Source organism: Erinaceus europaeus, chromosome 19 (genome assembly GCF_950295315.1).
Source record: "Erinaceus europaeus chromosome 19, mEriEur2.1, whole genome shotgun sequence".
Taxonomy (NCBI): domain Eukaryota; kingdom Metazoa; phylum Chordata; class Mammalia; order Eulipotyphla; family Erinaceidae; genus Erinaceus; species Erinaceus europaeus.
The window spans coordinates 23,396,644-23,540,822 of record NC_080180.1 but is presented as its reverse complement, the minus strand read 5'-3'; the positions used below and the strand labels follow the sequence as shown (position 1 = coordinate 23,540,822).

Sequence of the window (144,179 nt, the reverse complement as noted above, 5' to 3'; positions counted from 1 at the left end):
AACTCAAGGGCTGGGTGTTGTAATAGACTCCTTCCATCCCCGCCCAACACTGAGCACAGCAGGCTTGGCCAACATTTGTTGAACTGAATAGACTCTGTCCTCCCCTCCAGCCTTCTCCCTTTCTCTTCCTCCAAACTCTCTTTAGTCCCTCAGCCTTCTTTTCTCCTACTTTTCTCCCCAGACCTCAGGTTTAGAAAACCTAGGTTTAAAAAACATTGGCTTTTGAAATACTGAGCTGGCTACAGGCTTACTGGAGAGATTAGAAAGGAGATGAGGCTGGATGCAAGCCAGTCAGAGAGGACTGTTGCCATAGAGGAGAGATTAAGAGATGGGCCCAAGGAGTCACTGATAAGGATGGAGAGAAGTGGATAAACCCAAGGAAGAGTCAGAAGGTAAAAAGGTGATTTGTTCTGATGAGCCTTATAATTTTATTTATTTATTTTTATTTATTTTTTTTTTATTTTTTTTTTTTAATTTTTTTATTTAAGAAAGGATTATAGAGAAAGGTTATAGATCTGGCTGGGCTAGTGGCTCTTTCTGTGGACTAGGAGCCTTATAATTTTAAAAACATTGAAACATCTATATCCTTCAAGGTCTGTCACATCCTACAACAGTCCACACCATCTTTTGGGCAGAGATTTCTGTTCTCAGTGTAAGTGATGAAGCCAAGGCTGGGAGAAGAGGAGTCCATTGCCCAAATTTACAACTCTGGCCAAGACAGGCTTGGGACTCAAATTCAGATTCTTGGAGCTCTCTGTCCTGGGCATTCTCCCTTGAGCTGGTGTTGGAGGGCCAGGTGTTAAACAGAGGAGCCCTGACACTGCTACCTGCCTGAGGCTATTTACACAGTTCCATTGATTTGTTGTAACCTGTAATTATTTTTGCTGAATTTTTTTTCGTGCTCCATTTGCCTTTTACTCCCCAGCAGACAAGCTATTGGAGAGAGCAGCTTGGAGGATAAGTGGGAACAAGAGAACCTGTCTCTGGTGCTGGGATGAAAGAGCAGAGCATTCCACAGGTCAGCTTTATGACTTGCACTTCCTTCCCACCTCCTTTTGGGGCCCCTTCCTTGGATTTCTATCTCCCACAAATGGGTGCTTGAGCAAGATTTAGTCACTCATAGATCTGTTTCTGGCCAAAAACTTGCCCAAAAGAGTAGAGCCTCCCCCAGAGAATCTGATGGGCCCTTCTGGATGGTTTTAATGCTCTTGACATACCAGACATGGCTCTCAAACCAACTTTTGGTATTGGGGGGGGGAGGAAAGAATACTGTGAGGATGGATTCTTTTTTTTTAATATTTATTTATTTATTCCCTTTTATTGCCCTTGTTGTTTTATTGTTGTAGTTATTATTGATGTCACTGTTGTTGGATAGGACAGAGAGAAATGGAGAGAGGAGGAGAAGACAGAGAGAAGGAGATAAAGGAGAGACACCTGCAGACCTACTTCACCTCCCTGCAGGAGGGGAGCCGGGGGCTCGAACCTGGATCCTTACGCCAGTCCTTGCGCTTTTGTGCCACCTGCGCTTAACACGCTGCGCTACCGCCCGACTCCCGAGGATGAATTCTTAATGTCTTCATTCACTTGATGCTGAGATCCTGCCCCTCCTCCCCCTCAGGTGGCCCAGGTGGCCAGTGCTGATACAGACTGGAAAGGCTCTGTCCACTATTAGAACCTGATTGGTCCCTTTGAGAAGGTGAAGGTTGCTCACAGTCTCTCCATAACAAGTTGGCCAAAGTGGTATCCATGAGGTGTGTGGATAGGTCTCCCCAAGTCATGAAACCTCTCCTTTCTTCACTCTCCTCACTGCTCCCAGAATATACTCCACTTTTGAGTTCTAAGCCAAACAGCAGCCTTCCTCCCCTCCATGTGAGGGTCAATGTTTTCTCAGCAAAGGCTTTAGGGAAGTGATGGGCTTTATTCTTTGAAATTAGAGGAAACACAAGCAGTTTACTTCCCTTGGGGCTTTGTACTCAGAGCTCCAAGCTGGGGTGACCCTCTGGGGTGAAGCTGGATATAGTTGTCATTCTTCTGTGACATGCCTCCAGGCAGCAAAAGAGACACAGAGGGTGCTTTATTTCTAAGTTTAATTATCGTATCACATCATCATTTACCAGTACCATTCAGGATCCTCACTGTTATTACTGCCAGGCAGCTATTACTAACCTCATTTTACATGTAAAGAGGCTTGGAGATAACTATGTACAATAGTTTTTCAAATCAAATCAATCTATTGTAGAAATGTTGATTTATAAGACTTCACTACCCCAGAAATACCACTTCCCATTGGAGAGATATCGTCTTAAAACCTCAAAAGCTGCCCAAGAACATAAAACTATTAAGTAATAGGGTAGGGATTGAAACATGGACTTGACCAATGGCTGTTGTGTGAAGTTCTGTTCTTTCCATCCACTGAAGGAATTTATATTATCAAAACCTTGGAAACAAAAAGAGAAGTGGGCAAGTACCCTGTTGTAGGGAGCTATTTTCTGGAAGTAGCTTCCAGAATCACTTCAATTTATATCAGATAAAAAATAAGAGCTAAGAAACACAAGCAAATGCTGATTTCTAGTTAATGATTTGATGCTGAGCTTAAGTGCACTGATATCTGCAATTCACACTGATGTGTCAACAATGTTAACTCTGGACAAAGCAGATATAGCAACATGAGAATTATAGAATCTGTGTGTTGGGCATTCACTCTGCAAATATTTTTTTTCTTACCAGAATATGACTCAGTTCTGGCTTATGGTGGTGCTGGGGATCAAGCCTGGGACCTTGGAGCCGCAGGCATGAAAGTCTTTTTTAAAATTTTTTTTTTATTTATAAAAAGGAAACATTGACTAAACCATAGCATAAGAGGGGTACATCTTCACATAATTCCCACCACCAGAATTCTGTATCCCACCCCCTCCCCTGATAGTTTTCCTATTCTTTAACCCTCTGGGAGTATGGACCCAAGGTCATTGTGGGATGCAGAAGGTGGAAGGCTTCTGTAATTGCTTCCCCATTAAACATGGGTATTGACAGGTCAATCCATACTCCCAGCCCATCTCTCTATTTCCCTAGTAGGGAAGGGCTCTAGGGAAGCAGAGCTCCAGGTGGGATTGTCTGTCCAGGGAAGTCTGGTCAGCATCCTGCTAGCATCAGGAACCTGGTGGTTGAAAAGAGAGATAACATACAAAGCCAAACAAATTGCTAACCAGTCATGTACCTAAAAGCTGGAATAGTGCAAATGAAGAGTTGGGGAGGTCTCTGTTTTGTAGACAGCTAGTAGGCCTGTTTTAGTTATATTCCAAAGGGCCTGTGGCTATACTAGTAGGTTGTTTGTTTTTTCGTTTGTTTTGCCTGAGCCTGAAATCTGATATGCCGATGGATCTGAGTTATTTTCTGGGAAGATGATGTCATGGCTGGAAAAAGGACCAGAAAGCTGGATCAGGGAAGAGAGTAGCTGGAAAATATGGGAAAGGTGTATAAATATTGTTGATTGTAAACCCCATCGATCTGATGTGATCTCAGGCCCATATTCAGTTTAGAAGCCCATGTGACCTCTGTATCCCTCTAGATCTTAGCTCACATTCTGTGCTCATGAGTAGGAACATTCCAAGCTATCCCACTGTCAGGACTCATCTTTCTCAGATGTTCCATCCCTTTGGAGGATGGAACTTTCTCTACCATTGTTGATCCAAGTTGAGGGCAAAGTCCTATGGGGGCCCACAAAGGGGTCTATTGCATTGTTCCTGATAGAAATGACCAGTAACAATGGAGAGAGGGATTTATTCAAGGTTTAGGCTCAAGGCATGAAAATCTTTTTGCGTAACCACTGTGCTACCTCTCCATCACTACACCATGCAATTCTTTACACTTCTGGATGCTAGAGTTTTTCATAGCTACAATGTAGACTGCCATTTCTTGTTGTACATCACTATGTTTCAAAGAGAGCCTACTCAGTCCTACAGGAAGTGTCCAAGACTAGATGCTTGAGAATTCAGCTTAAGGAAGAGGTAGATAGTTTCTGCTTTGTGGAAAATTAGGATACTTGGGAGAAAGTAGGACAGAATCATAAAATCAACAATCGTAAAGACAGAGGACTCTTTATTTTCTGCCTTAGTGGACAGGAAGCAGAGTTTCACGTTGTTTATTGCCCCAAAGTCTCTTCCATGTGAGTTTGCTGCGTAGGAAGGCATTCCAATTCAAGTTGGGATGGGGAGCAGGAAAAGTAACATAGAAGCAGCTGGGGGGCTACAGAGGATGCCACAATGGAAAGTCACCTGAAGATCTCTGGAGATATTAAGGAGCAGAGATGGTTTCTTTTGGTGGCAGGCAAATCTTGGTAAGAATCAAGCCAGCCCAATTCAGTCCTTTTCAATCAACTTGAGCAAGTCATTGTTGTCTGCAAAGTATAGCTTCCTCTTCCATCAAGGTCTCTAAATTACTGCCTGCAAGTTAGATTCTTCTTCCAGCTTTTTCTAATTTGGCTTTGAGTTTACAAATGGTTTTTGTATTTAATAGGCTGGAAAAATCAGAAGAATGGCATTTTGTAACAATTGAAAATTGTATGTATTTCACATTTCATAGTGAATGTTCATAGTCAAGTTCATTAGAACATAACCACTCTTGGTTTTTAAATGCATCATCTATAACCTCTTACTGTAGAATCAGATAGTTACTAGTGAGACCAAGTAATTTACAAAGCCCAAAATGTTTCCTCTCTAGCCCTCTGCAGAAAAAGGTCACTGACCCAATGTGAAATGGTCCCTCTGGTAACTTCACTGCTCCATCAGCCTCACTTCACAGAATTGGTGTGAGAATCACTATGAGATTTGGCCTGAGGAAAAGGTAAACTATGTGGCTGTGTACTACATACTGCGTATTTCTTCTTAGCTATTTTCAGCGCTGTCACAAATGGAATCTGGAGTTTAGCTGTGGTGGGGTATTTACACCTTGGCAATTGGCAAGCCTTACAAAGTAGGTAATTTCCTCACCTCAACACTGGCTGTGACATATTTACTTTTGAGATCAGGGCTCCCAGTCACAGGAGACTCAGAAGGAAGAGAGTGGATGAGTGGAAATGGAGGCAAGAACATTAAACATCAAAGAATTTGGGAAGATAAACTAGTTTATGGCCACACGTTTTTTTTTCTTGTCCCAAGAAACTTTTTGAATCAGAAAGGGAGTCTATGAGGACTAAGGCTCTGGCCCTTTTCCTGGGAACCCTGGGGCCTCAGTGCCTGTAGTCACACACATTCTCTGGTCACACTGCTGATTGGTGAGATCATCAAGTAACTGGTTGCATCAACATAAGGATAAAAGGTGCAGAAAGGTGACTTGTCTGGAGTCAACCAGAGCTTCAAAACCAGGTCTAGAGTCTGGACTTCTCCCATACTCCTCTTTGCAAGATATTTTATGACAATTGCTGTCTTAGTGAGTACGACTGGTGGGCCTACACTGGCTGCTGTCTTCCCATCAGTTAGCACCCCTTTCCCTCCTCTCTGTCACAGGCATCAGGAGGATTTGCCAATCAGCAACATCTGGTCACCCACAACCTCAGCTTGGCTCTCCCTCTGCCCACTTTTTTCCTGCCAGCCCTTCACTTCCTTCTCTAGCTTGTGTTTCCCTCCCATCACAAGCTCATTAAGAACACAGGGACATGAAGAATTTGGCACAGGAGAGTGGGTAATGATGGCTTTGGGAAGCTGCTAGTGGCTGTCTTATCTAACAAACTGGCAAAGGGCATCTATAGTCTCTGGTGAAAGGGGGACTTGTGCCTAACTCTTTGTATCCCCCTCCAGAGAAAACTGAAAGCACATGAAAGAATGTTAGATTCTAGATCTTGTGAGGCTGTAGACTCTTAGAAAGTCATGTTTGGAAGGAAGCCAACACATTTATTTTACAGGTGGAAAAACTGAAGCCAGAAAGTGGAACTGGTGAGAGCAAGTTACATTGCCAGTAAGTGATGGTATTAGATTCTAAAGCTGGCATCTGAAGTGTATTCTTTCAAAAAAAAAAAAGTTAGAACCTTGACTCTAGACACAATTTGAAATTCACACAATCCCCTATGGCCACACCACCTTGAACATGCCTAATCTCATCTGAAATTCACAGAATCATTGTTTGTTAAATAAAGGGACTTATTATGCAGCTCTATGAAATGGGTTCGGTAAGCTCAGCTCCAGCTATCAATAATTTGGTTTTTGATTTTAGATTGAGACTGAGGCAGAAAGAAAAATGTTAGTTTCATTATACTTAATTATTTGTTTTTACTGGAGCACTACTCAGCTCTGGCTTGTTGTGCTACTGGGGACTGAACTTGGGACCTTACAGTCTGAAGCATGAAAGTCTTTTGTATATGCTGTTGCTCTAGCCCCATTATATTTCTTCAGTAAAAATTTATTGTTTCAGCAGCTAGGGAGGTGGCTCAGCAGTTAACACAGGACTTGTGTGCTTAAGGTTTAGATTTGACCTCTGGCATCTTCTTCTTCTTCTAGCGTTTGCCCTTCTTCCGTAGCCAGTCAACAGCGTCAGGTTGAAAGCTGTCAGGAGCTGCTTGTTGCTGGCTTTGAAAGTGACTGGGATCCATGTGGATTCAGTCGGCTAGGAAGGATCGTCAGTTTCCCCAATGAATGGGTACTCACGGGATGCACCACGAGAAGGTCGATCCAATGCATCTTACACGCTAGCTCAGTGCTACAGCCACTCCCTCGTTCTCAATAAATGGTATATTTATATTTATTGATCTATTTACATGAGAGAAAGAAAAAGAGCAAGAACCACAGCATCACATGCAATGCCAGCGATCAAACTCGGAACCTCATAATTTTAGGTTCAATGCACTAGCCACTGCACTACTTCCCAGGCTCCAAATAAAATATGTTTTAAAAATTAGTTTTCAATCATGTTATGTGCATTATCAACAAAGCAAAAACAGAAGGACAAATACCAAATAATCTCAATTATAAATGGAAATTGAAAAATAAGGACAGAGGGGAATCACAAAGAAAACTTGGACTAAGTGTGATATAGTCCACAAAAGCTAAGGACTCTGGGAAAGGACAGGGAGGGAGAGAGTAGAGGGAACATGGAGATCCTGTTGCATGATGACAGGGAGATGAGAAATTGTACTCACGTATCAACAATCACACACTCCCTCCCTCAATAAGACTGAAAAAAATATGGGAGTCGGGCTGTAGTGCAGCAGGTTAAGCGCACATGGTGTGAAACTCGAGGAGCAGCGTAAGGATCCTGGTTCAAGCCCCTGGATCCCCACTGCAGGGGGGTCACTTCACAAGCAGGCAGTGAAGCAGGTCTGCAAGTGTCTTTCTCTCCCCCTCTCTGTATTCCCCTCCTTTCTCCATTTCTCTCTGTCCTATCTGGCAACAACAAAAATAATAATAACAACAATGACAAAAACAACAAAAGGCAACAAAAAAGGAAAAATAAATAAATAAAATTAAAATATTTAAAAACTGAAAAAATATATAGATAAAAATTAGTTATCAGAGGGAGGATAAGAACACAGAATTACTAATAACAAATAAAAAAATGGCTTGAGAAAAAATTAAGAAAAAAACATATAGTTCAAGTGTATTCTAGATTGTATTACTATTACAATGCATAAACAAAGGCTAATGAAAACTATAACTCAGACTCTCACTCTGGATTCTCCCAGCTGCTATCTCATTCATTCAGGCCTCATTCATTCTAGTACAGGAAAGGACTATAACATCCCAGTTCCTCAGAATGTTCAGGAGTCAGGAAAGATGGGAAGAAGAAGCTATCTGCTGACTCATCCTCTGGCTCTGCAGAGCTCTGGTGTTGGGTGTGTATGTGGAGGGGGTGTGTCTTTCTTTTCTTTCTTTTTTTGAGGGGGTTATCTTTTCTCTTTGATAACCCTCCTGGAGTTGGTATGCACCTGTTCTAACCTCAGCCTCAAAGAGGCTCATTTCCACAGGACAACTGCTTCTAGACTGCTGCTCCTGTCTCTGAGCCAGGCAGACTCTGGCATTCAACCTGGCGGGAGCTAGAGTGCACAGAACTAGACAGGACAGGTGCTGCATGTCAATGATGGGAGGGAGGCAGAGACCTGTCCCTGCTTGGCTGGTTCAAATGCACACTGCCCAGTGTGGGGGAAAGACAGTGGGGCCATGGAACTGTCCACCCATGGGGTGTGGAGTGGCCAGAGCCATCCAGGAGCTCTTGAGCCTGGTGGAAACGGAAACAGCACATATATTTATGTGTATGCAACTGTATTTGTGGCATGGGTGTTTGAGTGTGTGCTGCGTGCTGTAAGAATGGTGGGTGGGTGTGAATGTGTGTGTGAGCTGTATACATCCAAGATGTAAATAGATGGCAAAGAGGCTGATGCCGGGAGCCACAGGCAAAAACTTTGTAGATGGCTGCTTTCAGCTGAACCTGGGTGTTTTTGTATATGTGTGGCTGGCAGATATGCTTGGTTGTTGTTCGGTGTGTCTAAAAACAGGCTGACAGAATAGCTCACTGGGATGGTGTAGTACACTGCCATGTGTGACCCAGGTTTGAGCCTAGCCTGTACCACTTTGAAGGAAGCTTCAGGGCTGTGATGTCCCCCACCCTATGCCTCTATACTTCTCTGCTTTCTCCATCTCTGTCTAAACATAAATAAATCAATACTAAAACATGTGTGAGTGCAAATTGTATGTGTTTGTACATGAAAGTCTATATGTGGGTGTTTGGTATGTGATGTGTGTGCTGTGTAAATCCATGTGTGCTTCTGACCAAGGCTAGAGACAAGAAGATGTAAGTGTAGGACAGAAGCCAGAGAAGTGGCACAGTGGCTAGAAAATTGGAATCTCAAGCATGAGGTCCTGAGTTTGATCCCTGGCATTGCATGTGCCAAAGTGATATTCTCACTCTCTCTACAATAAATAAATAAATAAATAAATAAATCTTGTTTTATATAGTGTGGGACAATGCCATGAGATACCCATTTCCCTGAAGGCCCAAGATTCTCTCCCACTTTCTGTTACATTTATTCAACCTGAGTGAAATTCTCAAGATCTAGGGCAGGGTTGGGGAACCTCATTTGGCCTGGCCTTGACAAGGCAACTGCAGATGGAGCTCAAAATTCAGTACATCTAGAATCTTTTTTCATAGAAATATTAAGTGCTAATTTTAAGTTGCTAATTTTGTATGGTCCACAAATGGTGTCACAAATATCCAAATGAACCTAGGAAGAAAAAAAAAAGGTTCCCACCCCTAGAGGGTAGTCTAATAAGGTTTTGACACCCCCCCCCCATGCTGTAACCACTCATTGTTCAAATGAAGCCAACAAGAGATATGTTTCTGCTGGGCTCCACCATCATGAGGGGCTTAGACCCAAAGGCTTGCAATCCCAGACTCCTCTGCCCTCCATGAGCTGGGCTTGAGACAGAAATACACATCTGTTGTTTTCTCCGTGCTGGCTTCACGGGCGGGACACATCCCTCATAGAGGGTGTGTCTGCAAAGCATTCACTCAAACACCCAGGCTTCCCACCCAGTGGGACTGGATGGGAAACCCAGATAATTTCCTCACTACCTTGTCATCTCCTGGAAGCTACTTACTCTAACAGGGCCCCTCCGCTCGGAAGGCTGACATTCCTTCTTTGCTCATTTCCCTCTGCTTTTGTCTAATGAGGTACAGGAGGCTGCTGGAGCTGACAATAGAATTACCTGGGACACTAGATGCTGTCAGTCTCCATTAGGAGCCCAAGGAGAGAATAGTCACAGCACCAGGACACTTTGGTGCTGTTATTGCAACAGGACTCACTGTGAGAGCAAACAAAACAACTTTCCCCTAGACACTCATCCACTCACCTGGGTCAATGAGTCAACCTGGCTTCCAGCCCAGGCTGCAGTACCACCTTCCCCTGCAAGGGAGCCCAAACCTGGGAGAGACAGGCTCCCTGAGGTAAGGGGTTAGGGGGAGGGGTTCTTCAAATGTCAGCTAGGCTCCTCTGCCCTAGTTGTCTGCCCAAGGTTGGCTCATCCACACCTCCCTCCTTAAATGATTTTGGAAAGTCTAACACCTTTCTAGGACTTTCTGGGTAACTTATTTCTTGACCACCCTGTTTTTGAGTTGCTAGGGAGTCATGTCCCTAATTTCCTTTGCCCTTATGTTCTTTTCCAAGTCACACCATTTCAACCCATTGTGAAACCTGATCTTTTTCCTCAGTGGACTTAAGAAGCCCATGGAAAGGTTAGCTGACAATTGGACAAACATGAAAAGAAAAAGAAGAATCAGTCTATGCAGCACTTTATGCAAAATCAATTCAAAGCGAATTAAAATGGATCATTTTACATGTGAATCATATGCAAAACATAAACCTGTAAGATTGCTAGAAGAAAGCATGAGAAAGCATCTTTGTGACCTTGGTTAAATAGGAGTTTTTAGATGTAATAACAAAAGCATGATTCATAGAAATAAATAAATAAATTAGCTGTTATCACAACAACAACAAAAACCCCTTGTGTTCTGCAAATGATGCTATTAATAGAACAGAAATACAGGCCACAGTGAGAAACTATTTGCAGTCACATTTTTGACAAAGGACTTGTGTTCATAACATACAAAGAAACTTCAGCAATAAGAAAGCAAGCACACATGAAAAGATAAAAGAACAAATGACTAGAACAGACACTTCTCTTAAGGAGACATAATGGAAAGACATCCAACACAGTTTCTGAGAACACACACAGACTTAGGGACCAGAAAGGTGACCTAGCACATGTAAGGCATGCCTTGTGTGAAGCCCTAAGTTAGATCCCCAGCACCAGAACCACTCACCACAGAACAATAAGGAAATAAATAATGACAGATATTATAAACATCTGAGCTGGGGAGACAGCATGATGGTTTTGCAAATGTCTGAGACTCTGAGGTCCCAGATTCAATCCTCAGCACTACCATAAGCCAGAGCTGAACAGTACTCTGGTCTTTCTCTTTGTGTCTTCTCCCTACTATCTATCTACCTATCTATCTATCTATCTATCTATCTATCTATCTACCTATCTCTTTCTCATTAAAATAAAATATTTTTTACAAAACATTATAGATGTCAGAGCAAAGCTTTAGTCTCTCAGCACACACTAATAGTCTTTAGATAAATGTTAAACTAAAATTAAAGAGAAAACTACAAACCTGAAAGAATGACTGAAAAAAAAAAATCTGGCAATACCATGTGCTGGAGAGGTCATAGGGCAGTAGGAACACTCATTCACAGCTGCTGGAAATGAAAATGGCACAACCACTTAGGAAAACAGCTCAACCAGTTCAATCCCCTGCACCACCATAAGCCAAAGTTGAGCAGTGCTCTGGTAATGGAAGAGAGAGAGAAAGAAAGAAAAAAAGAAAGAGAGAGGGAGGGAGGAAGAGAAAATAGCTCAACTACTAAAGAAGTTGTCAGGGATATGGCACAAAAAATAGAGTGACTCTGGCTCTCTCTCTCTCTCTTTCCTTCTCTTTCTCATTAATAAATAAATGATTAAATGATAAATCTTTTAAAAAGAAGACAGCTCAACAACTTTAAATTCAACTAAACTTACACGTACCATGTGATCCTACAATCTCTCACTTTTACTTTTAAGAGAAATTGAAACTCATTTTCACACAAAAACCATTATATGAATGTTTATAGTACGTTTTTTAGAAGTCATCAAAAACTAAAATGATGCAAACATGAGTTACAGTGCAGTTCAAAGCTTCTGAAGCACAGTATGCATGGAATCAGGTGCTTTCATCAGAAATGCACGTAAACAGGCCAACATATCAATCAGTTGAGGGAAATGCAGTAACCAGAGATTCCCAGGAACCTAAATCCGTGGAGACTCTGTAAGTGAAATACTAGTGAGCAACAAAGAGACAAGCTGATTGACATAGAATGTAGATGAATCTGAACTACGTTTTGCTACCTGAAGGAAGTTGCATCTAAAAGGCTACCTACCCATTGCATGATTCCATTTACAAGGCATTTACATGAGAAAGGTAGGAGTACAAGACATATAAGTCATTGCCAGAGTGGGAAGAGGGACAGATGATAAAGAAGCAAGACAAATGACACTTTGGGGTGGAATTGTTCTAGGTCACATCTGTGGTGGTGGACATGCAACTCTGCATTTACCAAGACCTACTGCCCTCTGTACCACAATAACTGAATTCCACTATGTGCTAATTTTAAAAAAAAGAAGAAGAAAAGGATGCTAGGAGAACCCAAAAATGTAATACAAGCTAAGTAACAAATTGTTTTGCATATGAATCATATACTCACATCAAAGGAATGGGAAAGAAAAGAAATAGCCTTTTGAGTTCAATAAATATGGAAAAGAATTTTGACCAGATTCTGTAAGAATAAAGACAGAAAGCTACACACACTTCTTGTCCTCAGTAAATTCACTTCTCACCAACGGTGCATGTTAGCAATTCCAAAACTACTTCATACTAGGGTTTGAACAGACAACTAAACAAAGTCAGTTCTCATTATTCACTGTAGTTAAGGCCTATAGATCACTTTCAATCCTGAACTAGCAAATACTGAAGCATTGTTCCTAGGGGACATAAAGGATTATATTCCTGAAAGCCTCTGGTCACTGCATTTCCCTCAACTAATACACTGGCCTGTTAACGTGTATTTCCGTGCATACTGTGCTTCAGAAGCATTGAACTTGAGGTCAACGGCACTATGTAACTCATGTTTGCAGTGAGTGTGTCTGACTCATAACTCTCCTGTGAAACTCTTCACAGCCTTCTTGCACTTGTGAACACCAGACAGCACTTCAGCTTGACACTTACAGGGACATATTCAGCAGCAGCATCACCAACAAAAAGCACAAAGGCGTGTCAAATGAGGTGATAAGGAGACCATGGAAAGGGCACAATGTGAGAGCAAATCAGAAAGGTCGAGAGGGTCACCTCAAGTGACTTCAGCCAGGAATGGGCACTTTGGACAGCTCCCAGTTTTCCACAGCTCTCTTTGTGTCTGCAAATGACTGCTCAAGAAGGTGTCCTTGGGAGGCGTGGGGTGGGGCTGGGTCACAAATAGATCTTCGTGAGAAGGTGAATTTCAAAACTAACAAGACTTGACTGTGTGGTATAGATGATAAGCATCAGATGAATGGAACAAAAGTATAAACTCAACAGCCTGCCTGAGGAAGGCCAGCTGCATCTCCTGAAAACAGAGTTGAACTCCCAGAGCTCACAGTGAAAGGACCACCAGCACCAAAGCACCTTCTATCCCTTTGCTGCCAGGCCCACTGAGGTCCTAGGTGGGGGGAGGTCCCAATGAGCTCTGCCCCTGATGACAGTGGGTTCCCTCTCCAGGATCTAAGTCCACTGAGGTTTGTAAGAGTGGGAGTGGAGGGATAGGATGTTTGAAGTCAAAGCCTGTTTTACCTAGAGTGATGGCTTGGTGTATCCCACCCATTTTCCAGGAAGATCCTCCTAATAGTGCCTCCAGCTCTTTCTCAGACCCCCAATTACTCCCACCAACATTCATTTCCAGGTTATCTCATCCATTCTTGTTATTTTAAGTACCATCTATATGTAAATTTATATCTCCAGCCCAGACCTCTTTCCCTGACCTCCAGACTATAATTGCCAGACTCCTCTATCTGGTTCTTCCATGGGGGTCTCCGAAATGAATCCATTATTCCTCATCCCCCCACCCTCAATCTTTCCCTTATCACTACACGGTGGCTCCAAGGACTTGGGCTATAATCTTGGACACTATCCTTGAATTCTTTCATCTTTTTTAAAGATAATTTTTAAATTTATTTTTCTTTTATTGGATAGATACAGCAAGAAATCAAAATGGAAGAGAGAGAGAGAGAGAGACCTGCAGCACTACTTCATAGCTCATGAAGCTTTCCCCCTGCAGGTAGGAACCCAGGTTCTTGTGCATGGTAACCTGTGCACCTCCACCTGGCCTTAGATCCTTGAATCCTTTCTTTCTCTCACATTCTACATCCAACCAGCAATCAATACTATTGGCTCCAACTTATTTTTTAAAATTTATTTATTTACTTATTTATTTTTCCTTTTTGTTATCCTTGTTTATCATTGTTGTTGTTATTAGTATTATTGTTACTGTTGTCATTTTTGTTGGCTAGGACAGAAAGAAATCAAGAAAGGGGGGAAGATGAGAGGGGGGAAAAGAAACATAGACACCTATAGACCTGCTTCACCGCTTGCAAAGTGACCCCCATGCAGGTGGGGAGCCAGGGGCTAGAACAGGGATCCTTACCCAGGTCCTTGAGCTTTGCGCTATGTACGCTTAACCCACTGTGCTACCGCCCAACCACCCTGACTCCAACTTCTTCCCAGCTCCTTCATTACTGCCCAGGCTCTCTGACTACTGCATTTACCTCCAGAACTGAGCTCTCTGCTTCTAGCCTTGCCCTCTAGTCTGCCACAGAGAAGCTGCAGTCGTCCTTGTGAGAAATCCTATCATGTCACTCCTCTTCCTTAAACCCTGCAAATAGCCTCTCTCCCTCTCACTCAGTGAAACCTAAGCCTCATGAATGATTCCCCAAGACCTGTGAGCTCCCGTGCCTCTCTTCTCTGATCTCCCTTCCTCTCACTGGCCCTTCGACCCATTGTTCCAGAACACATAAACCCAAGGTCTCCCCAGACCAGCTGCCCTTGGACCTGGGTGTGTGGGAGACCACGACAGGGAAGTTTTCCTGCAGAGCACCAGCAGGCCTAGAGCCCACTAGCTCTCTTCTGCCCACCACACTCTGGCAATCCTAGATTCTGTGCATTTTTTTTTTCCACTGCAAAGTTGGCTTTCTATCTTCTCTCCTCACTTCTGGAAAGTGTCCCTAATCACGGGAGAATCTAATTACTACTCCTTCGAGGTAGGCTCTCCCTCTCTGTTATGCAAATAGAGCTATAATTGTGTCAGGCCGGTTTTGTTGCTGTTTTATCTTTCCTCCCCAGCCCCCTCCTCTCCCCTTTCAAACTGGAGTTGCAGTTTCCATTTTCTTTCTACCCAAGCCCCTGAGGTCCTCCAACTCCCTGAACCACAGAAATCGCCTTGATTACCCACTCCAGATCCCAGGAGCCTCAACAGGCCTGCCTCGGGGCAAACAGAAGGAAAAATAAACAGCATTTAGCAGAATTTACTTTGTTTCTTTGGAGATGCAAATTAGAAGTTTCCAGATGAGCTGGGGAGCATAAGTGCGGTGCGGGAGGAAGTTGGCTCTGGGAACTGGAGCAAGAATTGCAGGAAAACAGAACCCCTCTTTCTTCCTCCCTAGTCACAGCAGTGAAGCAGTAGGGGGGAAAGGGAGTCTTGCCCCTGGGGTGGTCGTAGCTCATATCCTTTCTCTCCTGGAGTCCCAATTCTCTTTCTCCCCTGAAGAAAGTAAGATCATAGGAGTCACCTTGTGTGTCACTCAGTGTACTTAGCTGCCTTCCCTCTGGTGGCCTGTGGCTCCTCCTGGGTAGGGTGAGCAGGTCTTTGAGGAGGTGTTTGTTCATTCATTTACTCCCTTGATAAAAGTACCTCTTGGGTTGAGGACACAGCACAAAGGTTGTGCAAAACACTTACATGCACTGAGGTCTCAGGCTTCCTGGCTCTGAGGTTCAATCTCCAGCATTACCATAAACCAGAGCTGAGCCCTAACTCTGGTCTCTTTTTTTATCTCACTCATTAAAATTAAATAATAATAATAAATATTAAAGATAATAAAAATAAATATTTATTTTTTAAATGCCTCCTATGTGCCAGGCCATACTCTAGGTGCAAAAGCTATAGCAGTTGAAGGGATTAGACAGCAGCTTCCAGTCTAATGGAGGGGACCAGGTCATAAAGGGTCACATGTGAGCCAGGGGGAGACAAAGAACAGCAAGGAGGGTGCAGTGGGGAAAAATGATATGGGAGGGTTGTGCTCAGAGACATTTGAGCAGAGCTCTGCTGACATACCTTAGGCTGTCCAGTACTGCCTCTCTTGTCCTCTAAGACCTTCTGCTTGACAGGACCCAGGGGTGAAAGCATCAAGACCTGCCAGTGGGGAGTTTGGGCTCTGCCTTATTCCTGCTGTCTGACCTTCCTCAAGCCCTGCAATGCACCTGATAAATGGAACCCTCAGGGTCATGCAGTGACTGAATGAGAACAACAACTAAAAGTGTGTTCAACAAAAGACATATCCCAGTGTGAGCCCAACAGCAACTGTGTAGCTTCCAGTAGAGTGCACGTTCCCCTCCGCCTCCCCACACCAAGAAGTGGCTACTGAGTGAGAAGGGCAATTCATCCTGAGAAGGACAGTATGGAGCTTTGTTGGGGGGTGGGGGGTGACTGCAGAGGCAGAGTGACTGAGGGAGGAGCTGGAGGGCTTTTTCTTCTTGGAGCCCCAATCTCACTTTCTCCACTGAAGAAAGCATGTCATCACAGAGGTCACCTTGCTGCCATAATTGTGAGTATCTAAAAGTCACCAGCAAATGTGGATCCCTTATTATTAGTAACAGATCATTTGTGTTCTACCTCCCACTGCCTGGGCTATGAGCACTGTGATGACAGGGATCAGATTTTAGTCTTTTTATTATCATTTTTAGTTCCTGACACTTGGCACATAGTGGAAAGGTTGACTAACCCTTTCTGCTATCCCCCCTCCCCCAAATGCTGTGTCATTGGCCAAAGGCAGGGGACTCTTCAAAACCAGACATCTTAATTTAGGATTTTAGCCAGTATGATTCAGCAAAGGATTAAGAGACTTTGGGGATGTAATCCTCCAAACGTGACTTCTGAGCAATGTCAGGATGTAGGATCCAATGTCCCAGACTCCCAGAAAGAGTGGATTGCAAGGTGTTTCTCTGAAGAACAGGTCCATCTCCTTCTCATCTCTCTCATCTGGATCCCAACATTAGAACCCAACTGCTCTGATGAGAGAAAAATTGAGTCAACAATTCTCCTCCTATGGGTGTGTGTGTGTGTGTGTGTGTGTGTGTGTGTGTGTGTGTGTGTGTGTGTGTGTATGTGTTTGAATCGTGGTTATGGCAGGATTTCCACAAGTCAAGAATTAGCTAAAGCTAAGAGTTTGTGTTCAGCTGGTTTCCATGGTAACCCAGCAGCTTCCTCTGCTTCCCTCTCCCCCTCCTAGACTCTAGAGATCCTCCTGTTTAATGAGAGGACTGAGATTTGGAAAGGAGAGATGGGTCAACTGCCACCGGCCCTCAGCCGCTCCAGGACCCACAGTGGGTGTGTTTCCGTGAAGCAGGCGTGTCTGTGTACCTGCGCTGGGGCTCCCAGCTGGAGGGTGGGCCTGCTCCCTGCTCCAAGGTCACCCCACCCTCTTCCTGCTCAGCCCCTGCCCCACCCTTGCCAGCCGGGGCTGTGCTGCAGGCACAGCTGTGCCCAGGGACTTAATTACACGCTTGGGATTCTGTTCTCTCCAAGACCAGGTATTAGTTTTTAAAATAGAAGAGCAGCGAAGGGCTGGAAGAGAGATTGGGGAGCTCAGGAAAGGCAGTAAGAGTGAGAATGACAGCTGGGATGGGGGAGGAGAGTTCAATGACCTTTTGACCTTTAACTATTTCAGCCAGCAATATAATTCCAGGAGATGATAGGTGGAAGGTTAGTCAGATAGGGGAACCTGGATTCTGAACACGTTTGCATATTACCTATTTCATGACACAAGGTGTAACCCCACCCCCTGAAAAATAAACAACTCCTCTTCCCCCAGCAATATGTATATAAAAGAGGACCTCACCTTTTTTCTCTTAATATTTGCCAACAGGAGCCAGGCAGTGGAGTACCTGGTTGAACATACATGTTACCATACACAAGGACCTGGGTTCAAGCCCCCAGTTCTCACCTGTAGGGGGGAGCTTCATGAGAGATGAAAACAGTGCTACAAGTATCTCTCTTTCTCCCTCTCTATCTTCCCCCCTCATCTCATTTTTCCTCTGTATCCAGAAAGTGAATAAATAAAATAGAATAAACAGTGGCCAATGATTACTTTTTTTTTTTTTTACCAGAGCACTGTTCTGCTCTGGCTTATAGTGGTATGGAGGATTAAACCTGGGACTCTGGAGCCTCAGGCATGAGAGTCTCTCTGTATAACCACTACACTATCTACCCCTGCAAAAGAATACACTAACAGAGCCAGATTTGAGGTTCCTTTTAGTCTAGATGACCATGTGCAATACAGTGCTTTTATCTCATCACATTGGCATCAAGACTCTGGCATGGATGCTAGCAAAAGCCACAGGTCACTGAGAGGGCACAGAAAGCACAGAGAGGCTAAGTCAGTTGTGCAAGGCCACACAGAAAGCAAGAAGCAAAGCCAAGCTTCAGATAATCCACGGAAGTAGCTGGAAGAGAACCTGAGGACCTGTCCTCCTAGCAGCTCACCTGACCTGGAGAATGACAGTGACTTGCCCAAGGCCACACAGGATATGGGCAGCAGATGGCAGGGGCATGTGCCCAAACCATGAAGCCACAGCTGCTAGCCACCCTCCTTCAAAACAAGGTCAGCTAGGGCAAACTGCATCCCTCTGACCCCAGTTCCCTGACCATCCCCCACTTTCTGGGGAGAAGCCCCTCCCCAGACATCCTGCCATCTGGGAGCTGGGAGGGGGAAGCTCTGCCCAGCAGGCCTGCTGAGAGTGACAGCGCTGCCCACCGCCCTGTCATCTCTGTTCCTCATCCTGTCAGACGCCTCCCAGCTCCCAGCTGTCTGTCAGCAGCTGCTATGGGATATAAATAACCAGCCATTGGCAGAGGCCCCCGGCAAGTGGGGCAGCAGGAGACAGGGTGCGGGTGGAAGCAGGCAAGAAAGAAACTCAGGTGTCTCCTCTGGACTCTGGGCTGAGATAGTCTGAGCTGCTCCCCACCCCAGGGGGGTGGTCAAGGCCTAAATGATAGAGGAAGTGGCATGCAGCAGGAAATGACTGAGAGGAGGAGTGGATGATGCTGGAGGCCTTCCCTCTGAGCTTGCTGCAAACCATGGGTGACCTCAGTCCTTCCCTCCCTCACCTGATTCTGAAAGAACATATGGGGGTGAGGGAGCACACCTTTCTCTATAGCATTTGTGAGGGCAAAGGGGCTAGTTCTGTAACCAGAAGATGCTTCTGGAGAGGAGAGGGCCTCAGGGGCCTGATGAAAGCATGGGATGGGTGGGGCAGAAACAAAAAGAAGGACTAGGAGGGCCAGCTAAATAGCTCACTTGTATAGTGTGCTTCCTTGCTGTGTGCAAACACCAGGTTCGAGAATGGCCCCCTCTGCAATGAAAGAAGCTTCAGTGCTGGGGTTTCTTTCTTTCTTTCTGATTCTCTCTCTCTCTCTCTCTCTCTCTCTCTCTCTCTCTCTTCCCACTCATATTTTATTTACTTATTGGTTAAGACAAACAGAAACTCAGAGGGAGGAGAGATAGAGGAGAGAGAAAGAGACACCCACAGCACTGATTTTACCACCTGTGAAGCAGATGGGAACTGGGGCTTGAACCCAGGCCTTACATACTGTACTATGTAAGCTTAATCAGGTGTGCCATCACCCAGCCACCTTTCACTGACTCTTTACTTCTCTGTCTCTATCCAAAAAGGAGGAGGGAGGAGTAAAAGGAGGGATGAGAGAGGAGTAAAAGGAGGGATGAGGAAGAGAGCATTGGACAAAGCTGGCAGGGCATGGACTGAACTGCTATACGCTGGGTGCTGCACACATATCACCTCATCTGGTGGCTCTGTGATCCCAGGGGTGGGCATTATCTCTGTTCACAGATAAGGGCACCAAGATGTAATAGGAGGGATCCAGGAAAGGCAGAAAAGTGTAGGGATCATCAGGTTGGGCTCCTGCATTCTGCTGAGGAGACTTGAGGGAGAGAGGTTCTCTCCTCTCCACATGTTTTGCCATCTTCAAGCACTTGTGACTGAGAGCCAGCCCCACTCAGTGCTGGTTGGATCTTAGAGACTGTCTAGGGATGCACTCCTTTGATGTGAAAACTGACCAATCAGGAGCTGGCTCTGGCTCACAGTCCCAGGAAGCAATGCTTTCTTGGCTTAAGCACCCCAATGTCAAGTCCCAGACAACTAGGGGCTCAGTGTTGCAACCCCTCAACCCTAAGCTTCCTTCCCTGCCCTGCTTCCCCTCAAACAGGTCAGGAAAGGCTGTTTCCTTGGCCAGCTCACTCACCTGCCCCTTCTGCCTCCTCCTGGACTCTGGAGCTTCCCCATGTGGCTCGTTGGGGCACCTTCTGCTTCTAGAACCTGTGAGTTTCTTTTCCTTATTTCCTTTTTATTTTTTTTTTAAATTTTTTTGGGGGGAACTAATGGTTTACAGTAAATACAGTTGTTGATACATGGGTCACATTTCTCAATTTTCTGCAAAACACTCTCACCCTCAGCCTAGGTCCTCCTCCACCATCATGCACTTGAAAGTGCCCCCGCCCCCATCCCTAGTCCTTTGCTTTGGTGCAATTCTGACTGCATCTGACTAGCCAGTACTTATAAGAACAGAGGATAGTAGTTCTGGGGGTGAACTAGCTAGTAGAACTGAAAGATAGCTTACCTGAAACAGTATGTATTCAGTTCAAGTGCCAGCACCATATGGGAGTACCACGGCACTGGGGTAGCTCTAGTTCACTCATTTATCTCTCTCTCCCTTTCTCTGAAATAAAAAGAAACATTTGTCCTGAAAGTGGTGAAATCACGTATGTCTGAGGCTCTGATTCCACAGAAAGAATTTGCAAGACCTCATACACAAGAAATATGTGTTCTATCACTGAGCTACATTGTCGGCCCCTACGAGTTAGAGATTCTAGCAAGTTCCCGAGCAATGTTACTTCTAAACAAGTTCCCAGTGTTTATGCTGCTGGTTCTGGGTTCCCAGTTTGAGAAATATTGGTATAAAGGGTTCAAAAGGAGCTGGGAACAGAATGGAGAAATGTACACAAAACCCAAGGAACCTTTTCAAAGGAAAAGGAAAAAAGTGCTTACATTTTGTGTTTGTTTTTCAATTCAGTAGATTCTGATGAGCTGAGGCAAGGACTTTAGTTCTGGTGAGAATGGACTCCAAGGGTCCCTAAGAGAGAATCCATCCCAAAGAAAGGAGAGTCATGACAAAGTTACTCAAAATATGGTCCCTGGACAAACCACAGGGCTGTCACATTGAAACTTGTTACAATGCAGGTTGCCAAGACTTGCTCAACCAATCAGTCTCTGAAGGTGTGGCCCCAAATCTGTGCCTAATCAACCTTTGAGGGATGTTTTTTTTTCTGTTTGTTTGTTTGTTTTTTACCCAAGAACACTGCTGAGCTCTGCCTTGTGGTGGACTGAATCTGGGATTATGGAGCGTCAGGCATGAGAGTCTGTTTGCATAACCATTATGCTATCTACCCCTGCCCATCTCCATCAACCTTTGTGGGTCATTTGGAAAGCAGTGGTCTAGACCAATCATCTGACCTTGATGTAGGAGACTAGATAATCTTGGTGGCAGGATGGCTGGTGCTGTCACAGAGTATGACTGTCACTAGAAACTCTCCCAATCTCAGCCACTTAGTTGGTGGCCTTTGTGGGCAGTAGCAAAGTATGTGAGTATAAACTCACCTTCAGTGCATCAGGGGCCCAGCAGTGAACCCCCCATGTATGCATCTGTACAGTAATTTGATCAGCAAGGGAATCAAGGCAACATTGGAACATTCTGGATAATGTGGGGTTGCTGTTGGAAAGTAGATTCATAAGGCAGTGACAAAGCATGAGCTGCTCAGACGTCATTATCTGGCCCCCATACAATCTTTTGTAGCAATTGCAGGGGCCAGCATTGAGGAGAAAAAGAGGGCCATCAGGAAAGAGATACTAGCCTTCTTGCTCCATTGGGCAGATAGATAATTAAATGATTAACGTAAGTAATAAAAGTTCTATGGCCTGATTTGTATCCTAAGCTGATGAAGCACATCCTACTGGTAACTTTCATATGGCATTTCTTCCTCTAACAGAGAAGGGTGATTATTGGTACTTGAAACTGAGAGTTCTGACTAATGGCAAAGGATTGGGGAAAGTAACCACCTGAAGTGTGCTAAAGCTGAATGTGAGGCCACCGATGCCCAGTGCCACAGAAAGCCAAATGCCGTCATGTCTTTTTTCACTTTTTTTTTTTTTTGTTTTAAGAAGGGAAAGTTTCTTTTCCCATTTCAAGTGCAATGGAAGCAGGAACATGGCTCAGATGTGCCTCCCTTTTCTCAGCTTTAGAGAATATTTATACAGAAGTGGGGTAGGGTGGGGTGGGAGTAGGGAGGAGTTGGGTAGCTCTACACCTGGTTAAGCACACACTGTACCATGCCAAGGATCCAGGTTTGATCCCCCACTGCTCACCTGCATGGGGGAAACTTCACAAGCACTGAAACAGGTCTACAAGTGTCTATCTTTCTCTCTCCCTCTCCCCTCTCAACTTCTCTCCGTCATATCAAATAAAAATAGAAAAAGACAAAAGGAAAAAATGGCTACTGAAAGTCATGAATTATATTGACAGCACTGAGTCTCAGCAATAACCCTGATGGAGAAAGAGAGAGAGAGAGAAAGAAAATATTTGCACAGGTAGGCAAGGGGTTGAAAAACCAGGAATTAAGTTCCAAGGTAGATAGGAAAGGGCCTTGAGGCCATCCAACCATCTTGCCCTTTGGACCACGGTTTCCTTGATGATGATGGATTTTTATGTGCATCTCCTAAAATAAAGCTTGTAACAGGTCTGAAACTCTACTGTTTGCCCTGAAAACAAAAGGCAAGGAGTGGGAGAAGGGTGTGAGTTGCTACTGAATGTTCTGTCTTTGAAAGTCAGTTTTAACATTTTAACAGCTCCTTGCTAGGCAGTCCTTGTGAAAGGAGTACTCAGAGTTAATGATGTTTTGCCAAATCCAGTTAATCAATGTCAGGTCATTTTGTCTCTCTAGAGCCATGGCAGGTAGTCCTGGCCTTTTGGAGCCAAGAAAGTTCAGTGGTGTGTGACTGACCCAGAATCTTTAGCCTGTCTCTCAGGCAGCTAAAGATCATTCTAGGAAAAGTGTCTTCCAGTGAGGATCCTGAGGAGGAAGGAAAGGGAAGATGTCCCCGAGTCCCAGGGGCTAAACCAGCCTCACCTCCATGTTACACTGGACACTCATCTCCATCCCCAAGCTTGCAGGCACTCTGCTGAGATTTTTACTTAGTATGGAAGGTTCTCTCTTCCAAATCCATGTCAAATATCTAGGCCTTTTTCAGAACATAGTTTGGGAATCTTCCAGATCTGCCTTCAGAGTGACTGTCACTTCTCCCCAGTCCCCTGTCGGACACCAGAGGCTCTTCTGTCATAATAGACACAAGTTCACCTCCTTGTGCACTTATTCTGACGGCAAGGACCGTCTTGCCTTTCATGCAAGACTCAGTGCCTCTCAGTGGTGAGCAAGACAGACAGATGCCACCTAGATTCAGTTGATAACCAGGTGCAATTCTTCTAAACGTCTCCAAGTTGGTCTGATGAGCCTGAGATTTCAGCAAACTATGAAAGCTTTAGCATCAAATTGACTGCAGAAACATTCCCACCCTGAGGAGATTCCCACCCTGAGGAGATCCTGGTTTGATGGGGGAACCCAGTTCCCATCCCCAGAGAGCTCCAATTTGGTCAGGGTGACACATCCCTTGCTCCAGGAAGTTTCCAGAATAATGGGTACATGTACTCATCTGTGACCCTGCCATTTACTGGGTTCTTCAGGTGTGGTGGGAAAGGTGGTTCCCACCTGGGAATTCACAGCTCTCTATCCTACAGTTCACAGTGCAGAGGAAGAACCTATAGTCATTGGGGTGGGAGGCAAGGAGGGACCCACAATGCATGGGTTCTCCACAGGACAGGGTTCTGGTTTGGGGGCAAGTTGTGCCAGGCAGATGAAAGCACCATTCTGTTGAGATAACACAGCTGAGAAACCAGTGCCAATGACAACACCTGAGTGCACTTAAACTCTGAGAAGAAGCCTGGAGGCTGAGTCCAGAGGGAGTTTATGATTGTGGTGGCTGGGAAGTGGAAGAAAGGGTCATGTGTCCTTGGGACAGAGGAGACTGAGGGAGTCCTTTTAGATGCCTGGGATGGGACTGAGAAGGCAGGATACAGGGGCCCTCCTATTTCCACCAGTCTGACCCAGGGCTGCTCTGCCCCTCTGCTCCCATTTACAACACAGGCTCTGTGCTAATCCCCCACCCTCAGTGGTTCCAAGTAGTTCTTGGAAACTTAGAGCCTTTTTAATTTTTATTTTCTTTTTTTGCAAAGTTACAGTACTAGAAGCAAGAAGAGAAGCATATATGGCTTTACAACCTCCAAAGAGAGAGAGAGAGAGAGGTAGGAGAGGGGTCTGAGTTCCCAGGAAATTGAGAATGATTGGGAGGTGGGGGATAGAGGGTACTTGAGGAAGAGACCACAGAGAGGTTTTGAGTTTGTGAAAGAGCAGGGCATGAGCTGGGAGAGAGAACAGGGTACCTCACTGTTGTTATGATAACTCAGACACATCCAACTGTGCCATAAACACAGTGTTTGACTGAGCCTAGATCCCATGGTAGAAAGGAATGGGGACAGTGCCCAGAGCATGGAGGTCACCCCTAAAGAGCCTGTACCTTGAAGCCGGATACTGCTTGAGGCCTGGGACCACCAGGAGAGGAAAATGGGGGCTCCTTTTAGAGGTCACCTGTTTCCTTGGAGCAACAAAGAAAGGCCCATGTGCAAAGCATTTTCATCAGAGAGCTAATATCCATGCCAGTACTTTGTGCACCAACCAGAAAGGGTGAGGGGTATGTGTGTGTGTGTGTGTGTGTGTGGGCAGGGGTTGGGGGTGGGGAATTCGTATCTAGATGGTGGACCTAGATGGTGACTCAGTTCTGGCCACATGTACCCAGGTTCTGGTGAGGTTTCATTGTCCCTGGGGTGGGGCACAGGGTTCCAGAAGGATCCCTGGAAGGCAGAGCCCCATGAATGGGGAGGTATCTGCCATAGAAGTACAGAAGTCTGACTCCTCCCTAGACCCTCTCCAGCCTCCCTCCCTTTGTATTTCTGCTCCCAAGTCCTCTGCTTATTATTTTTTCTTTTCTTCCTGGCTGGCCACTCCACTCTCCCTGACCACCAAGCCCTTCATCTCCTCCACTTAACTCTATTCTGTCTCTTCTTCCCTGGGCCACTCTTTTCTCTCCCCTCACCCCCACCTCCTCTCTAAGTTGATACCAAAACCAGAGCTGTAGGTGGAAAAACAAATATTTCACTGAGGATAGCAGAGGGAAAGTCTTCAGTGTAAGGCCTTTTTCCTCCTGCCACAGTACAGCCAGAGCCAAGATCCTGAGAGGCATTGCCATGGGGACACAGGGCGCCCACACATTCTGGCACTCACAGTATGCACCCCAACCCAACACAGCACTTCCCTACTGGAAGGAGACAGAAACTCAGAGAGGGGAACTGGCATCACCCTCTTCCCTCACTTGTTCGTGCCAAGACATCTAATTGTGACAGATTCTGGAGGTAATGGGAACTTGCCCAATCCCAGTTCATCATCCCTAGCTAGTGTTTATTTGTAGTTTGCCTAAAACTGATGAAAAACAAAAACAAACAAACAAACAAAAAACTCTGGCTACAGAGTCACATGCATGGGCAATGGAGAGGTGGCCAGGGTCCCTGCTGCTTGGAATCCCAGAATTGCAGAAACACCTCTGATAAACCTGTGTGATGATGGCTTAGAGCTAGGGCTGGGGGAGGAGCCGGGTGGGCCTGACCCTGACCCTGGGGTGGGGGGGCTGGCTGGGGAGACTTTCTTCAGACTTGAAACTAAAGTTCAGTCCTTTGATACTTCTGCTAAAACAGAAATACTTCTTAAGTCCTAAAGCCACCCAGTGAGTTGGTGCTGTTACTAATAGCAGTTAACATTTCCTGAAGTTTTGGATCCTTATCTTAGTGGGGAAACTACGCTCTTAGGAGGATCCCCAAACTGAGTACAACTGCTCTGCATGTACGCTAGAACAAGGGCACTCCCAGAAGTTACCCAAGACCCCTAAAGGTTGTACCTCAAAATGGGTTCAGATTTATATCCAGAGTCACCTGAAAGTCTCTTGTATCCTTTGTGTAGGGTAAGGTTGGTAAGCAGTAGGGCTAACCCCCTAAAGTCTCAGTCTTGGTCCAGGTTCCCCTACTGTAGGAAATGTGGGTTTCTGGGTGTCAACCATCAACTGAAGTATCTCGGCCTATGTGAGTGTATGAGTGGAAGGCACGGTCTGTGTGAGGTATGTGTGCATATATGTGTATCTGTGTGGTTGTGTCATGGAGTATGTGTTAAGGGGTTCAGGGTGTATGTATATGGGTGGACTAACTAGGATGTAGGATATGAGGGTATGTGTGGTGGGGTGAGTTATGGTTGAATGTGTGTGTAAATCTGTGTAGCTGTGTGTGTGGGTATATATGTGAGATATTATGTGTGTGGTATAAGTCTGAGTGTGATGTGAGAGGTATGTGTGTGAGTATGGGGGTACATATTTGGGGGTTATTATCTGTGTGGAGTGTGTGTGTAGGGGGTGTTTGGGGATATGTGTGTGAGTATGTTTATATATGGAGTGTGTTGTGTGTGTGTGTGTGTGTGTGTGTGTGTGTGTGTGTGTGTGTGTGTATTCGGTACTGAAGCATGCACACAGGGAAGGAGGTTGAGTCAGCAGGTGCAGGTGGCATGAGAAGAACCCGGATGAGGCCTCTTGGTGCACTTCCTTCCTCTGGGACTCACCAAGGTGCAGACCTGCTGATTGTGTGACTGTGTATGTAGTCATTTTCAGAATCCTAGAGCAACCTGACTTTTCAGAGCTCTTTCTCTTCTATTATCTCACTTGATTCTCATAGAAATTTCTCCGGGATCACTTTCCTCACTTCCAAGATAAAAGTCAAGAACATGAAGTGACTAAGTGACTTGTTTCAAGTCACACAGATCATTGGGTTGGCAAAGAACTTCTCAGATGTCTCAGTGGGTCAAATGCCCATTTGTTTATTTTTCCATAGCTGGGGCCTCAAGCCAGTGGGCTTTCATACATGCAGAGTCTCACCATTCCAGGGCTCCTTTTTAACTCAGATAGAGAGACAGGGGGGGAAGATAACACTATAGTACCGGAGCTTCCTCTATTGTGGTAGCATCTCTGACGTGGTGTTGGGGCTCAAATCTGGGTGCATGCCTGGCAAATCATGTATCTTGCCTAGTGAGCTATCTCTGGAGCCCCAGATGACTTCTTTTTCAAAAATAAGATGGTGCCTTGCTTTGTAGTTCAGCGGTTTACATCATATCAGATCTTGCATTGGTCTAAGCCAACCCAGCAACTTGCTCCTTTAAAGACTCTGGGCTTCAGCCAAGGTAGGATGTGTGTCCACTACTTTGCAAGATACAGCAATAAACAAGACTCTAAAATGTGGAGTAAAAGAGTAATGTCCACAGACTTGTGGCCTGCCATGCAGTCCATTCATTCACTCCGCTGTGCACACACATGCTGCCTGGGATCCTCTCTTGCCTGTGATTGCCTCATGACATGCCTGCTCCCAGGATGGATTCAGGATCTCAAAGAGGGAGCAGTCCTGCTTCCCACCCTCCCTGCCCTCCTCACTCATGTGGCCAGGACACATATACACACTGACTTGGCATCTGCAGAGAAACAAGCGCAGGGGAATAACCCCATGTAGGAGCTTCACACAGTTGTGCTCAGGAGTAGGTGGGGGAGAGGGCAGAGAAGCAGAGGGAGGGTTCTGAGTACATCTCCTGGACTCTGTTTCAGGAACCAGCTCTCAGGGTCAGCTGCTGCCTAAGTCCCACATAGGCCCTCAATATGCAGCCTGTGGGGTGGGGTGGGGTGAGGTAGGGGTGGGGGTCTGTTAAAGGCAAATAAAGGGAAAGGAACCTGCCTGCCACATATGAATAGTCCTAAATGATGGGTGCTAGAAGGACATTGGAAGCCATGCCAAAAATTCAGGGGAGCTGCCCAAACTTGTTGAGCACCCCATCCCATCCTCCCCTACCCCTTCATCACACAGCATGGAAGAGGGACCGGGGCCAGGTGTTGGCGCATCTGGTTAAGCGCACACATCACAGTGCCCTTGGTCAAGCCCTTGGTCCCCACCTGCAGGGGGAAGCTTCATGAGTGGTGAAGCAGGGCTGCAAGTATCTCTCTGTCTCTTTCCCTCTCTATCTCCCCCTTCCCTCTCAATTTCTCTCTGTATCTATCTAATAATAAAGATAATAATAAAAAATTCACTAAAAATTTTTTTTAAAAGAAAGAGGGACCAGATGTCAGAGTCATACCAGTATCTCCTTCATCCACTGGTTTGAGGTCATAGACCATGGACTTCTTCTTCTTCTAGCATTTGCCATTCTTCCGTAGCCAGTCAACAGCGTCAGATTAAGCCTGATGTAAAGTTTCGAGACCTCCTTTGAATCTGGAGAGGTAGCAGTCGTTGACTATGTAGGTCATAGTCTGTCTGTAGCCGCAGGGGCAGTTCGGGTCGTCTCTGGCAGGCCATGGACTGCACACAGAGCACAGTGACTAATGGTTAAGTACCACCGGATGGGAAAGACGGGAGGGCCCCAGCTATCATCATGCTCAGCACACACATCACCTTTTTATGGCAACTTAGGCCCAACCCCAGACCCACTATAAAACTATGTGGTCTGGGTGGTGGGTAGATAACATAATGGTTACGCAAAGAGACTCTCAGGCCTGAGGCTCCAAAGTCCCAAGTTCAATCCCCCATACCACTATCATCCAGAGCTAAGCAGTGCTCTGGTAAAAAAGAAAGAAAGAAAGAAAGAAAGAAAGAAAGAAAGAAAGAAAGAAAGAAAGAAAGAAAGGAAGGAAGGAAGGAAGGAAGGAAGGAAGGAAGGAAGGAAGGAAGGAAGGAAGGAATGGAGGAAGGGAGGAAGGGAGGAAGGGAGGAAGAATTTGCAAAGCTATGTGGTCTGGGAAACTCAGCTCCTCTCCCTCTCAAGGGCCTGCATACATCTCTCTGTATACATTTTTCTTCTCCCTCTGTCCTTGCTTCAATAAATGCTCGCTCTGTCTGAAACCTGACAGTGTTTTTGTGATTCTTCACTATGACATTCAATACCCAGCCAGTGGAGTTCCAAGGGGCACCCCAATACCCCCCATCCCACTTCACCCACAAGTCTGCAGCAGGATGCCAGCCACTGAGTCCTGCCTGGGGTACTGAGTTTCTACTGCATGCTGACCAGCCAGCCCTGGTTCCCAGGGGCTCCTTCTCCATAGGGACAGTTCCCCCAGCAGGGTCTGAGGATACAGTACTTGGTCTCCCAGGCACCTGAGCCAAGTCACCTGCCTGCCTGCAGCTCTTCCTCCCCACTGGCTCCATTGACCATCTTCTGGAGGTTGATGTAAATAAAGCTTGAAAAAAAAATCCCAAGAATCCCGGTTCGAGCTCCCGGCTGGCTCCCCACCTGCAGGGGAGTCCCTTCACAGGTGGTGAAGTAGGTCTGCAGGTGTCTGTCTTTCCCTTCCCCTCTCTGTCTTCCCCTCCTCTTTCCATTTCTCTCTGTCCTATCTAACAATGATGACACCAATAACAATGATAACTACAACGATAGAAAAAAAAAAGAAAAGAAAAAAACAACTCAGGCAACAAAAGGGAAAAATAAATAAATATTTTTTTAAAAATTTTAAATCCCTGCCTTGTATCCTTTGGTTTATATGTTCCCTAGGTTCCAGTTTCCTGCTTGTAATTTGGGCAGTGCTTGAAAGATACAAGCATCTCTCTGTCTGATGATCCTCTATGGTCCCCACAGCAGCTCCCTGGCCCTTGTGTGATCAGAAAAAGTACTGGGTGAGAGACACTAGCCTTCCCACCACTGCCACCCTGCCCGGAGCAGTGGTGGGGATGCAGGGGACAGCTACTCAGGAAGACTGGAGACATGGCCAGGGAGACCAGAAGGAGGTTCTGCTTCCTGCTCCATTGCACTTTCTCCGGTTTACAGCCTGCCACCTAATTTATAATCTATTTTTACGGCTGTTGTCAAACAGCCACAAACCAAAGAAATAAAGTAGCCAGTGGAACAATGCCTCCCTTCTCCCTGGGCCCTCTCAGCCTGTCTGCAGTAGCAGGGCCTCCAGTCCTCTGTGACAGACCTTCCAGTGTCATTCCCCTGGTGTCCCAGAGGGTAGGAGACGTTTTCAGGGTAGCTATCTCACTGCTGTAAATACCACCCCCCACCTTCTTCCCTCCACACCCCAGAGACATGAGGACATACCCAAGCCTGTGACCTGTTGGCCCAGCACACCTGGATCTGCTCTCCGGTCCTTTCTGCGGCTGCCTTGCCCACCTTGCTGCCCAGTAGACAAGGGCCAAGGAGGATGTCTGAGAGGGCCAGGTGGTGGCACATCCATTAAAGTGCACACATTACTAGGCACAACGACCTGGGTTCAAGTCCCTGGTCCTCACCTACAGGGGTGAAACTTTACCTGTAGTGGAGTAATACTGCTGGTATCTCTCCTTCCCTCTGTCTCTCCATCTCTCTCTCACCATCTACAAATTTTTTTTAAAGGCTCTTGGGAGTGGTGAAGCTGTGTAGGCACTGTGCTGTAGCAATAACCCTGGCAGAAAAAAATTATGATGCCTGGCAGAAACGTGGCATAGTGCCATTATTCCAGGACTCCAGGGTACCCTGGAACAGCCCAACCATCTCTGCCTGCCCACAGTCCTCATGACCCAGAACATGAGTATTCTCTTGTGGGGAATGGAGTTCTCTAGAGAATGATGCCTCAGGCTCACCCCAGGCACTTGTTGTTTTTAGTCACCAGAGAGGTGGCTCATTATAGGCCTTGCGTGTGTAAGGTCCCAGGTTGGATCCCCAGTTATGCATACATGGGAATATGTGTCTTGGATCCACAATGGGTTATTATTGAGGGATAAATATGAGAGCTATTAAACTAATGATTTTGGCGTGGAAGGGGACAGGTGATGAGGTCTAAGTGTGAGGCCCATCCAGCCACTAGCAGATGGCTACACTGGAGACTGGATGTGGGGAAGTTTATAGTGGTAGGGAGGTGTTCTTGTGATAGTCTCTCATCTGTGGTGTGTTTTGTTGTTATTAATAATTTTATTTATATAACATTTATATAATGCTTTTATTTGTTTCTAAGTTAGTCTTGGTTTACAAGACTAAAAGTGTTTCAGAAGTATAATTTTCTACCTCTATCAAATGTGTTATACCATACCTCATCCCTTAGCAAAGCAACTCACTCTCCCCCACCCCCTATGTAGCCTCACTTCTGCAGTTGAAGTCTTCTTCATTTGATTTTGCTTGTTCCCTTGTTTGTTCCTGTATTTGCTCCATATGTGTGAGAGCATTCATCATGTCCATTTTGTATAAATCCCTTTAGTATTTCTTTAAGACTGGTTTAGTGGACATGCAATCCTTTAACTGTTGCTTATCAGAAAAGCTCTTCACTGCTCCTTCAAAGTTGATTGTTTACTTAGCTGGATAAGATATTCTTCTCCCTTTGAAACAGTGAATATGTCTTGCCAGTTCTGGGACACACTCTGTGTCTCCTCTGCAGTAAGAATTGTGAATCACACCAGGGGAGCAGGTATGAGAGAGGTGGCTTCTCCCAGGGAATCAGAAGCATGTCATGGAGAAGACTGTATGTCACACTTCATACTAAAGACAGAATTTTCGGGTGAGAAAAGAGGATTTCAAGCCCTAATGATCTGGGTAGATCATGATCAGCCTGCTGCTGATCCCTGCTTGCTATGACTAAGCACAAACAATTCCAATGACAGCAGAGTCAAAAACATTTCTATCTCCATTGTCACCCAAACCACAGGCTCATCTAGACCCCTTCAGAAGTCCCTCAACTGGGGCTAGGCTATGGTGCACCTGGTCAAGTGCTCACGTTACAGAAGTCCCTCAACTTAGATCTGCCAGCCTAGCTGCACTCTTTATCCTAGAAACTATGCTCAGAGAGCTAGGAAGATAGTTCAGTGTTAAAGCACAGGACATGGGTACCTGGGTCCCCATGTTCAATCCCCAACACCACATATAGAGGAGATGATCAGTGCTCTGGCTTCTCTCTTTATCTCATAAGATAAATAAAGACTTATACTGGAGGGAGTCAGTGGCACACCCAGTTAAGCACACATATCACTATGCACAAAGACCTGGGTTCGAACCCCCACTCCCTACCTGCAGGGGTCCACTTCATGAGTGGTAAAGAAGATTTCTCTCTTTATCTCCCTCCCTATCTCCATTCCCCATCTCAACTTCTCTCTGTCTTGTCAAATTGAAAAAAGGAAATGGTGGTTGGGAGCAATGGATTCATTGTGCAAATGCTGAGCCCCAATGATAACCCTGGTGGCAAAAATAAAATATAAAAGAAAATACTTATACTTGGCTTCACCTCTCTGTCATTATAGCTGTTCACTCTTAGCCAGTAGCACTCTACCATTTCCATATCCCTCATCCATGGCCTCTAACCCCCACTCACCACCATGTGTGCGCCTCCTCTATGTGAAGAGAATGAGAGTTCTGGGATGAAACCTTGACTGATATCTATTGACAATCTCCCCTCTTAACAAACTCATAATTGACCTTTCGAAAATAGCCTATATTTGAGTCTCAGCTTCTTCATGTTTAAGACAAGGGTTGAGTCTTGGGTCCTTGTCTACAGGGTTATCATAAGGAACCGAAAGGAAGGCATTTGTTTTATTTTATTTATTATTATCTTTATTTATTGGATAGAGACAGCCAGAAATCAAGAGGGAGGAGGCTGATAGAGAGGGAAAGAGACAGAGAGACACCTGCAGCCTTACTTCACCACTCTTAAAGCTTTCCCCCTTCAGGTGGGGACCAGGGGCTTGAACCCAGATCCTTGCACTTTGTAATACATGTGCTCAACCAGGTGCGCCACCACCTGGCCCCAGGAAGACATTTTGAGGTCAGTAGGTGATAGGTTCTAGGAGCGGAAGTGGTACCGGAAGGAGCCAGAAGAGCAGCTGGCATGACTGAGTATCAGCTGCTCACATGTACTTTCTCACACCAACCTTATAGATGTTTCCTTTCTAGTTCAACTAAAGTGAATAAGACTCCAAGAAAGCAAGTAACTTGCCCAGTGCTCCCCAGCTAGTGAGAAATGCCACCCTGCACCCCACCCTGCACTTTGGCTCAGCAGGAATCTCCTGGTCCCTCTGCCTCATATCCAGTCCTCCTCAATCTCTGAGCAGCTATTGAGTCCACAGGTTTACAGAGCACTCTGGGGGACATTAAGCAGAATGAAGTGGAACCCTTGACCTCTGGGTATTTACAGTCTGATAGAAATAGTAATGGACAAGTTATGGGTGCTGTTGTCAAATAACTCAGTTGGCAAGACTAAAAGCACACAGTGAAAATATTCAGTGTACACAGGGTTACTGGCACCCCTCAAGTGGGAGTGGAGAGGGGGAAGCTCAATCCATTCCTGGGGGTCAGGTAAATTTTTCTAGAAGAAGTGGTGTCTAAGCTAAAAAATCAAGAGGCATAAATATGGAATAATGCAAAAACATTCATACTCACTATCATCACGATCAGCTTTGTCAAAAATAACTTACATTTATTGAGTCCTCACTAAGTGCCATGGACTCAACTGGGTACTTAGTATATATTCTCTTTTAATATTCATGGCATTCTTATGCCCAGTCACTTATTTATCATCCCTACTTAAAGATGAAAAAGAAAAAGGAAGGTAAGACCATATCCAGCAGAGAAGAAATTACAGGAGCCAGAACTCCCACCTTCTTTCTGCATTCCATAAAGAATTTTGGTTCATACTCCCAGAGGGGTAAACAATAGGAGAAATAAACCAGAGGGCTCTGTACCCACATCCCACCAGGACCTGAAGTGTTTGTCACCAGGAATCTCATTTTTATACCATCAATGAAAAGGAAGTGAATCTAGAAAACATCAGAGGAAGCTAGACCTGTGTCACAGTTTTGCTGCTCTGAGAGAAGAGGATAAAAGGAAATGGAAATAAGAATGGGTGTAGGGCTGTACTACAAAGGAAGTGAAGGGAGGACCATTGAAAACATGGAGGGAAATTATATATAGATATACATAGGTATACATAGATAGTTATAGAGTCAGCCCACATCAGTGACCTTGGAGAGCTACTGAAGTTTCCAGAACAGGGGATGGGACCAGTGGTGGGAGATATATGAAATTATACCCCCATTGTCTTATGATTTTGTAAATCAATATTAAATCACTAATAAGAAACAAAAGGAAAAAATAGAGGCTAAGAGTCATTATGCCTTATTCAAAACCACATAGCCAAAGAAGTGGCAGGGTCAGGCTACAAACCAGGTCACATGGGTGGTAAGCTTGTGGACTTAACCATCCTACTTAAGAGAGAGATGAAGCATTCTTAGACCCCATAGCGTGTGTGTGTGTGTGTGTGTGTGTGTGTGTGTGTGTGTGTGTGTGTATGTGTGTGTGTGTGTATGTGTGTGTGTGTGTGTTTGGAGTGGTACTTGTTTAGCCCACTGGAGGATGTAATCAGTCTGCCCATGGAATACCTAGCATCACTCCAACACTCTCAGAGACTTGGTATTTCTGCTCCAGGAAAGGCTGAACTTAGTCTTTCTGCCCCAGGAAGGGGTTGAACCTTTAGAGTCTGATGCTGGCAAGTGAATAAAGTGCTGAATTTATAAGCCTGAGTTTCCTAACTTGACTCCCAGATTAACGCTGTGGTTCTATCATTAATATATAAAAATTAAATCTTAAAAAGGGTCTGGTGCTGCAGATGCACACAACTCCAAAAAGCAGAGAAGCCCAAAAGGAGTCTCCATTTGTGGGGGTTTCTTCAACACCTTCAGTATCTTCCAAATAACTGGCCCAGAGAAGGTGGGGATGGGTGCGGCAAAGACATAAAACAACTGTTAAGTCACTGCTGGGCAGCTCAGGTGAAGCCCTGCATCTACTGTTACCAAGTCTCCAGTCTGCAAATCAGAACTAATTATCTGGAGCTTGTACTCCAAGATGGGTGGCATGAAGCTCCACCTTTACCTACAGTAGGGTCTGTATCTTCACCCCCCAGATGAAGAGTTCTATCCAGGCAATTCTAGTCTGCTTATAAGAAGATAGAGAAGGACAAATAGGCTCCAGGCAGTGACAGAAGCACACATATTACCATATATGAGGACTCAGGTTCGAGCCCCCTCCACCCACCTGTAGGGAGAATGCTTCATGAGTGGTGAAGCAGGTCTTCAGGTATCTTTCTTTCTGTTCCCATGTTTATCTATGCCTCTCTTCTCAATTTCTATCTGTCTTATATGGAGATAGATAGATAGATAGATACATAGATACATAGATAGATAGGGAAAAAAATGCTCTCCCAGGTGACTGCTGCCCTGGGAGCCTGGAAGGTTAGAATACAAACAATGGGGGTAGGATTGGAGCTGGGTAGTATCTGTGTGTGTCCATCCCAGATATCTGAAGAGAGAAGAAAAGACAAAGCTCCTGGTGCTTGGGGAGTCTAAAGAGGATTATTAGATGAACCCTTCCTTCCTGTTGTGGCGCGGAGCCTCAGATCACAACAGCAGACTTGGCCCCCAAATAAAGCCTCAGCAGAGCACAAGTCCTAAGATAATTAAATTCAGGATCCTCCTTAAACTTGAAGGTGAAGCTGATTAGGCTTTGATAATCAAATAAACAAAATAAGTTTGCAGTCCTACTTCACAGGGTAGATAATCCACTTAGAATACAATAATCTAAGAGGAGGCACAAACTGGAAACATAGTGTGATCCCAAATGAGATTATAACAATTCCAAGAGAACAGATACACTGTAGGTTAGCAGGAGAACAAAATATTTCAGCTATGTTCTTAGTATTTGAAAACTGCAGGCAGATATGGTCCTGATCAACAATGATCACAAAAGATAAAGAATCTTTGAAACAAGCAAGAAGAGAACATTGGTATAATCCATAGAAATTATTCAGACTTGGTCTGCTTTTCATGCCCTCATGTGTGTGTGTGTGTGTGTGTGTGTGTGTGTGTGTGTGTGTTTCTGTGCAGTCTCATTGTGTCAATTTGTGAAACCACCACTGCAATAAAATGCAGAAGTGTCCCATTTACAAAGACCCTTGATGCCAATCTGTAGCCCAGTTGCACCCCTCTTCTCCAAACTATATTTCCTCCCCACGGCCAGGTGGTGGTGTACACATTACCATGCACAAGGACTTGAGTGCAAGCCGCCCCATTCCCCATCTGTGGTGGTAGGTGAAACTTTATGAGTGGTGAAGCAGATCTGCAGCTCTCTCTCTCTTTCCCCTTCCCCTCTCAATTTCTCTTTGTCTTTGTCCATCAAATAGGTAAATTTTTAAAGAAACACTATCCTCTTCATCTATCCTGCTCATCTAGTATACCTTTGTACAACTGTATTGTTTCAAGAATGTCATTAATCTGAGGATCCAAATGTCCAGATTCAGTCCCCAGCACCACCATCATAAGCCAGAGCTGAGCAATGCTCTGGTAATAATAATAATAATAATAATAAATAAGACCTCAAGAATGTCATGGAAGTGGAATCATGTGACAACTGACCCTTTGAAAGTGCCATTTCTATACTGAAAATTATGAATCAGTATTCAAGGAAATAGAAAAAGATACAAAGAAGTGGAAAGATATTCCATGTTCATGGGTTGGACGAATCAACATCATCAAAATGAATATACTACCTGAGCCATATAAAATTTAATGCAATACCCATCAAGATCCTAACTACATTTTTGGGAGAGTAGAAAAAATGTTACAAGTGGTTATCTAGAACCAGAAAAGACTTAGAATTGCCAAAACAATCTTGAGAAGAAAGAACAGAACTGGAGGCATCACACTCCCAGATCTCAAACTTTACTATAGGTCCATTGTAAACAAAACGGCTTGGTATTGGAACATTAGTAGACACACTGACCAGTGGAATAGAATTGAGAGCCAAGAAGTAAACTCCTACACCTATGGATATCTAATCTTTGATATCCAAAGATGTCCAGACTATTAAATGGGGAAAAGAGAGTCTATTCAACAAATGATGGAAAAAACGGGTTGAAACATGCAGAAGAATGAAACTGAACCACTACATTTCACCAGACACAAAAGTAAATTCCAAGTGGATCAAGGGCTTGGATGTTAGACCAGAAACTACCAGATACTTAGAGGGAAATATTGGCAGAACTCTTTTCCACATAAATTTTATAGACATCTTCAATAAAACAAATCCAATTAAGAAGAAGATTAAGGTAAGAATAAACCAATGGGACTATATCAAATTAAAAGGCTTCTGCATAGCAAAAGAAACCACTACCCAAACCAAGAGACCCCTCTCAGAATGGGAAGATATCTTTACATGCCAGACATCAGACATAAGAGGTTAATAGCCAAAATGTATAAAGAGTTTGCCAAACTCAACAACAAGAAAACAAATAACCCCATCCAAAAACAGGGAGAGGACATGGACAGAATATTTATCACAGAAGAGATCTGAAAAGTTGAGAAACATGAAAAAATGCTCCAAGTCTTTGATTGTCATAGAAATGCAAATAAAGACAATAGTAAGATACCACTTCACTCCTGTAAGAATGTCATACATCAGAAAAGATAGCAGCAACAAATGCTGGAGAAGCTGTGGGGACAAAGGAACCTTCCTGCACTGCTGGTAGGAATGTAAATTGGTTCATCCCCTGTGGAGAACAGTCTGGAGAACTCTCAGAAGGCTAGACATAGACCTACCCTATGATCCTGCAATTCCTCTCCTGGGATATATTGTAAGGAACCCAACATGTCCATCCAAAAAGATTTGTGTATATCCATGTTCATAGCAGCACAACTTGTAATAGCCAAAACCTGGACACAACCCAGGTGTCCAACAACAGATGAGTGGCTGAGCAGGTTGTGATATATATATATACATATACAATGGAATACTACTCAGCTATTAAAATGGTAACTTCACCATTTCCAGCCCATCTTGGATGGAGCTTAAATAAATCATGTTCAGTGAAATAATTCAGAAACAGAAGGATGAATATGGGATGATCTCACTCACAGGCAGAAGTTGAAAAACAAGACCAGAAGAGAAAACACTAAGCAGAGCCTGGACTAGAATTGGTGTATTGCATCAAAGTAAAAGACACTGTTGTGGCTGGGGGGGAAATACAGGTCCTAGAAAAGGATGACAGAGGGCCTAGTGGGGGCTGTATTGTTATGTGGAAAACTGAGAAACGTTATGCATGTACAAGCTATTGCATTTACTGTCAATGTAAAACATTAATCCCTCAATAAAGAAAAACAATAATAATAAATGAAAGTGGGAGTCGGGCTGTAGCTCAGCGGGTTAAGTGCAGGTGGCACAAAGCATAAGGACTAGCATAAGGATCACGGTTCAAGCCCCCGGCTCCCCACCTGCAGGGGAGTCGCTTCACAGGCGGTGAAGCAGGTCTGCAGGTGTCTGTCTTTCTCTCCCCCCTCTGTCTTCCCCTCCTCTCTCCATTTCTCTCTGTCCTATCCAACAACGATGACATCAATAACTACAACAATGAAACAACAAGGGCAACAAAAGGGAATAAATTAATATAAAATAAAAATTAAAAAAAAATAAATGAAAGTACCATTTCCAACTCAGATCAATGCTCAGAGACCCCCTCCAAGTCCTGTGTGTCGGTGGTCCTCTCCCTCTATATTCTGTGCCATGGGGGTCCTATAGTTTATCTAACCATTCACACATGGTGTGTGTGTAGGGGGGGGAGTATTACAAATAGAACTATCATCAGCATTTATATGCAAGTTATTATTTTCATTTTCATTTCTTTGGAACATATATCAAGGGAAGTGACTGTTGGATCATGCACTAAATACCTGTTTGGTTTTTATGAAATGGCAGCTGGGGACAAATGGGCAGATAAGCACATCTGGGAGCCCCAGAGACCTCTGTTTCAAGGCCAGGGGTGTCCACTAAATCCAGACTTGGTATACCAGTAAACAACTGGTACTCATCACCCTACAGGGGCCATGACTGGGGGTAACACCACAGAAATGAGCAGAGGTGACTGAAAGGTAGAGTTGCATGAACTCAAAGCAAATTTTAAACAGCAGAATGGTAATGGCCCACCCTAAGCCCCTAGCTGTGCTAGAAAGATGGGCCTCCCAGAAGGCTTTTCAAGCCACAGTCATAGGTTGGTAAACCAGAGCCCTGATCAATGAAAAACCCAGAGAGGCTCAATTGTTCTCAGAGGCTGTGGGTTCCAGATCCTGCCTCCCAGGCTCTGCCTAGCCTGGCTGGAGGAGCTGCCAAGTGGCAGGCACCAGATCATCCACTCTTTCCCTCAGCAAACATTTGGTGAGGCCCTACTGTGCACAGCACCCTGTCCTAGGCTTCTGACCCAAACAAAGAAGCCAATATCTAATCAGACGGTCACCACCTGTCTGTCAGCAGACCATAAATCCTGCAGAACGAGAGAGTGTGAGGGCTGACATAGGTGTCTTAAGAAGCCTCTTCACCTGCTGGAACCTCTATGCAGAGGACAGATGACAAGACAGCAGGAAGGAGGTATCAGGAAGCTCAGGCACAAATGCAAGCACTTACTGAGCACTGTTATGGGTACCAGTCACCAGTCATGTGTCAAGCTCTTGATAATAACTTCATACTATAAAGATTCATGCAACACAAACTTACTGAATTTCCTTTGTGTCAGAGGACATTGATGTCATGAGTGGGATGACATGGGAGGGAGTAGTTTGGATAAGAGGCCAAGAGTTTCTTGAACATAGCCAATACTTTCCTGACTTCTGAGATTCTCCAATGTGGGACATAAAAAATGGAGATTTTGGAAGTCTATTCAAATTGGTATAATTCTCCACTTGGAAAATTTAAATGATTTTACTTTTACAGTAGAGAATAGAGTGAGTTAGACTTGATAAAGAATGATCTCAGCTAGAACAGGTACACAAAGAAAAAAATTTTAAAAAAAAACCTTACATGAAAGTAAAGTTCTGTGTCAAAATGCAGCAGAATCTCTGAAGATGTATGTGTGATGTTACTGCTAATCACAAAAAGAACTCCAGTTAAAATGGAAAAAAGCGGGAGTCAGGCGGTAGCACAGCAGGTTAAGCAAACATGGCGCAAAGCACAAGGACCAGCGTAAGGATCCCGGCTGGAGCCCCTGGCTCCCCACCTGCAGGGGAGTCGCTTCACAGGCGGTGAAGCAAGTCTGCAGGTGTCTCTCTTTCTCTCTCCCTCTCTGTCTTCCCCTCCTCTCTCCATTTGTCTCTGTCCTATCCAACAATGACGGCAATAATAACCACAACAACGATTAAAAAAGGGCAACAAAAAAGAATAAAGAAATAAAGAAATAATTGAAAAATAATAATAAAATGGAAAAAAGCAAAACATTATTTTAAGGAGTGATCGCATTCAACTGAACCTACTCACCTTCTTCAATGATAGACATCCCCCCCAACATAAGTTGGAAACCCAATCTTTGGGTACCAGTCAGAAGCCTCCATACTTCTAGCCCCATCCTTCTTGGAGTGACAATGTCCACTTCCTTCTGGAAGCCCTTGAGGGCATCAAGTTGCTCCCCATTTTCTCTAAAGATTGAGCAAGTAAGAAAGTTCCTAACCTTGTGGAAATTGACTGGAGCCAGCTCTGGCTGACACATTTTTCTGGTTCTCACTGGGTGTTGGACAAATCTGGCAGGTGGAGGACAGAGGGTCTCCTCCTGAAGCATCCACTCTGCAGCATACGGTGGCTCCTACAATGTTGGGAACCTCAATCAGCACAAAAGAAGCAAGATCAGCTTCTTCTCTTTGTCCTTAAGAAGAAGAAAAAAGATACATTCCAGATAATTTCACTGTGATGAAAGAGGAAGAACCGCTGAAGTAGCAAAGGAAATAAATTAATGCCATCTCAGCTAAAATCACACACAATTAAAACCTGGATCTGAATGTACTTTCCTGTGCAGAAAAAGCATCTTGAAAATGACATGCATTAGTCATCTGCTTCAGCCACCCTGCTCAACGTGTGGGATATGAGTTCTGACATTAAGGGCAGAGTGGGAAGGAGAAGGCCAAGGTGCCCATCCCCTTCCTGCCCCACCCTCAGCTATAGTCTGAAAATTCCTGTGGCCTGGGCATTTTGGGGGGTCTCACTCAGCAGAGGCAGGGACCTGGGGTCTATGAAGAGAGTTAGACCTTCAGCTGCTTGTGCAAAGCCTGAAGCAATGGTCCAAGTTCCAGAACCTTCTGTGCAGGGTCGTGGCCTGTGGAGGGCCCAGGTTTGGGGGCTCTTCAGCATTTGAAGTGCCTCATCTACCCATAGGCACCCAGGAGAGTGGAGCTCCTTCTCCTTCCTCTCTTTTTCTCCCTATTCTCTTTTGGAATTTTCCTTCTTTGAGAAAAGAAAAGAAAATCTCCAGCAAAGGAGATAGATTTCTAGTAGCAGAAGGAAAGAAAAATGAAGATGTCATGACTCAAAGGCCCCAAGGTCCACTCACGCAGCGACTGTGACCAGTGACAGACTGTGCCTCCTCTCCCTTGAGGGTAAAAGAGGAAGAAATGTGATTTGTGGCAGGGGGGTAATAAGAATAAAACATAAGGATGAGCTTTCTGACAGCAAAAATTTTAATCCCTTTGACAAGTGGCTCTTGGGAATTGTGGGATGCCTTTTCCCTGAGAAGCAGAGAAATGCAGAGAACAAATGGGTAAAGCCTAAAAGTCAGTCAGTGGATTATTGAGTCTAGGGAAGAGAGCTGACTCTAGTTGGGATCTCTTCCTCCCTGGAGTACTAGCCACTGAGAACCTCTCAAGGGCTGAGTGAGATGACTCCCAGGTGCTCCCAGGACACAACGAGGACTCAGTGCCAATCTTTGTTGTTTATTTAAATGTGATGGGACAGAGAGAAATTGATAGAGGTAAAGAGGAAAGAAGACACTTGAAGCACTGCTTCACTGCTCCTGAAACCTCCTCACTACTCTGGCTTATGGTGATGGAGATACAGAACCTAGAACCTTGGAGCCTCAGTCATGAGAGTCTGTTTGTATAACCAATATGCTACCTCCCCTGCCCTCAGTGTTAATCGTACCTATGCCTCCAGGGTTATTGCTGGGGCTCAGTGCCTACACTATGAATCCACTGTTCCTGAAGGCTATTTTCCCCATTTTGTTGCCCTTGTTGCTATTGTCATTGTTGTCATTGCTGTTGTTGTTGGATAGGACAGACAGAATGGGGGAAGAAAGAGAAGGGAAGAGAAAGATAAACACCTGCAGACCTGCTTCACCGCTTGTGAAGTGACATCCCTGCAGGTGGGGGGCCAGGAGCTCCAACTGGGATCCTCACCCAGTCCTTTAGCTTCATGCCATGTACACTTAACCCGCTCTGCTACCGTCTGGTACCCCTCACCCAAGCTTCTTATCATGCCAGACAGTTCCTTCAGACAGAAGACTGTACTGAGCCTGAAGAACCCTTTAACCTGGACACAGATCTGTGTGCAGACCATGCCATCCCCGGCCTTCTCTCTTTCTGTCCATCTGAAGGCTTACATGTCAGAATTTTGTGCCCAGAATGCCTGCTCCAGGCTCTCCCAGCATGCCTAGGATTGGGGTGAGGCATGGAACATCCTAGAACTAAGACTTAAATGCCACCCTCAAGGTCTTCAAGTGCAGGGTCAGCACCCAAGAGTATGTGCTTCCTTAAATCCCATGCCTTGGATGTCCAGCTTGCTTCAGTCTCGTTCTAGTCTTACTGCTCAGCCCTCTGCCTTTCCTGTTTAATGTTTTCTCTGGAAAGGAAGAGTATAATAGTCCTTGATGAAGCTAAAGTCCCAGAGGGATCATCTGGACTCATTAGTTTTTACCAATTGGCTTCTCCCTGAACCTGTGGAGGTGAGGTGGAGAGGACCAAGTCAGCTGGCACAGAAGTCACCCAGTTAGTGATGCAGTGTGATCCTGGAGCAGCTTAGATGCTTACACTGCCTAAGCACTCTGAGGTGAACTTCCCCACTGAGGCCCAGAGACTGGAAGGAGCAGGGGGCATCCATGAGAGGACTCTATCCTACACTTAAGAGAAGTCTGTCCTGAAAAAGTCCTCAGCTGAGCACTCTGGGAAAAAAATATTGACTGCTACAGTTCCTTGGGGGACAGTTATAATTTAAGGGAAGACAGTAGAACATCCAAGTGAAGTGACTTTTCAAAGTACAAATGATCAATAATCCATGGACTAAAGACACCAGCAGTTAAGCCACCAGCACTGTTCCTGCAGCTCTGAAATTTGGTATGCCCTGTGAGCTCTAATATTGATGGTGAAACCATAAAGAATACCTTCTCTGAGAGAAATGAGAAGGAAAGAATAAGGGCCAGAGATAGTCCAAAGATAAGAGGATGGGACTAAAGATACACAGAATCCCAGTTCCTTTGCCCTGTGAGCCATTTCTGAAATAAACTTTCTAAAAATGAATAGAATCTGGTTGGAAAAGAAGATTATCAAAGAAGCAACACCAAGTCAAAAGGCTGGACATGGGTAAATAATTGAATTTTAACATGTTAGACACCCTAACTATTGTCAGGTCTCCTATTTCTAGGTTTTGGAACTAAGCAGCCAACATTTGGTAGAGTTCCATAGTCAGAAAGACATAGAGTCCCATGATTCTCTGTACATATGTTCACATGAAACTGGAACAAAAACATCAACAAAATATGTTCTGTTCTATTTCATTCTTTTCAAGAGTTCTTGCCCTAACCCACTAGTGGGTGACCATGTACAGTTTGAATAGCACTGAAATAGATGGCCGGCGGGTGATGAGTATTGAGGGACAAAATCTTCTTGACATACTGCTGGGTACTGCAAGATGGGCCAAAATTAAAAGGTTTTTGAAGGTTTCTGGGATAAATTTTTCTGGGAAATGAACCATTCTTCTCTCAAGAACTTCCTCCTCACTGGGTAATCTCACTTGTGGGTGAGATTAAAGAAACAAATCAAGGGAAAACAGAGGGTGAAACATTAATAATACCTATTTCAGCAGATCCAAGGATTCAAAGGTCCAAGCCCTGCAAATATACTTCCTAGTGGACATGACCTTCAGAGTCAAATAGTGTGTCTACAGAGGGTACTGTCTAGTTGGTGTTATTTTCAGATTTATCATGGGGCACAAGACCTTTGACCCTCAGCTTCAGACCTCTGAGGGTCACCCTCTTGTTATACTGGTCCTGGACAGTGGGTAGGGGAGTCTCCAGCCATCCCCAGAGTCCCCTTCTCCCCACAGACTTTTTCATAGGGATATTTTGAATGCATTAAGTTAAACAGAATGCAATCTGGCTACCATATTGTCCAGTTATGCTGTTTTATATACTCAAAATTCAAGGTAGCAAATATAGAGTAAAGGCATATCATTTGCAGTTGATTAAATGTGGTGTTTATACTATTCCTATAAAAAAGTGTTGAGACCATGGTGAGGCATGTAATTCCCATTATCATGTTGTTTCTGGGCAAAAACCAGACTCGACCTACATCATGTTTACCTGCAGTGTGTCTCTTCCAGGATTATAACCCAAGGTAAATCTAATGATTCTCTGCAGTTCCACACAGCTCTGCCATCTGCAGTGTCCTCCTGCCTTTCTGCTTCTCTGTGCTCCTAGTGTATCTGGATCCTGGGAGTTCCTTAAAGCAATAGCCATGGAAAGACTCAGGTCTTCTGGGACCCTCCTAAGAAAAATAGCCCCAAATTTCAAACGCAAAATTAGAACCAATGGTGATTCTTCTTTTGAACTAGAAAGATCAGGGCAAGTTGCATAAACCTTAGATGTTCGGAACCCTTTTCCCTGACAGGTCTCCATGCATTTTGCCAGAAAGGCTTGCATTAAAATGCTTCCTGTTTTCAAAGTAGCAAACTCCACCTAGTATACTTTACAACTCCCTGCTCTCACAGCCAGACCCCCCCCTCCTTGCAAGTGGGCGCCCTAAAGCCTGAGCTCCATCCTTTTCATCACCTGCCTACTCTGGCAGGGCCCTGTGTCCTCCTTTCCCTGTAGTTTTCCTAGAGGCAGAGTTCAGAGTACTGTACTCTGAGTCCAGGCAGGACAGCCAAAGGGCAATGGCATCCCTAGGCCCTGGTATACAGTTACCAGAATCACCCAGAGTTTATGCAAATGTAGAGTCCCAGAACTGCATAATCTGACCACTGAGTCCACATTTGTACACGTGTTCCAGTCTGTGGGCCACTGAGAGGTTCACAATATCATCCTACTTGGGTCACTGGTGTGACAACAGTCCTCAGTGACTCCAAAGGCCCCATCTAGCTGGGAACTGGGCAGGGGTTTCACCAAGTGGTGGAGATGTATGGAGCAGTTTGCCTACAATCCCAGCCTCTCTTATCTGAGGTGGTTCACCTACCAGGCCCACAGAGGAGGCCTCCTTTCTTCACTGCCCCCGACACAGCAGCAAGGTCCACTACCTTAGGGGCTGATCCCTATATTACAGAACCAGGTGGAGCTGGGCTGAGAATCACTTGTAGGGGAAGGTAATCCCACCATCCTTCTCCAATACATTCTGGGGTCATAGAACCCCTGGTGTCCAAGAAGGGAGTTAGTTCTGCAGGGCTAAATCTTGAGATTAAATTTAGAAGGCTAAAGGTCAGTAACAAGACCATTAAATCCCCTGTGTAATCATCTAATAAGAGCCTCCAAAGAACATAAGTGAGTCTTATCTTTTCCCAGGAAATAGTCTGGCTCAGGATGGCAGCTATGGGAGCTGTGTTGAAGGGAAGAGAGGGAAACTGCCACTTACTGAGATAGTCTGTGTGCTAGGCACTCAAAGCCCTGCCTCTCTCCCACAACCCTAGGAGGAAAATTTTATGCCCTTAGTACTGCCCTCACCTTGAGCACTGCAGAATAGTAGGTGGTTCAACCTTCAAGTGACCCTGAAATAGTCCTGGGTTCAGATCTTGAGTTTATTATGCACTAGTTTTGCCAATATTAGATCTCGTTTTTCTCTCCAGCATAGGACTGCTGAAATTTTCACTGAAGCGATGTATAAGTGTGTTTAGCATCAGGCCTTACACATGCTCAACAAGTATTAGCTGCTATTGCTTACATTAATATTTTTATAAAGGAAAGAATTAGAGCTCTTAGAAATTCAGTATTTGTCCTGCAGCAACAGAGTAAATGTTAAATAGAGTTTCTGACTTCTGACTCTAAAATCTATGGTCTTTCCTCCATCCCAGTAGGTTGAAAGACATTAGGAGTGGGTTCATGAGTAGGTTCCTTCTTCCCTCTCCCTACCAGAAAACCTTGTAACCCTCTCACCTCACCCCCAGTATTTATGGGGGGGCTGCTGCTCAGGAGCTGATGGTTTGGCAAATGTTTCTTGCTGTCACCCCATTAATTCTTCAAAATTCAGTTACTAAAGGCCAAGCAACGGCACACCCAGTGGCACACACACTACCATGCACAAGGACATGAGTTCAAGCCCCACATTCACCCCAGGACTATCTGAGGATTATCTGAAAGTTGAACCACTTACTAATACCTACAGGGAGGAAGCTTCATGAGCAGTAAGGCAATGCTCTCTCACCTTCTCCTCTATCTCCCCCTCGCCTCTCATTTTCTCTCTGCCCTATCATAAAACAAAATGAATTTTTTAAAAAATTGGTTACTAAGCATCTATTACCAAGGGCTAGACATAATGTGATGCTGAGTGAGACGTTCTTAGCCTTCCAGGAGTCACCTCCCTTGTGAACAGTTAAGATACACCAGGCTCTGTATCCAGATGTGGAGAAGGGTGGCTTGGGAGTGAGTGCATAGAACTTGAGTTGGCAAAGGAGCTGCAGATTGGTCAGTCCATGCATAGTAACAGTGACCCTCGGGATGGAGAGGTGTTCTCTCCCCAGAGTGACAAGGGACCCAGACTGAGATTAAACTTAGAAGGCTAAAGGTCACTAACAAGGCCATTAAACCACTCAGTAGAGTAAACACATCACTATGTATGAGAACCAGGGTTCAAGCCCCCAGTTTCCACCTGCTGCACTGGTGAAAAATACTGCAGGTGTGTCTCTCCTCTATCTCACCCTCTTAAAAAAAAAGTTGAGGGCAGAGTCAAGATGATGGCTTGGAGGCAGCTGCTGGCATGAGCTCCAACAAGCAACAGCTTGTGACCTAGGATTCTCTGGATATGGTGACTAGGTGTCTTATCCATTGTGAGAGGAACTTGTTTCACTCTACCTCTTCCCTCCACTCTCCTTTTTCCCTCCTCCTAGCTAATTTAAAAAAGACTCTTTCCTTTAACTGCTTTTTTCTCTCTCTCTCTCTCTCTCTCTCTTTTTTTTTTTTTGTTTTTGTCTTCTTTTCTTCCACTTTTGCTTTCTGAATTCACTGATACTCTTTTGTGAATTATTTTGGGGAAGAAATCTGACTCAGAGTGGACTCTCTCTGTGTGTTTCTCTTCTCTACTTCCCTTTCTCCTCTTGCTATCCCTAGGATTTACAGTGGACAGTAGATTTGAATAATTATCTATTCTTGCTTTCCATTTTTTTCCTTTCTCTTTGTTTTTCTTTTGGCTATGCTTGCTACTTTTTCTTGGACTGGAGGTGTTGTTTGGCTAACTGGTATTGGTTAAACTGCATCAATCCTTGCTTCAGTTACTATTGTTGTAATTTCTGAGGCTGGTGACTGCATTTTGTCATAAAGGTTTTTAGTATAGTGTGGCTGGTACTCAAAACACAACAACTGAAGAACAACAGAACAGAAAAATAAAAAACACATCAATAAGAAAATGATTAAGTCAAGAGAAAATAAAACTGCTACCACAATGAATCAAGGCAGGATCCCAGAAGAAGCTCCAAATCAATCAGAAGTAACCACAGATAAAAAAGTATTCAAGCAATTGTAAACCTAATAATCACAGAAATGAAGACAACTATGGAGGAAAGGGCTATCAGAATTAGGAAAACAACAGATGAGACCCTCAAGGAAAATACTAGCTACCTCGAGGTAATTAGAGAACTGAAAGCTGAAATAGCTGAACTAAACAGGTCAATTAGCAGAACAAGCTAATACTATAACAGAACTGAAGAAAGAAGCTGAGGGAAGAAAAAGCAGGCTAACAGAAGCAGAAAACAGAATTAGCCAGACAGAGGATGAGCATACCTACAGCCAACATCATACTCAATGGACAGAAGCTGAAAGCATTCCTCCTCAGATCGGGGATTATATAGGCCTATCCACTATCACCATTATTCTTCAACATAGTATTGGAAGTTCTTGCCATAGCAATCAAGCAAGAGAAAGAAATCAAAGGAATACAGATTGAAAGGGAAGAAGTAAAGCTCTCCCTATTTGCAGATGATATGATAGCATACATAGAAAAACCTAAAGAATCCAGCAGAAAACTATGGAAGTTATTAGGCAATATAGCAAGGTGTCCGCCTACAAAATCAATGTACAAAAATCAGTGGCATTTCTTTATGTAAAAACTAAATCTGAAGAAGAAGACATCCAGAAATCACTCCCATTCACTGTTGCAGCAAAATCAATAAAATACCTAGGAATAAAGCTGACCAAATTATGAGTCACTATTCAAGGAAATAGAAACTGATCAAGAAATGGAAAGACATCCCATGCTCATAGATTGGAAGAATAAATATCAGCAAAATGAATATTCTCCCCAGAGCCATATACAAAATTAACTCAATACCCATCAAAGTTCCACCAAGCTTCTTTAAGAGAACAGAACAAAAACTACAATCATTTATCTGGAACCAGAAAACACCTAGAATTGCCAAAACAATCTTGAGGAAAAGAAACAGAAATGGAGGCATCACACTCCCAGATCTCAAATGATATTATAAGGCCATCATCACCAAAACAGCCTGGTACTGGAACAAAAATAGGCACAAAGAGCAGTGGAACAGAATTGAAAGCCCAGAAATAAACCCCCACACCTATGGACACCTAATCTTTGATAAGGGGGCCCAAAAAATTAAATGGAGGAAGGAGGCTCTCTTCAATAAAGGGTGCTGAGAAAACTGGGTTGAAACATGCAGAAGAATGAAACTGAACCACCTTATCTCACCAGAAACAAAAATCAACTCCAAATGGATCAAGAACCTGGATATTAGGCCAGAAACTATCAAATACTTAGAGGAAAAGATTGGTGGAACACTTTCCCACCTAAACCTCAAGGACATCTTTGATGAAACAAACCCAACTGCAAGGAAAACTAAAACAGAAACAAATCAATGGGACTACATCAAATTGAAAAGTTTCTGCACAGCCAAAGAAACTATCACACAAACAAAGAGACCCATCACAGAATGGGAGAAGATCTTCACATGCCATACATCAGACAAAAGACTAATCACCAAAATATACAAAGAGTTCAGCAAACTTAGCAGCAAAAAAGAAAATGACCCCATCCAAAAATGGGCAGAAGATATGAACAGAACATTCACTACAGAAGAGATCCAAAAGGTTAACAAACATATGAAAAATTGCTCCAGGTAGCTGAGTGTGAGAGAAATGCAAATAAAGAAAACATTGAGATACCACCTCACTCTTGTGAGAATGGCATACATCAAAAATGACAGCAGCAACAAATGCTGGAGAGGCTGTGGGGACAGAGAAACCCTTCTGCACTGCTGGTGGGAATGTAAATTGGTCCAGCCCCTCTGGAGAGCAATCTGGAGAACTCTCACAAGGCTAGACATGGATCTTCCATATGACCCAGGAATTCCTCTCCTGGAGATATACCCCAAGAACTCCATAACACCCAACCAAAAAGATATGTGTACACCTATGCTCATAGCAGCACAATTCGTAATAGCTAAAACCTGGAAGCAACCCGTGCCCAACAACAGATGAGTGGCTGAGAAAGCTGTTGTATATATACACAATGGAATACTACACAGCTATTAAAAACAATAAACTCACCTTCTCTGATCCATCTTGGATGGAGCTAGAAGGAATTATGTTAAGCGAGCTAAATCAGAAAGACAAAGACAAGTATGGGATGATCCCACTCATAAACAGAAGTTGAGAGAGAATAACAGAGAGGAAACTCAAAGCAGGATCTGACTAAATTTGGAGTAGGGCACCAAAATAAAAACCCTGGGTAGAGGGTGAGGGTGGATGTTCAGCTTCATGGGGGGAGGGTGGGATGGGATGGGACACAGTCTTTTGGTAGTGGGAATGGTGTTTATATACACTCCTATTAATTTGTAGTCATATAAATCACTATTTAATTAATATGAGAGGGGAAAAACTGATTGAATGTCTCAAATTTGTTAAAACACAGACTGAATCTTTTTAATACATATGCTGAGTCTTTGAAATGTTGACCCTCTTAAAAGCTTAGTCCAGGGAGAACAGAAGCAACCTGTGGCATAGCTATATGCAAATAATGTCAAAGGACATAAAATATGGTGATGGTGTGTATGATACAGTAAATCCCAATAAAAGGATTTTTCAAAGTTAACCCAATTTCCAAACATTGTGATTATAGCAATAACTATCTATTGTCTTCTTAAACCCTAAGATAACAGAAACCTCCCTCTTCCTCTATAGAGTCTGTATTTTCCCCCAGTCATGGAACCTCTGAGGTGGGGCTCACTTTCCTGAATGCTTCTCTCAAATCGTACCAAATGATAGTGCATCTGCCAATCCCAACCTAGTCAATGCAACAAGTACCACCTCAGCATGCTTCACTTCAGACTGTGTCCAGAGACATCAGGCATGGAATGTCAACCTTTCAGCCTCATTACTCAGGTGAGACCTTTCCTTTCATGGTATTCTCTAATTCCATTCCAGGAGGTTCACTTTCTAAGAAAGTCCCAAAACCTAGATATAGACCAGGTCCCCTGAGATGGAGCATATGTTTACACGTATCCATAAACTAGGGAAAAATATATACCTGAAAGCAAAAAAACACAATAGTCTGTAGTGAGTCAGTATGAAGTTCATAATGAAATAGTGTCTACTTAGACTTAGATACCCTCCTCAGCTACTTCCTATTATAGTTCTCTCACTCACTCCAAAGCTAACCTTATCAAAGCAAGGACTGCAAAAGCTAAATAAGGGAAAGAGACTGGCATACTTTAACAATGACTCTTTAGTCACTATCAGGCCATTCCATCAGCTCGGGCCCTAATCGGGTAGTCCTGAGATTCCCAAACAGACTTGATGGGCCTAGACCTCAAATAAATCCCTCTCTCCATTGTTACTGGTCATTTCTATCAGGAACAACACAAAATACACCTTTGTGGGCCCCCATAGGACCTTGCCCTCTACTTGGATCAACAATGGTAGTGAATGTGCCATCCTCCAAAGGGAGGATGGATAACATACTCTATGCTACACCTGAGGAAGATGGGTCATATTGGGGCAGCTTGGAATGTTCCTACTCATGACCAAGGAATGTGAGCTCAGATCTACAGGGATGCAGAGGTCACATAGGCTCCTAAGCTGACTATTGGCCCCAGATCACATCAAATCAATGGGGTTTACAGTCAACAATATTTATAACCCTTTCCCATAATAGGGAGCTACTCTCTTCTCTGATCCAGCTTTCTGGTTCTTTTCCCAGCCGTGACATCATCTCCCCAGACAATAACTTGGATCCACCGGCATATCAGATTTCAGGCTCAGGGGCAAAAAGAAAAAGGAAAAAAAATTTTTTAAAATAGTATAGCTGCAGGCCCTTTGGAATTTAACTAAAATACGCCTACTAGCTATCTACAAAATGGAAGAGCCCTCCCCCCCTTCATCTGCACTATTCCACCCTCAGATCCATGATTGGTCTACAATTTGTTTGGCTTTGTATGTTAACTCTCTTGTCAGCCACCAGGTCCCAGATGCTAGCATGATGCTGACCAGACTTCCCTGGACAGACAACCCCACCAATATGTCCTAGAGCTCTGCTTCCCCAGAGCCCTTCCCCACTAAGGAAAGAGAGAGACAGGCTGGGAGTATGGATCGACCTGTCAATGCCCATGTTCAGGGGGGAAGCAGTTACAGAAGCCAGACCTTCCACCTTCTGCGTCCCACAATGACGTTGGGTCCATACTCCCAGTGGGTTAAAGAATAGGAAAGCTCTCAGGGGAGGGGATGGGATACAGAGTTCTGGTGGTGGGAATTGCACAGGGGTGTACCCCTCTTATCCTATGGTTTTGTCAATGTTTCCTTTTTATAAATAAAAATAAATTTTAAAAAAGTTGGAGTCCAGGTTTGACCCCTTTCACTCAAAAAGTCCTGCTAAGATGTTCACTTAAAGGTCCCTTGTGTTCACTATTCATTCTCCTAGTCCTTGGTCCTACCACCCTTCCCTACCTCTTTTATCTTCAATCATTTGTGCATAGGCTCCCAGCTGCCTCCACTCCGCAGGGTCACAGAAAGGGCAGTGTAAGTTCCAAGCAGAGGGCTCCATTCTGCCTGTAGCTCTGCCATGCTCTGACCCCCCAGTCTCCTGTCTGCTAAATGAGGTAAGTGTCAACTGAGAATAAAATGAGATGTGAGAGTCTTGGCATCCAGCAGTTGCTCTGCAAACCTTGGCCCTCACCCCCTGCCCTCCAAACAGTCCAGTCTACTCTGCTTGCCTCCACTTTCCTGCCTTGGCATGTCCCTACTTTGTCTGCTGGTTCAAACCATAGGCCTCTATCTGGGCTCAGCTTGAAGCTCCACTTCTCCATAAAGCCTTCCATGAATAACCCCAGCCCATAAATGGCTTTTCTCTCTGTTTCTATGGCACTTTCATTGGCTTGAAATGTTAAAATGCATTTCATATAGTTCCAGTAAGTCTCTCTGAGCACCTGGAGGCCATTATGCCCCCACACCATGGGTGGAGGGAAGGAGGCACGGGGGCGGCTGAGAAGGTTCAGGGGGAACTTAAACCATGCTCACTGAATATCTGGAGGTGAACACCCCCTCTGTGCATCTAGAACACACAGGCCTTCAAGCCGACCTTACAAAAAGTCTCCAGGCATGGAGTTAGCACAGGATGTGTCCTTGGAAAAAGTGCCAGAAAGCTCTGACTGTGTCCAGAGATCTGCTCATACTGAGCTCAAGCCGGGGATGGAGAAAGACAGACCGACACTGGTGCTGGCAGGATGCCCCATGCACATAGCTCCCCGTGCTTACTCCTGGGTTGTTGGTTCTGCTGCCTCTGGTCCAGACCCATCCGCTGGGTGTGGCCTGCCCTGGAACAGAGCTTGGAAACTCCATTTTGAGCAGCCTGGAGTTAAGGTCCCAGTAAGCCAAGAGCCCAAGCCCTGGGTCCAGCAGGAACCCTATTGTCCTAATTCCCTATTAGTGGCAGCGACTAGCCTTCCTAAGCTACAGGGGAGAGAGCCCAGCAGCCCCTTTCAGTGTTCCTGATGCCCAGCCTGCAAGGTGGGTTCGGGAAGACTGGACTTGCCCCTATCTACCTCCCATCCTATACTAAGGACCTGGATAGAGTTTTCGAGAATGCCAGGGCTACCTAGATCAGGGAGCAGTGCTGGAAGGCGTTCGGAGGCGTTCTTTAGAATGAGGGGGGCCTATGCCCCACTCCCGCCCACTAGCTGCATTCTCTGCTCCCGGGTTAACTCTGGGAGGGGAGGCGCGCAACGCAGCAGCTTGGACTTGGGTGCGGGAAATGCTGGCGAGGTCCGCATGCTGCACCTGCCCTCAAAAAAGCCTCTGGATTTCCCAACTGTTTTCCTGGCCTTGGCAAGAGGGTGAGCGGCAGTATCAGAAGAGTCCCCCTCTTCTGGGACCCCGGCGCAGTGCCCTGGCCTTCAGAATCGCCAGCACCTCCCGGCGGCTTCCGCGCCGGCCCCACCCGGCCCCTCCCTCCCGGGCGTGTGCGCTCTGGGCTCCCCAGCTCCAGGCGCGCTGGAGTTAAAGCGGCTGTGGGGTCCGAGTGGGCGGCGCGGCTTGCGGGCGGGGAGGCTGCCGGCGGCGCGGCCTAGGAGGCCGCGGAGCAGCGGGGCGGTGGAGGAGGCGGGGGCCTCGGTGCACTTGCCGGCGGCGCGCACGGGAGCGAGGCTTGGCCGGGCCTCGGCGCGGGCGGGCGGCGGGGACACTGCGACTCCGCCGCCAGCCTCCCCGGCTCTGCCCGGCGCGGCTGGCGGGACAACTCCGGGGGGCCCTGCGCCCCGACAAGCTAGCCTCCCAGCCCGACCCGGAGCCCGGACGGCGCCCGCGGGTGAGTGTGAGGACCCCCTCCCCCGGCGGCTGAGGTCCGGGGTTCCGGAGCGGCCAAGGCCATTGGCGTGGCTGCAGGGAGCGCGCTGGGAGCGCCAACCCTGCATCCCGTCTCCCCCGAACAGGGCGGGGGCTGGAGGAGGGCCGGCCGGCGGGGAGGTGGCCGAGAGCTGGGGCAAGTGGCCGGCTGCACGCGCCCGGCCCGAGAAGCAGGGGAAGGGGCGTCTGGGCCTTCATTCCTCCCCCTCAGTAGACCCGGAGCACCCCCAAACTGTTGCTGGGCAGCAAGGCCAACATGAGGGAGGGCGTGCCCCAGGCTGCTTCGACCACTGGGGTGGGACTACCCCTTCTAGGAGCTCGGGTTTCCGTGCGGGGTGGGGGTAGGGGGGAACAAGGTGGCTTTGGGGTCGGCCCGAAATATCTGGAACCGGGAGCCTGGCTCTTCCGGGGCTGACAGGGGTCTGTCTGCAGCGTGGGATGGGGTGGGAGCTAGGGGCTGGGGGCTGGGGGCGGGGAGGGGGCATGAAATCTGGCGTGAGACTGGCTCGGGACCCCCAGCCGCACCCAGGGGACTAGAGGGACTGGCCAGCCACAGGTGGTCCGTCTGTCTTGCGGGCGAAGGGCGACGCAGACAGAGGCTGCCCAGCCGGCCAGGAGTGGCCGGACAAGGGATCCTGGGGGCTGGGATGCGAAGCCGAGGAGGGCCCAAAGCCCTGGCCCCGGGGGATGGGCCGCAGCAGGGTGTCCGCGCCCCCCTTCTGTCCCTGTGTTTCCTCCCCCACCGAACGCAGAGGAAGGAAAATGTCAGCTGGGCTTTGTGCTCTGTTCCTAGGCTGCCGCAGCAGCTCCCATCTGTTGGAGCCGACGCAGCTTCTAATTGGGCGCCGGGCAGGGTCGAGAGGGGGGTGGCCTGGGCGCCGTGCAGTTGCCATGGCTGAGGTGGTGGGCCCCTCTGCCAGAGGAGCCCAGGACATAGGGGCACCCCGTGCAGGTCGGGATCGGGGGGTGGGCAAAGGTGGCTCCCTACCAGCTTGGTCCCCCTGTAAGAGAGTTGAGTCTTGAGGTGGGTGGTGGTGACCGGGAGCCAGCTAGTAGGATGGGCTCAGACCTCGGGTCCTCTTCCTGTAAGAAGACCCTCCTCTGTACTGCTCCCTAAAGGTTGCTTCAAAAAGGAGCGCAGGGCTTGGGATGGTCAAGGTGTGTGTGAGGCACAGGCCCCTTTGCTGTGGGTCCTGTTTTTATCAAGGGGAAAAAAGTCTCGCGAGGGTGGTCTGACCCACTTCCTGGTTGGTCAGGGACCATGGAGGGAAGGAAAGGGGCACATCTCAGGGCACAACCTCCCCTGCCCCCACCCAACTTCTCTCCTTCCCCTGGGTTAGCTCACACCAGGACCCCTTCCTCCCTAGGGCCTGGGGTGGCACCTCATTATTTGGAAAAGACTGGCACCAAAGGCCTCTGTGCCCAGGGACAGAGCTGACAGCTGGCATCTGGGTGCATCCCTGAGGCCACACCCTCCCCAGGCACAGCCTGGCCCAGAGGTGGCAAGGGGTGGCAGCAGGGAATCAGGTGGACAGAGCAGATTCCTCCCAGGCTGCTACAACGTATTTCCTCTCTGACTCTCATGTGCTTTGCCCCATGCACCTCCTTTCTTTCTCTCCTTAACGCCCTCTCTTCCCCAAGCATCTCTCCACCTCCCTTTCTTTCTCACATTCTTCTTCCTCTTTCTCCAGCTTCTTCCTCCCCAGACTTCTCCTTTCACACTTCCAGGTGTCTGCCCATCTTTGCCCCCTTCCTTCTCTTCTGCAAACCACAGCTGATGCCGCCAGCTCAGCCTGTGCCTGGCTCTGCTGCATCCCCTTTGCAGAGGAGGAGTGGGGCTGGCCTGCTGGCAGCAGCTGCAAGTCCCTGGCATGTCTCCTGGACCCCGCCATGGGCCCTTCCTACCCACCACCCTGCCTCCCTTTTGCTTTAATTTGGAAAGAATGAGAAAATTCATTGCTTTTCTTACACATGTATTCATTCATCGTTTGCCTGAGCACCTACTATGCATGTAGCAGTGTGAGATGAGGCTCCAGAAATTAAATAATCCTTCATGCCTGGAATTTGTATCTGGACCTCCTTCCTGTTTATTTATGCTTGATGGACTCTTTTAATGACCCATTATTTGGGGATCAGGAGTGAGAGAGGGTGACCTCTAACGTGACCTCTTATAATATCCAGGGTGCTTCTGAAGACATTTCAGATTGGAAGGACAAACCAGTTCTAACACCACCAACTACCTGGGAGGGTTGGGTGGAAGAAGCCCAGAATTTGTAGGTCAGTGCTAAGCAGAGAAGAGAGAAATGTGTTATTGAGCATCTACTAGGTGCTAGCAGGAACTCCACATAAATTACCTCAGTGTATCCTTCTGCCAGGCTCTGAGGTCTAGAGGGTCCTCCCTGTTTTAAAGCCCAGGATAATGAGAACCAGAGACAATAAACCACTTGCACCAGGTAACATGGGTCTCCATTTAAAACCACTAGTTACCTGCTGTTCATTTGTCCCCTGTGATGTCTGTGACATCTGGTAACTTGTACAATTGTCTGCAGATTGCATTTCAGCTAATTCTTCCAGGAATGTGCCTGTTTCTTCAGTTAAACTATTAGAATGTCAAAGGATGTGCTAAGTGATTGCATAAATAAGCCACCTCAGGTAATCTGGGGAGGTTTCCTAGGGGAGAAGAGGAGATCCTAAGAGAGGAGCCAGAGAGGGCGCTGGAACTCCCTGATTCTACATAGATCTGTGGGAGGCTGCAGGTGGGCAGTCCCCCAAACACACACAAACACACACACACACACACACTCCTAGGTGGAGTTGGGTGGTGACTGCTTTTTCTGCCCAGGGTTGGAGGTGAGAGCCTGCTCCACAACCAGGCTAGTGAGTCAGTGTCACTGTGTTCTCAGCCTCCTTGGCGAGCTGGCCTCCAAGACAAAGCATGGGGGTGGAAGGCTTTCAAATCTACAGGAACTACAGGAAGGACAAGGACAACTGGATGGGATTGGAAAGGGAGACAGAGACCCATAAAGAGACAATGGGAGAACAAATGCAGAAGATAAACTAAGAAACAGAAGATATTTACAACATACACACATATTGTTGGGCAGGACAGACAGTAGTCTGATGCTATTGTTCAGAAAAGACACAGAAGGAAAGATGCCTTTCTCATGATTCTCTGAGCCCCCTGGACCCCTGTTCTGAAACCCAGAGTCTAGAACACACTACTACATTACCCTCATGAAACCATTTCTCCATCAGCTCATTCTGTCTCAGCAGCAGACGTGCTCAGCCCTTTGCAAGATGACAGGGACAAAGTTTCAGTCAGATGTTACTCCACCTGCCAGGTGTTCCCAGTAAGAATGGAAATTAGGGACCATACAGCTGGGGCTCAGGTCCAGGTTCCACCACTTCTAGCCAGGTGACATTGGGTAAGTCCCCTGACCTCTCTGTGCTTTGATTTACCTATCTGTCAATGGGACAGTAATTATACCTACTTCATAGAGTTGACATGAGGATTCAGTGAGTTAATATGGGTGTGATGGATACAGACTAATTTCTGACATATAGGTGTTACTAAGTGTCAGTCCTAAAGTGATAAAACAGTGCTGTGGCATAGAAATGAGCAGATAAGGAGGTGTCTCTCTCAGTCTAGAGTAGGAATAGGTTTGGGAAGACATAGAGCAAGGCTTGAAAAGGGGTCAGCCAGGCCTGAGGACACTGGTGGCAGGGTGTCTGGGGCAGATGAACTGTGATAAGGTGCCCTATTATGTGTGTGCCACCTTCTGTGGGTTTCAGGAACAATTCAAAGGTGCCCACCTCAACCTCTGTGTTTCTAGTTCTCAGAGCTGAACCCCTTGTGAGCTGGTAGAGTGCCCAGAACATGCCCTGTACCCTCCAGCCTAAATAAATTGGCCTTTGAGCTGGTTGCCGGTGTATCCCATCTCCCCACCTTGGCCTCCTCCATGATCTCAGTCAGGCTCTCCCTGCTCCAAAGCCAGAGCCACTCACTGTACCCTGGGAACTCAGGGAACACCTTGGTCCAAGAGAGCTGCCTCTTAGGAGGTAAGCCGAACCAGGTTTGGTTGAGAATAGCATTTCTCTCAGAGTGTACCCTCCACCCACGCCTTCCCTGTTGCTTGCAGTTGAAGGACTTGAAGGGGGTTCTGAGATGAAGAGCAGGCAGAGGTTTCCTGGCCCCTTTCTCAGCTCTGCCTTCTAGTTGTCATGGCAATGGTTTTTAGCAGCAAGCATTTATTGAGCGCTTACTGTGTGCCAGAAACTGAGCCAAGTGCCTGTTGTGCATGCAATATTCAGTATTTCCTGCTGTCCTTACAAATAACCTAAGGGGGCAAGTGCTCTGACTAGCTCTAAGTTAAGCATGGGAAAACCAAGACTGGGAGGTTCAGTAACCAGGAATATACAAAGAGAGGAGGTGCTTCTCACTGACAGAGAATTCCTGCCATGTAGACACCCTGAGAATCCTGGGCCTGGTTGGTGCTCATCCTCCTCCCTCCCACTAGTAAAAATCACTCCCCCATATCTAAGTGGGGGGTGGGGATAGGGGGAATAGTCTCTTCATTTTAGGGGGTCTTCAGAGAGACTTCCCTTTCCCTCCTGCCTTTGCAGGTCAGCTCAAGGTCATCTTGATTTCCTTCTGCCTCAGCCCCTGAGTGCTTCAGGGGCTGAAGAGCCATTGCTATCAGAGAAGTAAGACCCCAAGGGTCTGTCCCCAGGGCCACATTAGCAGGACCTGGAACCATTGCAAAGATGGGTGACTTGCTGGGAGACATGAGGACAGGGCACAGGCTCAGATTCAACAAAGGTGTCCAATGAGGCAGGCTCCTTTGTTTTGGGAAGAACATGTTTGATGGAGTGGCAATCAGGGCCCCCCAGGAAATGTGGGCCTATCTTAGCTAGTGTTTTGGGGCAAGGAAAAGGGGTGGAGGGAGGAAGAGAGAAGGAAGATAGGAGAGGCGCCACTCTTCTGTATTGGTCTTGAAATGAGCAAGGCAGGCATTTAACCTGTCTTTATCCTGGGCAGAGAGAGTCATGACACCAGGAGAGGTGGTGACCATAGGAGTCTCAGCCATCCCAGATACAAGTAGGGGGCAGGTCTCCTCATGCAGCTGTTCACTGGGCATCTGTGCCAGGAACAGAGGGCTGTGGGGGCACAGGACAGCCAGAGAGCCTGCCCCCTACAGAGCCTGTGCTCTGCTGTGTGTGAATATGGTCAGATAAACTGGGTGGTAGAGCAGCAGGTGCTGAAGGGAAAAATTAAGCTGGCATGGGGGATGGGAAGGTGTGTGTTCAGATGGTGGCCTGGGGTGAGGAGGGCACAGCAGGCAGAGGAAACAGTACGTTCAAGGGCCCAAAGACAAAGCAATACCTGCAGGGAACCCTTGAAGCTGGGGGGTGAGGAGTTTGGTCTTTCCTCAGAGTGAGATGGGAGCCTCTGCAGAGCCTAGGGTGGGGGGCAATTCCATTTGACCTTTTAGCCTCCCCCCAACCCACCCCCACCCCAGAATTGGACCATCTGTTTCCACATTTCACTGAATCTGGAAGTTCTCCAGCCATTGCAGCAAATGAGTCAAACAGTGCTTATCCACTGAGTACTGTCTCACCACTTTCCTGGGCAGTGTGGGGTGTGGGCTGGGGAGGCTATGAAGGAATACAAGATGCGGATTTTACTGGGAAGAAAATCGACCAATCAGCTGGAGAGGCAGAACTTATCCTCACAAGAAATAACAAGGAATAATGCAGACAGTATTTAAAACCAAGTGCTAAACTGTGTGATTTAGACTATAAATGTTATCAGAACTGTTGGCGCTGTGTGGGAGTATATAGGGAACGCTTCCTCCAGGAGGTGCTGCTGACTTGGGCCTAGAAAACGAGATGGGGTCTGGATCTGCCATACTGGGGGGTGGCCAGAGGGGAATGGGGGGCACATGGGTAGAAGCAAGGCAGCAAGTGCAAAAGCTCCCTGAAACAGATGCTTTTTTTTCTTTATTGGGGGGATTAATAGTTTTTTTTCTTTATTGGGGGATTAATGGTTTACAACTGACAGTACATATGTAACATTTCTGGTTTCCTCTTAACACTCTAACCCCCCACCTAGATCCTCCTCCACCATCATGTTCCAGGACTTGAACACCCCATATCCCCCACCCCAGAGTCCTTAACTTTGGGGGCTTGTTTGTTTGTTTTCATCTCTTGGGCTTCATTGTTCCAAGCTGACTTGGAGAGAGAGAGAGAGAGAGAGAGAGAAAAGAAGAAGAAGAAGAAGAAGAAGAAGAAGAAGAAGAAGAAGAAGAAGAAGAAGAAAAAGAAGAAGAAGAAGAAGAAGAAGAAGAAGGAGGAGAAGAAGAAGAATGGGAGGAGGAGGAGGAGGAAGGAGAGGAGAAGGGGAGGGGAAGGGAAGGGAAGGAAAGGGGAGGGGAGGGAAGAGGAGAGGAGAGGAGAGGAGAGGAGAGGAGAGGAGAGGAGAGGAGAGGAGAGGAGAGGAGAGGAGAGGAGAGGAGAGGAGGGAAACCACAGTACTGTAGCTTCCTTCAGGTGCAGTGGGGACTAGGCTCAAACATGGTTCTCACACACTGGAAAGTAGTGCACCATCCAAGTGAGATACTCCCCCACTCCCGATTTAAATGCTTCTGTCTCTGGAGTTCTCCTTTTACCAACACCTGGGATGCTAGTGTCCCCATTGTTTTCTGGGATGGGGGAAGAGTGGAGGATAGCCCTGTAGAGGATGGAAACCCACTCACAGGGATAGCTGGTGCCTGTCCTTTGAAGTCTTCTTGCTTTGAGCAAGTCCCTACCCACCTTCTACTCTGGTGGTTTCTGAGCTGCTACTGCGACCTACCAGCACACACACCCCCAGCAGCCTCCATGCATTAGGGTCCCCTTCTTTGTGGTTCCTGAAGCCCAGCCTCTCACTACCTGGACTTTTATTTGGTAGGTGGTTCCTAAACATTCCAGTTCACTTCAGACAGAGTGAACTGGAAACTGTATCACACCATGAGAAGTGAACTTCAGACCTCATAAGGGGCAAACCTGTCCTTTCTCTGGAGAAAGGCTGCCTGGGTCCTGGGGTGTCCAGGCTCACTCCTGCAAGTAGGGAGAGATTGCCCTAGAGTGGGGTGGGAGCCATCAGTAGCGCAGAACCCCCTCTGCCTGCTTTCCATCTTCTGTCCTCATCTGGGTCTGGGCAAATTAGCCCACTCCCAGGTTCTCTGCCACCACCACCTCAATCACAACTAGGGTTCTGGGCTGCTGCTTTCAGGGCTAGTTAGAACTAGGTAAATCTGCTTTCCTAACCACACTGCACTTGGCCTCTCTATGCTTCAGTTTCCTCAACTAAAAATAGCACCTACTTTTTAAAAATGTGAATTTATTTACATTTATTGTATAATTTATTTATTTATTATTTATTTATTGGATAGTGACAAAGAAACTGAGAGGGAAGAAGAAGATAGGGAGAGAGATAGATACCCACAGCACTGTTTCATGACTTGCAAAGCTTTCTCCCTCAAGATGGGGACCAGGGGTTTGAACCTGAGTCCTTGTGCATTGTAACATGTGTGTTCAACCACTGCCTGCCCCTCATAACACGCACTTTCTAGAGTCATAAGAGCTCATGTTGCTCAGTGCCTATGATGGACTGAAAGTGTTCCTGCACTTGTCTCATTTAGTTCACACAAGGCTGTGAAATAGCACTCCTAACCATCCACCCCCCATTTTACAGTTGAGAACATTAAAACTGGGAGATAGACAGCCTGGCCAAGGCCACACACTGCCAGTGGGTGGCAGAGCCTGAATTCAGCACTAGAGCTCTATAATTCCAAAGCCCTGGCCCTCAGCCCCACATGGCCCAAGCTAATCTGTGTAAAGTGCCTGCTACAAAGTAGAAGCTCAGTAAATAGTAGTTCCTCTTCTGAATTTCCCCAGGGCTCCTCCAAAGGCTAGGCTGCATGGATAGCACCGCGTTTCTTTTCCAGGGTCCCCGGGGAGAGATGATACAAGTAGGATCTGAATGAGCTGCCGGCTTGTGCCAAGGGAGAAAAGAAAGGCTGGGAGAGGGCGAGTGATCTACGTAAAGTCATAAACACAGGCACCCTGATGGATTCCTAGGGCACCTTTCTCATAAGGGTCTTGTCATGCGGCCCCTCTCATACAGGTTGAAGGTGAGGCCATGCTGGCCAGGAGGGGACAAGGAGGACCTGCATCTCCAGGGCCACAGCAGGATGTGACTCACCTGTAAATGCTGGAGTGAATCACCGCTGACCTGGAAAGGGACACGCAGGAAGATTCTGAAGCCTCTGTGCTCCTAAAGTTTGTTAAAGATGATGTGGGGAGTCCCTAGTCCCAGGAGGAGGACAGTATTGGTGGTCTAGTCAAGGTGAGGGAGCAAGGGAGAGAGCTCTGCTTTATGACTAAAGTCAGGGTTCCTTCTCTGCATCTGGCACAGGGGAAGGGGCTGGGAGCTGAAGAGCCAAGAAAAACAAGACTCTGTGCTCAGAGATCACCCATTAAACACACACATACACACACACACACACACACACACACACACACACACCATACACGTATGATCTTACTTGGAGATAGAAAATTAGAAACAAGAGCAGATGAATACAATGTTGCATAAGTATATAGGTGCATATGGAATGGAAAACTGAGACTGGTGGAGCCCCCCAAAAAAAACAGCCCTCATTCCTACCCAGCTCAGATCCCCTCTCTGGTAGCCACAGTGAACCCCTCTCCCTGTATGCCCCACCAGGATAGCTGGGTCTGCCCCCAGCCAATTTCTGTTACTGTCCCAGGGGAGAAATGAAGTCATCCACATCCTCACCCTTTCAACCTGATGACAGCCGAGAGTCTCCTGGTGTATGGCTTTCAAACACTTATAAAAGCTAATCCATTTTTCAGGACAAAACTGTCTCTTGTAGGGAGTAACTCCCCCCCCCCAAGATATCTGTTTACTAATTCCCAGTGCTCATACAGATGTTTTGTGCCAGGCTAGCTTTACGGGCAGGAGAGACAACCAGAGACTCATGGCTGAGTGGTACGCAGTTCTAAGCAGGGAGGATTAAACCAATGAAACGGGGTTTTAGAAGCAGAATTAGAAGCATCCCAACAATTTTGTCTCATAGCAAGGGCAATTTAAGTTGCAGATAGAGTTAAGGTTGCTAGTCCACTAACTTTAAAATAAACAGATCACCCTAGATTATTCGGAGTCTCTTGGACCCTGAATGTGCCCAGTGTAATCACAAGGGTCCTTGAATGTGGAGAGGGAGGCGGCAATTAAGTGTCCAAAGGAAGCGATGTAACACTTGACCAGCTGTGGCCTGATTGGAAGACTGGGTGTGTGGGGTGGTAATTGGTGGAAGGGGCGTCACGGTGCTGCTCATGAGCCAAAGAATGTGGGAGGCTTAAAAAGCAGGAACATGCCAGTGAGCAGATTTTCTCCTACAGCCTCCACAAAGGACCACAGCCTTGATGCTAGCCCAGTGAGGCCCCTTTCTGGCCTTCTAGGCTGTGAGACAGCTTCACTGTGTTGTTCTAAGTCACTAAGTGTGTGGTCATTCGTTACAGCAGCAACAGGAAGCTAATACAAGGCTGCTGTCCTTGGAGCAAAGTGGTGGCCCAGAGTCCCACTGGCTGGTGGCCCAAGAGATTTCTTCAGAACTTGGAGACTCCAAAAAGCCCAGTTGGAAACATGCTGCAAATAAAACACAGCCCACTTCCTTTGCAGAAGATGAGCCAAAGTGCAGAGAGAAGTATTGAGTCATTAGAAAAGTCATGATGTATTTTTCTGTTTTTCTATGCAAACATGCATTATGACTTTTCCAACAACCCAGTAGCTTTGTGGGGGGAAAGGGGGTCATACTGCACTAATGGAAGGATGGGGACATTGACCTAGGGTCTTGTCGTGTGCTCATCTGTTCACACATGTGTGTGCTGGCATGTTTGCCTTAAAGACCTGGGCACCAAACTGTGCACTGGGTAGAAGCAGAAGTGAGTTCCAGTCAGGACTTAGTGGGGAGGGTGTTGCCTTAGTCCTCCACATGTCCTCTGCCCCTCAGTGGGACTTCCAGGTAGGCCACCAGCTTGGGCTGTCCTTGGCCCTGTGCCTGGCCCACAGGTGGATGTATCCCAGCCACCTGAAGGGGAGGGAACCAGCTCTGTCAGGGAGGAGCAGGGCCCACCTGGGCTTGCACTATGTGGACCACAACTGACAATGCAGGTGGGCAGCACACAGGGCCTGAGAGACAGGAGGCCAAGGGGGCAGAGCCCCATCTGCAGTCAACATCCTGAGAGCTGACCCTTGAACTCCCCTCCCCTGGGCATCTTGGCTGATCCAGCTCCCCTCCACCCCACAGCACACCTGAGCCACAGGCCAGCTCCAGGGCTGCCAGCACCTGGTGTTGGTCTCCATGGCAACCACACATTTGCTGGTCTGGTTTCTAATGACTTATTGGCATGTGTGGTAATTTGCAGCACTTGGCAGGCAGAGCAGGGGAAGCTGGTTCAGAGGGAACTTGGCTGTGGAAAGGGGCTTTGGGTCTGGGAGGGAGAGAGGCCCATGTTCTCCCTGTGACCCCTCTTGGTCCCTGCTGACTAATATCAGTGTAAGGGAGTCACTTCACATCCAGGAAGTGCAGGCCCCTGAGAGGTAGACAGATGGACAGACAGATGTGGAACATAGCTGCTCACCTATCCTGTTCACATATGATGGATCTGGCTGCATGCACTTTCTCACCCACTCCTGCCACTCCAGGCCCTGGGTCCCAGGGCAGGCGGTGGTGGTGGGGTCATCTACACAGGGCAGACCCCTACAGCTCCCTGGCCTCTCGAGCACCCAGAGAGCTGAGCCCAGGCCCGGCAACAGTGAGTGAAGCGTGAGATTGCACAGGCAGATGGAGAACCAGCAATGGGGTGTAAGAGGGCACACTCACATACTTAACTGGCAAGGGAGATACCATGATCATGAGAGGGCACGCTCTCCATTTCTTTTCTGCCAAACTGCCCAACCTTGAAACTGCTCCCTGGGGCAAGGTGGCAAGAGCTGTGGGCTCAGATCAAGCTCCTGCCTTCCGCTGGCCTCTCTTCATTGTAGTCCCTCTTTATGTGAGCCCTGGGGGTGCTGGGAAGCACTGGGAGCCAACAGGGCTGTCTGGTGAGCTCCATCTGAGTGAGTGTCCTCTGCCCACTACGTACTGGCTCAGGCTTCTACCCTCTCTGGAGCCTCAGATGGTTCATCTGTGGACTTAGCCTCCTTGAATTGTGGAAATGGAACCAACTCCAACTTGTAAAATTCTTGGAACATTGTGAACACCAATATATATTAAAGAATGTCTGAAGTAGCCTTCATTAGTTCCTCAGATAGGAGCATTGTGGTCATTTCAACACTGCTGGTGGGCTTGGCAGGGTTTTCTACATCTTTAACAGTAGTCTCCTTTTATTCAGTAAATGTTTATTGAGCACCTATTCAGTGCTGGGTCTTTCTTAGGAGTTGCCAACTGGGGTGAAGTGGGCTGACTGTGTATTCTCTCACATAGAGTGTTTCGGAGGGTGTCAGGGTGCCCAAAGGTCAACCGTGTGAGTGGGGCTTGTGTGGCTTTCTGAGACCCCAGACAGGGTGAGCTGTTTTTAGCACCTGAGAGTGGATGGGGGAGACAGTGAGGCATCTCTTCCACTTTCATCAGCTGTCGCTGAGGCTGGAGAGGACCAACTGTGACATCTCAACCACCAAACCAGAGAGGGGCAGAGTTGCCGACCCTCACTGCTCATTGGGGAGAGGGAAAGTGGGAGGCAAGGGGGAGCTGGGAAGCTTGCACTGTGTCTTTCTTTTTTTTAAAGTCTTTTTTAAAATTTTTAAATATTTATTTTCCCTTTTGTTGCCCTTGTTGTTTTCTCATTGTTGTTGTAGTTATTATTGTTGTTGTTATTGATGTTGTCATTGTTAGATAGGACAGAGAGAAATGGAGAGAGGAAGGGAAGTCAGAGAGGGGGAGAGAAAGATAGACACCTGCAGACCTGCTTCACTGCCTGTGAAGCGACTATCCCCTGCAGGTGGGGAGCCGGGGGCTTGAACCGGGATCCTTACCCTGGTCCTTCCGTTTTGTGCCATGTGGGACTGTGTCTTTCTTTAGCACCCCCTAACCCCCAGTCATGGGGCTCTGACCCCACCTTCTCATCCACATAATTGTCTCATGCCTCGTGCTGATGGCCCAGGGACTCACCTGCAGCACATTTCCAGCATGATGTAAGAAGCTGAGCCGATACCTCAACCCTCAACCCCCGGCGACCAGGGAGGGGAAAAGGACTCATACAAGGTTATGCCACCTGCCTGCCAGCCAGAGTCATCAGAAGCAGTTCTAGCTCTGGCCTGACTTCTGGCCCTGAGTTGTGGTGATGGCCTCTGCTCAAGGCCCCTTCCAGTATGTTCCCTGACCTGTGATTCTGCACTTCAGGTGCCAGGGAGTGTGCATTCTCCAAATCTCTTAACCCACACCACAGCTTCTACTTCCCCTTATCATCCCTAGTCTGTCTCCTGGTCTAGAAGTCCTTGGCACTTGCCCATTGTCCTGGGGTGATGAGTAACACCACAGGCAGCTCAACCTTCCCTGACTCACCAGCTTTTTGGTGGCTTCCCCACTTCCACTACTCACTCTTGGTGTCACACTTAGTTCTTGGATCACCTGAAAATCCAGTAGCATACCTGCTCTCTGGTTACACTGCTTGCTTAGTCAGTGACTCCCACAAAGCCATCCTGTTACCTCATGGGGTCCTCATGCCACCTGGCACCTCTCCATTCTTGCCATCTGCTAGGTCCCTCAGCCTCCTTTGAGTCCACAGAAATCCCATGTTCCACCCTTCTAGAACCCTCCTGCCAAGGTCCCTCTGCCTTTTTATTGCCTGGGTCTGGTCAAGGCCTGACTCTGGGTCAATCACTCTTATCTGCCCACATCTAGACCAGTGAACCTTTTAGAAACAAAGACACACACACACACACACACACACACATACACACACACACAGCAGATGAATTCCTCTAAAAATTCCCATCACCAACCCAACTGCCTACCGTCCCTGCCACAGGCCTCTAGCTCCCTCTTCCCCTGACTCCACAATGTCTGTTTCACACCTTCCTCCCTGCACCTCCACCTACACCTTCACACTCAGCCGAGGCCCTCACCTCCCACTTCTCAGACAAGGCGAAGTCACCAGCCCACCCTCCACTACACACCTGCCTCTGCACCCGGCCCTCCTGTCGCACCCACTCCAGGCCAGCACTGGCTTCTGGGTCCTCTGATCTTCCCAGGAGCAGCCTTCTCACCCTGCTCTGGTCTCTCCATCACAGCCAGAAGTTTCCTCAAGTCTAACACCACTTCTGGCCACCATCCTGCCCTTTCCTCTTCACCAGCATGCTGGCTGGCCTGGCACTCACCATCACAGCCTTTCTCCTCTTCTCTGCCCCTCCTCAATCTGCCTGCCTCCCCCCAGGCACTGAGAAGTCTTCTGCTTCTTGGGAATATTCTTTCACTCCTGACGCTTTCTTTTCTCTTGGCTTCTCTGATCCCAGATTCCTGGCTCTTTTAGCCCCTTCTAAGTCATCTTTGCTGATTCATCCTTTCCTTCTGGATCTTTTCAGTGTTGGTGATCCTTGTCGTCCTGGTTCAGGGTGTTCTCTCCTGGCTGACTTGTACAAGACCAGACCCTGCCTCACCCAGGGCATTTGTTATTGGCCACCTGCAGGTAACAACCAAGCATATATCAGAGCATGGTGTGTGTGTGTGTGTGTGTGTGTGTGTGTGTGTGTGTGTGTGTTTTAAATTGCTTACCATGGCATCCTGCAACATGCTAGGAGTGGAAGAGTCATGTAAGCACAGAGCCCAAGCAATAAATAACCCAAGTGTCTGCATTAAAAAATACAAATAAAGCTTTTAAAAAATAAATGACCCACCAAAGAACATGGCTCCCAGCAGATCTATTCCCTCCCGCCTTATTTAAATTTCAGATCAAGACAGAGATAGCAAAGGAGAGACACCATAGCTCAGCTCCACCATTCACGGAGCTTCCCCTCATGCCATGTACAGTGCTGGAGCTTCAAACCTGGATACCCCCCCCCATTCATGGTAAAGTGTATGCTCTACCAGGTGAGCAGTCTTCCACTCCTTACCTCTGGGCTTTTTAATCTGAGCTTTATAATCTACTCTACCTGCCTGGGTGCAGTTGAATATCTTAGAAAAATCTCAGACTTGCGTATCTAAAAACAGAGTCCCGGTTCCCTAATTCTAAATGTTCCCCACCTCCCCCATCCTTGCCAGGACCTCCTCCCCACCTCTGTTTCCATGACTGGTACCACCACCCCGGGAAGCCTAAACCTGGGGATGCCAACTTTTCCTTCTACCCCTTAATCCAAGTCCTGCCTAGTAGCCAGCCCACTGAAGCAGCACCTGAACACACTGCCTCCACACTGCCTGGACCACTGGAATCCTCTTCTAATTCATAGTTCTCTCCTGGTCCCCTCAAGCCAGCCTCCAGAAAGCTGCTGGGAGGATCTTTTGAGGACACATGTCTGATCTGGCCACATTCTCCCCAGATTCTTCAATGGCTCCCAATCTTTTTAGGGTCACCAGTAGCTAATAGCCCTTTGTGGAGCCTGGCCCCAGTCCATGTCTCTGCTGCCCATATTCTGTTTACTACACTTGGTTCTTTAAGTTCTCTGACTATCCATTTCCTTTGTGCATCACGCCTTTCTCACATCCTGTCTCCAGCCCTGCTCTGTTCTTCTCCCATGAAATTCTAGTTCTCTTTCAGCTCCCAGCTCCAGTAGCTCTTGGGAAAGCTTCCCCAGGATACCTTCAGAGTATCAAGTCTCTGTTCAAACAGTTTTGTAAAGGGCTACATGCTTCCTTCACAACACCCATCATGGTAACTAATTATGTAATTTCATGGTTTTTTTTATATAAATATGTTTCTGCCATTAGACTGTGGCCACAGTAAGAGCCCTTATCTTACCACCAATGGGGCATAGACTATGAAATATTAGGGAAGTTAATTTATGAATAAAAGTCTTTATTTATCTTTACTATTTGGGATTTTGTCTGTTTTTCTGACAACATTATCACTGGGACTTGGTACCTGCATAACAAACTGTTTTTCCTTTCCTTTTCCCTCCCTCCCTTCCTTCATTCCTTAACTTTTTTCTTTTTTGATAGAAATAGAGATCGGGGGAGAGAAAGATAAACATCTGCAGCACTACTCCACTGCTCATAAAACTTTCCCACTGCAAGTGGGGGCCAGGGGCTTGAACCTGGGTTCTCAAGCATGGTAGTGCGTGTGCTGTACCAGGTGCACCACCACCCACTCCCTTGTTTTTTGTTCTCATGAAAAACAGAAACTAAAGCTCCACTCAGCTCTGTCATATGTGGTGCCAGGGATTGAACCTGGGCCTTCATGCCTATAAGTCATGTGCTCTACCACTTTCGCTACCTCTCCAGCCTGATGAAGGTCTTTAAATACAAAGAAGGAAAAGGAGGAGGAGGAGGAGGAAGAAGAAGAAAAAATGAATGAAAGGAAGAAAAAGAGTGGTCTGGGGGCCAGGCAGTGGTGCACCTGCTTAAGCGTACACACTGCAGTGCACAAGGACCCAGGTTCAAGTCCCTGGTCCCCATCTGCAAGGGGAAGCTTCATGAGTGGTGAAGCAGGGCTGCAGATGTCTCTCTGTCTCTCTCCCTCTCTATTTCCCCCTCCCCTCTCAATTTCTATCTGTCTCTATCCAATAATAAGTTAATAAAAAAGTATTTGAAAAAAAAAGGAAAGAAAAAGAGTGGTCCAGGAGGTGGTACAGTGGCTAAAGTGTTAAACTCTCAAGCTATTAGATCCCGAGTTCAATCCCCAGCAGCACATGTATCAGAGTGATGTCTGGTTCTTTCTCTCTCTCCTCCTATCCCTCTCATTAATAAATAAATACAACATTAAAAAAGGAAAGAAAGAGAAATAAAGAGAGGAAGGAAGACAGGTCTTGTGAGGAAAGCCAGAAGGAAACGCCACCACCAATTATGACATGGGTAGACCAATGGCCCTTGCTTCGCCAGGGTTCTGCTGTGTGTGCCTGACCTCTTTCCTCCCAACTCCTTCCCCAACTAAGAACTTTGCCCAGATTTGAAGGAGAGTTATTCTGTCTTTCCAATTAGATATATAGGCTCATTTTCACTACTAGTTCTTTCAGGAATAATAGTAACAAACTTTTTTTAAAGCTTTCTTAATTTTTAAAATATTTTTATTAGATTTACAGGGTACAGTAGGAATATAATTCCACACCACTCCCATCATCAAAGTTCTATGCCCTTACCCCCCCCCCATTGGAGGTGCTGGCCCCTATCTTTCTTAACTTTTATTTTAAGTGTAGAGTCACTGGAAGTTCTAAGAAATGTAGCAGGAGGGAGTCGGGCGATAGCGCAGCAGGTTAAGCGCACATGGCACAAAGCGCAAGGACCAGCGTAAGCATCCCGGTTCGAGCCCCCGGCTCCCCACCTGCAGGGGAGCCACCTCACAGGCAGTGAAGCAGGTCTGCAAGTGTCTATCTTTCTCTCCCCCTCTCTGTCTTCCCCTCCTCTCTCCATTTCTCTCTGTCCTATCCAACAATGATGACATCAATAACAATAATAATAACTACAACAATAAAACAACAAGGGCAACAAAAGGGAATAAATAAATAAATAAATAAAAAGAAATGTATCAGGAAGTCCTGTGTAACCTTCACCTAATGGTGTTTAGTATTGACAACCCACTTAATTATAGCACAACATACAAAGCAGAGAGCTGGTACTGACATAATCTACAAGCCTATCTTGTGTGTGTGTCCCCTTGTGCACCCACCACCACCACAATCAAAAGACCCCTACCATTGTAACTTTCCTTTGTGCCAGTCTTTACAGCTATCCAGCCCCATCCTTAACTCCCAGCCACCAGTGCTGGCCTCTTCTCCATCCATGATGTTGCTAGTGCTCAGGCATTATATAAATGGGCTCAGAACAGTCCTTTTCTGTTGGCTTTTGTGCAGGACAATCTTCTTGAAGTTCATCCATTTTGTCGCCTGTATTGGGTTTGTCCCTTTATGGTGCTGAGTAATAAACAGTTCTTGGTGGGGGTGTGCCAGCCTGTTTAAATGTTCACCAGAGGAAGTACATTTGTGTTGCCCCATTTTGTAAGTGAGGAAAGTACCTTATCCAGGGGCACACATGCCTAGGGTCACAGACCTAGTACATGACATTCAAGGGGTTAATACTAGGCACCTTGTAGGTGATATTGTCTGGAGTGCAATTGAATGAGAGCCTGGGAGGGCTCTTAGCAGGCACTGGATGTTGGGCAGTGAGGCTTTGGTGTGCCAGCTTCTGGGCCTATGGGTGCTGGTAGCACCTGCTTTATCTTCTGCCCAGACATCCACAAGATGAATAATCCTTCTCTGGATCTTACATAACTGCACTTTCTGTTTCACTCAGAAGATCAGAAAGGGAAAACAGGAGCAGTGTGATTTCTTTAAATGCCCAAAGCCATTGGCTCCAAATTAATATATGCCATATTTGCCTAGTAGTTTTCATCTAATTTGCAAGTTGCTCATTTAATTAGAAGTGCAGAGAAGCCCTTGCAGCTCCTGCTCCTCATCCCCACAGCCTTCCCCACCACCTCTGGATGGGCTTGCCTATGGAAACAGCCACTGAGGCCTAGACGTGCCCACCCTGCACTGCAAAGCCACTGGCACCCCTGTGTTTGCCCAAGGAAGAGGAGCCCAGTGATTGCCATGCAGCACGGCCCCAGGAGGTTTCATTAAAGAGGATTTGTGGAGCTGCTGGAAGCTCTCCATCTCAGGTGTGCAGAGCCAAATGTGATTAAGTGATTGGAGAAGAACCTTGAGTTGGACTAGTCTTACTGGAGTCTGGGCTCAGTGCCCAAGAAATGGGCTCGCTCGGCACCCCTGCACCCCTGTGCATGGAGTAGACAGAGGCCACTCAGCCTCCAGGGACACACTGGTGACAGTGGGGTCTTTAGGATGGGATTTACAAGGAGGGGAGTTGGGAGTGTTTCCTGTGGCATGGAGGGAGGGGTTGGTCCAATAAACACCTTGCCATGAGTTGGAAGGACAGATAACATGACGGAGACTGTGGCCCTGACTGCAAGGAATTGCTAAGGGAGCTGATCCATCCACAAAGCCATTCCACAGAATTCAATGCCCTACTAAAGCGAACAGGATCAAGGCCAGTAGAGGCAGTGGTGGAGGCCACATTAGATGGAGAAAGTGTCCTGGACAGTGGACATGGGAGAATAGACCTGGGGACATGCTCTGGGTAGGGACACCTTGGTGACCTCAGCTCAAGGGGATATTTAGAGGAAAGCAAATATAGGTCTAGTAGTAAGTTCCCCCAAAAGGCTTTAAACAAAAGACTTCAAGGCAATCTGAACCTGTTGGCAGGTCATCTGTTGTTGTGCCCTAGGATCCTGGGAGTGTACGATCTCTGTTCTCAGGTCACTTGGGTGGTGTCTGGGGAGGTGGCTCAGAGTGGGCTTGCCTGCGTGAGGCCTGGATGCCTGGCACTGCATATAACAGAGCAGCCCCCTGATCTCCCATTAGAGGGGGGTGGAGGATATTTTACAAGAAAAGAAAGGAGAGCAGACCTGAAGAATCTCCTTCCTGTTTGAGCCTCCACTCTCCACCTGCAAGGAGGATGCTTCAATAGCAGTGAAGCAGGTTTGCCGATGTCTTTCTCCCTTTTTCCCCCTTTCCTCTCTCAAATTCTCTCTCTCATATCCAATAAAATGGGAGGGGCCACCATTAGCAGCACTGATGACAAAAAAATATTCACCTTCCTGATTGGGATAGAAGGGTGTTGGGGGGGAGGGTAGGGGATGTCATGTGGACTGTTAGAGAAGGGATGAGACCAATAGGAAGTAGAATGTGTGACAGGTCTGATTTAGGACCAGTGTCGCAGGGTTCTAGTGCAAGTTTGTTGCTTTAAAGAAGTGGGAGGAGAGAGATGATGAAGCAGGAGTTGGTCACTGGGTCAGAATGACAATGTAACAGGAGGCTGTGTGAGGACATGGACAGGTAATTCTGCAAGAAGAGGCCACCCAGAGGCAGGGAGAGCTCAGGAGTGCACAAAAGACAGAGGAAAGGGTTTTAAACTTACCAGAAGCCATACCTTCCATTCCATGCGCTTGGGAGCTGGGTGCAGAGGCAGCAGGTCTGGGAAGGGTTCTGTAGAGGGTGTCAGGGCATCAGCCAGGGCAGTGGAGGGACTGCAGCAAAGAGGACTGCTGACAATGGGATCCTGTATCTGTAATGGACTGCCCCATCGACTTCCATATTCCTGGCAGCAGCACCTTGGGAGAAGGGGACAGGGGCGGGTGAGGAGAGTTGCCTATTTTCAAACTTGAGGCAAGGTGCAGTCATGACCTCAGTTGCCCTTGCCTTGTTGGGATGGGGGTTGCAGAGCCACTACGCTGACCCCCCACTTCTGCAGAGACCCTCCCAGCCCGCACCAGCACAGCTCAGGCCTCTGTGCACTGGGCTTTGTCATCAAGGGAATGCTAAGGGCCATCTCTTCTGGGGATCTGAGTCTAGAAGCGTCCTGTTTACTCTGGGATGCTCAGTGCACCAGTTTCATTTTTCTCCCCTCCTTGGTCTTGCCACAGCAGCTTAATAGCCTGTGAGAGGGTCAGACTGGGAAGATGAGTGCACAGTGCCCTTCCTCTCTGGTTCCCTCAGGGAGGTGACAGAAGGCGGCAGGGAGCAGAGGATAATTCAAGGAAACACAAACAGATGCAAGGAGCAGCTCGCAGAACAATCCATACGGCATCCCCACTCATGCTTGGAGTGTGTATGCTGTGATGACTTGAGAAGCAGCCATTTGTTGGTGTCATTAGGGCTGACTTGGAGAACGCTGATTGTATTCCCCTGACCTGAAGCAGAGCAGGCAGCAAGAAAGGGGAGAGCCACCGTGGGAGTAATCCCAAGTATACATGATAGCCACCTCAAGAGTGTGAGGTGGCTGCCACTGCTTGTAGACTTGGCACATCAAGCCAGATACTCTCTGGCCCTCTCTTGGCCCCTTGCTGTTCCATCCCAATGCCACTAGGAATTCTTTGCAGGGGAGTGCTGCTGCCTCCTCCCCACTGGTCAGTGTTTGTTATCAGTGCATGGCCCAGCTAAAGTATGGAGGGGAGGTTCCCTGAGCACAGAGCTTGAGATAGAAGGAGGAAACTAAAAGGGCTCAACTCCAGCCCAAGTGTCCTGTATAACCTTGAGCCACTTTGGGCTTGCTGGGCTTCTGTTTCCCTGCAGAAGTCATTTTCCACCTCGTTCCCCAGAGAGGCTTAGCAAAACCCATTTCTACTCACCATGGAAGCAAGCTGTGCTCTAAGCAGTGGTGTTTCCAGATTCTCCCAGGCTTGTGTCAGAGATGGATGACCACGCTTCTCAGGTCCGGATATGGGATAGTGGCAACTGTAGAGCCATCTGACTTGTGTTTAAGACCTGGTTCCCACCTGTTTCATGCAGGACCTCTTCATTTGAGGGCCTATTTTTCTCCCACAAAATGAGGCCTAGACCTGCCCAGTACAAGCTTGGTGAAAAGCAAATGATTTAATGTGTGAGAAGGTATTTTGCAACTGCCTAAATGTCCTGTTGCTGCAGAGTAAGTAAGAGGGTGATGAGGTCACAGGGACCATGCTCTTTGGATTGAGTTTCCTGGACACAAGTTCAAATCCCAGCTTTAAGTTTGTGGTGCTGGGCAAGCTAGTGAGCTTCTCTGAGTTGGTAGAACATCCTCTGGAAAGTGGGCAGAAGAAAATCGGGAAGAGGATTTCTGGGAGGATTGAATGAGATGCCTGGTAGGTGGTCCCTAGATACTGCTTTCCTCCCTTCCCTTGTGCCCCATGCCCCCACCTTCTTCCTGTATGTCAGCCCTCCCTTCAAGGCAAGGACCACTCAGAAGAAGGCACTTACACACACTGCCAGGACCCAACCCTGCCTGGCACTGATATGGGCACATGCCATGCTGTTTGCACCCTCCCCAGGGGCTCATCTTGTGCCCAGTGACTTCAGTCTCAGCTTCCTTCTTCCTGTCCAACAGCAGGTGCTTGCTGAGAAATGCACGCAAACCCAAACCCTGCAAAACCATTAGCCTTCCTCTATCATGTCACCTCTGCTGGTGCCCACCTTCCCCAGCTACTACATCTCCTAGCAGCAGGTGCTCCTTGGTGTGTGCCCAGCTGCCCTGGGGCAGGGTGCCTGGTGGCTGGGTGCTCCTTGATCTACCCTGTGGAGAGGACCCACCCCCTGATGTACACTAATTTAATCCCAAGATCTCAGCACTTGCTATCACATCTGTTGTCCTGACAGCATCCTCATGAGCAGAGTAGCTAACCTCTAACCTGCTCTATCAGGGATGTCTGAGACCCCTGAGTCACACAGCTATCCCTCATGGCTTCTAAAATGATGACAGGCCATTTGACTGGACAGCTGCCCAAGCCCCTGTGTGGTCTGCTCTAATTTGGTCTGTGGACCACCTCAAACTCCCCCCACAATAGGAAAGGGGACATAGGCAATACTGACTTGTTGGAAAAGTCATGACATATTTTTGCATAGAAAAACATAGAAAAGGGTGTCATGACTTTTCCAGCAACCCAGTACTACCAATGCAGGTTCCAGACAGCACACCCCACCAACTCAGCAGATCCGGGGGGGGGGGGGAAGGGTCTGTGTTATACAGGAAGTCCTCACATGACCTTAATGCATAATAGAAGTGTGATACCAGGGAGTTGGGCGGTAGCGCAGCAGGTTAAGCGCACATGGCGCAAAGTGCAAGGACCGGCGTAAGGATCCCGGTTTGAGCCCCTGGCTTCCCACCTGCAGGATGAGTCACTTCACAAGCAGTGGAGAAGGTCTGCAGGTGTCTATCTTTCTCTCCCCCTCTCTGTCTTCCCCTCCTCTCTCCATTTCTCCCTGTTCTATCCAACAATGATGACAACAATAATAACTACTACAATAAAAAACAAGGGCACCAAAAGGGAATAAATAAGTGTGAAAACCATTGATATGACTCCTCCCCCCATTTTTATTGCAATAGAACTCAAGTAATACAGGTTTTAAGTGTACAACTTTATGAATCTGTTCGAACAGCTGTAGCCCAGGCTGTGGCACTCTGGACAAAGCATCAGGTAATCAGACATGAGGTCTTGGGTTCAGACATTGCCACTGCTGTGCCAGACTGATGCTGGTTTCCTCCTCCACAACTAAGCCTCCACAGCCAACACGTCACTGTTCCCACTGAGGCAGGTATATAGCTGGCTAGCTGGGGGAGATAATAATTAAAAATGGAAAAGGAGAAAATATTTTTCCAGGCCTACCCTTAAATCCCACTCCCTACCTTCCTACCCCTCCCCAAGACCTGTGAGTAGGATGTCTGTCATAATCCTTGGAGTATTTTAGGGCTTCTAGAGGCTCAGGTGCCACCGCTACAGAGGACATGAGCCCACATACCTGCTATTCTCTGTCACAGCTACTGGGGACACTCATTTGTTGTGTGTGGATTGCTGGAGTCCAGGCACACTCCAGATGAAATTGGCCAATTTAAGCTACAAATGAAAAGACAAATGAGATGGAAATTGCAGGGAACAAGCCTACTTCTCATCAGTAGGTATCAGTCTTGACATGCTGAGCTACGCAGCCTATTGAGGCCTTTCCCTGCAGTGGAGGTTGGAAGGGCTTCCCCAGCACTGGGGAATGCTGGCTTTTGCAGACCAGCCAGGCAGGGGAGTAGTCCAAGAGGCTTTGAGAACCAGACTGGAGAGGAGGTGGGTATGCTGGGCCCAGAGGAGGGGAAAGGCAGGTACAGAAACAGAGTGATTCCATTATTCCAGAAAGCATGATTCCATTATTCCAGAAAGAAAACCTTTAGACTCTGTATGTGCCAGCCCCCAGGCTAGATTTTCAGAGCTGTGATGGAGGCCATGCCCTGTCTTTAAGCCCCATCCCCTTCCCAGGAAAGGAAGAGCAGGGAAAGGAAATGATGGTGACAGATAACAGAGGCTGAGAGAGGGAAATGTCTGTATGAAAGCAGGAGCAGTAACTGGCTGGAGATGAGGAGCTAAGCGGAGGTGCTGGAGGGCTGCACAGCCAGGAAGGTGGAGTGAGAGCCCCAGGCCAGGCCAAGGTCAGGGGTGGATTGGAGCAGTAGGTACAACACCAGGAGGAACAGGGCCTGCCTGTCACCCTGCACCTAGAAAGGACCAGAGGACAGCTTGGGAGAGGAACACCCACAAGTGCCATCCTCTGAAGGCCCTGGCTAATTGATGCTTGGAGAAGCAGCCAGGAATAGCTCCATCTGGGGGAGAGGTCACCAGTCTAGTGAGTGGGGTGAAGCAGTAAGCAAACATGAGCACTTCAGCCCCCATGCTGTGAAGAGGAGCCAAAGACCCAGGATTCTCAGTCCCTGGGCTGTGCTTTGCCTGGGGGGAGCTGCAGAGAGGAGGGGGAATGCAAATTTGTTTGCTTATGGACCTCAGCTAAGCACAATCTTCGTAATAATAATAATAGCAAACACTTATAGAGCACTTATCAGGAGCCAGGCTGTTGTGAGCACTTAACATGGATTAACTCATTTGCATAGGAAAGCTAGCTAGCTAATACAGCACAGAGCCAAACACCAGTGACTTCTGAACTCCTTTCACACACACACACACACACACACACACACACACACACACACACACACACACACACGCACGCACTTATAAACTCTGACCACTGCAGGAGCTCTGAGCCAACCTGGCCTCCCTTGAAGGACCATGAAGCAAAAGCCCTGGCAAATGTGTTTGGACATAGTTCCAGGAGCAATTGAATGAGTCCAGATCCTGGAGCACCAATCTGTACCTACTGCTCCAATCTGGCTCACTCACTCTCCCTCCTCAGCCTCTGAGATACGGTGTTCCATGCCAGTCCCTAGTCAGGTGCTCAGAGAAAGAGAGAGACTCAGGGGACAGTCCTGAAAGTGGGTGACTGGCCCTCCCTCTGGGGACCGCTCTCTGCCCACCACCAGAGCCAGAACCACATGTGCTGCCTCACCATTGTGGAGGTTGCTAAGCCTGACTGTCACCAGGGAAGCAGTTTCCATGGTGACTGAAGTACACTAGACCCTTGACATTCTCAAGCGATACATCATAGCCCTTCATGAATCCGCAGATTATAGACTGTCTTATCATTTATCCATCTCACACAATGAAGTCTGACTTTATTGGAATGAGGATGGCTAATGAAGACAAAGTCACCTACCCCTCAGTTCACCAGGAAGGGTTGCTGAATCAGTCTTGCATTTGCAAGTCAGCATTGTACGCGGTTTTGTGTCAGGTAGGGGTGGCTGGGACAGCAGAAATCATTTTCTTGTATTCTTTTTTTTTATATTTTTTAAATTTATTTTCCCTTTTGTTGTCCTTGTTGTTTTTATTGTTGTTGTAGTTATTATTGTTGTTGCTACTGATGTCATTGTTGTTGGATAGGACAGAGAGAAATGGAGTGAGGAGGAGAAGGCAGAGAGGAGGAGAGAAAGATAGACACCTGCAGACCTGCTTCACCACTTGTGAAGCAACTCCCCTGCAGGTGGGGAACCAGGGGCTCGAACCAGGATCCTTATGCCGGCCTTGCGCTTCGTGCCACTTGCGCTTAACCCACTGTGCTACCACCCGACTCCCTTCTTGTATTCTTGATGATGCCAGGTGTCTGCTGCATTTTCAGACATTGGGGAGCAAGGAAGGACTTCAGATAAACAAGACAAACTGACCCCATCTGAGTACAAAGCCATTAATGAAAGAACAGAGACATTTCAAAAGTGCAAGGGAGGACAAGGGAGAGGTGACCAAAGTGAATCAGTGCAGTTAGCATAATCGTGGAGGTCGAGTAGCTACTTGACTTAACAAAGAAAGGGAAACCTAGAGAGCCCAGAGAGGGAATTACTGATTTAGACCCACATTGGAGCTCAAAAATGATGACATCAGAGCATGATTCCTCTCCCCTTGTATCATAAGACTATCCTTGCTTTGCCCTGGTAGCATTCTAGAGAGAACTTTATTCCCAGAATGAACTTCCACTGGCTTGGGGGGGATGTGGGTACAAATATGGGTTGAGGTGGGGCAAGATCTTTAAAATTGGTGGTGCAGTTGATAAGAGTTTGCAAGCCAAATGGGGAAGCCCTAAACTTTTCTTCCTATGTTGGTTATAGGAATGCTGGTAGCTAGGGAAAATGGAGACATTTGGGGGACTCCCCTGAAAAGTCTCCTGGTGAGAGACTTTTCAAGCTCTATCCCATCACACAAAGCTTTCAGTCCAGTCCACTTTCAAATGCTGGGCTTGTAGGTATGAGAATGACCAAAGTTTTAAGGGTAGTATCTAATATACAAAGGTATGCACTCAAACCACATGGTTTATTATATTTATTTTAAACATATAGCAGAAAGTGTTCATATCAACTAGTCTGTTTGCCTGTCTGTCTTCTGCTAATGTAATTACAAGGACCACAGTGAAGTTTAAGCAAGGGGACTCAGCAGGTGTAAGAAAATTGGCAAAGCAGCTATTTTGCTGACCCAGGTGTAAGCTACTTGGGGCCAACAACCAGCTCAGTCAGTTAGAGATACGCAAGGATTATTGTGCCTGGCCACAACTATAACTTGCTGGATAACAGCTGTGGATTTTATTTGCGCTTATTGGACAGAGGACAGAATGGGCCAATTGGATGTCTCCAGTAGATATCTGATTTCCAACCCAACATTAATGCCAACATTAAATGTCTTATCAATGTCTTATGTCTATTTACTGAATCATAAATATTTGTGAATACTCAAAAAAAAAAGGGCACAAGCCCAATAAACAGAAGCTGGAAGGAAAAAATAATTCTGTGCAGGGAGTTAAAGGAAATGTAAAACCACAACAACTGATATCCTCAGAGAGAGAAGAAAGGACTGTATGTCCACCAAAAAAGAAGAAAGCTTAAAAAAAAAAAAGATTGAGGGGCCAGGTGGTGGCATAGCTGGTTGAGAGCACATGTTACAATGCACGAGGACCCGGGTTCAAGCCTCTAGTGCTGCCTCTTTACTCTCACTTTCTCTGTCTCTAGAAAATAAATTATTTGAAAGAGTGATTATTTTGGGGACAGAGAAAGAGAGGGGGAAGGAGAGAGAACCCAGGCTGCCCTTTGGTACCCATGGTGCTGAGAATCAAAGCTGGGACCTCGTGTATGCAAGTCCTGTGCTTTAGGCACTGAGTGACTTTTCTGGCAGCCTTCTAAAATAATTGAGATGTTGTTCACATACTATAACACCCACCCTTTCACTCTTTGTTTGTTTGCTTGTTTTTAATATCTCTTTATGTATTAGCAAGAGAGAGAGAGAGCCAGAGCATCCCTCTGACATATACAGTACCAGAGATCAGACTCTATACCTCATGCTGCATATTCACCCTTTTGAAGTCAACAGTTTGGTAGTTTGTGTGCAGAACTGTACAACCATCACCACTATCTAATTGTGGACTATTTTCATCTTGCCAAACAGAAGCCATATCCCCTTAAGTAGTCAGTCCCCACTCCCCACCTCCCTACCCCCAGCCATTGGCAACCACCCATCTACTTTCTGTCTCTGTAGATCTGCCCAGTCTGGGTATTTCATAAGTGGAATCAGCCAGTGTGAGGCCTTTTGTGTTTAGTTTCTTTCACTTAGAATGTTTTCCAGATTCATTCATCTTCCATGTGTATCAGTACATCATTCCTTTTTATGGCAGATATATGACACTGTGAAGATAGTTCATATTTTATTTATCCATATATTAAGTGATAAAAAGTTGGTGAATTTGTTTTTTAAGTAAATGCAAGGGGCCAAGCAGTGGTGCACCTCGCCAGACACGTTAAAAGTGCACAAGAAGGTCCTGGAGCATGATGGCAGAGGAGAACCTAGTGGGGGTTGTATTGTTATGTGGGAATGTAATGCATGTACAAACTGTTGTACTTCACTGTCGACTGTAAACCATTAATCCCCCACTAAATAAATTTAAAAAAAAGAAATTTATTCCTGGAAGGAACTTACTATCACATGGCCAAGTATTTTTACCTTGTAGATTACAATTCAAAGACCTATTGGTACTGTTGACCAATGACCTTGGACAAGCCATTTTCCTACTCTGAATCTCAGTTTCTCCCTTTCCTTCCTTCCTTCCTTCCTTCCTTCCTTCCTTCCTTCTTTCCTTCCTTCCTTCCTTCCTTCCTTTTTTCCAGAGGCAGAAAGGCAGAGATATAGTGAAAGGGACCACAGCACCAGTTTCCTTGAACCTGGCTCATGCAGCTAGCAAAATAGCATACTTTGTTTTTTGTATATATTGTTTTATCTTTATTCATTTATTGAATAGAGGCAGCCTGAAATTGAGAGGAAGGGGGAGATAGGGAGAGAGACAGAGAGACACCTGCATCACTGCTTCACCACTTGTGAAGCTTTTCCCCTGAAGGTGGGGACTGAGGCCTTGAACCTGGGTCCTTATATTTTTTTCTTTTTTTTTTAAATTTCTTTATTGGGGAATTAATGTTTTGCATTCAACAGTAAATACAATAGTTTGTACATGCATAACATTCCCCAGTTTCCCATTTAACAATACAATCCCCACTATGTCATTTATCATCCTTCATGGACCTGTATTCTCCCCACCCACCCACCCCAGAGTCTTTTACTTTGGTGCAATATGCCAATTCCATTTCAGGTTCTACTTGTGTTTTCGTTTCTGATCTTGTTTTTCAACTTCTGCCTGAGAGTGAGATCATCCCATATTCATCCTTCTGTTTCTGACTTATTTCACTCAACATGATTTTTTTCAAGGTCCATCCAAGATCGGCTGAAAACGGTAAAGTCACCATTTTTTACAGCTGAGTAGTATTCCATTGTGTATATATACCACAACTTGCTCAGCCACTCATCTGTTGTTGGACACCTGGGTTGCTTCCAGGTTTTGGGTATTACAAATTGTGCTGCCAAGAACATATGTGTACACAGATCTTTTTGGATTCCTTAGGCTATATGTTGGGTGCCTTAGGCTATATCCCCAGGAGAGGAATTGCAGGGTCATAGGGTAGGTCCATTTGTAGCCTTCGGAGAGTTCTCCAGACTGTTCTCCAGAGAGGTTTGGGTCCTTATAACACATGCGCTCAACCAGGTGCACCACCACCTGGCCCCAACAGTGCACTTCCTGAGTGGGCTATTCACCAGTAAGGCTCTATTTCTCGCCCTAAAAACACAAGGAAGTAAAATGACCACTGGTCCAGCTCCAGTGTTCTGAGGTTCTGCAACAGCCCAGGAAGCTAAGGACCAACCAGGTAGCTTAGGTGCCCAGGCATAGAACTAGAGAGGGGTGGAAGTGAAGCAGGTTTTATCTCCCAGCCAGTTTCCATTTGTGGAGCAGCTTGCAAAACGGACACAGGTGCAGCTCATTCTCCCAGAGGCAGATGCTGGCCCAGGACAGCAGGTGTGGGCTCAACTGCCTACATGTGAGTCACCTGCTTAGTAGCTACTTCTGTCAGCTAGTTCCCGGGGCTCCACCCCCAGACCTGCAGAATCCTGGGCTGTGGGCCAGGTATTTGCATGCTAACCAGCACTGCAAGTGGTTCTAGAGAATATGTGTATAAATGTGTGTGTGTGTGGGGGGGGGATTCCAGATGGGCGGTTCAGTCCTCATAATGTAAATAGCTCCCATTTATCCAGTACCTACTCCACGTGGGGCACTTTTTGACATCTCTAATCTTTACAACAACCAGCCTGCAAAGTAGGTATTATTACTCTAATTGTATGGAGGAGAAAGCTGAGACCCAGAGCAATTAACTTGCCAAGCATCACACAGGTAACAAGACAAAGATCCTGCGTTTAAACTCTGGTCCTTCTTCCTGCATCCACTGCACCACCCAGCCTCCATGAGGGGCCTGCAGCTTGCCTGCCTTCAGTGCTTGGGTGGAACTGGGAAGGCCAGCAGAGGAGCAGCCATGGTGGAGGGGGGGAGGAGGAGGAGCCAGGGTCCCCCCTCCCCCCTTCTCTGGCAGGCTTCAGGCTGCTGCTAGGCACTGTTTTGACTGGGTGGTGAAGAGTCCACAACCTCTATCTCTTCTCTTTCCCAGCTTCCTATTGTCTTACTAATTAAAGACACTAGGAATAAGTTCCCCCTGCTGTGTGCTGCTGGCGGGGTACCAACTTCCTCATAGGGGAGGCAGCCACAGGCACCTGGTGCCACATGGGGAGACACCTGGGCACTAAGAGGGCAGCTGGGCACAGGAGTGGACAGAAAGGACACAGCTCATTGTCAGGAAAGGTGGCCATGGTAATTCTGTGTGTGTACAGGGAAATGTACCATTTTGACCACTTGAGGTTGTATAATTTAAGGGCATTAAGCATGTTTCACATCTCTGTGCTACCATCACCTCTCACCAAAATGAGATTTTATATATATATATATATATATATATATATATATATATATATATATATATATATGAAGGAGAAAGAGCCAGAGCTTCACTCTGCACCTGTGACACCAAGTGACAGGACTCAGGACCTCTTGCTTTCATCTTTGCAAGGCTCCCTCTCTGCTGTCCACCCCCTAGGGCTATGAGTTTTTGTGTGACTTCTCGATTTATATATTGCAATCTTATTGACTGTCATCTTTGCTATATGTTGGATCCCCATAACTTGTTTAGAACTGGAAGTTTGGGGCAGGGGTTGATAGCACAGTGGTTATGCAAGCTGACTCTCATGTTTGAGGCCATGAAGTCCCAGGTTCAATACCCTGCACCACCATAAGCCAAAGCTAAGCAGTGCTCTGATAAAAAAAAGAATTAAAAATAAATAAATAAATAAATAACTGGAAGTTTGTACCCTTGGTATTGAATTCTTTTTTGTTTGATGCTTTCTTTTCTTTTTTTTAATAAGAAAAAGGCCCAAGCATCACCCTGCTCTAACACATGTGGTATCAGCAATGAGATCTGGCACCTCATGTATGTGACTCCTGTGCTCTCCAGCTAAGCCACCTCCTCAGTCAGATGTTTGTCTGTTTGTTTGTTTGTTTTTAACCAGGCAGTGCTCAGCTTTGGCTTATGATGGTGCAAGAGGTTCAATCTGGAATTTTGGAACCTCTGGCATAGAAGTCTTTTTGCTAACTAGCAGGCTGTCTCTCAACTGTGCTAGTCACCTATTTTTTTTAATTTAACCTCATGTATCAATATTCAGAATATCTTTTTATATTTATAAAAAGGAAACATAGACAAAACCATAAGATAAGAGGGGTACAACTCCACACCACCAGAACTCTGTATCCCATCCCCTCCCCTGAGAGCTTTCCTATTCTTTAACCCACTGGGAGTATGGACCCAAAGTGGGATGCAGAAGGTGGAAGGTCTGGCTTCTGTAACTGCTTCCCCGCTGAACATGGGCATTGACAGGTCGATCCATACTCCCAGCCTGTCTCTCTCTTTCCCTAGTGGGGCAGGGCTCTAGGGAAGCAGAGCTCCAGGACACATTGGTGGGGTTGTCTGTCCAGGGAAGTCTGGTTGGCATCAGGCTAGCATCTGGAATCTGGTGGATGAAAAGAGAGTTAGCATACAAAGCCAAACAAATGTTTGACCAATCATGAAACTAAAGGCTGAAGTAGTGCAAATGAAGAATTAAGGGGTCCTCCATTTTGTAGATAGCTAGTAGGCATATTTTAGTTAAATTCCAAAGGGCCTGTGGCTATACTAGTTTTTTGTTTTGTGTGTGTGTGTGTGTGTGTGTGTGTGTGTGTGTGTGTGTGTGTGTGTGTGTGTTTTCCCTGAGCCTGAAATCTGATATGCAGGTGGATCCACGTTATTGTCTGGGAAGATGATGTCATGGCTGGAAAAAGGACCAGAAAGCTGGATCAGGGAAGAGAGTAGCTCCCTAATATGGGAAAGGGTTATAAATATTGTTGACTGTAAACCCCATTGATTTGATGTGATCTGGGGCCTATATTCAGCTTAGAAGCCTATGTGACCTCTGCATCCCTGTAGATCTGAGCTCACATTCTGTGGTCATGAGTAGGAACATTCCAAGCTGCCCCAATATGACCCATCTTCCTCAGGTGTAGCATAGAGTATGCTGTCCATCCTCCCTTCAGAATAGGGAACATTCTCTACCGTTGTTGATCCAAGTTGAGGGCAAGGTCCTATGGGGGGCCCACAGAGGGGTCTATTTTGTTTTTCCTGATAGAGATGACCTGTAACAATGGAAAGAGGGATTTATTTGAGGTCTAGGCCCATCATGTCTGTTTGGGAATCTCAAGACTCCCCAGATAGGGCCCCAGCTGATGGGGTGGCCTGATAGTGACTAAAGAGTCATCATTAAAGTATGCCAGTCTCTTGCTCTTATTCAGCTTTTGCAGTCCTTGCTTTGATAAGGTTAGCTTTGGAGTGAGTGAGAGAACTGTAATAGAAAGTAGGTGACGAGGGTATCTAAGTAGACACTGTTTCTTTATGAACTTTATACTGACTCACTGCAGACTATTGTGTATTTTTGCTTTAAGGTATATATTTTGCCCTAATTTATGGATACATGTGAACATATGCTCTATCTCATGGGACCTGGTCTATATCTAGGTTTTGGGACTTTCTTAGAAAGTGAACCACTTGGAATGGAATTATAGACTCTATGAAAGAAAAGGTCTCACCTGAGTAATGAGGCTGAAAGGTTGACATTCCATGCCTGACATCTCTGGACACAGTCTGAAGTGAAGCATGCTGAGGTGGTACTGGTTGCATTGATTAGGTTGGGATTGGGAGATGCAATATCATTTGGTATGAATTGAGAAGCATTCAGGAAAGTGAGCCCCACCCTAGAGGTTCCAGGACTGGAGGAAATATAGGCTCCATAGAGAAAGCGGGAGGTTCCTGCTGTCTTAGGGTTTAAGAAGGCAATAGTTATTGCTATAATCATATTATTTGGCAGTTGGGTTAACTTTGAAAAATCCCCTTTCTGTATCATATACAACATCACTGTAAGTTATGTCCTTTGTCATTATTTGTATATAGATATGCCACCGGTTGCTTCTGTTCTCTCTGGTCTAAGCTTTTAAAGAGTCAACATATCAAAGACTCAGCCTATGTATTAAAAAGACTCAGTCTGTCCTTTAAAAAGTTTGAGATACTCAATCAACTTTTCCCCTCTCAATTAATGACTACAAATTAATAGGAGTGTACATAAACACCATTCCCACCACCAAAAGACTGTGTCCCATCCCATCCTCCCCCATCCACCCCGTGAAGCTGAACATCCACCCTCACACTCAACCCAGGGTCTTTACTTTGGTGCCCTACTCCAAAGTTACCTAATTCTTAAGCTGGAAGAAGGAGGGTCTAAGGGAGACTGAGAGTTCTCATTTGTCCCTGCACCTATTCTCCCCCTGTCCCTGCACCTCAGCTAGAATCACTCAGTCCCCTTTTTCTTTTTAATAATTTTATAACATTTTATTTATTATGTATTTATTTTGGAGACAGAAATTGAGATGGATGGGGTGATAGGTAGACAGAGAGAGACACCTGCAGCCCTGTTTCATCATTCATGAAGCTTCCTCCCTGCAGGTGGGAACCAGGGACTTGAACCTGAGTCCTTGTGTACTGTAATGTGTGCACTCAACTGAGTGTACCACTGCCTGGCCCTTTCAGTCCCCTTTCTAGCCCCCCCCCAAGAAGTTCCCCAGCTGCCCTGTCACATACTGATAGTATGCCCTTTAGGGTGCCTTCTGTGGTAACACCAGAGAGCTCCCTCCACAGACCCTTTCCCTGGCTCTTCCCTCCACCTGATAGCCAGCAGCCACATGGTTTCCTGGGACTGAGGGGCTTGGGGCACTGGGGACTTGCCCTAAAACTGGGAAATGGGGGCAAATTTCGCCCCTACTCTGCCTCTTCATTGTATAGTTGTCAATCCACAAGTCCCCTCCTCTAGGAAGCCTTCCTAGACACTTTACCCCAGTTAGTTTTTCTTTGATCCAGCTTTTGAAGGACTAGAATCAAACTGCCAGCTGGGCAGAGCTCTCTCTCTGGAGCCTCTGGGGGGAGAATCCAGGCTATCCAGGTGGTGGAGGGGACTACTTCCTGTAGGACTGCAGTCCCTATTTACTTGTTGACTGTCACCTCCCAAAGGCCTCTCTCCTCAGTCTGTGCTTGGCCCCTTGTAGCTCAGAACCACTAGGAAAGCCAATCCTGGCAGGCCTGCTATCTCCCCTCCACTCCAACTGGAGAGAGACATGCCATAGATCATTCCAGACACCCTTCCTGATGGAGCATCCATGACCTTAATTACCTCTGCACCTGCCCCTTCACCATGGAACAGAACAGACTCACCAAGTTCCGGGGTTGGTACATGAACATGCCTGGGGTGGGGAATGCCCTGCTTTCCATGTTCCTTCAAAGTCCTGATCAGTGTCTGGCATCTTATTTACTTCCGGGTTATTATCCATGCACTGCCTACACCTAGCTGCAGCTCCATGAGACAAGGTGTGTAGTGCTCATTGCAAAGTCCCCAGCTCTCAAAGTGCTCAGCAGACATCAAGTCATAGGTGTGGGGGAATGAATGAATGTGAGAATGACTAGGTGCTGAGTGGAAATAGGAACCTCTAGCAAGTTCAAGGGGACTTCCCAGAGCCCAGCCCTCAGCAGGGCAGGTGGCAGGTGGCAGGTGGTCAGGCAGGGAGACCCCCTTGGGCTAAAATGTCTTCTCCTAGCAGTTGCTGCCCAGCGACTTCCCTGCTCTCTCTTCCACCCCAGACCCTCAGGATTCAGTTTCTCCTGGCCACTGCGCCCCCACCCCCCACCCCCCCCACCCCCGCAAGGGCAGAAGCCAGAGGCTGGGTGGGAGGTGCAGGACCCATCCAGGAGGAGGCAGGACTGCCTTGGCTCAGCAGGGTTCAAAGCCAATCCACATGAGACTTCAAACAATTAATTTCCCCAATCTGCAAAACGATCAGCTTCTGAGGGAAAACAATTAGCCCACTGCAAATTGTAATTGTCATCTCACTCCTGATTTTAATTTGAACTAATGAGAGCTAAGTGATTCCTGCTCCCTCCCCCTCCTGCTGCCCCGTGGCCCTGGGCCCTCACCTGCCAGCAGGCATTTAACACTTGGCTGCCCAGTTTGCACCAGGGGTTGCTGGCACCGGGCAAGGCTGAGCAGGGCAGGCAGCAGCGGAAGGGAGGGAAGCTGAGAGTGCCTGGAGTCCACAGGGGAGCTGCCTGTTTACAAGGCTCCCAGGCAATCAACATTTTATTGAATAGAATTGACTACCAGCTCACTCCTCTGTCACAGCCAGTTACCTCCACTGCACAATCTCTGGGGACCCAGCTTCTGGGAACATCTGCTGCTTTCCCTGGGTCCTGGAGAGAGCCTTTGCATGTTCTTGCTCTTCCTGCCCACCCCAGTGCCCTCATGTGGGTAGGCTGTGTTTCTGCACATTCTCACTGGGAAAGGGTGAGAGGGTCTGCCACCTGCCAATTGTAGGGATTTGTATGGAGTCATCTCCTTGGACCACTAAGCACACACTCAGCCCCCCCTCCCCACCCCCCAGTTGAAAGAAGACCTGAGAGCTGAAATCCTTGCTCAAGGTCACAGGAGAGTCGAGGCTGAGCAGCCACATGCACCCAGGCTGCGATGCTCACTGTGCTTATGTGGGGGACACACTCTCCCACTCAGCCCTGGTTTACTCCAGCATCACACCTGCATCCTCACAGGTGCAGAAACGCCAGGTCCTTCACTTTTGCCACACTCCTCTCCCCATCACCTTTCCCCATGTAGGCTGGTTTATTCATTCATTTATTCATTCATTCTTAAAATTCATTCATTCATCACTGCAGCTGTGTGCTGAGCTATGCTAGGTGCCAAGATACTGGGGCCTGTGAGACCAGCCCTGCCCCCAAGGACCTTGGGGTCTCCTGGCTGTCAGTGAGATAGTCTGGGTCTTTGGTGACAACTGACTGGAAATCCTGAGTGGCAGCTGGAAAGGCCTCTCTGGAAACTTCCCTGCCAGGCTGCAGAGGGGCCTGAGCTCCCCCACTTTGGAGTCACTGCCCCCCAACGAGTCAGGCTCAGAGTCAGAGCCCTGAGTTCCAGCCTTGACTTGGCTGCTGACTGCACTAGTGCCTTTGCCTGGTTCCTCCAGCTCCTGGCCTTGGGCCTGGCCACCACTGTGATTCTGACAAAACCTCCTCACATGCTCCCAGTGGCTGTGTGTCTGGTGGAAGGACCCCAGGCCAAACAGGAGCCCCAAGTCCTCATTCTTCTTGCATAAAACAGGGGCATTGGTGACAGACTGGCTGATTGCTAGAGCAAGGCCACTTGTGCAGGGGTTTTACAAACCAGCAGATGAGCAGACTTCCTGTTTTTAAATAAAACCTACAGTGGGACCAGAGAGATAGCACACCAGTAGTGCTTGTGCCTTGACAAACATGGTGCCTGGGTTTTAGTCCCAGCACCACAGGGGAGACCCATAGCATGGGGGGAGCTCTAATATTGTGAGGTCTCTCCCCTTCTCTGTTTCTTGCTTTGAAAGTCAAATTGGAGCCAGCAAAGTTATGCATGCGCAAGGCCCTGACTCTGCAAGAAGAAAAAAATAAGCCTGCAGTCCTACAAAATAGAAGCTTGGTGGTGGTGACAATGCTGGGCTTCTCACTGAGGTTGCATAAGGTCCCAGTGTGGCCCCTCACCCATGCCAGCCCAGTCTTTGTCACCCTGGGATGTCAGGACCCTCACTTTGGGTCACCTCTGCAGCCTGCCTCTCATGACTCAGGTGAGGAAACTGAGGCCCAGACATATTAAGTCCCTCAGATTAATTCAGAGCTCTGGTGTCAACTCACCCTTTAGTTCATAGTTGGGGGAAGCAAGGTCTACAAAGGGCTCATACCCCAGATTCTTAAAGGGCCCTGATGAAGGCTAAGTGGGCAGCTGCCAGATGCTAAGGCAGGGGCGCTCCTCAAAAGAAGTAGATGGCATTGGTAATATGGTTTAAATTAGCGTAGCCAGACTGTTAGCATTTTAAATTGTGATGGGGCCTGGGAAGTGGCACAGTAGACAAAGTGTTGGACTTTCGGGCATGAGGGCCTTGGTTTGATCCCTGTCACCAAATGTGCTTGAGTGATGCCCTGGTTCTCTTTCCTTCTTTCATTAATAAATACAGAAATACAAATGTGATCAGCACAACAAACTTAGCAATGAGTTGTTTTGCAGGCTTTCCCCATATTTGATCTTCAAAAGCTAGGGTGTACCTGCATGGCCAGGTTTGGACCCACTACAATTCAAATGACACATACAGGAACACTACCTTCAGCCACTGTCCTGCCATTCCATGCTGCTGAATCATTGAGTGACTCAGCACAAAACACAGAGCTGTACCTGGATTCTACCACCCCTGATTTCCTGCAGTCTTGTTGGGGAGTTCTTCATCCCCTCTGTCACCTGCCCGCCTTCCCATAGGCCTTTCTCTGTCCCCCTCTCTCCCTCCTTAGCTCAGTTGTGGACAAGGCATTGTTGTCAGACAGGAGACCTCCCAAGAGAGGTGAGACAAAGGTGAGAAATGTCCTTCATTTACATTCAGGCTCCAGCTGGCTTTGGGGGGGACAGGGAGGTAGAGACTCTGTTGATTGGCACTTCTATCAAAACATCTCATTTGGAAATGTCATAGTGGCTTCTGATAAGTCGTCAGCCACCTGCTGGCTGCTGGCATGGGGGAAGCAGTGCTGCAGTGTCCATTGTTTGGTGTTTTGTTTATTCAGCATGACACACACCTCTCTTGAAGGAAGGAAACTGTTAACCCTGCTACAAAGGACTTATTTCTCCCTCACTGTTCCTTTCCTGCAGTCCACACTAGGGGCACTCCCACTCCCCTCCAGCCAGAGCCCAGCAACCTCCCTTGGAAGGAAGGGAAGTGACTGCTCTGGGGGGTGCAGGGCCCAGCTAAGAATCAGGGTGCTGGGTTCCATATATATCTCAGTCCTGAAGAGGCCCGGGCAATAGACACTTCAGCCTTCTGCGCATTGTGGTACCTTCAGGGTGTGGCTGTTGGCCTCCCCCACCCTTGCCAGCTGCCTCTCTAGCCCCACCAGCACTCAGGAATCAAGCTTGCTATTCCAATTCCTGTGTTCTTCTCAATAGGAGCCTTAGAAAGAAGCCTTCCATAGGCCAGGCAGTAGCAGAGCTGGTTAAGCACACGTGGCGCAAAGCACAAAGACTGGCCTAAGGATCCCGGTTCGAACCCTCAGCTCCCCACCTGCAGGGAAGTCGCTTCACAGGCAGTGAAACAGGTCTGCAGGTGTCTATCTTTCTCTCCCTCTCTCTGTCTTCCCCTCCTCTCTCAGTTTCTCTCTGTCCTATCCAACAATGACGACAACAACAATAATAGTAACAACACCAATAAACAACAAGGGCAACAAAAGGGAAAAAATGGCCTCCAGGAGTAGTGGATTTGTAGTGCAGGCACTTAGCTCCAGTGATAACCCTGGAGGCAAAAACAAAGAAAAATGAAAAGAAAGGAACCTTCCCTAAAAACTAAGGAGAAGCACAGCACACATGCCAGAAGTATGGAAAAACATCCAGAGGTGGCTTGTTTGTTTGTTTGTCTCCAGGGTTACTGCTGGGGCATGGTGCCAGCACTATGAATCCACAGCTCCTGCAGCCATCTTTGCCTTTTTTTTTCTATTTTATTTGACAGAACAGAGAGGAATTGGGAGAAAAGATAGACACCTGTGGGCCTGCTTCACCACTCATGAAATGTCCCCTCATAGGTGGAGACCGGGGGGTTGAACCAGGGTGATATGTGTGCTCACCCAGGTGCACCACCACCTGCCCCATGTTTTTGGTTGTGATATATATTGGGGGTGGGGGGCAGAGAGAGAGAGAGACCATAGCACCAAAGCTTCCTTCAGTGTGGTGGTGACTGGGCTTGAACCTGGGTCGTACACATGGCAAAGCAAGGCACTACCCAAGCAACCTATTTAGCTAGCCTAGATTCCTAAGAATAAAAAATCACTTTGGTCCCTGATGAAATGGCCTGGCTCCCCTCAACAACTCAGACTGCAGCCCCCTCTCCTTGTACTCTTGTGTCTGGATCCTTCCTCTTTGCTCCCCAGGAAGGGCTTTCTCTTCCCCTCCCCAAAATTTCTCCACACTCTTCTGGGCTCCCACTTTGACCAAATAGTGCAGAGACCAGATGAGGTAGAGTGGCAGCAGGGTGGGGGTGGGGGGACCCTTGGTTATTACATGGCTATGCAGAGGGCCCTCCCTCATCAGTAGTTGGGGCAGGGTGCCCACCTCAGGGACCCAGTGTGATTCCCTCTGTTCCCCATCCCTGAGGAAAGGCTAGCTATCACCATTCTGGTGATTCCACCAACCTCCATCCCTTCTCTATTGTCGTTGCCTTTATATGTTTCTGGAAGAGGAGATCTCTCTCGGTCTCTTCCTCTCTCTCTCTCACATACACACACACACACACACACACACACACACACACGTACATGCTTGTTTGCTTGCTGTGATGCAGAGATAACCTCGTGTAAAGGAAGAAAAGAGGGCACAAGGGGATTGCATAATGGTTCTACAAAAAGACTTTCCTGAGAGTTGGGTGGTAGCATAGCGGGTTGAGCATAGGTTGCGCAAAGCGCAAGGACCAGCGTAAGGGTCCTGGTTTAAGACCCTGGCTCCCCACTTGCAGGGGTTTCGCTTCACAGGCGGTGAAGCAGGTCTGTAGGTGTCTATCTTTCTCTCCCCCTCTCTGTCTCCCCCTCCTCTCTTCATTTCTCTCTGTCTTATCCTGTTGTTTTCGATGGGTTAGGTTGTTTTCGCCGGGTTGGCTTCACGGGCGGGTAACAGACGACCAGGGACTCATGGTTGAGCTGTAGGCAGTATCTCTTTATTCATGCAGGACGCAGCACAATCTAAGACGAGCTAAATTAAACTCAAAGTACAGTACTGTAAAACTCACAATGCTGTCTTTATATATACTTGCCAAGTAAGGTGGAAACAGGATGTGACATAGAGAGGGTGGAGAGAAAAGTGACTGGTGAAAATCAGAGTGTGACAAAGAGGGGGCAGAGCAGGCAAGAATCCTATCACTGAACCACAAATGCCCTGGAGGGAGGGTGGAACTTGTTAACAGTGGTTATGTAAATAGAATGAAGTGGTTATGTAAATAGAATAGTGTTAAGCAGGGGGGATTTAAACCAAATGAAACAGAAGGGGTCTCATGCATACCAACATTATCCAACAACGACAACAACAATAATAACTACAACAATAAAACAATAATGGCAACAAAAGGGAATAAATAAATAAACATTTTTTTAAAAAAAGACTTTCCTGCCTGAGGCTCTGAGGTCCCAGGTTCAGTCCCCACCACTGTAAGCCAGAGCTGAGCCTCTGGGGGGGGAAAAAGGAAGAAGAGAGGAAGGAGAAACTGAGTGAGTGAGATGACTCCAAACTGAGCTCCTGGCAGCCTCTTTCTGGCTCTGGACAGCCAAGTCACCTCCAAGCTGAGGACACTGCCTCACAGAGCAGCCCTGACACTGCCAGTGCCACTTCCTTCCTTCACTCTCCTGCATCCCTGCCATCTACCTGAGCAGGTGGGGGAGAGCCTTCTGACTCTGTGGCTTGACAGAGACAAGTGCAGAATGCCAATGGCACCCCTGTGCCAGCCTTCTGGATGTCGCCTGCTGGCATATCTGGTCTAGACACTCACTCTCATAAGACCCAAGCTGGCCATGTGGGTGGGAAGGGTATCTTGCCACCCATAGGAACCTTACTAAGGAAGACCCCTCTGCCAGCCCACACTCTCTGTGCCCCGAACCTGTGCAGACCCCATACAAGGCCATCAGCCTGGGTACCCCGAGAGACTCAGTCCAGGTATGTGGACGGTGTGGGGAGGATGGGTTCACTTCACAGCTCCTGCTGAACTAGAGGAGGTGCCCTGGGAACAAGAGGAAGGAAGGGAGGAGGGTGTTGCACAGGAGCAGACAATTGAGCTGGCACTCAGGATAATTAAGAGCTCCCTGAGCAGAGAATGGAAGGACCTTCCAGAACAGAAGGTTCAAAGACCTAAAAGCACAAAAAAGAAGAGGCAGTTCCCTGGAGAGGCAGGGAGGAGGGGAGGGGAGGGGAGGAGGGCAGGGCTGGAGTGGGGGAGCAGCTCCCAGAGCTTCCAAGGGGTCTGCTCTAGATAAAGTGGTGACAGGAGTGGAGGCTGCAACCCCAGGTGGCAATTTTGGAGTATCAAGAAGGAGCACTGAGAGAGGCCTCATGAGGAAAAGGGGCCCCCAGCCAAACAGGAAGGATTGGGAGCCTCTGGTCCATGTTGCAGATATGGCCCCTGACTGACATTGCATCTGACTGATCAAGAAGGGATTATAAGCAAAAACTGAATTTAAGCAGGTTGAGCAGTGGCAAAGCACCAGACTTGCAAGCATGATGTCCCCAGTTCAATCCCTGGTAACACTTGTGCCAGAGTGATGCTCAGTCTCTCTCCCTCTCCCCTAAATAAATCTTTAAAAATATCAATAGGGGGGCTGGGCAGTAGCACAGCAGGTTAAGTGCACATGGTGTGAAGTACACAGACTGGCATAAAGATCCCGGTTCAAGCCCCGGCTCCCTACCTGCAGAGAGGTTGCTTCACAAGCAGTGAAGCAGATCTGCAGGTGTCTACCTTTCTCTCCCCATCTCTGTCTTCCTTTCCTCTCTCAATTTCTGTCCTATCCAACAACAGCAATAACAATAATAATAAAAATAAAAACAACAAGGGCAACAGAAATGGGAAAAAATGGTCTCCAGGAGCAGTGGATTCATAGTGTAGGCACCAAGCCCCAGCAGTAACCCTGAAGGAAAGAAAAATATATCAATAATAAAACCCCACATCTGACCAAATAGCCATTCCTTTGGGAATACCCTGCTCTTACAATAGTGCCCTCAGTGGGTGAGATACCGTGTCCCTCCCTGACTGGTTGGGAAGAAGTCTGTGTGCTTCTACCAGATTCCTGTCAGCACAGCCTCTGCCATCCACAATATAAACCTTTTGGGATCAGCCCATCTTGAACATGACATTCAGGGCTGGAGAAATATCTTACTGGGTAGGACAGGTGCCTTGCCATGTTTTGCAGTCCATGTCCAAACTCCAACACCATAGGGGATTGCCATAGCATCAGAGGAAGCTCTGTGACATCTCTGTCCCTCCCTCTATCTCTGTATTTAAGTGAAAATAAAAAATGGCTCCCAGGAAGATTAAAATTGAGCATGTGTGAGGGCCCAGATCTGAAAAAGTTTTAAAAAATTAATAAAAAATGGAAAGAAACACTCACAGTGGTTAAGCAATTTATTCAAGGTCACACAGCTAGTAAGAGACGCACTGAGCATCAGGGTTTGAATCCAGGTCTCCTGTATGTAGAGGTTTTGTTCTTCCCACTTTTCTGTGCAGATCATTTGGTTCCCAGCTTCCTGGACCTGATCTCCGTGTAGTCCTTGGGGTTCTGGAGGAATTTATATGACAGAGACCTGCCTTCATCATTAGAAGGCTGTCAGGGCTGACAAGGAACCGCAGATATGGAGCTGTCACAAGGGGAAGAATGAGCTTATGGGAAGACACTCCATCACCGCCTGGGGATTAAAGAGGCAGCTTGGCACAGCCTGAGGATGAACTCATCTCACTGTCATCATCTCACTCTAGCTTCCTTGAGCCCAGCCTGAGCATCTCCTCAAGCAAGGGGAAGCCAGGCCCCCAAGTCTGCATAGGGTTCTGAAAGATGAAGTTCTCTTTGTAGGCAGGAGCCAACCCTTCACCCTCAGGAATAGAGTTATGCTGCTTCCTCACATAGGGGTGTGGGGGGTTGGTCATCACAGACCCTCCTGAGAATCTGAGATACTATGGACCTTCTCTCGAGGAAAATACCTGTCCTTGGCTTGCTCCTGAGAAAGTGCAGGAAATGTGACACAATTCTGGCCTCTACTTCTCAGGAGTGTACCTGAGAAGGCTGAAGCCACAGACCACAAGCCTATGACTTCTGTAAGCCACTAAAGGTGCCCCAAGCACTGTGAGGGTGAGGGAGTGTGGCCCTTATCAGGCTTTGAGCCTCATGGCCCCCCTTGGGGAAGGGCTGTGGACACAGTTGAGTCCTTCTCACCCTCAGCCACTTCTGGAAGCAACTAGAGGGAAACATTTTTTTTTAGTTTTTATTTATTGGATGGGAACAGAGAGAAATTGAGAGAAGAGGGGAAGATAGGGAGAGAGACAGAGAGGCACCTGCAGTCCTGCTTCACCACTTTTGAAGCTTTCTCCCTGCAGGTGGGGACCAGGGACTTGAACCTACATCCTTACACACTCTAATGTGTGCATTTAACCAGGTGCGCCACTGCCTGGCCCCCAAGAAACATGTTTTATAAAAGATAGATTTATTTATTTATTTATTTATTTATGGGAGAGAGAAAAACAGAACCAGAGCATCACTCTGGCATGTTTAATGCCAGGGATCAAACTCAGGACCTCATGCTTTCGAGTCTAACACTTTATCCACTGTGCCACCTCCCAGGTCACCTCATGTTCTTAATAGAGATACCTCATCACTTGTTTAAACTTGACATTCGGGGAGGCTGGGTGGTGGCACACCTGGTTAAGCACATATATCACCATGCTCAAGGACCCATGTTCAAGCCCCATTTCCCCATCTGCAGGGGGAACACTTCATGAACAGTGAAGCAGGTCTGCAGGTGTTCCCTCCTCTCCTCCATTCTCAATTTCTCTTTGTCCTGTCAAATAAAAATAGAAAGAAAAACAATGAGAAAAATGGCCACCAAGATTGGTGGGTTTGTAGTGCAGACACTGAACCCTGGCTATAACCTTGTGGAGGAAAAAAGAAAGAAAAGAAAAGAAAAGAAAAGAGAAGAGAAGAAAAGAAAAGAAAGGAAAAGAAAAGAAAAGAAAAGGGAGTCAGGCTGTAGTGCAGCGGGTTAAGCGCAGGTGGCACTAAGCACAAGGACCTGCATAAGGATCCTGGTTCAAGCCCTCGCTCCCCACCTGCAGGGGTGTCGCTTCACAAGCGGTGAAACAGGTCTGCAGGTGTCTATCTTTCTCTCCCTCTCTCTGTCTTCCCCCTCCCCTCTTCATTTCTCTCTGTCCTATCCAACAACAATGACAACAATAATAACTACACCAATAAAAAAAAAAAAGGGCAACAAAAGGGGATAAATAAATAAAAATAAATACAAAAAATAATAAATAAATAAATAAAAAAGAAAAGAAAAGAAACGACATTCAGTATGTAGTGATTCCCAAAGATCAAGCTGGTTGTGTGAGGAACATAGAACTGGGGGTGAGTGGGTATTGGACATTGAGCAAAGGCAGCTGGCACCTGGATTCATCCAGTCTACTCTACCACTTCTGGGGGGAAAGGGGAGGAATGCAGGTGCCTAGGGCAGCACCTGAGATGGGGCATCCATCCAGCTGGAAGAAACCGAACCTGGCAGCACCAGAAGCTTGGGGGATCCTTGGGGTGCTGCTGGGAGGCAGCAGACCAAGTTTGGAGGTCCCAGGAGAGAAGCACTGGAGAACTATCAGTTACAGTTCTGTTAATTATTATTACTTTTATCATTATTATAGAGGAGAATGTCCCCCCAGTTAATTCCTTAGAAAAAATGGTGGTGAAAATGAGCTGGCACTACCCAGGCCTTGTGCCCAGGAGAGTGAGTGTTGGCAAGATACAGCGTCCACACCCACTCCCCCAACCTGGCTCACCTAGATGGGTACAGCGCCTCAGTGCCTGCCAACTCCGCACCATGACATGGGTGCACACATAGGGCAGACACATATACACACAGTCTGACATGCTAACAGTCACATGCACACATGCCAACATATATTGACATATGGTCACATGTTCATGCATGCAATCCAACAGAGGTGGTCCAGAGCCCCTTACTCACTCTTCCCTTCTCTCCCTGGGAGAAAGCTGGTCTAACAAGGCAGAGTTGTGCCAGGGTCCAGGGGAGACCCCTGCTTTCCTGTCCTGGGTTTTTCTGACAAGTGCTTCTGCACACATCATTCTGTAGGCTCCCCTACAGTGGGAAGTCGGTGTGGTGGTTGTGAGTGAGACTTTGAAGACCACTTGGTGCTGAATTTGGTGATGGCTACCGAGTGCACTAGCTGTGTGACCTGGAGTAAGTTACTGACATTCTCTGAGCCTTAATTTCCCCTTCAGTGTCTACAGCACTGCTACTATCATAGGGTTACCATGTGGATTAAATAAGAAAAGGCTTTATGAAAGACTCAACCCATAGTTATTTTTATTATTGTTGATTTAATAATGATCGACAAGACTGTAGGATAAGAGGGGTACAATTACACAATTACACACAATTCCCACCACCAATATCCCATCCTCTCTATTGGAGGCTATCTTATTCTTTATCCCCCTGGGAGTATGGACCCAGGATCATTATGGGGTGCAGAAGGTAGGAGTTCTGGCTTCTGTAATTGCTTCTCTGCTGCACATGGGCATTGACAGATCAATTCGTAACCCTAGCCTGTTTCTGTCTTTCCCTACTGGGGCAGGACTCTGGGGGAGGTGAGGTTCCAGGTCACATTGGTGAGGTCATCTGCCCAGAGAAGTTAGGTTGGCAACATGGTAGCATCTGCAACTTAGTGGATGAAAAGCATTAAAATATAAAGCAGAAAAAATTGTTTAATAATCTGGAATTTAAAGGTAAGAATACAGCAGATGAGATTTGGGGTCTCTATTTTGGAAAAAGCTAGGAAGTCTATTTTAGGTATATTCCAGGGCAGTTTATTTTTCAGTTTGGTTCAAATCTCTGTGTGTGTGTCACTAGAGAAAGAACTGAGGACCTAAAGCTTGTGTGATACTAAGTAACTTCTCAAGCCCACTTTTTATGAGGGAGGAGGGAGCAAGCCCACAGCACCACTGCACCATGTAGAGAGCTCCCTGCTGCTGTCCAAGGTGCTGCCATGTATTGTGGAGGTTCAAACCCAAGGCCTCACACACGGAGGGTGTGCATTCTACCAGGGAAGCTAGTTCCTGGCTGCAGGCTAAATCCATAGTAAGCATTCAATAAATAGTACCTATTAAGTTCAATACATATATCCTTTTTTCTTATTATTATTATTTTTTTACCAGAGCACAGCTCAGCTCTGGCTTATGGTGGTATGGGGGATTAAACCTGGGACTTTGCTAGCCCCAGGCATGAAAGTCTGCTTGCATAACCATTATGCTATCTACCCCAGCCCCATATATCCTTTTCTTTTTTTTTTTTTTTGTAATTTCTAAAAGATTGATTTATGTTATGAGAGACCAGAATATAGCTCTGTTGTACATAGTACCAGGCATCAGTGGCCTCAACTTTGCAAGTCCTGTGCTTATGCCCTATCTCATGGGACCTGGTCTATATCTAGGTTTTGAGGCTTTGTTAGCAAGTGAAGCACCCAAAATGGAATTAAGGAGTCCTGTGAGAAAGGAAAGGTCTCACCCGAGTAATGAGGCTGAAGGGTTGACATTCCACACCTGACATCTCTGGACACAGTTTGAAGTGAAATATGTCAAGGTGGTACTGGTTGCATTGATTAGGTTGGGATCAGCAGATGCAATATCAGTTAGTATGAATTTAGAGAAGCATGCAGGAAAGTGAGCCCCACCCAAGAAGTTCCAGGGCTGGGGAAAATATGGGTTTTATAGAGGAAGTGGGAGATTCTTGATGTCTTAGGGTTTAATGAGGCAATAGAAGGGGTCAGGTGGTAGCACAGTGGGTTAAGCGCACATGGCATGAAGCACAAGGACTAGCGATAGGGATCCTGGTTTGAGCTCCCCACCTGCAGGGGAGTCGTTTCACAAGCAGTGAAGCAGGTCTACAGGTGTCTATCTTTCCTCCCTTTCTGTCTTCCCCTCCTCTCTTGATTTCTCTGTCCTATCCAACAATAACAACAGCAATAACAACAACAACAAGGGCAATAAAAATGGGGGAGGAAGAAGGCAATAGATAGTTATTGCTATAATCTAATTATTTGGCAGTTGGGTTAACTAAAAATCCCATTGTTAGGATTTGCTGTATCATACACGACCTCTCCATAATTTATGTAAAACAGATATTCTTACCCCAATTTACAGATGAGAAGAAATGGCTCCAGAAGATGCCCCATACCCATGTAACCTGTTCCTTCCTGTCCAACAATGACAACTCCTCTAGGGAGCAGGTGATGGTGCATCTGGTTAAGCACACACACTGTAGTGCACTAGCACCCAGGTTCAAACCCCTGGTCCCCACCTGCAGGGGGAAAGCTTCATGAGTGGTGAAGCAGGGCTGCAGGTGTCTCTCTCCCTCTCTCTCCCTTCCTTCTCATTTCTCTTTGTCTCTATACAAAGAAAATAATAAATAAAAATTTTCTAATGATGAATCCTCTATAGGTTTGGTAGAAATCCAACTTCTGTATTTACTTTGTAAATATAGTGTGATCATTAATTCCTAGTATAGTAATTATATATATATATATGTACATATATATATGGTGTGTTTATCTGTACATGTATTTCCACTATATTTTCTAAAATATAGTAATATATGGGTGTGTGTGTATATATTATATAGTTACATACTAATAGTTTTGACATGTATAAATATATAAGATATAAGTATATATATGTAATATATATATATATAATAGGATCCTTAAGATTTCTTGCCCATTACTGACTCTGTAACCTTGCATAAGAGATTTTTCTTTAATATTTATTTACTGGATAGAGACAGAGAACCTGAGATGGAAGGAGAGAGCACAGAGGAGAGACAACAGCAGCAGTGTATCACTGCTTGTAAAGTTTAGTAGGTCAGGACTGGGGGCTTGAATAGGTCCTTGTGCATGGTAACATGTGCACTCAACCAATTGCATCACCACCTGGCCCTACATTAGAGGTTTAACTTCTTTTTGCTTCAGGTTCCTCATCTGTACACTGAGGGTGATATACTGGTGCTGCTATAAAGATTAAAAGAAATATTGAGAGAGCTAGGGAAGTAGCTCAGCTTGTTAGAATACAGAAGTAGCATGCCTGAGGTCCTAGAGACCACAGGTTCAATCCCCAACACCGCTTCGTGCATGAGCTGAGCAGTGCTCTGATTTCTCCTCTCCCCACAGCAGTTCCCTTTCCCTTTCTCTCTCTCTCTCTCTCTCTCTCTCTCTCTCTCTCTCTCTCCCTCCCTCCCTCTTTCTCTCTCTCTCTCTCTCCTCTCTCTCTCTCTCTCTCTCATTCATTCATTTGTTAACTTATTTTGGATAGATACAGAGTGAAATTGAGAGGGACTAGGGAGCTAGAGAGGGAGAGAGCACTTCTTTACCACTTGTGAAGCTTCTTCCTGCAGGTAGGAACCAAGTGTCCTCTCTCTTCTCTCTCCTTTCTCCCTTCTCCTCCCATACTCTCATATCGCCCTCTCTCTCCACTCCTTCTTAATAAGTCTCTAAAAAGAGAACAAGATCATAAGTGGAAGGTCCCGGCAGAGAGAGCCAGCCCAGTGGAATCACCTTGTTCTTTCATATCTGTCTGACTCTGCAGGGCACCTGTCAATATAGACCCAAGGATCCTGAGCCCAGGAGAACCACCCCCAGTACAGGTTGGGGGCGCACCTTGCCATCCTCATCTCCAGGTGAAGTCCAGAGAATTTTTGCAGCATGTAAAGCCATTTGGCCCTCCTGGCACAGCCCTGGGCTCCTGTCCTCTGCTTTCCCATCAGGCCACCTGGCCAGACAGAGGAAGCCTGATGGACCCCAAAAAATGTGAGAAACTGAGGGGCAACACAGTGTAGGGCTCAAAAGTTTCACAGATGGTTCCCAGCCTGGGAGCAATGGCAGCAGAAATGGGGTTGGGGTGGGGGTGAGCTCTTATAGACAGGTCCAAATCCTGCCTCTCCTAGCACAGATTAGGGGTTATCTGATCTCCAGAAAATATCTCCATGTAGTTTTTTGGCAAGGCATGCCTTTGGGGTTTCAGCCACCCTCTAAAAAATAAGTCAGGGAGCCAGGCAGTAGTGCAGCGGGTTAAGCACAGGTGGCGCAAAGCGCAAGGACCAGTGTGAGGATCCCGGTTCGAGCCCCCAGCTCCCCACCTGCAGGGGAGTCGCTTCACAGGCGGTGAAGCAGGTCTGCAGGTGTCTATCTTTCTCTCCTCCTCTCTGTCTTCCCCTCCTCTCTCCATTTCTCTCTGTCCTGTCCAACAACAACGACATCAATAACCACTACAACAATAAAACAACAAGAACAACAAAAGGGAATAAATAAATAAATAAATATTTTTTAAAAAATAAGTCAAATCCTATCCCACACCCTACCACCACATCCTGTGGGATTGCACCTGCTCCTGACCTCTGGTCCCCAGAGGTAATGCACTTGAACTAAAGTCCCAGCCGAACATTCTCCCTTGGGCAACCAGGAAGAGATGTTGCACTCCCTGAGCTTATGGAGAGCTGCCAGGTTTGGGGGTCACCTTCCAGAAAGACTGTTCACAGTTTCCAGACCTGGTAGGTTAGGAGGTCAGAGTCTTGGACACACACACACACACACACACACACACTCCCAGCCCAGCCCCATGCTGCAGTTGTCTTCCTGGCTTGGGGCTGGTATGGAACGCATGTTACTGAGAGATGCCCAGCATCCTTAGGAGACAGCTTGGAGGTTCTGCCCCTGGGCCTTCAGAATCAGCCTGTCTGGGCTTCCTTCTCTGCTGCCTGCCACTTATGAGACCTGGGGCAAACTCCTTGATGCTGTGAAGCCTTCATTTCCTTACCAATAGAGTGGGAATGCCCAGCTGGTGCAAGAGTGCAGAAGAAACCGTGAGCTAAGGCAGGGGAAGCTCTGAGCTTACAGCCACAAGGCCAGTGTGTTGTGCAAGCCAGAACTGGGTGTGTAGGCCTGGCCAGGGATCAGTGTTGGTAATTATGTTCCCCAGGCTACCACCTGAAGGCCTTATGCCATGGTCTGCTGCTCCAGCTAAGGGGAACAGGCAATCACAGTTGGGGTCCCCCTATGCTCAGCAAATGCTTGTGTGAAGCAGAAGGGAGGCCAGGAAAAGCAAAGGAGAGAAAAGGAATCCACAGCAAATTCTCCTCTGTCCTCCCCTAGCTCCACAGCTCCTGAGGGAACCACGCTGCATAATACAATGGGATTTAATAAAATGCCTCTAACTCACAAAGTTTGTCTGCTGCCAGCTCCTTAATTAAATTGCCTAACACTGCTTTGCAATGGCAGCACAAACTCCTGTGTTTAAAGAGCACGATGTTGCTATGGCACCACCACCACCCCCCCGGGCCAGCAGGCTGTGGAGGAACATACAGATGAGGTGCAAGGCCAGCCAGTCCCAGCTATATCCTGCCCACTACATGCACACACACACACATATACATGCATGCACACACACACATATATGCATGCACACACACAAAACCGTGCATGCTGCAATAGTTGGACTCTGGCTTTCGTGGGGAGAATTTTATCCTTGCTAAGAATTCTGAGGCCTGTGGGCAGCTGCCCACATGGTTGTCATGGGTTCCAGGCACAACCATGGACACTTGGGCAATCAGAGGTCTCCCCAGACTCTCAGTCCTACTGTAAGCAGTATCCCCATGAGTTGGTGAGAATATGCATATGTTCTCCCATAAAAGGACAGAAGAAAGAGAAACTCATTTGTTGTGAGTATTCCTTTGGAGGCAGTCATTCTCAATCCTGGTTTTACTTTAAAGCCAGTTGTAATCACTCCCCCCACACACACACACTTGGACTATGAAAGATTTCACACATATAGTAAAAGTGAGGGACTCTAACCACAGTACCCACCACCTACCTTCTGCCACTTGTTTTCACTACATTTGCTTTACCACATCTCCATCTATCCATCCATCCATCCATCCATCATCAATCCACATCTTTTCTGGTGCATAGTAAAGCAGATGTCAGATATCAGTATGCTTCTCCCTGGACACTTCAGTATCAGTGACTATGGAGTTCTGTGTGTGTTTGTGTGTGTGTGTGTGTGTGTGTGTGTGTGTGTGTGTGTGTGTGTGTTTCTTTTAATAGCTGGGAAGATAGCATAATGGTTGTGCAAAAAGACTTTTATGCCCAAGGCACCAGAATTTCCAAATTTAATCCCCAGTACCACTATAAGCCAGAGCTTAGCAGTTCTCTAGTAATATATATATATATATATATATATATATATATATATATATATATATATATATATATATATATATATATATATATATATATGTAACATTATAATAATAAATTTTACATACAAAGAAAATCCTGGAGTTTTTTTTTTAAGTGCCATTCCTGCTGCATCCTATCTCCAGAGATGGATTCTGTTGGTCTGGAGTGGGAAGTGGGCTTTGGTAATATGGTTCTATGGTGTAGCCGGAGTTGAAAAACACAGATAAACAGAAGGCAGAGGGGTGTCACTTTTATTCCCTCTAAGCAAATCAGGCACTCCCCTGGCCATACCTTGAGTGCTGTCCCTCTGGGGGGGGGGGCACTCTTCTGATAGGTCAATGAGGGGGCGTATCTTGTGGTCTCACATGTACTCTCCAGTGCCAGAGTCCATAGGTGCCATTTCTTCACATATAACAGACAAATTTTCACAGTGATCAGTGCATTGCTAGTAACTAGGAGTGTGGTTGTGATTGGGGGAGATGGTGCCAGAAGTGGGTGTTCAAAGTGACAAATGGTGATGGCAGTGGATAAAAGGTCCTGGTGATGATCCCTGCTGAGAATGGTGGCAACCAGGGGTGAAACTAATGGAAGTGGCAGGGTGGGGACCACCGTGACATCCTGGTGGTAGATCTCAGGAAAGTATGTGAGAATGAGGTGCTGTTGGCTGTCTCAGTGAGCTACTCACATCACCCCTCCCTGTGAGGGTGGTGTGTAAAATGTAGTAGTGTTGCTTGTCATGTGACAGGAAATTCAACTCCCCTCCAACCCCTCCCCCTGCCCACCCTCATGCAAGGTGCAGCTCCTGCCAAAATTCAGAGACCAGCTGAGGACCTTCTCCCCACTGAGACTGTGAAGTGACCCAACAGTTATCAGCACTTCTAGCTCAGCTGCTCTGTTCCACAGTACTATAAAGACATGATTCCAGTATTAAGCACAAGTGGTTCATTAAAAACTTTATTTAATATGAACTGTTCTGGGAGCCAGCCGAACTTGCAGTGCCAGCCATCTCATGATCTATAGAGACTTTATTTGTTGCCTCTGTGATTGCTTGTACCTTTTATGCCAGGGACACTCCATGTGGACAAAGAAAAAGAACTCTAGTGCCCTGGTCCTGGCAGCAGGGAGCAGAGGGGAGCAAAACCCAGAACTTGTCTGATCTCTCTCCATGGTGCTGAACTGCACTGGGGCACTGAGCTGCAGAGGGATGATGAAAACAAGGTTGGGGCTGCTTAGACATATGGTTTTTCATATATATATATATACATATATATATATATATATATATATATATATATATATATATATATATAGAGAGAGAGAGAGAGAGAGAGAGAGAGAGAGAGAGAGAGGGAGGGAGGGAGGAGAGAGAGAGAGAGAGAGAGAGAGGAGGATGGTGGTGCTGGCAGAGAGAGCCAGCCCGGTGGGATCAGCTTGTTCTTTAGAACAGCCCTGGCCATCTGACTAACAACTTCTGAGTCTTTCCTCACATCTCCACCAGCAGTGAGTGGAGTTAATTTTTATGTGACTCTTACAGCTTGTAATACATATTTCACATTTGTGTTTTCATTTGTGCCACCTCTCTGAGCCCATTTTTCAGAAGATAAAACTGAGGTACACAGAGGTTAATCATCATGGGAAGCCTGTACAACAGGCAGCAGAGTAGAAGACAGGAGGCAGAATCTCCCTTTTCATTTCCTAGCACTGTTGTGTAGTTGTCACAGTACAGACTGGGTGACTTATAGCAATAGAGATGTACAGTTCTAGGGACTAGAAGTTTGAAATCCAGGTGTCATCAAGGTCATGTTCTCTCTGAAACTGGGGGGGAGAGCCTTCTTTTGACCCTTCCTAGATCATGATGTTAGCCACCATCATGGTCTTTGGTTCCTTGACATGAAGCTGCTGAACTCCAATCTGTCTCCATCATCAAATGGAATTCTCACTGAGTCACTGTGTCAGTGACAAATCTGCATCTTATTATCAGAGCATGAGTCATTGAGCTGAGCCCACCCCAATCTAGCATAGCCTCCTCTTAACCTGAGCATCTGCAAAGACTCTTTCCACAAATTCAGGTTGCATCCACAGGCACAAAAGACTTCAGTACATATTTTGGGTAGGAAGACCAGTGCCTGACCCACTAACCCTTCACAGCATGTTGCTTGACTCCTCTATCCCCCGTCAACTCCCAAGAACAAGGTTCCCCCCACTCCTGCAATGCAGAAAGTGGGGCTGGATGGGAGAACTTCCCATTTCAGACACTCCTCAAATTATTACAAGTAAGAAAACAGCATCATGAAATATAGGTGAGCATTCTATCTTTTTTTAATATTCCCAGACAGTAAGAGTGATTATGGCTGGTTCTTAATTAGTTTAATTTTGAGACTTCTAAATATTGATTTAACCTATACTCCTTTGTACTTGCTGCAGTCGCTGAATTATGCCTGTTATTGATCAGAGATGGAGCCTTTTCGTCTACTGCTGGTCATGCTGGAGTGTGAGGGAGGCGAGGGCAGGCCTGAAGGAGAGGGGGCCTCTGCTGGATGGGGAAGGGTCTTGGCCTGAAGAAAGACTGGTCAGCATAGGCCAGGGGACAGTTGCTTTCCTTTGGATTGACCCAGGCCTAGGTGAGTTTGAATAATAAGTCCCCATTCTACTCAGCTCAGGAAAGGCTGGGTCAGTGGAGATTAAATAAAGGCTCAGGCATTAGAGCAAACTTTGACACCATCCACAACTTAGCTCTTCTGGCTGAACATTCTCTCAGGTCTGGAAGATTCAGCTAGTTTCAGAGTGTCATCTTGAATAATCTGTGTAATCACTCGTGTGAGACTCCTTGCCCAAGGCTGGTGTACAGTCAGCCCTCAGTCTATCTACCATTGTTATCAGTGCCTTTCTGCTAGCAAAATATAGATTTGGAAGTATATCTTCTAGCTCCTGCTCCATTACTTGTTTGTGTCTGACCTCAGGCAAGGTATTTCATACTTTAAATATATATATATATATATATATATTTAAATATATATATATATATGTTTGTTGGATATAGACAGAGATTAATTGAGGGGGGAGGCAGAGAAGGAGAGAAACATGTGCAGCACTGCCTCATCACTCATGAAGATTTCCCCCTAGAATTAGAACTTAGGTCCTTGTGTCTGGTAACTTGTACACTCAACCAGGTATACCACCACCTGGCCCCTAAAGATTGAGTAGCTCAAGTAGGATCATTCATTTAGTAAGTTATCTAAGAACAATTCTCCTTCTCTTTCTCCTTTTTTCTTCTTCCCAGAGCACTGCTCATCTCTGGTTCATGGTGGAGTGGGGGATTGAACCTGGGACCTGGGAGACTCAAGCATGAGGTTCTGCTTGCATAAACATTATGCTCTCTCCTCCCACCTTTCCATTCAGAGGAGTTTGTGGCACCTATGACTTTGCAAGGCTATTGTGAGAACTTAGGATCAAGTGTGTGGAAAGGTTTACATTACAAGCTACACCCAGTCCTGCTAAGTTTTTGTTATGGATGACGATAGTAGTTGCTGCTTTAGATGTTCCCTTTGGCCACTCTGTGCCTGTAGTGTCACATCCAGGGGCCACTCTGGCTCCAGACTGCTGCTGGATCCCTTCTTAGAATTCATTTCTTCTGTCTTCACTGGCACATCTTCACTCTGATGTCCCCAGTATATAAAGAACACCATCCACTCACCATCTGTGCTTCCATTGACCCACTGCTTCTGGCTAAATACCCCTGTTTGTTCTTTTTCAACAGCTTCATCGAAGCACCATTTACATGCCACCAAACTGACCCATTTTTTGTGGATAGTTCAGTGACTCTGGGAAATCTCCAATGCCCAACTCCACTCAGGAGTCAAATTCTGCTCAGACTTCTAGGCTATTCCCTAGTGACATTTGGGGAATATTGTGATAGCTTTTATTATATTTTGAGAGTGGGTTTTACTTATTTGTTTGTTTTTGTGTCTCCTCTTCTGCCCTCCCTATAACCTAGTGTCCCCATCCCCAGACCTTCCAGCATGGAGTTGAGGCTCTGTGGATGCTCATCAGGTAGAGAGAGGAGTACCCTGAGAGCAGGACCAAGCAGGTGAGGGGGTCTGGAATTCTGGGGTCTTCTCTGTAAGGATGACAAATGAGAAACTGCTCACACACGTGGCTCTGAGTGAGTGTTAACAACTGTCACCTTCCTTGGTTTATAGAATTCTGGTCCCACTTGGAGGGGCCTTGGAGATGATCTAGCCCAGTGAGTCTCAAGGATGAAGTTCATCAAAATCACCAGAGGGTGGGTAGGGTGGTTTGTCTCCCATGGCTTCTAGGCCCCACTCTGTGAGTTCTAGATCCCTGGAGCCTGGGCTGGGCCTGGGATCTGCATTCCTAGTGCCCAGTGATGCCGAGACTGCTGGCCTGAAGACTTAGGTGTTTGGCCTGCTGTTCCATCTCTATCCCCTGGCTCCACAAGGCCTAGAGAAGTGAAGGCTAAAGCCTGAGATCTGTCCCCAAATTGGAACTAGCACACAGATCCAGCTGTGGCCCTTGTCATGCAGTTGACACTATCCATTCTTTCCAAGCAGAGATGCAGGTTACAGTGGGACCTGAAAGGAAGCCTGGGGAAGGAGGCCCCAATGCCAAAGACCTACCTTTATTCCATGGAGGCCTTGGCTCAGTTCAGCTCAGCGCCCCTCTGCTCAGTCCCTGTTCAGCAGCAGCTTAGCTCCCCTTGTCTGGGCTCCTCGGCTCCCTCTCAGGTTAGCTTCCTCAGATCAACTCTTCCTGGCATCTGCTCTCCCAGGTGGCTCCCTTGGGCTACAGCTGCAGGGGCTTCTTAGCAGCTCTGCATCTGGGCAGCTGCTCTTCAGGTCAGCTTCCGGGGCCACAGCAGCAACTATTCCCTGGGCCAGTGTCCCTCTCAACATCCTCTCTAAAGTCCCCCCAAAGTCCTCTAGCCTCTAGAGTCCACCAAGATCCCCTAAAGCCCCCAGAGGCTTTTTCCCACCCCTTTTTATATGTGGGGTGAATCAAAGTGGCAAGGAACCAGCAGCTACTTTTGCAAGGTTACAAGAGGGAGATACAGACATGTGCAGTAGTAGGTAGGGCCTGAGGCCACAGATATATTTCCCGCCTGCTTATCCGCCCAGGCACCTGCTCTCCCAGGCAGGAGAGCCTGATGGTCTGGGCATGAAGGTCTAGCTGAGTTCATTTTCCCTTCAGTCCTCTAGCAGCTCCTGTGTGCCCCTCTGGCTTTAAGACGGGAAGGTGAGGTAGAGCTACTGAGGAGTGTTCTCCCCAGGCGTGGCTTACCCCCAAGCAGGGGCAGCTGAGGGAAAGGCCAGAGGCACTGGGGAAAGAGGGGGTCAGAGCTAGGGAAGGGCTACAGGAGGGGGGAACAAGTGGAGCCATGGCCAGGCCAGGCCTCTGGGAAAACTAAGGGTGGCTAGGCCATTCTCACTGCAGTTAGAGAAGGAAAAAAACAGCAGGGCCTCAGCTGCAGCCATTTATTTTGTGGGCCTGCCTGAGACAGCTGACAGAGGGAGAAGGCAGGAGCCCCAGCGCCAGGACCAAGGCTCCTTCCACCGCGTGATTTATCTCCGAGCCTCATCTGGCAAACCTGCTGATGAAACAACTCTCCTTTTCTCTCCACCTCATCAATTTTCATTCTGATTTCATTTTCCTTTTCCATTAGCAAAGGTTTGGTCTTTCTCCTTGTTGAACTTGCCTGCTCCCCACTCCCTCTGCCTTCCTTTCTCCTCCACCTCCTAAGCCCTAAGTCTTACCCCACCCTACACCCAACATGCTCTGGGGTCCCTTTCTCTGCACCAAAAACACTGTGGAGTGAGACTCAAGCTTCCTCCTCACTCCAGTTAGCCTCAAGTAGGACAAAGAGGGACACCTACTGGTGCTTCCTTCTCTGTTAGTTCTGGGACCACAAAGCCCCAGAGCAACTCATCACCTGAGAGAGGAGGTGAGCATTATCTGGGGTGTGGGTTCCTTCCTGGAGGCTGGGGAAGGAGCAAGGGACTGACAGGGAGAGTGTGAACTAGGCTTCAGAGGTGGCAAGGAATTTCTGAAATGCACAAATGAGGAAAGGGAGCTTGTAGGCAAGGCCCCGGCATGTGCAAAGGCACTGGAGCAGACAAAGTATTGTCACACCTCCCTGAAATTATCTCACTCTTCCTCCTTCTCTCACTACTTCTCAGGGATCCACTCTCTGAATGGGTGTCCCGGGACCCCTGGCTGCAGGAGGAAACCTTTTAATAATGCTACATGGGGAGGCTGGGTGGTGGCACACCCAGTAGAGTGCACATATTAACGTGCACAAGGCCCCAGATTCAAGCCTCTAGTGCCATGCCCCAATGGCAGGGAGAAAACATCAGTGAAGCAGTGCTGTAGGTGTCTCTCCCTTCCTATCTCCCCTTTCCTTATCACTGTCTCTCTATCTCTTGGACTGGTCAGAACCTGGCATCATGATGGAGGGTGGCATCAACCTGGTGCATGAAACCAGAGAGAAAGGATTGTGCCCCTACATACATACACATACTCCTAATTAAATAACAAGATGGTTTGGTAAGATAGCTCACTTAGGGCACTGCTTTGCCATGCACATGGCCCAGATTCAAGCCTGGTCCCCACTACAATAAAGGCAACTTCGGTGCTATGGCCTCTCACTATCCCCCTCCCTCCTTCCTTCCCTCTCTGCCTCATGTGGAATGCTCTCTCATCTGTGAAATGTAAACTAATTCTTAAGACACACTTGCCCCATGAGGTTGTTGGGAGGACAGGCATGAGGTATATAAAGTGGCAGCAAATGGACGTGGGATCCCAGCACAGAGCTGGCCCTCAGGGACACCAAATCTTTCCTCTAAATCCTGAATTCAAGTAATATTTCCTGCTTCATTTATTTTATAAGAGAGACACCAGAGCACCACCCTGGCATATTTGGTGCTGGGGATGGAACCTGGTTCCTTGGGCAAGCAAGTCCTGGGCTTCACTGTTGGGCCCCCTCCCTAGTGGGTCCCCCACCTTGCTTTGGGTCTCCCTTTCAGTGCATCAGCTAGAGCTGAAAGGGCTCACCGGGAGTGATACTTAGTGGAGTACTGGCTGCTAAGCTTTATAACTGCAACTCATATGCAAAAGTAAATAAATAGAAGTATGATTTGACTGTGTGTGTGTGTGTGTGTGTGTGTGTGTGTGTGTGTGTAACAGAAGGGAAACGCTTCTCAAAACAGTGCCTCATCTAGCTGCGTTAGTGCACTTTGCTGATTTCTATTTCATCGATGAATGCAGAGTGTGACCCACTTGAAAATCTTGGTGGCCAACTGAGTAAGTTGCAATTCACAGTTCTGCTGTAGTTAGAACATCCCCCAGCCCTGCAGGGTGAATCTGCACAGAACTAGGACTTACATATGGGGACAATAGTGTCCTGTCCTAACCCCGGAGCTAGGGGCAGACAGACAGACACAGCACCACCACCGCAATGACAGTGGAGGACAATAACAATAAAGGCCTCCCAGGAGGTCTGTGCGTAGTGTCTCAGGGTCAGAACTGGGAGTGAGCACCCTTCTCAGAGCAAATCAGGAGAAGCTACACAGAGGAGGTGGCATTTGGGAGGTTTGGGAGGCTGAAGAAGAGTTTGATAGTTGCGCCTGAGAAAGGGCTTTTAACAGGCAGAATGAGAGGGCCAACATGTGAAAGGAAAAACCAAGTCTCTTCGGAACATGGAGCCCCTGAGATGACAGTCTCCGCAGGAGGAGGAGAGAGATCTGGTGGGGAGGTGGGGGTGTGAGAGGGGGTGGAAATCAGGGGCTGTGACCTAGCCCATTTGGTCAGGTGTGTACTTTTCCATGTGTGGGTTGTAGTCCTGGCACCACATGGAAGTACCACAAAACCGGGAGAAGCTCTGATACTATAGTGGCGCTCTCTCTCTCCCTCTCTCCCTCTTTCTCTCTCTCTCTCTCTCTCTTTATCTCACTGTCTCTGACTCTCTGTCTGTCTGAAAAAGTCAGCAGAGAGCAGTGAAGAAGCCCTAGCAATGACAGAAAGGGAGAGAGAGAGAGAACCAGAGCATCACTCTGGCATAATTGATGCTGGGGTCTCTTTCCTGCAAGTCCAGCAATCTGCCCACTGCACCACCTCCCAGAGCCAGAAATCTGTATATCTTGGTGTAGGTTTTACTGTATCCACAGCTGCAGATATTCACCAAGCTGTACCTTTGGGATTAGTGTCATGTGTGCACAACCTGCTCCACCATCATAGAGTGAAAAGGCTGATCATAAAGCAAGGGAGGAGGTGGGGATGAGCAGTTGGAATGAAAGGCAGGTGATGAAGGAACTTGAAGACATGGGGTGTCCCTGATCCCCCGGCCCATGAGGAGGGCTCAGCTCCTATCCCACACATGCAGGGGAGCTGGGATTACCTGCTGGGTCCATGGTCACAGCCTGTAGCAGAGTCAGGATCTCCTCTGAGTTTAACCCCTCCCCACCCCAGTACAAGTTATTTATGGAATAAATAACTCAAGGAGAGCGGATAAACACTGAGGTCTCCTCCTGCTCCCAGTCCTGGTTGTCTGTGATTAGAGGAGGGTTGGGGGTGAGGGGCTGGGCTGGAGCTGCAGCAGCTCAAGGCAGGTGCCCTCCCTCCGCCTCCCCCACCCAGCGCTTATCTGCTGGCAGGAAGGCTGGAATTTATCAACGCTCCACTCAGTTATGCCACTCATCTGTCTTCAGGCTCAGTGGAGACCTGGTACTGGAGCAGTGAAGGCTAGGCAATTGATCACCATAGCACTGCTCTCCCCAGACCTCCTGCTCTGGGATGGGTGGAGGCCACCAGGATGGGGAGACTGGTGAGAGGCTGCTCTGGGTCCCAGCTGGGGAAGGAACAGCTTGGGTTCCTGACAACAGCATCTCCACAACTTTTTCCTTAAAGTTTTGCCAAGGGTTAAGCACAAATTATAAATGGATCTGTTCCACACTTTCTGCTAAATTCAGAGCAGCTGCCTGAAGGAGATGGCTTACAGAGTCAGCCCTTTCAAGATAAAACAACCCTGGAGTGAGCAGCTCTGCTTCCTGACTTGGCTCCTCACTCCCTATCACCAAAGCCTATGGAGAGCAGCCCTTCTAGAGCAGTCCCTAGCCCAGCTCCCAACCCCTCCAGCAGATAAACCATTAGGCCTCCAGGCTCCTGGGCCAGGCACACACACCCAAGGACAGTCCCCTTCCCCATGTTAACCCACAGAGAGAGTCATTCTCACCAGGAGTGCAGGAATGATGTTGGAGCAGTTGCCCCAGACCAGTTATGCACTTGGGAGGCAAGCAGTGAACCTGAACTTTGGCTAGGCACGTGGATCAGGCCATAGATTCAGAGACATGGGTTAAAATCCTGGTCCCACTAGACAGAAGCCTTGCCACCTCTGACAAGTCACTTAACCTCCCACCATTACCTCCCCTGCAAAATGAGGCTTAGATCATTCCTCCTCTGCCCACACTCAGGGTTGAGAAGAGGGTGGCTCATCACTCCCCAGGGCCCATGGCACACTCCACCCCACACTTGGGGGCTGAGGGCACAAAGCAGGCATGTGAGATATGGCCCCTGCCTATGGGAGCAGGAAACCCTCTTGGGGGGAGCTGTGCATGTGACAGCCTGAACTCTCACTCACCCCAGAGATTGTAGATAAAAGGCAATTAGCTTTCCCAGCAACTGCTGCAGAGATGGCTCATCAGCAGGCACAAGTGGGCCGTGTACAAGATAGCCTTAAGCGGCAGTGGCAAGTGAGTGGGCAACTCCAGGCCTGTCCTGAAAGGTGCTACATCTAGACAGCAAAGGAAGCTGGTCTGGGCCCTACTGAGCCTGGAAGCTGAGAGCAGAGTTGCACCTCTCTCTCTCTCTCTCTCCCTGAATGCCAAGCCCCAGCCTGGGGACCAAGCGAGGAGCTACAGCTATGCCCACCTAGCTGGCCCAACCAGAGGCCTGAGGAAGAGGCTGTGGCCTAAGGTGGAGTGGAAGGCAGTTTCTGGAGGCTTCTGGTTAATATTGAACTGGTTCCTCCACTCCTGCAGTGGGGGGTGTTGAGTTTCTGTAGATGACGATCCTAGAAAAGAAGAGATAATGCCTGGGATGCAGGCAGGGACTGCTGGGGACCTAGCTGAGCCCCCTCACCACCCACTCCAGCCTTCTGTTGGTGGGCGGGAGGGGGGTGTCTCCTGAGGTTTTGTTTATTGTTTATTAATGGGACATGAGAGAGAGAGAGAGAGATCAGTATCACTATGGCACCTGTGATGCCCGGGATGGAACTCAGGTTCCTGAGACCTTATGGTTCCCCTCCCAGGCCTCCTCATGTTTTGCATTTTGTACCCTGCCTGGGTTGTGCTCTTCTCTTTTTTTCATTCATTTTTTAAATTTCTTTCTTTGAGATTTTTCTATTTAATTATTTAAAATATTTTGTTTATTTGTTATTAGACAGAGAGAAATTGAGAGGGGAGGGAAGATAGAGAGGGAGAGAAAGGAGAGACACCTGTAGCACTGTTCCACTGCTTGTGAAGCTTGCCCCCTGCAGGTGGAAACCAAGGGTTTGAACCCTGATCCTTGCCCATGGCAACATGTACACTCAGCCAGGTGTACCACCACTTGGTCCCTCTATTTAGTTATTTTATAAGAAAAAGTGCAAGAGACCAGAACACTGCCCCATCATATACAGTACTGGGAGTGGAGCCATGGCCTCATGAATGGTGGTCCTATGCTCACGCTCCCCTACCAATTCCAGGGCGGCACTCTGGAAAGGTGTGCCTGTGTAATCAATTCTACCCCCTCAGAATATTCTGGCTTCTCAGCCCACTGGGGCCACACTGGGACCACAGCAAATGAGTTTCATAGGGCCTTTGTCAAGCTGGGATCCTACTCCCCTCCCCAGTGAGAAGGCCTGACTCTCAGCTCCCTTCCTCTTGGTGACTCCAGTAATACCCAGAAGGGCTGTGATCAGAGAATGCATCAGCCTGTCCCTGGGCTCCTGGTAGATGTTTCTCCATAAGATTTCTCCATGGTGGACAAGAGGCAGGAGGCAGGGCTGCAGGGTGGAGGGAGAGTGGCAGGATCCAGCTTGTCCCTGCTTTTCATCCCCACCTGGCTCTGTCACTGGCTTGGATGGCTCCCCTGTGCACATGTACACAGGCAGGTGTGTGTGTGTGTGTGTGTGTGTGTGTGTGTGTGTGTGTGTGTGTGCGCACACGCACGCGTATGCATGTTTGATGTGTCAGTGCACAAACAAATATACACCAAATCTCTGTGCATTTGAAGTCACCATTGTTTTTCCCACCTTCAGAAATAACTGGAGAGAAGGTGGGCATCAGGCAGGCTGAGCCCTCCAACCCTTGCTCTGGGAAGGGTGGCTCCCCTTCCCACCCTGGCACCCGCGAAGGCAGGGTGGCAACCCTCTGGACAGCTGAGAATCACCTGCCTAGTAAGTGGGAGGGGACACAATGCCCAGCTTGCCACAGCCCCCTAGTGAGAAACTATCACCTCTGGGGCAAGACTGGTGACAACTGACATACCCCAGAGAGCCCAGGAGAGATCTGGGACATGGAAAAGTATGGGGGAAAGGGTTGGCCAAGACTGAGGTGGGCTGCTGGTTCCTACCACCTCCCGGGCTTTGAACCAAGTTTTTTAGCTCCTGCTCATCTCCTGGACGTGGCTGAGGATTAAATCACAAGGCAGAGTCTCTGAAGGGTCCTATTCCATCCTGGGTTTGTTCAAGTTGTGCCTCTGCTGGAAGCCACCCACTTCAGACCTCCACACCACCTTTCTTTTTTAAAATATATATTTATTTATTTATTTTCCTTTTTGTTGCCCTTGTTTTTTATTGTTGTGGTTATTACTGTTGCTGTTATTGATGTCATCATTGTTAGATAGGACAGAGAGAAATGGAGAGAGGAGGGGAAGGCAGAGAGGGGGAGATAAAGATAGACACCTGCAGACCTGCTTCACCGCCTGTGAAGGGACACCTCTGTAGATGGGGAGCCGGGGGCTTGAACCGCGATTCTTCCACCAGTCCTTGCACTTCATGCCACCTGCACTTAACCTGCTGCACTACCGCCTGACTCCCCACACCACCTTTCTATACCAATTCTAGTCCAAGGTTGGACTTGCCTCTGGGGTGTGGGGTCTGGGACAGAATCTAAACAGTTACCCGTGCCCAGGCGGAAGGAAGCTGCAGTGACCTGGATTCTAGACCAAAGTCCAGGCCTCCAGGAAGGAGTCTGGCTGCTGCCAAGACAGAACCGTGCTGGAAATGCTGGGCCTCCCCTGTGCTGCAAGCTCAGCACTGAGCCTGCCAGCTTCCCCCCTAGGGACAGTCCCACATGGTGTGGGCAAGCCTGTGACAAGATGAGGCACAGGACACCCAGAGCATAAAGCAGGGGGCCCTTGGGCAGACAGGGCTGGGAAGTTTGGGGAGATACTTTCTGGAGTAGGTGACTGACCTTCAGTTGAATCTTGAAGAATGTATAAGAGTTACAGGAAAATAATGGGGAAGAAGCTTGAGGAGGGGCATGCCAGGGTACTTCCACCCCCCAAAGGGTTATGCACTGGGAATAGGTAGGGTGGCAGCCAAAGAAACCAGGAGGCATGGCCAAGGCATAAGGGCTCCTTTGAGTGGGACTTCGAGGTCAGGCTCCCTCATCCAGGCAGCTTACCAGGATTCAGGGAAAGGAAACCCTTGCCTCCAGGAGGGGAAGTAGCAAAACCACAGCCACACCCCGCCCTGGGCAAACCTAAGCAGACCTATGTGGATGTAGGGTCCAACTCCACTGCCTTTGAATTAGAGTCCTGGGAGCCCACTCTGGCCTGAGATACCACACTCATGCACACCATGACCCCCCAAGCCATGTAGGGGTGTCTGGAAATGATCACTTGATTTTCTCCCTTCCTCAATGAGCCCAGGGAGGAGCACATCATTCTGTGGCCCAGGAGGACTCTAGGGACCACCGGGTGGTGGTGCACATTGTTGAGACACATGTCACCATGCAGGATGACCCAGGTTCAGGCCCAAGTCCCCACCTGCACAGGGGAAGGAGCTTCATAAACAGTGGAGCAGTACTACAGGTGCCTTTTCTCTTCCCCCACCCCCCAGAAAAAAATTTTTTTAAATGTGGCCACCAGAAGCAATAGAGTTGTGCAAACAGTGAATCTCAACAATAACCCTAGTGGCAAAAGTAAAGGTCTCTAAGGTTGATAGTAATTCCAACCATACAGACACACACACACACACCCTTCCCCACCTTATTCTGGAAGTTTCGAAGGCTCAAGCACTCTCTCCTTCCTGGAAGTCTCACTTATTCCTCCTGCAAGTTACAGGCAAGGACAAGGATGATAGGGAGGACTCCAGGAACCCTGTTCTGGCCCTGTCCACCCCTCTCAACAACTTCAACCTCAAACGGGAGACACAGGGCAGGAGTGGGGGAGAATGGGGGTGTCACCTTCCTCCACTTCCCTAACTCTGTACCTCTCCCTCCAGGGCTGCCCCATGGGGCACAGCGATGAGTGAACAGGCAAAGCCCCAGTGGCGAAGGAATGAGGGCGGCATCTGGAAGGGCAGGAAGTGATGCCCACGTGCCCCCTTGTAGAATGACCACCCAGGGAGGGTGGTCCCCCCAGCCCTGGCAAGGCCACTGAGCTCTCTCTCACAAGGTGCCACAAGCAGGACTCGGGATTCATCCTGTGGACAGTTCCCGCAGCCCCAGCATGAGGCTCCTGGCGGCCCCCCTCTTGCTAGCCTGGGTGGCGGGCGCCTCTGCCACCGTGCCCGTGGTGCCCTGGCACGTGCCCTGTCCGGCTCTCTGCGCCTGCCAGATCCGGCCCTGGTACACCCCCCGCTCGTCCTACCGCGAGGCCGCCACGGTGGACTGCAACGACCTGCTGCTGGCGGCCGTGCCCCCCGCGCTGCCTGCGGGCACACAGACCCTGCTGCTGCAGAGCAACGGCATCGCGCGCGTGGAGCGGGCCGAGCTGGCCTACCTGCGCAACCTCACCGAGCTCGACCTGTCCCAGAACCGCTTCTCCGACGCTCGGGACTGTGACGTGCACTCGCTGCCGCAGCTGCTGAGCCTGCACCTGGAGGAGAACCAGCTGGTGCGGCTGGAGGACCACTGCTTCGCGGGGCTGGCCGGCCTGCAGGAGCTCTACCTCAACCACAACCAGCTCTACCGCATCGCGCCGCGGGCCTTCGCCGGGCTGGGCAGCCTACTGCGGCTGCACCTCAACTCCAACATGCTGAGGGCCGTGGACAGCCGCTGGTTCGAGACCCTGCCCAGCCTGGAGATCCTCATGATCGGTGGCAACAAGGTGGATGCCATCCTGGACATGAACTTCCGGCCGCTGGCCAACCTGCGCAGCCTGGTGCTGGCGGGCATGAAGCTGCGGGAGATCTCTGACTACGCGCTGCAGGGGCTGCACAGCCTGGAAAGCCTGTCCTTCTACGACAACCAGCTGGCCCGGGTGCCGCGCCGGGCGCTGGAGCAGGTGCCCGGCCTCAAGTTCCTCGACCTCAACAAGAACCCGCTGCAGCGGGTGGCGGCGGGCGACTTCGCCAACATGCTGCACCTCAAGGAGCTGGGCCTGAACAACATGGAGGAGCTGGTCTCCATCGACAAGTTTGCGCTGGTCAACCTGCCAGAGCTGACCAAGCTGGACGTGACCAATAATCCGCGCCTGTCTTTCATCCACCCGCGCGCCTTCCGCCACCTGCCGCAGATGGAGACGCTCATGCTCAACCACAACGCGCTCAGCGCGCTGCACCGCCAGACGCTCGAGGCGCTGCCCAGCCTGCAGGAGGTGGCGTTGCACGGCAACCCGCTGCGCTGCGACTGTGTCATCCGCTGGGCCAACGCCTCCAGCGCCCGGGTGCGCTTCATCGAGCCGCAGTCCACGCTGTGCGCAGAGCCGCCGGAGCTCCAGCGCCGCCCGGTGCGCGAGGTGCCCTTCCGGGAGATGCCCGTCCACTGCCTGCCACTCATCTCGCCGCGCAGCTTCCCGCCCAGCCTGCGGGTGGCGCCGGGCCAGAGCCTGCTGCTGCCCTGCCGCGCTCTAGCGGAGCCCGAGCCCGAGATCTACTGGGTCAGCCCCGCGGGGGTGCGCCTGACTGCCGCGCGCGCCGGCCAGAGGTATCGCGTGGACCCCGAGGGGACCCTGGAGCTGCGGAGGGTGACGGCGCAGGAGGCGGGGCTGTACACCTGCGTGGCCCAGAACCTGGTGGGGGCGGACACCAAGACGGTCAGCCTGGCCGTGAGCGGGGCGCCCCTGCCTCCGGGTCGGGCCACGGGATGCGGGTTGGAGCTGCGGGTGCAGGAGACGCAACCCTACCGCATCCTGCTGTCCTGGACACCCCCGCCCAACACTGTGTCCACCAACCTCACCTGGGCCAGCGCCACCTCCCTGCGGGGTCGGGGCCCCCCCGCCTCTGCCCGCCTTCCACGGGGCACCCACAGCTTCAACATCACCCGCCTCGTCCAGGCCACCGAGTACTGGGCCTGCCTGCAAGTGGCCTTCGTTGACGCCCGCACCCAGTTGGCCTGCGTGTGGGCCAGGACTAAAGAGGCAGCTCCCTGCCAGCGGTCCTGGGGGGCCCGGCCCGGGCTCACCGTCCTGGCACTGGCCGCCCTCCTGCTGGCAGTGGGGTTGCTGGCCCGCCTGGGTGCCCGCCGACCAGGGCAGGGGTTGGGCGGGCGGCCTCTGCATCCGGCCTGGGCCTTCTGGGGCTGGGCTACCCCCTCCGTGCGGGTGGTGTCTGCACCCCTTGTTCTGCCCTGGAATCCAGGGAGGAAGTTGTCCGGATCCTCAGATGAAGAGACACTGTCCCCGCCGTGGTCACAGAATTCCTGAAGCTCAGCCTATTCCTGCAGCAGAGAAACAGATGACTCCTTTCCACCGAACGAGAAGCGTCCAGGCCAGGTGCCCTGCAAGAAAAGTGATGTGGGTGGGCACCAGACCAAGACTGACAGGGCTTTTGGACCCAGGGTGGGGGGAGTTCCTGCAAGCTCCAAGAAGTTGTTCCCACCTTCCAGGGCCACCTGAGCAGCTTTGCCAAGGTGCAAGAAGGACTCTAACAAGTGTCCCACCAGGGGCCTCCCTGCTGTTCACAAGCAGAGGCTCTGGGCCGCCTGGATATACCCCTCCCTGTGTCCCCAGGCCCACAGGATGCGTCGCCTCCCTCCTCATTCTTGTACAGTCTCAGTTGCTTGCTCTTTCCCCTCCTGGGCAAGGACTGAAGGAGGCCTGGCCTCCCCAGTGTGGGGGAACCCCTCCCAAAGTGAGATATCCACCCCCTGCTGGCTCTGAAGGACATTTGGGGAGACGGATGCCCACCCAGGACACCTCAGCTCAACAGCCTGGGCCTGGCACTCTGAGGATGACTTTCTGTAGGCAATTTTGTACCTTTGTGGAGAAATGTGTCGCCTCCCCCACCCAAATGCCATTCACTCTTTTCTCCTGTTTTGTAAAAAATAAAAATAAATAAGAATAACAATAATATGGGGGAATGAGACAAAAATAATCCTTTGGATACAGAGTATAACTAAGGAGCCCCTGGGAGGTGCCTCCACCAAGGGAGGCAAGAGGAGAGGCTGGGGTGGAGGGTGGGGGTGGGAGGGAGGTGAAAGGGCACCCCTCTCTGTTTCTGGTCTGCCGGGTACCCCCAAGTAAGCTCCCTGGAGAATTCTCCTGCTGTCTGTGAGCAGGAGAATGAGAAACAGAAAGTCCGAGAGGGCAACAAAGAGAAAGGGGTGAGAGAACAGGAGAAAAGCTCAGAGATGGAGGGTGGAAATTTCCATCCCCAAACACTGTCACCCCTTCTCTTTCTCTGATAAGCAATTAACATGTCAGTGCATAGGAAGCACTTCCCATCCTGCTTCTAATTAAACAAACCCAAGAGGCAGAGGCATGCAGAGAATCGCAGCTCATCAAGACAGCAAGAACTCTGGCTCACTGGGGCAGGTAGGGGGCAGGGCTGGGGGGGGGGCAGGGGAACACCAAGAGATTGCTGCATTTATCTTTCTGGTCCACTTGGGTACCATTTGCAGTGATCCTGCTTTGCCTCTTTGCCTCTGCAGACTTTTTCTTGTTGCTGGTACTGACTGACTTCAGAGGACAAATGTGAAGATGAACATCTGTCAGAGAGGCAGTGGAGGTGGGGAGGGAGGCTGTAGGGCTAGTGAGGAAGCAGTGTTGGGTGCTGAAACAGGCTGGGGCAACCTGAGTCTTCTGGCAGCAGACACACCTGCACACTTGTGGAAAGCTGTTCTCCCAAGTGGGAGGCAGACCAAGAGAGCACCCAACAGCCCCACACACACACACAGAGAAGAGGAATGCTCTGGGGCTGGACAGTGGCACACCTGGTTGAGAGCACACATTACCATGTACAAGACCTGGGTTCAAGCCTCTGATCCCCACCTGCAGAGGGGAAGCTTCACTATTGGTGAAGCAGTGTTGCAGTTTTCTCTCTCTCCCTCTCTATCTCTACATTTCCCCTTCAATTTCTCTTTATCCTATCAAATAAAAATAAGTTTATTTTAAAAATGAAATAACGAGGATGTTTTTCCATGCTCACACCTCAGAAACTTCCCAGGCACTAAAAGACACTAAGAAAACAGCCTTCTGGAAGCCTAATTTAGAGCAGGGGTCCCCTTCACCTTAGCCTGTGTAAGAGTCTCCAGTAAGCTTGCTAAACATAGAGGGCTAGGCACAGCCTGCCCCTGACAGAGTTTCTGATACCCTAGGTGGGCTGGAAATGGGCATTTCTGACCAGCATCTAGATGATGCCAATGCTGAGGGTATGGGAACCCCACTTGGAGGCTAACCTATATGCCCAATTCTACTTCAAGACTAACAGCAGTGCAGGCTTCTGTTTCAGGAGTAGTTGAGGGAGAGGCAGGAAGATTGACTCTCTGGTCCTCCCCACTCCTTGGTCATCACCATCTGCACCCAGAACACCCCAAGAGGCACTGGACTTAGGCCTAAGAACCCCAAAGTGACCACAGCCTCCCAGAGGGCAACGGGCCTTGGGTCTTGGTAGCTCAAAATATTTCTATATGTTCCTGACACTTGAAAATGGAAGACCTCTTCACTTCATTCCTTTTCTTTTCTTAAATAAGATTTATTTGTATATTAGCATGAAAGAGAGAAAGAGAGAGAATAAGAAAGCAAGAGAGAAAGAGGACGAGAGGTTCTGTTCAGCTTTAGCAAATGGTGTTGCTGGATGGGGAGATGGACTTAACATATCTGGAGGCTCAGGAATGTGAAGAGTGACTCCAGCAGGCTGAGCTGTCCCCCCAGGCTTCACCATCCTCCTTTTCTGGGAAGTCTGTCACTCTTGGTTCCCAATAGGAAGCATACAGATGGATCCTGAGCACGCCCTGCAGTCCTGGCCTGTCCCCTCCCCCTGGTGTGAGTGGCCCTGAATTTCTGCATGGAGCCACTCAGATCCTTGAATCCAAAGCCCTTCTTGGCAGGTAGGAGGGAGGGGGGGGTGCCAGTCTTGGTGATTGAACTTGTCTCTTGCCTGAAAGTTTGCCCTCCCATCCCAGCCCGCCCCAGAACTGAAGTGAGCCAGGGAGAAGAAGCAGCAAGTAGTTTCTTTGCTCCTGGAAAGAGAGAACACTACAAGGCCATGGCCAGTGGGGAGAGGAAGGGACCCTGTGGAGTGCTGTGTCCTAGAATCACTAGAAACAGCAAGTGAGAGTGAGCAGCCACTGTTCAGACCTGGGCACATGGCAGACATGCATGCCATCGAGGGAAAGGGACAGAGGGACAGTGGGCCCAGCACTGCCACTGTAGTGGCTTTGTGAACACAGCTGATACAGGGTGGGGAGCATTTGGCCAAGCACAGGCCTGGCTTCTCCTCCACATTCAAGCTTGTTTTGCTTGCTTAGCCCTGAATGGGAAGAAGCATTTATCTCCACTTAGAGTTGAAGCTGATACTCAGGGCCTATCATTTCCCTCTACAGAGCCACTATTTCTCCTCCCTGGTGGCTGCTGCTGTGAGATGCCACCTTGCCTCTGTTTCTTCTGCAGTGGTGAAAGATTATGGTGTGGACCTGGGTCAGGACACAGCTATGTGGCAGACTGCCCTCCAGGCTGGCATGGGACCATCAGTCGCCATGTCTGCTGTGGCCGTGCAGCCAGGCTCAGGCCTCCTTCATACACTATCTCTCAGCCCACAAGTCTGTAGGGCTGTCATGGCAGCTGGAGGAAGCTCTATCAAGAAACGTAGTGAGCTCATGAAGGAGGTGAACAGGCCTAGTATGGGATGACAGTTGGGAGTTCCTGGTCTGAGTACTTAAGGGAACTCTCTCAGTCCTGGGCAAACATGGGGTGGTTGGTCAGTCTAGTCTAGTGAACTTTTATTTGTATTTTTTTTTCTTTCTTGTCAGCATCAGGTGTTCACCATTGGGGGCAAATTTTTCAAATAGAAAGTTGTCTCATTGTCCATAGCAGGGCAGGATCTCTGAGTAATCCCAAGGTGGCTCAACTGAACATGCATCCCTATAGAAGGGAGGACCAATAAACAATAAAGCACCCCCTTAAGGGCTAGGGCCTAGTTATTAGCAGGTTCTACAATACATAACGAATTTCAGGTTTCAAATTGGTTCAGCAGACAGCAGAACAAACAGTGGGTTAACAAACAGCTTTAGGATACAGAAAGCAGTAATTGAGTCTCTAAACATTTCATATCTAAACCCAGCATCTAACCACTCAGTAAGTTACTGATTCTCCCTTAACATATCTGGAGTCAACTTACCCAGGGGTCTTTGTGTCCTGCATGCCTTTGAACATTGACCTTTCCACATTTGAGGATTCTGCAGATAAACTTATTGCTGGTTACAGAGCCCTCCAGGATAGTAAGTATACAGACTAGATAGTAAGTATACAGTAAGTTTGAAGACATCAAATATCTAATTAGAATGTTCCACTACAGATAGTGACAGAGACAGGGAGAGAGGGAAAGACTTGACAGCGCTGAAGATTCCTCCAGTGTGATGGGGCTGGGCTTAAACCAGGGTTGTGTAAAGGACAGACCAGCACGTTGTCCAGCTGAGCTATCTTACCAGCTATTTTCTTTTAACTGCTCATTTCTGCCCCCAAACACACGATTCAATACTATGAACTGAAGTTGCCATGTTGTACATTACATCTCCATGGCTTATTTATTTATACTTGGAATTTGTACCTTAGGTTTCACCCATTTCTCCACCCTACAGACTTCTTGGAACCACCAATGTGCTGTTTCTTGTATTTGTGGGGTTGGATTTTTGCTTTTTTGTTTTGGACTCCACATAAAAGTGAGATCAGACTGTATTTACTGCTCTCGGATCATTTAGCATGATGCCCTCAAGGTTGCCCACATTGTTGCAAATAACAAGCTTTCATTCTATTTCTTTTTTTGAGGTTTTTTTCATTTGTTTATTTTTCTACCAAGGCTCAATTTCTGAAAAATAAATCCCTGCTGCTATTTTCCCCCCTTTTCCCATTTCACTTTATATATGTGTGTGTGTGTGTGTGTGTGTGTGTGTGTGTGTGTGTGTGTGTGTGAGACAGAGAAATGAGTAGAGAGGGGAAGATTGAGCTAGAAAGGGAGAGGGAAAGAGAAACATCTGCAGCACTGCTCCACAGCTCATGAAGCTTCACCCACTCCTGTAGGTATGAACTGTGGGTATGACCCTTGTGTATGGTAGCATGTGCACTCCACCAGATATGCCACCACCCTGTCCCAGGATTTTTTTAAATATTTATTTATTTATTTATTTATTACCTTGTTGTTTTATTGTTGTAGTTATTATTATTGATATCATTGTTATTGGATAGGACAGAGAGAAATGGAGAGAGGAGGAGAAGACAGAGAGGGAGAGAAAGATAGACACCTGCAGACCTGCTTCACCGCTTGTGAAGCGACTCCCCTGCAGGTGGAGAGCCGGGGGCTCGAACTGGGATCCTTATGCCGGTCTTTGCACTTTGCACCACGTGAGCTTAATCCTCTACCGCCCGACTCCCCCCAAGATTTATTTTTAATGAGAGACAGAGAAACAAGAGACCAGAGCAGTGTTCAACTCCGGCTTATGGTGGTGCCAGGAATTAAACCTAGGACCTTTGGAACCTCAGCATACTCCAGGCTGCACTATCTCCCTGGCCCAAGGTTCCATTCTATTTTTCTCACTGAATACTATTCCATTACACAATCTAGCACAGTCTCCTTCCCCCACTCATTCACTGCTGCTGCAAGCCATCTTCCATCCACCTTTTCTCCTCCTTAACTCCCTATCAACCAGCAAATACATAATGAACATGACTATGTGGCAGGCATAGTACTAGGAACTGAGAAAGTGAAGTAAGAGCTCTATCTAGGCCCATGGACCTTGCATTTTAGTGAGGGGAGAAAGTCATTGAGTAGGGGGAAAAATTGAAGACTGAAAGACCATATATCATGTTAGATGGTAGTAAATGCTACAGGGAGAACTAAGTCAGGGAAAAGAGCATGGAGGGTGGAGGAGGGTCGTAGGGGGAGCCCCAGACAAGGCTATCTGTGGAGGAGACATTTAAGCAAGGACAGTGCTCCCAGGGAAGAGTGATCCAGGCAGAGGAGCAACAAGGACAAAGGTCAGAGTGGGGGCTAGTGTGGCCTGAACAAGAGGGAGAGGGAATGAGTGAGTATGGACCTGAGGTCAGAAAAGTAACCAGAGGTTCATGTTGGGCCTTGCAGCTCAGGGAAGGGGCCTGGGCTTGTCCTTCCAGTAAGGTGGGGAACCACTGGAGGTTCCTGAGCAGATGTGGCATGACTTGTCTTTTGGGGAACGCTTGGGCTGCTAAATCAATACCAGACCAGAACTAAGAATAAAATACCACAATCCTCATCTTGGTGGGATCATCTCAGCAAGTGCTTTGGCAGGGATGGACACGACTAGCAACTCTGTATCTGAAAAATCTATTCCTTTACCTCTGTTTGAAGATCAAAACCCTGTTTACTCTTCAGGTTTCTGACCCCCTCTACACTTCTCAGCAACTCCTCAAAGTAGCTCTGGCAGCCCAAGTCTCCATCATCACCTTTGCTAGTTTTGTCAGTGCCCTGCCTCATCGTACCCAAGACCAAAACTCACTTAAGGGAGTGAATAGTGACCTTCATCAGCCTTCAGTTCCATCTTGGCTGTGTGCATGGTTCAAGTCAGCAGTTCCCCAGGAGAGACCTCAGGGAGCACTGGTGTTACCCCCGAGCAAATGTGGTGTTGCAAAAACCTTGCAAAAGCAGTGTGTTGACAAAGCATAAGTTATCCAGACCTCCTTGTTGATGATTTCACTAAAAGAGATCTTGTCTGTTCCCCAGAGGGTCACAAGTGTCAGATCAGCCTGCCTTTAACATTCCCCAAGCTGCTCTTACACATCTGCCCCAGCCTTTGATTCGAAACATTTCTAGTAGTTTTAACAGGGCAGTATTAGTGGCTGACACACTTGCTACATGGCAGTAGCTCTCATAGGGGTCCTATGTGCACAGTTTCATCGAATTCACATCGACATTAGAGTGGATATTATTATCCCTTGCTTACAACTTTAGCCATTAGAGCTCAGATGACTCAAATGACTGACCCAGGTTCACACAGCTAGCAGGTGGTAGAGTCAGGACTCAATCCCGGTCTGATTCCAAAGCTGCCATCTTAACTACCTCACTGAGCCATATTCAAATCCATATATTTTACAAGCATATGGTAGTTGGAGGAAGAGCACAGGAACATCTGAAGTCTGCCTACAGGTTTCCCAGATCTTTCTGACACAATCACTCTTTTATTTTTGGAGGCTGACCTCTTTTTTTCCTTTTACTCAAGATGATTTGTGAGTTTTGTTTTTTTTTTCTTGTCAGGACTTTAGGTTTTGAAAACCTTTTGAACTATGCACTCTGGAGAATCACAGATCGTAAGTCTTTTCCCTAAATTTTGGAAGCATACTTTTCAGAAGTCTCTCTGGCTGTGTCTGATTTTGCCCCCCCCCCCCATCCTTTCCTTCTAACCTCTCTCCTCACCAATTAGTGTTTGCTTCTCAGAGCAGTCATGGCCCCTGGGCTTCCTCTTCTCTGATCTCAGATGTCCACTGGACATGTCCTAAGCTTATCAGAGGCCTGACCTTGAACTGAGCAAAGCACCAAGCCAGTAGCTGTGTGGCACAAGCTCATCAAAGTTCATCTGGTCACTGTGCCTATTTTATAGCATCAATTACAGAGCACAGTCCCTGTGGCCTCCTTCTGAGCAAGTGGCCCATAACAGCCTCATACTGCAATGCCCTCTGAGCCAGTCACCCTTGATCTTTGTCCTGAAGCTGCTTCTGGAGACTTCCACTGCCCTTCTGCAGTCACCCAGCCTCCAAATCTTCCTGCCCCTCTAAGCTTCCTTTCCCCCAGTCCCCAGCCAGGAAGCCGAGAGTTTCTCTCTGCCACTTACATCTTTTTTTCTCTCTGGCTCTTAGTAATAACTTAGTGAATCAGGCAACACAGGTGTGATTCTTATTCCCATTTTATAGGTAAGAAGACTGAAGTGTAGGAATTTTGAAGAACTTGCCACCAGTAAGCATAGAGCAAGGGTTTGAATCCAGGTCTTCTAATCCCAAATCCCCATGCTTTAATCACCACCCCACACTATCTTCTGCAGACAGTGTAAGGACTGAATGGTACGTGGCTCTCTCAGGGTACTTAGTACTGAGGGAGAGATGGTATCCCTTGTGCTGACAAGGATTATAGGAGCTGGACTCACTGAGTCATCTGATCAGACCCTGCCTTGCTCTGGCTCCCACCATGATCTTCACTCATTTCACAGAGAGCACCGGAAGGGACTAGAACCTGGCCTCTGACCTGGACCAGGGCAGGCCTCACTGGGAGATGAAAGACTATTCACCTCAGGACCTTCCCCTTGCATCTGGGGTTCAAAGATGCCCTTGGAGAACCCAAGGCCTGCCATGAATGTTGGACAGATGTTTTCATGTATATGCACTTGTAAAGTTCCTGGAGAGGGCAAGCAGAAATAGTTCATTTGGGTAATGTGTGCTTTGCCATGTGTGTAACCCAGGTTCAAGCCTGACCTCCCACTGAATTGAAGGGAACTTTGGTGCTGTGGTCTCTTTCAGTGTGTATATGTTTATCTTTAAAAAAAAAAAAAGTTTTCTGGAGAGAGAGCACTCTGCATTTAATGTGATTCTAATAGGGATCCAAAACCCAGGAAGATGTAAAATGACTGCATCCATCGTGGGTCAGAGAGTTCCATAGCTGCAGAGTGCAAGGCTGCCATAGGGAGTTGCCAAGGGAAACAGTCACCCACCATAATTGGAGGGTCTGTCAGGATCAGACTGATGAGCCTCCACCGTCTCCGCACCTCAGTGGGATTCAGACTTACACACAAAGGTTTTTTCCTTTACAGTGAGGGACCACCCATGGATTCCCAGTGTTTCCCTTGCAAAGCAGCCCTCTGGGTCCTCCCTGAGCCTCCCAGCCAAGCCTCAAGCTTTCAGCCCAGAAAAACCTATGTTTATCCTTGAACAACACAGTCTACCCAATCCCCACCCCAGAAACTCCGTGGGTCCCCAGTCCTGAAAGCCACATTCAAGTCCACTCAACAAGTCAATGCCATCTGCCTGATGCTCACATGTATACCCAGGAAAGGAACAGAATTCATCCAAGTGGCCTGAGAAAATAAATCTCTTGCCCTTTTCTTCTTTAAGCTGGGCTAGATTAGAATCAACTCTTTCTTCATCCTGCCCCTTCCAATCCTCAATTTCTCTGCACCCCACACACACAAAAGCTGTGTGTGCACACATGTGAGTGCATGTGCTCAAAGGAACACCTTTTCAAATGTCGCTTGTGGCTCTGTTCCAGTCCCCCATTCTACATGCCATCTGCCAGAAGCTATTTTAAGCAGCTAATAAAGCTGTTTGAGAATGTGTCCCAGGGTGTTCTGCCCTGTGCTTCCCCAGGGCAAGAGAAGCCAGGCTCCAGATGGAGCACCACATTGGCACCAAGCAAAGGAATGCAGGAAGAGCCGAGTCAGAACTGCAGGAGATGCCCCTCAGTGGTGGCCAGCATTGGCTATGGGGACCACAGTGAGAGGGGGCACATTCAGTCTGGGCAGAGGCCTCAGCCACTGGATTCAGATCCCTGAGTGAGCTTTCTGTTCCTGAGATGAGGGCCTGGTGGCAGCTGCCCACCCACCTGGGAAGGAAGGCTTCTGGACCCTCAGCCTGGACCCTCCTGAATGAGTCTGCAGCAGAATCCTGTAGAGGAGGAAGAGGAGAGGTGTCCTTGGTACTTGGCTCACACTCAGCCTGAGGCTGAGTCAGGAGTGCAGTTTAACACCCAGTGTTTCAAGCTCAGGGAGGGGAGTCTAGTGCTCAGGCAGGTGAGGTGGAGAGGGATCCTCACAACAGCTCAGGCATCTGGTGGCTGCCTCCCTGATGGGGGTTGGACCTGGGTCCTTGCTCATGCTAACATGTGTGCCCCACTGGGTTGCCACTGCCTGACCCTCTCCAAAATGTCTTTTAAAAGTTTTAAGGGTGCTTAAAACACACTGAGTTCCTAGTACAGTGGCTCTTAACCTTGCTTGTACATTGAAGTCATATGGTAGTTTAAATAAGTAGCAACACCTGTATTTCACCCTCCGAGGCTCTGACTTAATTGGTCTGTGTGCTGGGCATCCAGAGTTATTCAGGTCCCAACCCCCATCCCTAAATGCAGGAGGGAAGCTTCATGAGCAGTGGAGCAGGGCTGCAGTTGTCTCTTTTCTCTATCTTCTCCCCCTCAATTTCTCTCTGACCTATCAAATAAAAGAAAGAAAAATAAATAAAGTGGGGGAAATGGCCACCTGGAGAACTGCATTCTTCATGCAGGCACTGAGCCCCAGTGATAACCCTGATAGCAAAAAAAAATTAAGGACAGTTTTGGGGCCATCTCCAGGGTTTCACCTCTCTAGACTGACTTTTTCAGAGAGACAGGGAGAGAGAGAAGGAAAGAGAATACAACACTGAAAATTCCTTTAGTTAAGTGGATGTTGCGCTCAACCTGTGTTGTGCTTAGAGCAAAACAGCACACCATCCAATCGAGCTGTTATGGGGGCCAGATGATAGCACACATGTGGTGAAGTGCAAATGTTACCAAGAAAGCTATTTTGCCAACCCTGAAACTTCTTGAGTGCATCTATTCCTCTTTTCATTGTCTCCCTTTTCCCAGCACCCTTCTCCCCCTCTCCCCTACTTCCCCCCTGGGAAGGAAGGATTGGGGCTTCCTGAGTGGCTGGGTGCTGAAGACCATGTGGACAAGGTAAGCTGGGTCATTCATTCATTCCTGGGTGGAGCTGCCCGGCCGACACTCCTCTCACTCATCATCAGCCAAAGATGATCACTATAATTGTGAGGTGCTGGGGGCACATGGCAGAGTTCCCCCACCCTAAACATGGAAGTGTCCTCTACAACCAACCCATCTTCCTGTCCCAGCTTTCTTACTTGAAGTGACAGAGAGCTCACTAACTCACAAGGCAGCTCATCCAATTCGATACTTTACCTGTTTATTTTTTTCTGCCATCAAGGTTAATTAATGCAAGGGCTCAGTGACTACACAATTCCACCATTCATGGTGGTCTTTTTTTTTTTTTTTTCCTCTAGATAGAGGAAGTACAGGGTTGGGGAAAGAGAAGTTGATTGTGATCTGCAGCTCAGCCCAGCCAAGGGGCTGCCAGGTGCCACTGTGAAGCATGTCTCAGAGCCGGGCTTTAATTGGCTGTTCCCTGCAGACTCAGTGAGGCCAACGCTTCCCCGCAGCACCCTGAATCTTTCCTGGCGTCTGAGAAACAGCACTGGGAATATTCCAGAGGTAAGACCAATAGGCCCCTGTGGACTGTCCATATCTGCCAGCACTTTCAGGTACCATCTCTTTTCCTTCCCTCTGGCTCCCAGGAGACAGGTGTTTGCACACTCCTATTTATCTATTTATTTATGTGTGTGTGTGTGTGTGTGTGTGTGTGTGTGTGTGTGTGTGTGTGTGTGTGTGTGTGTGTAGTCAGGGCCTGGTGCATACAAAATGTGACCACTCTGAGCCACTTTTTCATTCAGATAGAGAGACTGAGAGAGATGGAAAAAGGAGAGACAGCACAGCACCTCTTGTGGGTTTCCAGGACTGGAACCTGGGTGCTGCACATGGGTAGGTGAACTGCCTCTGTGCCCCCATTAGAGACAAGACACCAGGCTGCACACTACAGGTGTGCACTCTAAGACACAGAGCCTATGGAGAGAGAAGAGCTGGAGGGTCAGTCCCCTCTGGAAATGAGTGTAATGCGGCTCTGAGGCTCTGGGGTTAAACTTTTTCAGACTCCCCACCAGCTCCTCTCTCAGCAGAGGGCAGAGAGGAGACAGCACCCAAGACAGAGGCAAAGCAAGGGTGGGGGCCACACCATCCTTCCCCGTGGGCCCAGAGAGGACCAGAAAATATGGCAGGCCTCTCACCCTCATTCTCTTCTGGCCTAGAGAGTCTCAGGAATTTTTCCTCAGGAGGCACCAGGAGTCACCCTCCCCAGGGTTAGTGTGAAGAGAAATAATGGAAACAAGGACACCAGCATGGAGGTTGGGGTGGAATTAAGGGGTGCAGCATCCCCACTCCTTACAGCTGTAGTTCCAGCTGCCCATTCTGGGCATCTGGCCCCTGGTGTTCACCTCAGTGCTACTCCTGATCTGTCTCTGTATGCCAGGGTTGAGAGGGGTGGAGGGTGGGGGAAAGGTTGGAAGGCAGAGTGGGGAGGACCCAGAAGCCAGCTCTTCTGCAGAACTCAGCTTAGTCTAGATGATTTGGAGACCCAGAGAAAAAGATCACTGGGTCCATATTGTATTATGCACATGCTCCCCAGGTTCAAGTCCCATCACCCCATAAGAAGTGCTGTGGTGTCTTTCTCTGTTTCTCTGAATGAAAAAAATAGATCAGGAGCAGTAAAACTGCACTTGAGCAACCTCTCGACTGCAACTTGCATACACACACACACACACACACCACAGTTCCACTCCAGAAAAGGCAGTGGCCAGGAGCACCCCAAGCACAAAAGGGCCCCCCAGAAGCCCTCCTTTCTGTCTTTTCCTGTGCGCAGAAAGCAGAGTCTTGGGGAGCTCTGGCTCTCTTGCCTTCTTTCCTGCCTTGAGCTTGGCCTCACCAGAACTCAGCTTCCAACAGCACAAGTGTTCTTGTCACTCTGTCACACAGAGTCAGGCAGCAGTGTCACCTTTGCCAGCCTGAGCTTCTGTTCTTGTCATTTACGAATTAAGTAACTTTGAGGAAGAGGGAGCTTGGAACTATCTCCTCACACACCAAATCACTCCTTAGGCTTTTTGACTGCTAAGAACTAAGGCCTCACAATGGTGAGGGCCTGACACACTCAGGATAAAACTGTCCCCACATATAACAACAGGTTTTAGGGGACACAAGACTAGGGATGCCAATAACAGTCCCAGAATAGTTGGGGATAAGGTATATCTATCCTCAGATCCCTTCCAACTCCAGGACACACACCCACTCACTCATCTTTCTCTTTTTGCTCACTGAACAAATGAAGCCATTATGTGGCCATACCAGTGCAGAGTCTGAACAAACTCAAGATCAGAAACTGCTTCTACCTCTCCCTCCTCTCCCCTCTGAGACCTCTTCACTCACCCCTTACCTTTGAGTCCCCTCCCCAGCTGATCCATAGGCTGAGATATTGGCACCTAACACTCACATACCCACTGCCACACAGCCATGTGTGGCATCCACGATGTATAATGAGCCATGCACTGCACAGCTGATTCCAGGCTTGGCTGTTCATTCATTCCTGCCACCAGTCCTGGCTCCTGTACCTCACTCACAGGATGACTCTGGGCTCTCTTGGTGATGTGCAAGTGGCAGCCTGGTTCCGTTCCAGATTGCCTGTTCCTTAGACAAATAAACAAACCAACAAATGCCTACAGATTCCTTTCATTTAGAAAGTATCCTCCATTGGCAGGCACCCTCATTCCACAAGGAATAAACGTGCATTGTAGGGAAGCAAACATTAAGCTTTTCATGGCCAGGGTCTGAAATAACCATCCTGACCCACAGCAGCTGACAAAGGTTCCACTAGGTCATGGTTCCATGGCAGGAGCTTGGGCTTGGCACCTGCTTTTGGAATGCTGGGCACTTCATCTTGGTGAAACTGTGTGGTTGAGCCTATGCCAAGCCCTGAGCTTGACTGATGTGGCTGCTCTGTTCATGAGTCACTGAGCAAAGCTGAGAAGAAATCATCTAAAGAAACTCCACATCCAGTGGTGAAGCAGTGCTGCAGGTGTCTTTCTCCCCTCCAATAAATAAATAAAGATAATTAAATTTTTTTTAAAAAAAACTCCACAAAGTGAGCCATCTTGTCTACCTGAGTACCAACAGGAGCTTGGTAAGTCTATGCTAATATTGTCATACTCTGTGCACATTGCAAGAGACCTGCCCAATTAATTTTTTTCCTAAATTTTCTTATCAAACAGTTGTTGTTGTTGTTGTCGTCATTGGAGTTGTCACTGACCAGGGCTCTCTGCCTGCATCACAAATCTACCATTCCTGAAGCCATTCTTTTTTCCTTCTTTCTTTCTTTCTTTCTTTCTTTCTTTCTTTCTTTCTTTCTTTCTTTTTTAGAGACAGAGAGAAACTGAGTGAGGAAGGGAAGATAGAGAGGGAGAAAGAAGAATGCCTACAACCTACAGCACTGCTTCACTGCTCATAAAACCTCCCCTGACCCCTGCAGGTGGGGGACGAGGGGCTTGAACCAGGGTAACATAGTAACATGTGTGCTCTACCAGGAGTGCCACCATCTGGTCCCACCAACATTAATGAGAATCTCTCAGGCCATTTCTTCTTTCAAGCAAGACAAATAATTAGTTGTGCTGTCAAGGGACTCATCCTAGGAGGCTGCCTGTTCCCCATGTCAGTATACCGCAGGATGAGATTCAGAGCTAGAGTTGGCTACTTTGGGTAAGTATCAACATCTCATCAAGATTTTTGCAAATCAGTGTGGGGGAGATGGCATAATGGTTATGTACAAAGACTTTCATACCTGAGGCATCAAAGTGGCAGGTTCAATTCCCTATACCACCCTAAGCCAGAGCTGAGCAGGGCTCTGGTCCTCCCCTGTGATCTTTCTCTCTGTATCTCTATCTCATTAAGATTTAAAATTTTTAATAGTTTTGCAAATAAGTCTCGGCTATTCTCGCCAGTCAGCTATCCAGAGGCCACTGTTGTAGACCAAAGTTGGGTGACAGAGCAGCTAAAGGCACTTTCAGGGGGAGAGTGATTAGCTCCTGCAGGTTCTGTGCACCATTGAGACCTGCTTGGTCCAGGCTCAATGAGCTCCCCTGGACCTGATTCTGGAGTGTGGCAGGGCTCAGGCAGCACAGCCAGCTGCCTGTCACAATCATCAAGCCAGAACTATTTGCAGAAGGATGGTGACCTGACTCAAAGATCATGCTTTTTTTTTTTTTTCCTAAAGCCTGGAGACCTCCATGAGAATCCATCTACTGAGTTTGTCACAAGTTCCACATGGCAACTGAAAATTAGTCACAAAAAAAAAAAAAATCCAAAGAAATTGACTTTCAGACAAGATGGAGTAACAAAGACAGAATGTAGCCTCTGGTGAAAGAGATAGTGTAATGACTACACAGACTCTAGTGCCTGAAGCTTTGAGGCCCCACGTTCAGTCTCCTACACTATCATAAACCAGAGCTGAGCAGTGCTCTGGAAAGAACAAAAGGATTAGCCTCCACCTAAGGCAACCAAAAAAATACACCATCTATGAGAAAATATATAGGACATGATGTTGTTTATTTTCGGCGGTTCCATGTCAAACAATGAAGGAAAGTGGTTCTTTTGAGATGGGAAATTTTAAAAAGTGATCAGTGCCTAAAAAGATCTCCCAAGTCAGAGGTGTGATGGGGGAGCCCCTGGTGGATTCCTGAGTTGAGGAGATAATGCTGAGAATACAAGACAGAGAGAATTCACTAGAGAGAGGGGGAAAAAAACAATACAAAAAAACATGGGAGGAAGAGAGTTACACAAAGGGAAAAGAACTCTCAAGAACTGAAGAAAGCCCCCTCAAGTACTTTAGTCATCACTGGTAAATGTAGCTGTGAGGAATCTGTGTGAGGCAGGCAGAGCAGAACATGAAAGGATGAAAAGGAGCAGAGCTCAACACTATCACAGTCCCGGCGCCCCCACAGGATGGACTGGAAAGTGTCATGGTCCTTGGGACATGAACAGTGTCCATCACAACAGTGTCCTCAGTAGTGGGTAAAAATCAACTCAAAGCTGTGATGTCTCACTTTTCTCAGTTGACAATTTGAGCCAAGTGGTTCTTTACTGTTTGTCAACCCTAAACATCTATAAACCTTACAATTGTGCATATCATAAAAAGATGCATCTATTATTTTGAGGGTATAAAATACATGGAATAAACACTGATAGAACTTCCAGGAGAGGAATTGGAGTATTACACCAAAGTAAAAGACTCTGGGGTGGGTGGGTGGGTGGGGAGAATACAGGTCCATGAAAAATGATGAATGAAATAGTGGGGGTTGTATTGTTAAATGGGAATCTGGGGAATGTTATGGATGTTCAAACTATTGTATTTACTGTTGAATGTAAAGCATTAATTCCCCAATAAAGAAATAAATTATTTAAAAAAAAAGAACTTCCAGGAGAAACATGCAAACCCATAATCATTGTCAGAGATTTTAATACCCCCTCTTTTTTTAAATATTTATTTATTTACTTCCTTTTGATGCCCTTGATGTTTTTATTCTTGTAGTTATTATTGTTGCTGTCATCGTTGTTTAATACGACAGAGAGAAATGGAGAGAAGAGGGGAAGACAGAGAGGGAGAGAAAGATAGACACCTGCAGACCTGCTTCACCGCTTGAAGTGACTCCCCGGCAGGTGGGGATCTGGGGCCTTGAACCAGGATCCTTACCAGTCCTTGCCCTTTGCCCCACGTGCGCTTCACCCACTGCACTACCGCCCAACTCCCTTAATACCCCCCTCTTAATAGTTGGTCAAACAAGCCATTGGAAAACTAACTAGGATATGGAAGATTTAAACAAAATTGTCAACCATCGTGCTCTACTTAATAGTTATAGGAAACTCCACCCAACAGGAGCAGAATGTACATCCCTTTTAAGCAAATACGGAGCTCTTATCAAGAGAGGTCATCTTCTGGGCCATAAATAAAACTCAACAAATTTAAGGAAATGTTAACCTACTGAGTATGTTATCTAGCCACAAAGAAATTAAAAATCAGTACAGAACAGTAGCTAGAAAAATCCCTAAGTGTTTTAAGGGGGGAAAAAAAGGGGGCACATTTCTAACACAAAAATAACACATCTTACTTTTGGGTAAAAAGAAAGGAAAATAAAACAGTCTTTTGAATTAAATGAAAGTAAAAATACATGTTGAATCTGAAATCCTGAAGTCTCAGGCATGAAAGTGTTTCTGCACAATGGTGGAGCTACCTCCTGAACCCTATGACTCTGTATTAGAAAACAAGAAAAAACATGGAGAGAGAAGTAAAGTGAAGGAGTTTTATCCTTCAGGGTTTTTTTTTGTGTTCAAAGTCTCTCACTGCTAGGGATGGGTGGTGGCCCACCTGGTTGAGCACACACATTATAGTTCACAAAGATCAGTGTTCAAATCCCCAGTCCCCACCTGTAGGAGGGAAACTTCATGAACGATGAAGCAGTACTGCAGCTCTGTTTCTTACTCTCTCACTCCCCTCCCCCCATTTCTCCTTTTCCTCTTAATTTCTCCATCTCTATCCAAAACGTAAATTTAAAAAAAAGTTATCTTACTGCTATAGTTTCTACTTGCTAACAAATGACCTGCATTTCTCACAGGCTGGGGGTACAGATTCAACTACCAATGCCCACATCCAGTGGAAAAGCAATTACAGAAGCCAAAACTCCCACTGTCTGCACTCCTAAAACAACCTTGATCCATACTCCCAGTGAGGAAGAAATGATAGGAGGAAGAGGATAAGAGAGGTCTGAACTGCAACTCCATCAGCACCTGGAAAGAGAAGAGGAAAAGGAGAGGGATATTTGGATGTAGTAATGGTAACATGAGTGGCTTGGAGGGTAAGAGAGGAATGAACCTGGAAGCATAAGGGAGCAATTATGTACCAATGCAGACAGTTGTAGAGATGATGGTTGGCCCATGTCTACAGCCTTAGAGGAACTGTAGTGGCTTGCAGTGGGGAGACTGAAGATTCAGAACCCTGGTGGTGGGAATGATGAGGAATTATACCCCTATTGACATGTGATGTTGTAAATCAATATTAAATCGCTAATAAAATGTAAAAAATGACCTGAATTTCTGGGAACTATAGCTACAGGAGGTTTTCACTCACATGTGCAATATAAAGAGTTGAAACACATAGATTTGTGGGGGGATTTAAGTAGCTAAATTGATGCTAAGACTTTGTGAAAATTATGATGGTTAACCTTGGGGTGCAGGGAGGAGGGAGAGCTGGGGTACAGTGGGGTAGGGCACAGAAATGTGGCAGTGAATATGGTGTGGAACTATAGCCTTGTAATATTATGATCTTATAAGCCATTACTAAAACACTAATAAAAATAAATTTTGTTTTGGTTAGTGATTTAATATTGATTTATAAAATTATGAGATAGTGGGTATAATTCCACACTGTCCCACCACTGAAGTTGTATGTCTTCATTCCATCCATTGGAAACTGCAGTAGTCCTCCCAAGGTCACAAATATGGTTTAGCTATTATTCCTATAACTTTATTTATATGTATCTGTCCATTTTTTCCTATGGTCCTGCCTTCTCTTTCTTTTTTAACAGTTTGTTTTATTTTATTTTATAGAACAGTAAGAAATTGCGAGGGAAGGGTAGATAGAAAGAGGGAGAGAGAGAGGCACCTGCATCCCTGCTTCACCACTCATGAAGCTTTCCCCCTGCAGTTAGAGACTGGGGACTTGAACCTGGGTTCTTGTGCATAATATGTGCACTTAACCAGATGTGCCACCGCCTGGCCCCTTTCTCTTCCTTTCTAAGTCAAGCCTACATCTATTCCTACTTCCAAATGTCCTTCCTTTTTTCTCTTCTCTCTCTGGGTCCCAATGGAATTGGAGTTCAGAGCCCTCTGGTCATCTGCCCCTAACATTTCTCCCCCTCTAAGAGGATAGACGAAATTTCTTTATGGGGTACAGAGGATGGGAGCTCTGACTTCTATAATTTCTTCTCCAAAAATACAACATATCAAAATCTCAGGAGGTGTTGCTGAATCAGTACTTAGAGGGGAGAAACAATGCCATAAACACTGAACTTGTAAATGAAGAAAGGCTTCAAATCAATCATCTAAGTTTCCTCCTATCACTACCCTACTTTAGTGATCATTTGTATCTTTCCCCACAAGAGTCTAAGATCTGAATACATAAATTAACTACCTTTGGTCTTCCACACTCTACACAATATCTGATCTACCATAGACTTCCAGAAATACAGTTTGACTTGGCCAAAATCCCACCCTATGATATTGTATAAGAAATATATAGAGGCCGAGTGGTGGCATACCTGGTTGAGCACACATATTACAGTGTTCAAGGACCCAGGTTCAAGCCCCCAGCCCCCACTTGCAGGGAAAAGCTAAGTGAGTGGTTAAGCAGGGATGGAGGTTTCTCTCTTTCTCTCTCACTCTCTATGTCACCCCTACCCTCTCTGTTTCTGTGTGTCTATCCAATAAATAAAAATAATTTTAAACAAATAAAAAATAAAAATAAGAACTTAAAAATAATAAATATATACAATGAGTTTAGATGACCAAAATATCTTCACAGTTCATGCCTCATAAGCCCCCAAAGTCTCATAATTTCCTAAGTTCCGTGAGTGGTGACTGTGTCTTCCCACAATAATGAAAGTAACTTTTGGGAAACCTCTAAGAATGGGGCTGGCTACCATGAAAACATTTCCTGGGAGGAGAGAGAGAGAGTGGAGGTTGAGTTAGTTGCCAATGGCCAATGAGTTGGTCAACCATATCTATGTAACAGAACCTCCACAAAAGCTCAAGAGAAAGAGACTTCAGAGAGACTCTGGCTTAGTGAGGACTTGGGGGAGGAGGTAGACAGGAGATATCATGGGAAGTTCATCCTTCCCTCATATTTCACATCTATCTGCTCCTAAATAAGATCCTTGTAAAGATTTATTAATGGGGAGAGAGATAAAGAGATAGAGAGAGAGAGAACAGAGCATCACTTTGGCATGTGTGATGATGTGATGACAGGAATCAAACACAGAACCTCATGTTTGAGCCTGATGCTCTTTTGTCCAGGTCACCCTAAAGAATATTCTTGTAATCAACCAGTGATGAGTGAGCATACAGACTTCCTGAGTCCTGAGTCACTCTAGCAAATGAATTGTGCCATGGGAGAAACTCTGACCTATACCCAGTAGGTCCTCAGAAGCACAGCTCACAACCTGGTCTTGAGACCGTGTCCCTCCAGAAGGTGGCAGTGTTGGAAGACTGTGTGCTTTACCTGTGGAGTCAGATGATTTAGATAGCATGAGAACTGAGTTGGGTTCTCAGACCTTGCCCTTCACCAGTGTTCTGTAATTGCTAGAAACTGGTATCCAGACATCAAATGCACACTCTCACTGTTTTCCCTGTCTCAGAGCCTGGTGGAAGGGTACCCTCTGTAGCTGGGCCTTCTATTCATTGCACATGAAATAAACAAAATGTTGCCCCCATAACATGACCCTAAGAAGACACTGAGGGGTGGATATGGGTTCATTCCCAAGCTCCCTTCGTGAGTAAAGTCAGAATCAGCCACCCAAACCTCTAACTAAAAATTGAGCTTTTTTCCCACCACAGGGCCTTTGCATTTGCTACTCTGCCTTCATGTGTCTGGCTCCTGATTTTCAGTTGGGATATACTGAGAAAGAGCTTCTGAGTGATACATGCTGATGTTGTGGTGTGCCATTTGCCTATACCCCTTCTCTTGGTGTCCTTGCACAGATTTTGCTTTCTTTAACTACCTCTCCCAGGGCCTGGGTAGTGGCACGCCTGGTTGAGTATACACATCACCATGTAAAAAGGACCCAGGTTCAAACCCCTGGTCTCCACTTTCAGTGGGGGGACATTTCACAAACAGTGAAGCAGTGCTGCAGGTATCTCTCAGTCTCTCCCTTTCCTCTCAATTTCGCTCTGTCCTATCAAATAAAAGAAAGGGAAAAAATAGCCACCCAAAGTGCTGGATTTGCCATGAAGGCTCCTAGTCCCAATGATAACCCTGGTGGCAATAATAACAATAACAACTACTACTACTACAACCACCACCCTCCCACAGTGCTTGTGGCAAAATTGTTTCTGCAGGGCAGAAACAGAGGCCCCTCTGTGCCTGAATTGTGACTCCTGAGCAGACTCTCACAAAAACACAGCCCTGTCAGGACACATTTGTCTACAAGAGGCCACAAGACTCCCACTGACTCCTGCACCTTCACTTGTTCCTTCTTTTTTTATCCTTTCCTTGGATCCTAGGAAGCCCTGACCCTTTCAGGAAGTCTCTGCGCTGAGTCAGTTTCTGCGGCACACAGCAAAGTTCCCTGAGGCGAGTGTCCCACTCGTGGTCATCATCTGTCTGTTCCTTATGGAGCATTTTTTCAAAACGTAGAATGATTCTCTCAGTGTCTTGACATGTTGATGGCCTATCTCTGCCACAAAATGTGTCAGCAGGGACCCTTCCCGGTCTGCATGTCACTGTCCCCAGCACCAGCCCAAGGTGGGGGTAGGGTGGGGGTGGCTCGCACGCACTGCTGTTATAGATAGGAGAGCCAAGCGTGAGCAGCCATCTCCTTGTGGAGGACAGACGCCTTCCCGCTTCAGATCTCAAGCAACAGATTCCAAAAGCAGATCTCTTCTCCCCTCCCCCTTTGATCTCTCCCAGTCATTTGTAAACCCTGAGCAGTGTCTCGTAAATCTTTAATTACAAGAAAATTGCAACCCGACCAGTGAACACACGAACAGTGTTGATAAATATTTAAAAGTGCTCCAGCAGCCGATCTGAAGGAATTAAGAAAAGATATATTGGAGTGACAGTTATTAAACACTAAATCCCAGTAAATGTTACAGAGCAGATAAATAATGCAGACTCCTGACAGCCGCTCTGTCGCTGACAAGAAGGGAAAGACATCTGCTCAGGGACGTGGTGTCTGGGAGAGGTGGGGGACAGGTCCCCACAGCCAGTGGTAGGAGTGGCAGAGGACTTAGCTGTCTGCCTTGCGGGGTGTGCCCTACCTCACACCCCTCATACTGTTTGTCCAAGCTGGTGTGCGGAAACAGCACAATCTAGAGAAGGCAGGGAAGGCTTACTGTAGGAGGCAATATTTGGTCATCCAAATGTCAGACAAGTTGCTGTGTAGGGTGCTGTGACACCCTCCCCAAGCCCATTTTAAAGATTAAGAAGTCAGAGGTCAGTTTATCCAAGATCACAGTGATGGTAACAAAGTAAATTAAAGTCATACATGATCTAACTCCACAATCCAAAAGCTTTCTTTTTTGTTTTTAATTTTTATTTTATAGGACAGAGAGAAATTGAAAGGGAAGGGACAGAGAGAGAGGGACCAAAACCTGCAGCACTACTTATGAAATGCCCCCCTGCAGGTGACCAGGGGCATGAACCCAGGTCCTTGTGCATGGTGATATGTGTATGCTCAACAGGGTGTGCTACTGCCTGGCTCCAGCCCATGAACTTTCTAAGACATTCAGGCTCTTCCAGGGACCCAGTCAACCATCTATCTGCATGGAAGAGTGTTCCGCACTTCCTCTAAGGACAGACAAGTTGATTTTATTGTTTTGAAACTTTTTTTTAATTTATTTCTTTATTGGAGAATTAATGTTTTACATTCAACAGTAAATACAATAGTTTGTACATGCATAACATTCCCCAGTTTCCCATTTAACAATACAACCCCCACTATGTCATTTATCATCCTTCATGAACCTGTATTCTCCCCAACCACCCACCCCAGAGTCTTTTACTTGGGGGCAATATGCCAATTCCATTTCAGGTTCTACTTGTGTTTTCTTTTCTGATCTTGTTTTTCAACTTCTGCCTGAGAGTGAGATCATCCCATATTCATCCTTCTGTTTCTGACTTATTTCACTCAACATCATCTTTTTTTTTAATTTTTTTATATATTTTTTAAATATTTATTTTATTTATTTATTCCCTTTTGTTGCCCTTGTTTTATTGTTGTAGTTATTATTGTTGTTGTCGTTGTTGGATAGGACAGAGAGAAATGGAGAGAGGAGGGGAAGACAGAGAGGAGGAGAGAAAGATAGACACCTGCAGACCTGCTTCACCACCTGTGAAGCGACTCCCCTGCAGGTGGGGAGCCGGGGTTCGAACCGGGATCCTTATGCCGGTCCTTGTGCTTTGCGCCACCTGCGCTTAACCCGCTGCGCTACAGCCCGACTCCCCTCAACATGATCTTTTCAAGGTCCATCCAAGATCGGCTGAAAACAGTGAAGTCACCATTTTTTACAGCTGAGTAGTATTCCATTGTGTATATATACCACAACTTGCTCAGCCACTCATCTGTTGTTGGACACCTGGATTGCTTCCAGGTTTTGGCTATTACAAATTGTGCTGCCAAGAACATATGTGTACACAGATATTTTTGGATGGATGTATTGGGTTCCTTAGGATCTATCCCCAGGAGAGGAATTGCAGGGTCATAGGGTAGGTCCGTTTCTAGCCTTCTGAGAGTTCTCCAGACTATTCTCCACAGAGGTTGGACCAATTGACATTCCCACCAGCAGTGCAGGAGGGTTCCTTTGACCCCACACCCTCTCCAGCATTTGCTGCTGTTACCTTTTCTGATGTATGACATTCTCACAGGAGTGAAGTGATATCTCATTGTTGTCTTTATTTGCATTTCTCTGACAATCAGAGACTTGGAGCATTTTTTCATGTGTTTCTCGGCCTTTTGGATCTCTTCTGTTTGAAAACTTTTTATTTAGTAAAATATACAGATCTAAGTGAGCTGATACAAATGTATATGCTGAGGAACCCATACTTCAATCCATACACCACCCCATCGCCCAGACAGTCCCTGCCGGAGGCCACCACTGTGCTAATTTCTATTGCCACAGAATCACTTTTTTTATTTAATTTTTTATTTATAAAAAAGGAATACTGACTAAAGCATAGGATAAGAGGGGTACAGCTTCACACAATTCCCACCACCAGAACTCTATGTTCCATCCCCTCCCCTGATAGCTTTCCTATTCTTTATCCCTCTGGGATTATGGACCCAAGGTCATTGTGGGATGCAGAAGGTGGAAGGTCTGGCTTCTGTACTTGCTTCCCTGCTCAACATGGGTGTTGACTGGTTGATCCATACTCCCAGCCTGTCTCTCTCTTTCCCTAGTGGAGCAAAGCTCTGGGGAAGCAGAGCTCCAGGACACATTAGTGGGGTTGTCTCTCCAGGGAAGTCTGGTCGGCATCATGCTAGCATATGGAACCTGAAATCTGCTATGCAGGTAGGTCTTAATTATCATCTGGGGAAGTGATATCATGGCTAGCAGAAGGACCAGAAAGCTAGATCAGGGAAGAGAGTAGCTCCCAAATATGGG

General features: G+C 47.4%; 1 protein-coding gene and 1 long non-coding RNA gene across 5 annotated transcripts; one reads left to right on the top strand and one right to left on the bottom strand.

The window, feature by feature from the left end:
* Positions 1–53,561: 53,561 nt before the first annotated feature.
* Positions 53,562–139,504, top strand: LRRN2 (leucine rich repeat neuronal 2). 4 transcript variants are annotated; one of them, XR_009546332.1, is made up of 3 exons: positions 53,562–54,166; positions 131,159–131,366; positions 137,420–139,504. XR_009546332.1 is itself a non-coding variant. In XM_060178665.1 (3 exons), the coding sequence occupies exon 3, from the start codon at positions 118,229–118,231 to the stop codon at positions 120,362–120,364; it is 2,136 nt and encodes a 711-aa protein (XP_060034648.1). In that variant the 5' UTR covers positions 53,573–54,166; positions 115,812–115,949; positions 118,002–118,228; the 3' UTR covers positions 120,365–121,010. The 4 variants fall into 4 exon arrangements, 3 of the variants coding, with proteins under 3 accessions (XP_060034648.1, XP_060034649.1, XP_007523208.2); XM_060178665.1 differs by lacking the exons at positions 131,159–131,366; positions 137,420–139,504 and adding exons at positions 115,812–115,949; positions 118,002–121,010 and having other exon boundaries at positions 53,573–54,166; XM_060178666.1 differs by lacking the exons at positions 131,159–131,366; positions 137,420–139,504 and adding exons at positions 108,498–108,590; positions 118,002–121,010 and having other exon boundaries at positions 53,573–54,166.
* Positions 67,735–74,925, bottom strand: LOC132534614 (uncharacterized). The gene is made up of 3 exons (XR_009546330.1): positions 74,602–74,925; positions 73,392–73,584; positions 67,735–67,950 (listed from the first exon to the last, which is right to left on the bottom strand). It is a non-coding gene; the product is annotated as an uncharacterized LOC132534614 (long non-coding RNA).
* Positions 139,505–144,179: the final 4,675 nt, after the last annotated feature.

Coding starts and splice junctions, on each gene's coding strand:
- LRRN2 (XM_007523146.3), top strand. CDS start 118,229: ATGAGGCTCCTGGCGGCCCCCCTCTTGCTAGCCTGGGTGGCGGGCGCC.